The sequence below is a fragment of the Corvus cornix genome, chromosome 1 (assembly GCF_000738735.6).
Source record: "Corvus cornix cornix isolate S_Up_H32 chromosome 1, ASM73873v5, whole genome shotgun sequence".
Taxonomy (NCBI): domain Eukaryota; kingdom Metazoa; phylum Chordata; class Aves; order Passeriformes; family Corvidae; genus Corvus; species Corvus cornix.
This window is the reverse complement of record NC_046332.1, coordinates 47,021,085-47,165,263: the sequence shown is the minus strand read 5'-3', so window position 1 is coordinate 47,165,263 and position 144,179 is coordinate 47,021,085. Positions and strand designations below refer to the sequence as shown.

The following is a 144,179-nucleotide window of genomic DNA, read 5'->3' as shown; positions in this document are numbered from 1 at the left end:
GTTGTATATGTGTGTAATTTTTTGTGGCAAGAAAATAAAGTGTTTTTAAATTCTACACCCTCTCCTGTGGAAATGATTTCTTTTTCCTTCTCTTTTTCAGTACTAGTAACAAGATCACCTCATGAGCAAGAGCTGAACAAGGCAGGTCTTCTTTGCTTCAGACCTGCCACTCACACATAATTTAAGCTGCAAGTTTCCAAACCAGGAATATAAAAATGCTGTTTCCACCCACCACATCAACTTGCTGTGCAGAAAATCACATGTGAAAAATTCACTTTAGATTTAAGTAAGATCATGTTAAGTACATGGCCAACACCCAAGCTGCAAAAATAATCTGATTTTCCCTTATTCCAGGCTGCCCCAACAGAAAAAAATACCGTGAGTCTATCAGTAATCATGAGTATTGGCAGAGACAAAAGCCAAAGGTGGAGCAGAAGTGAGAAATCTCTTGCCTGTAGGCAGGGACAGGCAACATAGTGGGCAGGAGCCAAGGAAATCCCTGGTGGAGAGCTGGGAGATGTGATCCTATAGCAGAGCCAACTTGGCACTGAAAACTAATGTGCACTGAGTGAGTGCATCAGAAACAACCAGGAAAGATGGAGAAGGGCCCAGGACTGAGGATGTGCCAAGGAGTGCTTTGCAGAGTGGCACCAGTCTGGGACAAACGTGTCAGGGAGCAGAGGAATGGAGGAGGCAGAGGGCTCTGCAGCCCTGGGTGGAGGTGGCTGCAGTTGCACACCACACCAGGATATCATAAACCATTCATCACAAGGAATTCTGTGTATAGTGACCCTACAAGAATTATTATTGAGGCAGATGCTAGACCAATACTAGCAGGAGAAGCTGAGAAGTTCGTCCTCTGCAGTATTCCCTGAGAAGGTATAAATCCATAGTATATCTGAAACCACCATGACATTAAAAGGAAATGCAAATGATGTTACAAAGAAATCCCCATAAATAATCCCAAATTAGAACCTTGGTGTGAAGTTGAAGGTCAGGTGCTTCTGAGACAGGGCTGGTGGACACAGCTTAGATGACAGCCATGAGTGCTGGGGGGAGGTTGTGCTTCAGCTTGCTGCCAAATGTTTCAGGGTAGCTGCTGAGTGAACATGGTCACTGGCTACTCCCGTGACTAGTATAAATAAAGCGACCAAAAAATGATCTTTCTAGGGTCACATCTCATAACATGCCAAGAAAACCAGGTGTCATTAAAAAGACGGTACTGAAACTGCCATAATGGAAACTCCCATATTTATCAGTGATTTAAATTAGATCATCTGTGCAGGTACCTCTTGATATTTACTGTAAAGTATATTTTTTTCAGTAATGTGACAGATAAAATTGGAAAACACAGGGACTGTCAATTCACTCTGCTCCTTTTTCCCCAGCTAGGCTTTTCTGGGCTATTGCTCAACAGTGTAGTAATGAATGCAGTAAATCTGTTTAACTTGACAGGTAATGCATAAATGAAAAATGCCACCCCCTCCAAACACACACATTACAATTTTCTAAACTGTGGAATAATTTAGGTTGATGGGGCTTGTGGAGGTCCTCTGATCCATCCCTACTTAAGCACGGACTCAAATACTTCATCAGTTTTTGACTTTCCATCCTGAGAGGAGAGAGAAGTCTCTCATAACCTAAACCCTAGAGGGGTGAGGTTTAATATATGTGTCAGTCCTCAGCATTTCCGCTGCTGTCTGACTTAGGCAAAGCCAATGGTTCCTGGTGCTCAGGCATTCCTAGAAACTTTACAGGGAGGATGTTTCCTAAACTATTCAGAAAAGGGGCTGAAATTTCCCAGTGATCTTTGGTGTAGTACATGGTGAAGGATAATAAAATGGAAAATGCAAATTGATGTAGATAAGCAGAAAGTAACGCACATGGGAAAAAAGCACTTCTGTTGCAGACAGTGTGAAAAACTCTGAACTAGCTGTTCAGGAAAGGTCTTGGAGCGAGATAGATTGTGAAAATGACAGCTCAGTGCTCAGGAGAGGTCAAAAGGGAGGTTAGAAATGTAGCTGGGAAAGGCACAGCAAAGGACTTCATGCTGGCTGTCAGCACACCAGGCACGGTACAGCTCTCTTCATTTCAGAAATGAAGGGGAACTGAGAAAGAGACAAAAACAAGGGAGAAGGATGGCCAAAGGCTTCTGTGAAAAGAGAGACTGAGCAGACCAGGACTTTTCAGTCTGGAGAAGACATTTCTGAGAAAGCAGATGAGAGCCCTTCTCAAAATCATGAAATGTGTGGGAACTGACAGGAAATTATGTTCACTGCCTCACTGATACAGAAATTACAAAACACCAAGTGGCAGATTCAAAACAATGGGGAGAGGTTCCTTCATGCAATGCATGATAAGCTGTGGAGCTACTTGCTGCAGGACCCTGCAGGCAGTGAGATTCTTCACAGCTCCAAGGAAGACCAAAGCCAAAGAGACATTTTTCAAGGAGCAGTAAATGCAAAGGCATCACTCCTGGCTCAAGAAGTCAACACACGTCTGTCTTCCTGCTATCCACTTCACCACACCTGTGGTTTGGCCCGTGAATGCTACAAAATTACATGGTCATGGCACTGCCTCAGAGCTGTAGGTTCCGAAGGAGAGAAGAGGTGTCAGAGAAGATGACATGTAGGGCCCAGCATCTGGTTCCACCCTCTCAGCCCTCTGACAGATAAGCAAAGCGGCAGGCTGGCACAAAACTGGTGGGTGCAAATTAACCCATTCCAGACTTCTGAAGAAGCAGAGTGCTCAGGGAGCACCTGACACCATGATGATCTATTTTCGGTCTGAGCTAGGAGCACTCAAGCAGGATTTACTATATCCTTGAACCAGAGACTCAGCTGTCCCGGTCAAACCAGATCTGTGAAGTCACCTGGCTGAACAAAACACATGTAAAGTCAAAATTCCTTTCTGTCTAAAGATACAAGCAGTTTTCTTAAAAATGCATAATTTCATGGATCTTTCCAAGGCACAGAAGCAAAAAACAAGGCAATCTGCCCACTCTGGAGAGATTAAATTCCTTCAGGTGCAGGAGCCCCCTAACTGTCCTGCTGCCAAGGGATGTGTGACGAGGAACAGCCCCTTGCTTGCATTACAAATCCTTACTCTTTTCTGGTCTGCACTGCTGTATTTTCCACACTGCTTTCTAGATCCTTGATGCCCAAGAACACATCTGCCGGTTTTGTTACTCAAAACCAGAGCTGGGAAAAAAGCAAAAAACCCCTTTTATTGAACCACCTGCTATGGCTTTGATTGAGAAATATAACACCCCAAGGTGAGTTACTGACTCAATTGTCACCCATGAAATGTGTGCTCTTGGTGACAGACTAAAAATGCATTTGAGTATGCATAGCACAATTGCACAGTTCTCTCAACACCTGGAGCATGATTTTTTTGCGGTTCCTGCAGCTTGCCCTCCACACATGGTACAGATGCCCCCAACTTCCAGCTCCCTACAGCCTGCAGAACACCAGAAAACTCAGTCTGACACAGTTTAAATCTACATCTCTATGGTTTGGTTGTCTTAATTATGTAATGGATGGGTTTGAGAGCACTGGTGCTGTGAATATGAGGCAAACTTTTGAGGCAGCCCCCACAGTTCGTGCCATAGCTGCTGTAACACCGTGTCAATCACTCCAGCTCTGAGCACAGAAGGCTGCAGTGGCACCATTAGATTTCAAATAAAGATCATTCTTGGGGGAACTGGGTAATTTCTCCGCATGGAGCTGTCTGTTTCAGATGCCTGGAAGAGAAAATGGAGCTAAATATCATTCATTATGTTTAACTCATCTGATTTTTGAAAGAAGAAATTTGCTTTAAAATGGCTTTAAAGCTCTCCCTTCTGGAGCTCTGGGTATTTTAATTGCCTGAGGCTCGGAGAGAAGGGTGCACCATTTGCTTTCCTGCCCTCAATTTCAATTTCATTGCTAAATGGTGAAATGCAATTAAAAATTTCTGCATGTGAAGACAGTTCCATAGCTGTGAACATCCCTATGTCATACACAGGTTCAGCACAGATGAGCACAGACCATCTTGCCTCACCCAGGCAAGCTCTGTAAAAGCTGCTGAGCCAAGACAATGCCTTATCTGCAAAGGCTGGATTTCCCCCTAAGAATCTGGCTCCTGGCATAAAATTAGGTGTTCAGGATTTTTTTGAAAGGTTTGGTTTACTATAAATGCTGTATTTGTAATGACCTTCCCTGGGAATTTTGTCTGATATGAGATACATGTCTCAAATATCAGGCTGTGCAATGATTTTGCAATAATGTAATTAATTGTACCTTCCAAGGCAGGGAACCTAAGCAGCTATTAAAAACTTTAATTTATATTAAATCAGTAAAGTTAATTGCCTGTCCATAACAAATGAAAAAGAAATATATACTTTGGAAGATAGCCACAGGTCTCCAATCGATATAAATTGAATGTGCTTCTACGTATCTCAGAGTAAAATTGTGTTTCAGTACTGTATTGAGTATTCTAGGAATTCCTTGACAACATACTGCTAGGAAGTCAGGTTACTCACATATTCCTACTGAAGGCGAGGGAAGGCCAAGTTCAATGGAGTCAAAAGGGTGCACATCACCATCCCATGGCAAAGGGACTATTTAATTCTTGGGCTTACAGAAAATAATTTAATATGGAAAAATAAACATCAGATGTATCACACGATTAATTACTAAGTAAGAATTACTATTTTAATCTTTATTACCCAGCTACTTGAAGAGAAAAATACATACTGGTTTTTAATTCTCTACCATTCCTCACAGCACCGAGACTTTTTACAGGAATAAGAACAAAACCCACTCAGTTGAGTATGACCTTGAAGATCAGGCCAAATTTAAGTGTTACAAGGTAGTGAATCTCCTGCCACTTTCACTCTCACTCACAAAAAACTGTTATCTCTGATTTTAGGTGGTTGCAGAACAGCCATACTCTCAGGAAATGAACTTGCCAAAACCTTTTTTGGCTTGAGAGCATCACGAGTCTTGGCTTTTGAACAGATTTTTACTACCCCTTGGGTTTAGCTGAACTGAAAATTTTCTTAGAAAAGGAGATCATCTGAATCTCCGCAATCATGGGCTCAAGCAAAGCCAGAACATTCAGAGGGAGGCTGAACTAAGACAAGAGAGCAGAGGACTTTGATTTGGGTAAAAATGCATCTAACTCAAATATTTGTCACATTTGAGAAAAAATTCAATTGTATTATAATAAAACTTCACTATTTGGGAAGGTACACATGCTCAGGTAATACAAAATTGCATCAGAGAACTTTTGTGACAGTGGAAGAGCACACATGGAAGCCATGAGGAAGGTGACCTGAGCTTGCACCAGTGTGTTCAGTGGAACTTGGCTTCTCTATGTCACTTGGATGCTCAAGCTGTGAAAGTGTGTTTGGTGCTACTTACTAAATTCTGCCCTTAAATGAGCGCACACAAAATAGAGCAGCCAAAACCCAGGAAATATTCTGGGACTTGAAACCTGCTTTCCATCCCTGGGGAAGTGTTTTGCCTGCCCTTTGTTTCAGTGCTTCCTCTGTGGAATATAAATCTTGTTCCTTCAACCAACTAGTGAGTAAGCCCCAGATATATGCATCCCATCTAATAGGACATGGCACACCCATGCAAGCGTCCACCTCCTCTCAGGATGAAGCACTGTAAGAATTAAATCCACTGAAGATCATGCTAATATGTAATTGAGTCACGGAGATAGATGAATCACACAAGCTACATGCACAAAATAATCACTTTTCACCATGTGATTACATAAAGGGGAGCTTGGGAAGCAGAGGGAAAAAGTTATTCCTGATTCTGAGTTACATTGCACTAGTCCAGCCTATTGAAATTGCATGGGTGAAACTGGAGGGGGAAAAGATTATCCATCTGAAACCAAGTGTCTCCATTATGCAATAAACAATCTCTGATTATAGCACTGGTGTCCAAAATTAATTAGAATCCACCAAGCTAGACCATTTCAATATTTCTAATTTTATCATTCGGCAATTAATCTACTTTTGGTCACATAGTGCTTACTGTAAAAAGAAACTACTGCCTACTCTCAAGCCTTGCTAGACAGAGAAGGACCTCAAAAATAGATGAGAAAAGGTGCACTGTATATGTATTTTTCAGCAGTTGAGAACACTGCAAGGAAGAGCAGGTGTGCAGCGCAGGTAAATTTTTCCAGTCAGCTGAAATGTCTGGCTATTCATTTATAGTAATATCATTTATAATCAAAGACACTCATAATCTCAGGAAGGCTTTGCATATCATGAATAGTTACTTAGGTTCTGCACAGTGCCTATAACAGGGCTCCATTTAAGGGTTTCTGAAGAAGAAATATTATGCCAATAGAAATAATAGTAATTGTTACCAGTGGCAGAAGGAAAGGATGACTCTGGGAGATTGGATGGCAGTGAGGCAAAAATGAGTTCATCCACCACAACAGTCTCTTAGATACAAGACTGTCCCTAGAAGATTGTTTCATTGTCCCTTCAGAATAAGTGGGTATAAGTCCATTCACCTTATTTAGCACTATGGCCACTGCAGCAGCTTCTCATGAGCTTGCCAAAGATCAGTGTTGTGGCTGCTGAGTGCACAGATGGTGTCAGTACTTGACAAAGAGGGTTTTCTTATTGCCCATTCAACATCGTATGGAGAAGATGGGAAAGAAGCAGTCTAGCCAAGACTGGGCAACACTCACTCCACCCCAATTCACAACCCCAGCTCAGCCACACCTGACCCACACATCCCTGACAGACATGTGGAGCTCAGTCCCAGTACTGAGAATTGTGTACAGGAAGAAAACCTCTCAGTGACTGGCCTGTAACTGGAATTCAGGTACCGAAAGGTTTTCAGCCCACCATTGTTCAACAATAACTTCAGGGACTTGGCTCAGAGAGCTAAAGGGCAGGCTTTAAAGAACTGGTTTTCTTCATGACAGGAGCAACCCCCATAGACAGTTTTCGTGTAACCACCCTGTTTTAGAAGCTGAAAGAACTTGTCAGGATGATTTCCAAGCTGACCTACGTTCCAGAGGACCATCTTCAACCTGTTTAATTTTGGTGCATAGATGAAGCCAAAATGTCCTGCTGTATTCTCACTTCCATAGCCGTGGCCATGTAAAGGAAAAAAGCAAAGCCTCTCTTTTTCAGTTCAACCGCTCTTTTATTACAATATATTTTAAATATACCTTTGAACCAGCAGGTTTTCTAAGACTGTCACCTTTTTCTTTTTTCCTTCTGCTTTTAGGTCTCGGATTCCTTTTCTGTAGAAGCTATTATCTTTGCACTGGGAAATACAAGGGGGAATGTCTCAATGACAGCTAGATGCAGCACTAGGTGCAATGTTATATTCTGAGTAAATGATACCATTCAAAGGGCAGAGCAGAGCATGAATAGCATTGATTTCCAGAAGAGCTATTTCAGTACTTAGCAAAGTTTGATAAGACTGCTCTCCTTCACTGCCTGAGTTGTTAAGAGGCTGTGTCCCACACCAGCAGGCAGCAATATGGTCTGAGCTAAATGTAACTCATCACCTCCTGCAGGCTTGTCAGCATTAAATTGTGCCTGGGCTCACCACCCCAGCCTTGTGGAAAACTCAAGAGCATCCCACAGTACCACTGTGTGCTAAGGTAGGAGCACCCAAATTGCACTTTGCACTCTAGAAAATGTCAAAAAGCAGCTTTTTATAATCAAAGCACTCTGTGACCTACTGCAAGGGTGTCTGAAATCACCTGGCATCCAAGGATGAAGGTCTGACTGGTGGTGAGAGCCTCCAAGGGTGAAGCTATGCAGGAGGAGACCCTTTGGAGCCAGTCCAAGGCAATGGGATGCTCTTTCAAAACTTCAAGCCAGCAGCATCACTTCAGAGTACATTTTACCTAACGGGTTTCAGCTACCTCAAGACAAGGTGCACTACAACTTGAGAGTGCTGCCTTCTTTGCTTTGATCGGGGTCTGGAGAACCAGCTGAAGTGCAAAAAAAGTACATCTACAGGTTTGAATACGCAAATCCATCTCCAAGCAATAAGCTGCATTTTGCCTACCCATACTGTAATAAAACCAAAAGGTTTGCAGCCCAAATCCATAAATTTATATAACTTTCCAGAGCAAGTTATATGAGATTGAAGTAAAAAAACTTTTGCAAATTTGAAAAGAGAAAATAACCTATTGTTTGCTCAAGTCTGTTACTGCATAAGATCTATTTTCTAACAAATTTTGAAGTACCATATAATATCTTACTTTAGCTAAAATACAATGTTTTTAACCTATTTCTGGCTTTGAAAGTTTTTTGAAAATAACTTTCAGCTACTTTACAAACACAAGTATGTCAATAAGATGTTGTCTTATTAGAATGCCCTCCAACCACCTGAATAACTCAATGTTGGCAGCAGTTCAAACCACACATCTTGGCAGGGAAACAACCTGGCTATATATCCAGAGCTATCACTGAGCACACTTTCTGTGGCATGCCGACCTTGAGTACCTTGAAAGCCTATGAGTATTTTAAGGAGGTTAAAATGTTGCTGTCAGTTTGTCAATTATTTCATTTCACCAATTACCACAGCTTCAACAAATCCTTAGATGTCACAGGTCTCCTGAAGCTGCTGCCAACTTAGGAAAGGGAGAGGGATGGATCAGCAGAGCCATTGAGGGAGTGAGAGTCCCTGTGTCATCATGTGTGGAGGCTAGACACTTGTTTGCTTCACTTTTAGTCTATTTACTGAACATTGAACTGGGAATCTTGATTGCTTCTGAGGAAATAAATAGAAATTGTTGTATTTTTAAAGTTCCATATTCTTCATGCAGTGCTGTGGAAAAGTGACATTGGGGGCAGGAGCTGGGCCAACAGAGAGGATTGTGATGTGACTGATCTTTCCAAAGATAAATTGGTTGTAATATCGTATTCCTAATCCTCTTGTTGCTCCTCCAGCTCTCCTTCTTCATGGCCTGCCTTATCCACCTGCAGCCCCCTCTGTGGGAGCTATCGGGCCCTGGGCAGGTGTTTACAATCACAGCAGTTACCAAAGCAGCTCTCACATCAGGGTCCTGCCTCCCGCCATTTCCAGTCCATCACCCCTTCTTTCTTGCTCTCTCCCACTGTTCCTCTCAGCTAATTCTTGGACATGCACAGGGTCATTGCTCCAGAGCAGATCCCCCCCCTAGAGAAAACCTTTCCCTTACACATCACCCCTTCTGCTAATGTTTCACCTATATCTTTACTGTCCTGCTCATCACCCAGCACTTCCCCTTGCATCACCCCTGGTTGTTCACCTCCTCCCTGCCTCTCTGATAACTGGGCAGCCAGTGAAAGCAGAAGCAGGCCAGTAGAGTTAATGTTGTCTTGTCAAATCTCAGATCATCTACTTCCAATCCCAGCTGGTTCCTTCAAGGAGAAACAAAACAAAACAAAAAGACCCAGAACACAGAAGCATGAAAATGCCTTTGCAAAGTTTGACTGCTGATGTTTAGTTTCTTGACATGATGAATTTACCCAGAAAAGCTGTATCTCAAGCATACAGGAATCTGTTAAGAAAAAGGCACTGCAAGTAGCTGGCAGGCAGCAAGACCTTGTGTCAATGACCATTACCTTTCTCAGGTAATATCCTTGTCAAAGACAATAGGACTGCTCTGCATGCGTAGGATGCAGAAGCAGCCACTGAGCAGGCAAATTCCAACTCATTTCACCAGCCATAAACTAAATCCTGAGTCCATCAGTGCTTGTGTAGAAATGAAAGCTGTTTTATGACCAAAGCATGAAAAGAAAGCCCTGCAAATGCCCACTTCAAAGTCTAAAGCTTTCTTAGAATTCTGACACTTTCAATCCCTTTAGCTTTTTGCTATGAGTGCAGTTTTAGCAACAGCAGGAACAAGGAAATAACACCACCAAATTGGCTTAGCACCATGTGTGAATTCTTATTTACAAGCTACAGATAGCAGCATTTTTATCCCTGGCTCTGCTCTAGCTGCAGCAAGTGAGCCTGAAAGCAGCTGCACAGCACAGGGCTGACAGCGAGCAGGGCACTGCCCCAGCCCAGCCTCTGCTCCTCTCTCCTGAGGCCCCACACCACTGAGGTGATCAGGTATTGCCATGGAAGTGCCCCTGTGTCAGTGGAGGATCAGGGACTCACCATGCACTGGTATGACCTACTGCTGCCCAGGCCACTTCTCTTCTATTTCTGATTTTCTCACCTCACACAAAAAGGGCTGCTCTTATTGATGTTCCCATCGTTTTTTCTGCTCCACAGGGCAGCAAAATATTCAGTGGTGCTGGAAAGGAGGTCAGCCACTAATAAAGACTGAGCATGAGCCTGTGCCCAAGAGTCAAGGTACCCAAATAGGGAGGAGTTAGAGGTCCTGATTCCCACTCCCCAGAGCATGCTGGTGTACCAAGAACAGGGGCAGGAGCTCTGGAATCATTTTTGCCCCTGTATTACTCACATCTCCAGTGCCTCTTTATCTGTTGCATTCATACACAGCTGGTTATAAATATGGCCACAAGAAATAAAGTGGTTTGGGGCTTTTTATCTAGCTGACATTCCTCATGTTTTCCTACATTTCTTATGGGATGTGGTAGGGGAGGAGATCCCACAAAATCCATCATACTTTTTCATGGAATTTCAGCAAGATATGCAGTGAGGCAATAAGTAAGATCTCAAATCTACCTTTTGGTAATGTTTTTGCTGGATTAATTTGAAATACATTACAAGATAATGATGTCCTAATGATTTTTTTTCAGGTTATCATATAAATCACACCACTCTCTCCAGAATGATGGAGGGTCCAATTTATTATTCCCTCTTTAGTTTCTATCACTTGCTGTTGTCCCAAAACGTTTAGAGCTGTTGTAATATCCCTTCCTAGTGTACTAAAATACAATATGCCTATCGCTATTGCAAGACACCAAAGACCAGATGAAGTGATTGGGTTTTTTGTTTGAATCTAGGAAGGAGAGTTCCAGGAACATAACAATAAGTTATAAATAACATCCACTCTGGTGCACCTGACAAATGCTAGCCATAAAAAAACCAAAAGAGCTATAACATGCTCCATGTAATTTAAGATCTTTCATATAAAAGACTAAAAGCCTCAGGTATGACAGTGTGCATGCACACAAGAAAAGTCAAACAAAAAAACAAACAAAAAAAAAAAACAAACCCCACCCAAAAACCCAGAAGAAATGAAAAGCATAATTTTCCTCATGTTTCTGCAGGAACACAGAGTCTATTACATAACAGAGCTGAGATGACCCTAAAAAAGACTCTAAGCTGTAAAATGAAAAATTTATAGTGTTTGCTAGTTTGACCTGAAAATAAACTCCTTCTTGGTCTTAAACCTACTGACTGGATCCAGGGGGATGTGTCTATCTCCATTTCAGCCCTGCCACACAATAGGATTTTTTGGCATAAGTATTTTGTTCGTAATGTAAATCAGGCATGTAGTTCTATCTTACCCTAGGAAAGCTGTTCTCTATTTGTTTAAACTAAGGAAACTTGGCAGTGTGTCTAAGATGAGACTCCCAAATATGTTTCATTTTACTGTGAGAGTCCTTACTAGCATGCAGAAGTCCTAGGACTAGCCTGTTAAAATTGGTACAGCCCCTGCCCTGTCATGTGCATGTGAGACACAAGAGGCAGGTATAGCTGGGCAGAAGGATAGAGCAGAGTGGAACAAGCCAGCGCTAGGATTGTCCACGGGCCACTCTGCGTACAGCCAGCACTGATTTGTTTTAAATGTCCCCTCAGGGAAGATTTTACTGGGAAATCAGAATGCAAGCAGTGAGGGAACTTTGCCACTATTTATCTGGAGCTCCTCCACACACTTAGGGAGACATTCAGCAAGTAAACTTCCATAGGTAAGCTCACAAGTTCTCTTACACCTTCTCTTAAGACAGAGGAGAAAACGTAAAGTTATTTGCAGGAGTGATTTATCCAAGCTATCATGGATTGATTCATGGCACAAAATCAAACTCCAGTTTGGCAAGACCAAGGGGTTTTTCAGAACTGTATTTATTTCAAGAAACCTGGACGAAGTCCAAGTAGGGTTGTTTTACTAAAAGCCAGAGAGAGAAAGACCTCATCTGACCTGCAAAATCTGAATGCTGCTTGTGTACCATGAATGTTAAAACTGAAATGGCCTGTGGATGCTGTGTCAGAGAGAAATCAGTTTTCAGCCCAGAATAGCCAGTACCCATCGTGGTTGGTGCAAAGGCCTGGTTCCAGCCCTGCTTGTTGCCAAATCAGGGAAGCAGTGACACCTCTACATGTTGCATCCCAACAGACTACCCTTGTCTTTACACGTCTCATCATCCTTAGTGAATGTATTTTGAAAAGTTTGCAGCTTCATTTTGACACAAAATGAAAACAGATTTTGGAACTGCAGCATCTCTTTGTGGGATAGAGTCCTTGTTTTCCAGCCCAACTGAGCTTTAAGCTTTAGTTTTCAATGCCTAATGTGAATAATTTGAAATAGGAGCACTGAAAGGCCTGGATGCATTCTAAGCACTAGTATTACAAATTAGTAAGCATAAAACATATTTTAAACTCACTCCTGTTTCATTAATCCATATTTCGTAGTAAGTAATGTAGAAATCTTCCTACAAATTCAAAAGCAAACCACTTTCATATCTCCCTTCATCTGTTTAAATTATGCTGACTGCCATAGAAAGCATACCCTTTAGAAATAACAGATGATTAAACAGCCTTCCTCACCTCTAAATAAGCGTGGAATTTGGTGTGTTAGACATGTTATTTGCTTTGTACCTACTAGTCAAGCTCAAGTCCTGTGACTATTTATCTACCAGAGAGACTCCAGGTTTTTCTCATTTGAAATAAATGCCAGATGACAAATTGCTTTTGACTCCAGAGATTTGGAAACCGAACTGCTGCCACACATGTAAGATTTTTGCTGGGGAACCATCTGCAAGGCAAACACAAAGCTCTAACATTATTATTCCAACCCAACATGAAATACTGCAAAATACAAACTCAACCTCCAGTTTCACTCCTACTAATATGCACACAATATAAGACTCAAATAAAAATGTTCAGCTGTGAATATTTATGTCTTATTTTTAGCTCCGTTCTGTTTAGAGGCTTTGGTTGCTTCTCATCCTCCAAATAGACAACACAGAAAGACTTCTTTTTTATACCAATCACATACTAGCATCTGCAAGACAGAAGGAACACGGTACACAAAATGTCGGAAGAAGTTTGCTGGTACTTGCTTCATTTCAGTGGAATGTTAAAAAAATGGAAAAAGTTGTACTGATTGCAGGATATACTTTCAAGAACCATCAGCTTTCTGATGTGTGGTAGTCCAGCGTGCACTGTCATGTCTCCAGCCAAAATTGTAGCAAGGTGCCAAAGGGCTCCAGGAACCTCTGATGCTCCAGTTGTGGTCCTCCACCTATGGACATTGGGCAAATCATGCAGTCCCGTCTCAGGGTTTTCTCTGAAGACACAAGAAAAATCTTTCTGAACCTCCTCATTAGAAAAAAGCACTACCTGGCAAATCCAACATGCTTATGTTATTAATGGAAATTAAGGAGAAACCATGCCTCTCACTTGCCTTTCAGACACTAAAGTAAACATTCATTATTATATCTATGAGCATAACTTGGCAAACTGCATAAGCCCAGCTGGAAAAGGTACATAGTAATGAAATAAACTTGTGCAAATGTGGTCTGAGCAGTAAAAATTCATTATAAAATCAATACTTGATTGCCTTTACTAAACAATTACAGTACTGACAAAAATAATGGTTGCAACAACTCTGCAGTCACTGGTAACTATTTCTTAAGGCACCATCATAAAACACTATGTATTAAAGACATTGCAAAACAACTTTTGAAAACCTGAATGTATGCTAAAATACAGAATCTGAATACAGAGGTGAATCAAGAGAGGAAAGTCTGTGTTCTAGCAGCTGTGTTCTTTCCCTCTGATTTGGATCCAAATACTGTCCTGGAGGACACAAGTGTCAAGACGCTGCCAGTAAACTTGCATCTGATACAATTAAAGGAAGAAGTAGTGACATACACAATTTCTCGTGTGTGTCTGACCACGAATCTTGTTGACAGTGATTCACGTACACTAATTACGTTCTCAGGGAGGAGACAAAAGAACTACCCACACCCCTCCACCAGAGGCATTACATCTAAGCTTCAGCACTACCAAGCACTTCTACAAATCTTTGTGATTCTACTGGATTCATGGAATCTTTTAGAAGATTTTCCAAAGAGAAATGCAAAGCTGTCAGTGCGATCCTAGTAGGATTTTTTCCATTGCCACTTGGTTGATGTCTCCAAACTGACTCACAGCTGAAGGCACCCCATAAATCTGAGGATTTGTTTGTCCAAAGCACTGGCAAGGTCTCCATCGCTTAATGGAATTATTCAAATGGCTCACGAATTAACATCTTTTAACAATTTGAACATATTTAACCTCACATTACCCCCACTGTTTCACAGAATATTATACATATGAGGAACTACAGCACCAAGAGGCTAATGCTTAGATCCTGGAAAGAGGACACTAACAATAATTTACCATTATGTGCCATTGCAATGCCCAGCTTTCAGCATCCTTGTCCTCCTGATGGAATACGGATGGTCTGATCACTTGCATACCTCATGCTGGGGTGCACCCTAGGCAGCAGGGAACTGCACAAGGCAAGGAATAGCAACCTAGTTCAAATCCTGCCCTCCGTCTATGGCGGCAGAGAGGCATCCCCAAGCTTCCCTGAAGGTGATGATGGTTATACACTGAAGAGATACAGCAAGAGATATCATTAATAGTAAGCTGAATACATGAGTAGCCTTTCAGGGATTTGTAGAGAGCAGTGTTTTGCCAGATCCACCAACCTGGTTACAAAGCAAGGATGGTGTAGGCATGTCATCTTGTCTGTCATTTGAAGCTGGTATTGGCATATTTTAAGAGGAGAAGAGATCTTTAAGGAGTCAAAACAAGCTGTCCCTTGACCATGCAGCTAGACCCATGCCTTTGAACAAGATATTGTCCTTAAAAATTTACCTCAAGACTTGAGGTAAACATTTCAAATGGGAACACACTTTTGGGACAAAAGGAACTGTTAGATGCTCAGGTGTGCATTACCTCATCCATCACAAGTTCTGGGTGTTTCTTCCATGATTACCCCTGCAATCAGCCCAAAACTTTAATTTTGTTTTAAGGAACTATTAGGACCTGGACAAACTGTCAGGGGCATTAGAACAGCCATGCATGTACAGAGCAATGGTCCATTCAGTCCTCCGTTTTGTTCCCATTCTCTGTCTGGCCCAAACACAGGTGCCCAGGCCAAAGCATGACAACAGGGAAAGCACCCATCAGCACCTGCCCTGGTTATGCTCCTGGCCCCCCTCAGGTTGTGGCTCTGGGACCTCCCGGACCAGACAAAGCATAAACAAGCAAAGTGATAAAGATCAATATCAAGTGAGCATCCAGGACTAAAAATGCCCTTTATATTTCTCATTGTAAAGCACTACCTTCAGAAAAAGTATGTGACTTTTTTGCAACCTCTGCAAACTTTTATCATTCTTTTTTTGAATGTATAAACTGGGTGCAGCCTTTGAGTACCAACCCTACTGGTGCTAAGTACAGAGTTCAGCTCCCTTTTGACTCAGCAGTCCTTTAGCTGCGCATCTCAAGAACATTTTTTACTGTAGCACCAAACTAGAATTTAATATTCAAGTACATGCTCATTGGGATTCTTAAGCTTTTATCAGCATCACTGTTTTCCTATGTAAAGCATCTGTTTGATTACACTTAAATACAACTTTGTGTAACAAGGCCAATTTATCCAGCACTCCAGACTTCTCAGTAGATCTGCCCCCTTATGTCTACAGGTCTTTCTACAGTCTTTGTGTGAGTTGCAAGTTTTCTTCTGGCTTCAAGTTCAGTACCAAAAATATTGAATAGTGCTGGTACTTGTATGGAGCCTTGAAGACTTTCATGAGACACACTTTAATCTGGCGATGATTTCCTATGACAAGCTTCTAGACTTATGCAAATTCAAGACAATTTAAGGTGTTTTTAGGAATATTGCTCTAAAAATACATCTTATATGCTACTCATATCTTGCTTTCTATGAGCAATCCAGAGATGTGTGCTGGAGAGTCTGGCTTTAAGTATGGCTGTCACAAAACAAAAATGGACCAGGGTGTGATATGTATCAAAATAAAGCGAGCAGAAGTGTGAACAGGGTGGGAGTGAGAGCTTTTACACATGCAGTGAGTGCCAATTAACATCAGAAGTTTGTGCCAGTGTGAGGCAGGCACTCCCAGCCCTGCCACCCACCACAGGCTCTGCTCATTACAAATGTGAGCCAGAAGCAGTCAAGGCTGTGGAGACAAGAGAGTACCAGCCTGAGACTATCAGGAGTAGGATGAGAGGGCAATGAGCATGGTGGGATTGATTTGGGGTTCTGATCTGTGGACATAGGGTGAGAGAAGAGGATGGAGCTTCATATCCAAGTGTTTAAAGGATGGATGATGTGGGAAGCACTGCTTTGAGGATGTGGCACAACAGGGATGGGACCTCCAAATATTCAAAGGCAAAAGCTCTTTCTCATAAATAATTACAAATCTTTCTCCCTTCCTTGTTTTTGAATAAATATTATTCTTTTTTGCCTCCACCAATTAGCTGGATACTAATCATGTGTAGCATTTATAATCTCAGCAAAAATGAAAGCAGATTTGCTTGATGAGATGTAGCATGAAATATTGAAATCCCCCATTGCCCTGGCTTGCCAGCCAAATAAATCACAGGCCACTTCATTGAGTCCCTGTCTGAATACATAAACATGACAGGCAGCTTTGGGAACATCTAGTAAATCTCATTAAACACTTCTACTGATAGCATAATAACATGCTAAGCTTATTCTAGCTGCCACACTGCACTGAGAATCAGAGTGCCTCTCTCCTGGTTTTTGTTATGCTGAGCCTTGCTTCCATAAAAAGAAAGATACTATCATAGTTTTGTTTCATAATACTGGCTCACCCTGCAGGTCGTATATTTTCAAACCTCAGCTTTTCTCACTCTTGTTTTTGGGACACATCATTTGTTAACCTTGGACTGCTCTCCTGACAAGGTGAAAACTCATTAACCACCTCTGTATAATTTAACACACAGCTTTGTTACTATGCTGGCACCAGCCCACAGGGACCGCTGGGTTCCTGTAGCAATAGCTTGTTCTCATGGCAGGTACGTCCTCAATAGCTTTCTCTGGGACAGAAGATAATTACCTGCCCAGTAAAAGAATCACAGCACCAGAAAATCCACACAAATGCTCTATGAACTTGTATAAGGCAAGACCACCTCACCAAGGACTGTCACAGAGCAGAAAGAAAAGAACTGCTCTTGAGTTTCCCTTTTCATGTTATCTGAACAGTCCCCATGGGAACGATTCCTCTCCCTGTCTCTCCCAATAACCTGATGGTACAAGAGAGAGGCACACACAAAAACTTTAAGCTCTCATGTCAAACACTTTTCTTCCCTCAGCAGCCATTTCGGGGGCAGACAGGTTTTCAAAAGTGCTTGTTCTTAATAAAAGCCCAATTGCAATGCTGGCTATCTCTAATACTTTATATCACTGTCCCCTGTAACAGGCAAAGAAACGCTAACATTGTTGCAGGGACATCAGGGAAGTGGCAGCTGGATCCAAGTGGCAGGGAAATGTCCCCATCCTTCTGGAGCCACTTTCATCAGCACCATGGCTACATCCAGCTGATCCCTAGTTACATTTGCTTAATGTGGGCTCCTTGGGGTTGCCTTTCACCCCTCTGCCAACCTCCTAAGTGTTGTTCAAAGCCTCATGGCATGAGGGATAAAGGCTCCTTCAGTGAGGATCACTGACTCACATTCACTTTACAGGACAGGCTTTTAGGCCTGCTCATTGCTCCAGTTACTGGGTGGATCCAGCACTGGCAGGCTTCCGAAGTCACCAGAGGTCCACCAGGCTTCAAAAACTTGTGGTAGCAATATCTGACAGCAAAATCAGGACTGTATCACTTAATTTATGATAGTGTTGGAGATGGAGGGGAAGCAGCTTAGCATGGTAGGCCCTGGGTGAACGCATTAGCAAATGAAAGCCACTGGAACGCTTGTGTCAGATTTCCCCACATGGATTTACTTCTAGGCTGAGTGCTAAGCAGGATCTGTCTACTTTCCAATTTCAGTTTGAATGACGCCAAAATCTTTTGAGCACAACCCAAGGAAGTCAAAGTGGAAGATACTAATTTCACTAAAGGAAAAATAGTCTAGGAAGCTCTCTAGAGTGCAATATGGGCCCACGCACAGGGAACCCTGAGCTGTGGATTGGCGTTCATATTGCACAGGGCTTCTGGCATTTTGCAAGTCCCCCACTCTGCCACTTCCCATGTCTCAGATGCCACCTATCTACTCTGATGAAGATACAGTGACAGTCCAGGGGCAACAGCAAGAAAGCAAGAAGAGAAACAAAAACTGAGTTTAGCATTTAAAGAGCTGAATTCACCAAATTTTTCTCAACATAATTAAAATGGCATGAGACAATTTTGAATGGACCAAACTAACTTTTTCATATGGTTTACCTTACCTCTCCTTACATCCTCCTTTATCCCATTCTCATAGTTTTCCACCATGGAACAACTGAGGCTTTGCAAGTCCTTGCCATTGCACCAGAACCTTTCCTTATTTTTCTTTTGCAACTGACCACCTGTTTAAGGGCTGTCCAGATATAGGCAAGGTTTGCAACACCTTCTAGGAACCTAATTTCTCACCATGTTTGCCTGTATGTAAGGCTCAGGGTGGGAATAAATGCACAGTTCTCACCGCACCAGCTCCAAGGGCAGCACAGCATCCAGCCTGTGGTACATGCTGACAGAGAGATATGTGGTCCTGATCCAAACCTCCACAAGTTAGTGGTAAGGCTCCCACGACCTGGATGGAGCCTGGATCAGCACTCTAGTGGGACAACTACAGAGGTAATCTAAGTGGAAGACTCCAAGTAAATGATTGCCAATGAACGACACACTCATGAGCAGAAGGGAGAGATTGTGGCAGGAGGGAAAAATTTTAGCAGAAGGAGCAACCAGTCAACAGTGGTAAAGCAGAATAAACATCACTCCTACAGGATGATACATAGGTAACTTCTCATGATTTCCTCTCTCTAACCCCATCCTTGCAAATTTCTTTTATTCACACATAGTTTACATTGGCACCTATTTTACCTCCAAATAATACAGTTCAGATCCATGCAGCAAGCACATTTCATAGCATAGACAATTCAAAGAAAATACTTTCTCACTTTCTCCCAGTCCACATTTGTGCGGATCCTTTTCCCTCTTCAGGCTAACAAAAGCTCTGTAGTCTCTGTAGCCATGGCAGCAACTTTTACCACGAAAACTTATTCTTAAGGAAGTATTTAATGCTGTTCATTTGCACATAATTTAGAAGCTGCCCTTTTTCAGGAAGGTGACCAAATCTCTAGGCAGAAAATGCCAGTGAGGCCTTTTACAGCAAATCAGTGCATGGAAACTGCTGGTAGAAATACATGGAGGCAAATGCCACAGATGTATTCACCAGATCCAGCTGTTGACACTTAAAGGAGGAGGCTGGAAACCAACAGTCCAAGGAGAAGGAAAAAGAACTCCAAAGGCATCCTAGACTGGGTTGAGCCCTCTCACAAGTTACCTGCCTCCCTCCCTCACTGTGGAAGCCAAATTTTGCCTCATACAGACCTGAGTTTAGAGGAGACCTGGAAAAGGAGCTCGTGAAATGGACTGGCTGCTCACGTAACATGAGACTGAGAAGATGAAACCACTGGGATTATTTTTCCTTTTAATCATCTAGTTCTGTGGCATTGGAAATAGTTGATGTGGGCACTTGCTCCTGCAGGCAAACAGGGAAAACTCTGGAGGGCAGCAGGGTCAACCAAGCACTCAAGTTATCAGGCAGGTTTGCCATGATGGGGCAGGTCCTGTAGGTCAGGACCAGGCTCCACAGAGGCACCCAGGGTCAGAACTGCCCTGGGATGGCCAGGCAGGGCTGTGGAGAGCTGGAGACCCGCACTGCTGCTGCGTGGCCGGGGAAGGGGCTGGAATGGGGTCCTGGCCCATGGGTACAATGTGGGGAGGTCCTAGAGGAGGTCAAGCAAGGCCAACAGAGCCTGTTAGTGCCCTAAGGACCCTGGCAGTAGCTTGGCTGTAAATGTTCAAGGACTCCAGCTTTTTCAGATTTAATTAAAACTAATGGGATGAAATCATACTTATTCATAATGTCTCTTGCCCTCCTTTTCTAAAAACTTCAAAGTCTGTCACTGTAAGCAGATCCTTGAGAAGAGCTGCGAGAACGGCTTGTTATGAAGAACCCAACCTGCAGTGCTGTAGGCTACTGCAATTACCTAAATCTTTACCACTGCTGCAAATTACTCTCATTTGTCAATGTCCCCATCCTGCCCAACCCATGATATGTTGTTATCATTGCCTTTGGATTTGAATATTCCACGATGCTGCATTTGTTGCAGAAGGAATCAATTAAAAAACAAGATGAAATTTAGAGAAGACTTTTGCTTACAGATAGCCTTTGTAATACTACATTAACGCTCATCAGTCTTCACTAATTTATTCTTGCTCCCTTGTAATATGCATGCAGACACTGTGTAAACAGGAGCTCTATCAGAACAAATGATGCAGTTTCATTCCTCAAGCACGGTAGACAGATTATCACTCCATAAATTGTTCCATTTGTAAATTATCCTATAGGTTAATAGATTTTACAGCCTGAAGGGACTTCTGGCATCATCTAGCCTGTATTAACTCTTGTGTAACCACTGCATGTATTAAGTGTACAATTTTATCCAGTGACTCCTAGCAAAGAAGAAATTATTCTTCCAAACTTATTTCAGTTGGGGATCTTTGAGGGGAAAACTATGGATGAAATAATCTTTTGCCCCTAAAAATTACTTCTAAAAGGATATTTCCTCAGTATGTAAGTCACCAATAGTTAAAGGCAGATTACATTTATAGTAAATGATAGATGTTAGATGTTATCAAAGTGTTTTCAGGCTTCACTCCACAAAGGCACTTAAGAGTGAATAGCTTTAAACTCATGAATTGGCTGGTAGGTTTCTGTGGGACCACTCCTGGGCTTCCAACAGAGCCTGCATGTAAGAGCTTGCTAGAATAACTCTTGCAAAAGCTGACTGAATACATCTATAAAACAGCACCAGATGAGCTTCAGTGTGAACTGAAACTCCAGACTCTAATAGCTGCATTGCAGCAAAATGCCTTCAATGCAGGTCTGGAAACATTATGGTGTCTGTATATCACAGCCAGCTGATTTCAACTTGTCTGTGAGGGTGGTGATGTCCCATTTAAAAAAATCAACCCTAGTACATGACACTAAGGCTTGAAAATCTTGGATTTTGCTATCAGTACTCACAAAATGATGCTCATTTCTGCAGCATATGACAAGAAATAGTTGGTGTCTGTGGTACATACTGAGCAAAGACTGACTTTTAAGTGGTGACTCCTGCAGCTGTGGATGTTTGTTTAGCTGAAGCCACCTTCATTTACCTTCCTTTTGAGAAGACAGCATTGTCACAATAGCTATGTCATGCCATAAACTCAACCTCTAAACAACGTTAATTGGAATCCATGGGAAGCACCTGATACTTTCAAAAAAACACAAAACTGTGTCAAAGCACATCAAAGAAAACTAAGTTGCACAACAAGAAAAATGTCAAAGTTATATCAGTATAGACAAATAAGAAGGTGAAAGATGAAATGCAACAGACACTATTGCCAGCTTTTGGAAGTAACTGCAGAGTATCCAGGTGACTGAGAAAATTAATTGGGACGCTGAGAAAAGAACAAATTAGCTCACTAGCAAGTAAGGTTTGAGCTAAGAACCTAACTAAAAAGACTGAATAATATGGCTTCAAGGTGAAACTGTGAACTTTATAGAATCTATACAACAGTAAGCTGATTTTGGGATCTCTTCAGGTAGATCATTATCCAGTCTATATCTTAAAGAACATCCTTTATTTCCTTGATTTGTTCCACAGGTTTGTCCCCCCCCCCAATGCTAAAGATTCTTTTATCATGAGGTCCGAATCAATTAATTAAGCCTCTGAAGAGCACCAATAAGATTCTGATTAATCTTCCACTCAGAGCGCAGCCTGAAAAAAAAACTATAGTACCTTAGCAGTACTAATGACAAAGCTCCTCCAAAACCAGTAGAGCTATTTTTCTTTCCTCCTCTCCTAAGGTGGAAGTGAATGGGATACTTGTACTAAAAATTATGGAACAGACTTCTCAGTTAAGACTTGGTCAGGTAAGGTACTTCCCTAAACCTTTGTTTTTTGCGGTTGTAACTTGAAAAGTAATTAAATTCCAAACCTCTAGAAAGGTTTGTTAGTGGCTGTGAGGACAATAGAATGATACCTTCTTGTGGCATACTGAGGAGCAAAAGGAATGCCTTCACTGAGTGAAACAGCCACCTGCCACCTACACAAGCCACCTATACCCCACAAGCAGCAGCAGTGCACAGGGTGCTCCTGAAGGGCCTCTTTGGTTTAGTTATGTTTGAAGGGAATTCAATCTGTGTGCTCCAAGACCAATTTTTGCTGTGAACCAAAGCATGCTAAGGGGGCAATTGCTGCTAAAGCGCACTCCTACCTTGCACTAAAATATTACTGGCACACTGCCTGCAGGCACCAGCCTGCTCTGCTGGGTTCAGAAGCTGAGCAGCAAGTTAATGCTTCTGGCAGGACTTGAAAACAGGTTTACTAAGGCTCTTTGGGATTTCTAATGTAAGTTCAATACTCAGAGGGAAAGATCAGGCCTTCAGGTGTTTTACTATAGTGAGCTGCTGTTGCGTTCTGAGTGCCAAGGTAGTCACAGAAGACTTCAGCAACACATATGAAACTAGAAAAATAAATCAATCCCCTTCAAGTTTTGTACAGAGACTGAAAGATTCATAAACGATCTGAGGTGACATATTTCAAAAAATTAGGATGGAGACAAGAGTTTGAGATTGAAGGACAAGCACACAAAAAAATTAGGAAAACTGAGGAAACCACTGCAAGGGCTCACTTACTCACTATAAAATTCAGCAGAACTTGGAGGACTGAAATCTTTGGCTGAAGGATAGAAACACAGTGAGGACTGGAGGTGGGAAAAACCATGAGTGACCTCCTTTGAACTCTGAATCCCAAAAGAGAAATCAGCAGTACAGAACAGAAACTTCTCTAGTAACAGTAGGTCCTACAATCTTCTTGGCCCACATGTGTTTCCTGCTGTAAGTTTCTATTTTGGCACTGAAGCCTGCCAACTGCCCAAACAATTGTTTTGTGCAGGTACAATCTAGACACAAACAGGGTTATAAATGTTTTTGAGTTTTGTCATTTGGTTTCTTCTAAGAAAGATTTTCCTGGCTTTGCAGAGACTAATCCATGTCCAAACAGGTGGCACATAGAATAAGAAAGACAGAGCAAGTTACACACAAAGCAGTATCACATCAGTCCCTTTTCTCTGCCTTGTACTGTACAGTTTCCTGTACCGGGACCGATACCCCACATATGCTCCCCGTGAAGCTGGATCAGACCAGTACATTTATGCAGTGGGTTTCCAGCTGCAGTTCTCTGAGACACTGTGTTTTCAGGACATGTTTTCAGATACAAACATCACACTCCTACCACGGCTAACTTGAATGTACCTTAGCAACGTGGCCAAAAGCGAGAAGCCTCAGGCATACAGACAAGTTACCATACAGTGACAAGTCACTGTGTGTCAGCTACCCTGCAATGGCTAACTGCACTGATGCTGTTAAATGTCTGCAAGGAAAGACTGGTGGCTGTGATTTGCTTCTGCCACAGACTGTGTGCACAGTTACAGCACATCAGCTGATAGGAGGTCATTTCTTTCCCACTTCCATGCTGCCTGTGCTGCCTGTAGTATTTTGCTGGCTGATTTGACAGGCCCCGTGTAGACACACGCTGCAGATGGCTGGAAGCTTGTTTCTATAATTTCCTGCTTCGCTCCTGTTTGAAGGACAGCCTGACAGTGTGTATACACAGACGTGGGTCTGGCAGGCACTGGTTGGCAGAGGGCCCAGGGAAGCACCCATGGAGTGGGAAGAAAACATTGGCTATGATTTAGTGGTTGGGCAGGGGTAGGAAAGAAGAGGGCATAGTGAGAAAAACTATGCTTCTCAGTGGAGTGAGGACAATGAGGGTTCACAGAGGCTGGAAGGTAATAGCTGATAGTGTGATTGCAGTTCTGAGGGCATTGACTCAAAACAAAGGAAAATGCTGTCATGTCAAACAGGACCCTTGGCTCACTCCCAATAAAAGCATAAAAATATTGGGGAGCAAGAGGGAAACAAAACCTTCTTGTCCTCTTTTTGTTTTCTTCTTTGAAGGCTGGTACAGTACAATAGCAAATTTAGAAGCGCACTGAAAAGAAATTTCGGCTAAGTGCCTTCTCTGAGAACAACCTGAGAATTAACTTCAAGACTGAAGTTCAGAAATATTTTACTGCTATACCTCTTTTTACACCAAAGGCTTTCTACAACTACTCAGTGTTTCAAGTCAGCTTATTTCAAAGCTTACAGTATTACCTGGTTACAGTTCCCATCTGTACCCATGGTGCATCATCATATACATCTATTTAAAGTTTGCAATAATAAGAAAATAAATTGTTTCAGCAAGAAAATAGCTACTGCAGATATTTGCTTGCCTTGTAAAAATGATTGGGTCAAAGAACAACTCCCCCAGAGGGAAAAAAATAGAGAGATCCAAATAAAACCAGAGACATAAACAGAAACATGCATCACATTTTTATCCTGGCAACCAGCATGAGGGTTCAACAGATCTGCACCAAATGACATCCAGCTCAAGGTCCAGCACTTTGCCTTTATCATTTAGCTTTTTTGATTAAAGCTTTGGAGTTTTTTCACTGTCATATTTTAAGTGATTGGGACATGCCTTTCACAAATTAAAATGTCCATTTTTCTTAAAAATGCTGGATTTTGCTGGCTGGCAGGTAACATGTATTTCAACAGAAAAACTGGCACTGTCTTCTTACTCAAGTTGACTACATAAAAGAGCATCGATCAAACCAAGCAACGCCCCATGGGAACAATAGACAGGGAAACACACACACTCCAGAATTTGCTGGATTATTTATAAAATACGATGACTTTAAATAGGCTGTTTCTATAGCAGCTCATGGATCCTCTGTATATCTGAGATTTGTGTTATTTCCTTTTTTTTTTTTCATTTTATCTCCCGGGTTTCTTAAAATATAAGTTGGATATTTCTGCTTGTTTGCCTTCCCTCCCTAAACAACAACAAAATTTCTGGAATTGGCACTAGCACTCTGGATGCATAAAGAAGCAACTTTTCAAATTAAGCCATGCACAATTTAATTTCTCTTGGGGCCTTAATAGTCACAATATCTTTCAAACATAAGGTACAAACCTTCACTTAAAAAAAAAAAAAAGGCTTCAATTTGTATGTGTCTGCCTTATTCCCCTACTAAAGACAAGATCTCAAATTCTCAAAGCAACAAAGGTAGAGGCAGCTACTTAGTTACCTGAATTTGTTTATCATCATTGTTTACTATTTATATCCCAGTGGCATTGTATTATACACAGTGCAATATAGATGAAGACAGCCCTCTGCATCACACAGCTTACAGTCATAACTGTATCTAATAAGAAAAAGGAAGAGCAGGATGGTCTCCATCTCTCTGCCTCAGTTCATCACCTTTAAAAGAATGGTGTTTGTGCTCAGAATTCTTGGACATGTATCTACCATGGAAAAAAGTGATAGTAAAACTTTTTAGGTAGAGACTTTTAGAGACTTCAACAGAGACATAATTTCAGCACTTCTAGCTTCACTGTTGTGTGTGGAAAACACAGCATATTAGCTACAAATGTGGGATGCATGTTCCTGGGAATCCTAATGGCTGAAAGACAGAGGGAAAATAAGACAACCACAATTCATTACTAAATAAACAAAAAAGCACCTCATATTATGAAGGCAATTATCACAAACTAGATGTGCAAGTCATGGTTTCAAATATTTGAGGTTGCAGGCTTTGCCCCTGTATTCTTCACTGCTGCCTCTGAGTAGAGCAGCAGTCTCATTGACACACTTCTTTATGTTATTCTGCAATATGTCAAGACCTGCAACCTTAAAATCTGTCGGTCTGAAAGTATGAATCAGCAAAATTCTCAACTTTTTCTTCTCCTGTCAGAGAATGGCTAAACAAACTACCACTGTAATCTGAGAAAACAGGCAATAAACACTCAATGAACATGGAACTGGTTGGTTTCTGGTTTACAGGCTCTTGCATTTTGCTCCCAGCAGCAGGAGGATCAGATATGGTATAGGTAAAAAAGTTATTTGCAAAAATAATTCACAGTTCATTCATGGTGGGAATTGTTTGTTTCTTACCCCTCAGGAAGTTTCACTTGGTTGGTTAAACAAGGATGAACAATTCTTCATTTAAGGACTTGCATATAGGAAAAGGATCTTATACTTCATAAACCCCTTTTTTTCGTCACTTTCTCTTTTCCCCTTTGCTATGCAACACTGTGTCTTATGGGCTGCTATTTAGTTAAGAGAAGATAGATGTACTTTGCTCCAGAACACATCACTATGAGGAAAAGCCACATAAACACTAACTGTGCGGAAGAAAGGACTGAAAAAAAGCAACTCAGAGTCAAGCTGTGTAATGAATCGCCACAGCAGACATATATGTAATTTATTAAATATTAAAAAATACTAAAAGCTGCCAGCTGGGTCATCAAGTAACAATAAAAAACCAATAAAACAATAAAAAAACATCCAATAGGCCAACTCACCAACTCACTGAGTGAGGGCAACTTCCCATATCAGTTAAACCAGAGATTACTTTCACTGCTACCCTAATACATGCCCAAAAGCGTAATTCTCCCTCCTTCAGAACTTTCTCAGATTCTGCCTTTCATATGTGAACTGGGTCCTCCCTCATCAAGCCACTGTGGCCTTAAATGCCTCCAGACTGAGCTCTATTATGTACTGTAGCTGAGCATACCTAGTAAACAGATACATGAGCCAAACTACTGATCAGGTGTATAAAAACCTGCTGCCCTGTCATCTCCCTTCTCACACATACCACCTGTTCTCCAGCTCATCTGGTTTGGGGTGTTTTTTCTCCCATTCATCTGTTACATTTTCCACTGTCTTCACTGGTAAGCTCTGTGTTACATTGTTGTATAGCAAGTAGCACAAAATTATACCTGTCAGCACTGAGCTGTTAATCAAGTTAGCAGTAGTGGGATAATAAGAGGACCATGGCTCAGTACAATTTTCACCTGAACCAGCTGAACACATTTACCTAAAGGAAACAAAGACTGCTATTCCAGCATTTTATGTATTCAGGATTTTTATTCATGGCACAATTAACCATATCTACCATTACAGACAGTGCTGGACAGTTTTATTTGAACAGCAGTCTGTCTTTCCTGCACTGACCAGTAAAGCCCTGACCTCTTGGCAGGTAACAGCAGACAGGCTTGCTTTTGCTCTGTAGTGGCGACAGCTCCCTGCAATGCTGTAATGAGCACGCTGTGACAACCAGTAATGGCACCAGCCAGAAGGTAATCCGAAAAACACTGCAGTAATGTTGAAATGAACAAAATATTTAACTCTGCAATTTCTTTACAGAGAACCTGGCATTGAATATTCATCGGCTGCTTGCTGAAAGCAGGACCCTGCGCAGCCACACAGGGCTGGGCCGGGAAAGTGCCCACTTCGGTGTGCAAAGAATTGTGTGTAAAGACTGGAGGTTTAGGTTCCTTCTCTAGAAAGCAGAAGAGTGTCCCTTGCATGCTACACATGATGTGTGTTTGCACAGATAGGTATTAAAATATATCTGCATAAACTAATTGGGGAACCACCTGCCTTTCTCCATTTCTCCCAGTCAAGAGATGTACAGTGCATGTACATCACATAGCCAAGGTGCCAAGTAAACAAGTGGAGTATTTGTAACCCTCCCTTTTTACCTAAAAGAGCTTAAGATATACATATTTTCTTTCTTTTATACTTCCATACTACATTTGCAGGGAGGAATTTCTCCTTCACTGTGTCTGGAAATCTTTGATTTAAGGAGGAACTAACCATTTCTCTTAAATTTGACCTTAATTCTAAAGCAATCTGACTGTTTGAACAGCTGTTGAAAAAGGCTAATGAGGAAAACACAGCAGCTTTCTAGAACCTCTGTCCATCCAAGCATTTCATTCAGCATTGGCTGTTGTCACAGCCAAGTAAATCCCGATTACCTACTCCCTTACCAGCTCAAGAATGTATCCTACAAAAGATGCATAATCAGGAAAATAACCAACTGCTACATTTAATCTCTCCATCCATGCACTCTGTACATACCCATCCAAGGCGTTGAATCCCAACAACCTTAAAGTTAAAAAATACTTATTGATTTCTGGGTTTGATGTCTAAGGCAGCACTTCATCAGAGGCCTGATCAAAATAATATAAACAGTGGGAATAAAAAAAGGACCTCCAAACTCCAAGAACTGGCTGAATTCTCCCTTATAGCAAGTTTGTGATCCTTGTTTACATTTTTCATACAGAGCTACTGGCACTTTTTGAAGTTCAGTTTACATCTTGATGGCTCCAGCTGTCAGGTCAGTGCTGCAGACCAGGAGAAGCTAAGAGGGTCAGGGCCTTCTCTCAAAGTTCTGCTTGTTTCAAAAAGTCTGTAGCCAGTTATACAGAAATGCAATGCTGCCTTCGTGGAGTACTGCAGCACAGACCATTTCCTTTTAATTAGTGAGGACATATAGCCTTGTGATATTTTCTTTCTCATGTATTCCATCCCATTTGTATCAGAGATTTCCGTTACTTTTTGCATGGCTCTCACTGAAGTTCTTCAGACTTCTTTCATTCTCATTGTACAGACAGAAGAGCAGATTGCTCTGTAATAAAATGCACATGAAATAAAATGTGCTTTCCCTGAACCACACAGCCTGCTCCACGGAGAAAGAAGCTAAATGCCTCTGCATTGCCAATAGGCACCTAATACAAAAGAGAATATGCAGAAGAGAAGTAACCTGCTCTACAAACTACTGGCACAGATACAAGTATTACTCTGTGCAAGTATCCAAAATGCAACGCTAGAGTCAAATACATATCTGCCTGCAGCTTTGCCAGAGTTATAACAGCAATGCTTTTGTCTCCTCTGCTTTCTTTAATCAGTGTCACATCCATTACTGAGCTGCAGCAAAACTGACATTTCAAGAAACAATGTCCGGCTCTTGCTAATCAGAAAGAGAGCTGCAAGTCTTGCAAGGAGAGACTGGTTTTAAATCATGACTAGGGGATTCTGATATTGAAATACTGGCCTTAAATATCTGCTCCATGGGGAGTTACTGCTGCACATTAATTCTGAACTTACCAGTTGTTGAGCTGCAATAAGACCAAAAAAAAGAGCGACGAGTGACATAACGCTAAGTGACACGGCACCTGGAATGCTGCAGCAAATGCAGGAGTGCACTCACCCATGAAGCACACCACACCAATATTCACCCCCTAAACACAGCCTGTACTATCCACTTGGAGGAGGAACCAGCTTCAAACAGCCCAGCTTCACCAGAGGTCCACTCCTACATACACAGAGAGAAAGTTACATGGGTAACAGCAACAAAGCCCATCAGAGAGACTTGGGAGGTCACCATCAGATTTGCCACTTCATGCCTTATTTTCTTTCTTTGGCTATAATGACTCATACTGGGACATTTCATTGAGTCACCTTCCATGAAGCCTGTTAAAAAAAAAAAAGGTCAGATAAACTTAGGAAAGTTTTCTGAAGTGCCTCTCTCTCCAGCTTAAGACACTTTTTGATTATGCAACTTCCTATCTTTGTTGTGAGGTGACATGAGGTCATCATGATTCATTCAGGCTGTCCATGTTTCACTACATTCACTGCTGGAAATGGCACTCCAGAACACAGATTCCCTTCAAATTCCACAGTCAAAGGAAAAAATTCCACACCATATTTAGAAAGTCTCAAATCCCTCTTTGCTGTGGCCCTTCATACAGGAACTTCTCCCAGGGATGGCTGTAGGATGGATTGCTGCTTATTTTTTAAGGTGCAGTAAGACAGTTTAAGAGTCTGTCCTTTCTTTAGAAGTCTTGGTACTATACATACCATTATATTTTTGCTTCTAAGTAAGCCTGTAAAAATATGTAAAAATTCAGATTTCACACATTTTATATGCAAAATCTCTCTAATACCAAATGCTGGCAAAAATATATTTGGTAAATGCAAAAGTACAAGGAAGTCTCAACTAGATGGAGGTAGAAGCTCTCCTTTTTGCATGAGATAAATATTAATATTCATATAAGCTTCTATTATGATTCATAAATATCTCAGAATTTTTAGCATCCTCATGGCAGCTTCCTGAGGCATGGTAATGCTGCCATGTCTGCTTCAGAGAGGACAAGCTGAAACACTGAAAGACTGAGGTTCACCTCACTGAACTTTTAGTTTCTCAATCTGAATTATGAACCTGGGTTCCCTTCATCATGAAGCAAAAGAGAAGCCATCACTTTCAGAGTGACTGGTCCTTCCGAAATGAAGACACTTGAAATTACACTCAGACATTATCTAACCTTAAACTAGACACATAGAGAAACTGGAGGGCTAGAGGGTACAAGACACTAACTTTGTTCCCATGCACAGGGATTTAGTTTACAAAGAAAGTATGCAGCAAAACATGATTTTGACCTCATATTTCTCAAAACTCAAGCCCACATCTTAACAGTTGAGTAACATAAGACAGTGGGCAAGACAGTAAAATAAGCATTTGCTAAAAATATTCTTTGATGGATTTGATGCAATAAGGAAATTACAGGATTAGTTTAATCTATCAATAATTCTATTAACACAGCTAGTACAGATGCAGACCCAAGTAGCTTGTTTGAAAATGCTTGATAGGTACAATGATGTATGAAAAAATTGACATATGAGAATGGTAAATCTAGTGACACAGTTGAATACTACAAACAACTGAAAATTGCATGCAGCAAGTCATCAAACACATAGGTGGATCATGCAGTTGTTTATTCTTTTGAATCCACTAGAACAGAAAATGAAGAAGGTCAAAAACCAGCCTGGATTTCTGGATTAAACTAATCAACTAATAATGCAGATTTAAGGCACCATCTTGTTCATTTGTTGAATATAATTTTGTTTTCTTTTACTTTGTTTCTATTTACTTGAAATACTCCCCTGTCACAATTCTTTCCTGGAGCTTTGGCATGAAATGTGTCAGCTTTCAAGTAACACAAGGGCAGGAGAAATGAGCTAGCATCCAAAGAGAAAGGAGAGAATGAAGCCACAAGAGCATAGCTGAGTTTTAAATGTGCTACAGTCATCTTATAAAATTCCCATCAGTTTGGCTAGTTACACTGCAGTTTTTCCCCACTATTTCGTTTCCAGAAGAAATGAAGTGTGATACTTCAGATTGTGTTCAAAATCAACTGCTATTGCTGATTTCAGTAGAGCTGTTTGGAGTATAAAGCTAAGTGCAGACCTGTGGTCCATCTTGTACAGCTAAATGAAAACAGGTGTTTAGAACAGACAGAAAAGGCATGGCCAAACCATAGGTCTATTCAAACTAGTATTAAATGCATTCCACATTTTGGAAGCTGAGTCACAGCCAAAGTGTTTGGGGTTTTACATAGTGAGTGATTTTATTTATTTCACTTTTACAATGATTTGACAATAACCAAGGTAATCAGTTATGAATTTCAGGCAAAGTTCTGATTTCTGCTGGGCTTGATTTTGCATGCTGTGGTACAGCTGAGAAACGTATGAGGAGTATTCCTTCTTTTTCTTTACCAAACCTGGCTGGTTTTCAACATTTGTATTTACTCTGAAATCAATTCAGATTGACTCACTTCTAATGAGCCCACTCCTAAGTCTACTATTTTAAAGAGGAACCAAAATGCTTTAAAATAAATGTATTCCAAATTTTGGTTACTCTGCTAACCAGAGTTTACCTACTGCACAGGCAAGGAAATGTCAAAGCACTGAAATAAAAGACCAAAGAAGTCAGTCTGTAGAATCAGTACACAACTACACCACAGCAGCTACAGAACCAAAAAAAAAGAGCACAGCAGAGTGTTCCTATGGTTTAGATGAGTAGTTCCAGGCAGCTTGTCAATACACTGGCTGTACAATCTCTTGTGCTTTTTTTACGTGATGGAAAGGCATACATGAATTTTTAGGTCAAATAAATAATATATGTCTCATAAATAGTACAAACCAGCGGGCGTGACCTTGGAGGTTTCACTTTAGTGGACAAACATTTGTGTCTTAGAGACAAGTGTGTTTTAACCATTTGTATCAAGATGTGCTGGTTTGGGCTGGGGTAGAGTTAATTTTCTTCACAGTAGCTGGTGCGGGGCTGTGTTTTGGATCTGTGCTGGAGACAGTAACAACATGGGGATGTTTTGGTTACTGCTGAGCAGCGCTTACACAGGGTCAAGGCCTTTTCCACCTCTCACCCCACCCTGCCAGTGGTGGACTGGGGATGCACATGGAGTTGGGAGGGGACAGAGCTGGGACAGCTGACCCCAGCTGACCAAAGGGATATCCCAGACCATGTGGTGTCATACTCAGCATATAAACAAGGGGGAAAGTTGGCTGCAGGCCGCTGCTCAGGGACTGGCTGGGCACTGGTCCTTGTTTTTTATGTGCATCACTTGTCTTTCCAGGGTTTTATTCATCTCTTTTTTTCCAATAAGTTTCCAATATTAATATTATTATTTTATTTTATTTCAATTATTAAATCATTCTTATCTCAGTCCACAAGTTTTTTCATTTTCACCCTTCCAATTCTCTTCCCCACCATCCTGCTGGCAAGGGTGGGGAGTGAGGGACTAGCTGTGTGGTGCTTAGTTGCCAGCTGGGGTTAAACAACAACACAAGAGTACTGATGATTTATATAATGCTCCTTTTTTTTTTTTTCATATCCAGAAGGGAGCACTTAGCAAAGCAAAACAAAAAAAAACCAAAACAAAAAACACCCCAAACCGAAACAAAAAAAAACCCAAAACCAGAAAACAAAACAAAAACAAACAAACAAAACCCCAAAAACCAAACAAAAACAACAACAACAAAAAAAACCCCAAACAGGAAAGTAGAAGTCAAGGAAACACATTCCAGGCATAAATGAAAATATACTGGGTCAGTTACTGTTGCTAGATCTCTTTCTCTCACAAACAGGGCTCCTTCCTACTCTTGTCTAGCTATTGAGTAGTCCAGAATTTTCCTCTTTCATTCCCCACAGATCTGAATTCTGAAATAAAGACTAAAACTAAGACCATAAATTAATCATTTATAGAAGGGTACACAAAAGCATGGCAAATTAGGAGTCAAAATGCAGACAGAGAGGTGAAACCCTCCAGCAGTCTGAGACCAAGAACTGTGCATTCCAGCTTCCATTGTATATGTATTTCTTTTTTCTTTACACCATACTACACATTTTCCTATTCTTTATCAGCCACCTACTATCAGGGGTGACTATGTGCTCTTTAACTCACTGCTTTGCTTAATACTGCACTTGCTATATTGTCTTGTCTCACTTACTACACTTGTCACATTTCCAAGCACCCATTTCAAGCAGCTAATTACAGTCATATTTGGGGCACTTTCAGACCAGCATGCATCCCTCATGTTTGCCAGATGGTGGATCCAGATCTCCCTGTCTTGTGTGTACACAGCAAACAGATAAAACCACAGCCCAACTTTTTTGAAACCTGTTGTAAATCAATGTTGCATCAGTATGTCACTGAGAACTGACTTGGCCTACCTACATCAATAGAAGTTAGTTCTGCTCAGCATGTTTCATACTGAATTTCCCCAAGAGCTGCTCTGATATTAAAAGACTTCAGACAAAATATTACAAAGATTCTAATCCCCAAAAGGTGTAATCTCCTGTAATTTGCCTATCTGAATTCTAAGAGTGCTGTGACAATGAAGGGCAATAACAACTTCAAGGTTCTGCACTGGCTTCACCACTCACGATCTAACACATTTGCAGCTCAGAGTTTCACAGCTTTTGTACCCACAGCTTGTCCTGCTCAGCACACAAGGTAATAATGTAAAAACAGGCTAATCTCAAGTTGACAATGAACAGCCATAGAATTAGCCAAAAGCATCTAAGAAGAAGAAATATTTAAGCTAGAATGCTTACAGTGCATGGCTTGGAGTGTTTCTGCTACAGGAGCTTTACAGTTGCAAGGATGCAAGCACAGGTATATTTACCTTTTCCATACAATAGCCACCACACAGGAATTCAGAAACTTCTCATGTTACAGTTGGTCAGCATTGTACTCCTTCATGTTGCCACTTAGCTACCTGCTGTCCTGTTCCGTGCGCTATAAACCATCCCTGTGCCACAGGGCTTCAGGAAGAAAGATGGAAAGAAGAAATGTACCACTCACTGCACCCACAAATGAGGACAGAGTATTGTTATAGCTTCTGGCAGGCCATTTCTGCAGTAGTTATTGGCAATTTTCCTGGAAAACAATTTTCCCGGAAACAGCTGAAACCTGGAGGATTATAGCAGCCTTTGTGGCACAAAGGTTAAAAACAGACCTAAACAACACGATAAAGATACAAAAAGCAAGGCTAGATTCTTCAGTTCTGTGAAAGAGCTTGCTACACTGTTAAGCTATGAGTATGGACTAATTTTACATGAAGGCACTGGAACAGCTTTACTTTAGATTCAGAAGTGGTGCTTTCCCCAGGGAAGGCTCCCAGGAGAACCACTTCCAATGGTTTTTGTCCCACCCCCCTTTCCTCTCAACCCTGTGAAGAAGTGCTGTATTTCCACCCCTGCCAGAGAGAGAAAAACGAGAGAAAAATCATTCTACCAGGCTTGAAATCCCCAAATGCTTTTAGTGGTTGTAATTTCCCCAGTGAGCAATTTTTAGCAGAATGAGCAGATAAAATTACACTGCAAAGCATCAGACTGAAGGATAGAATCTTCATAATAATCAGGCATCATTCTTGCAACTGTTTCATCTCAGGCATTCCTTGCATATTCATCCCTCTTAAAGGCAAGGGGACAGAGGTCTCTGAATAGATGCCGTACTCAGGAGTTCCTTCTACACTTTATTGCAATAGAAATACAGCTATATTTACTGGGCCTGTATTTGCTGTTCCAGTAGGGTAAGCCAAGGCAGCCCAGTGTTCCCAGTTACATGTGTACAGCAGCTGCACGGTTGCACTGCTTACACCATCGCTGTACCAGCCCTGGGTTCTCTACCAGGACTGTGGGATCATTAAATACCAGTCAGGCACTGAACCCGAATATGTACGGGTGATGTCAGGCAGTTACAGATTTACAGACACGTAAATGAAATCATGATGAACCACCAGCTCTGCTCATCACACTTTTCCTCCTCATCCTCAATCTGTCTTTCAAGTACCATTTTTTATTCCATATGGCTGCTGTGAATAATGATGGCTCTTATAAATCTTCACAGGTTCAGATACTTAATCACACACCTCCTGCATCTCTGACCAGGGTAGCAGCCCTATAGACCTGGATTTATAAGGTCACATTTCAATTATCAGCTCTATGGTCACGTATTTTACCATTCTTGTTTCCTTTACAGTTTCTAAATGTCAGATGTATGAAGTATTTGACATTTAGGGAAATACCAGCATTATAACAAATATGACAATACACTAATTTTCAGACAATACATGTAATTTTCAATATTTAATTTCAGCCCTAGTATACATATTTTTAAGTGTCCAATTTTAAAATTTAAGTGAGAACAATTGCTAGTATAAAAAAAATTTAATTATAAGCATGATCACTGAACCAAAAATACAAGTGAGTTATAATTAGCATGCCATCATATAAATGCCATAGTAAGAACTGATACTGGTTTCAAATAATTGATTTGTGAATAGATATGCTCTCTGTGAACTTCAGAAATCTGTAACTCAAAATCATTCTCATTACAGAAACTGGTCATCTTAGATGAAAATACTTCTACAGATGAATGAGCCATGAAAATCAATCACTTTTATGGCCACAGAAAGAGGTTGTTCTGGGTCACTGTCCAGATAGTAAAATATTAGAAGCCTGTGATCCGGTTTATAATTCATGATAGGCTATAGTTAGCCCTACAGATATAAAAACCCCTTTCTTCTCCTGAAACAGATATTGCTCTAGAGACCTCTGCAGCTCATAGAGCTTAAACACCAAGTCAAATGATTTTGTTAATATATGTCTATAAATTATAAAACTTTTAAAGAAATTTTTAGTAGTACTTGTGATGGGCATCCTAAAAGAAAACAAACCTATGTCTTAAAATTTCAGTATTGTTGTATTGTCCAAAAAGTACAATAGTAACTTTATTCTATCACTATTTGTTTAACAGAAGAGTGGGAGTGATTGTAAGATGAGGCAACAGGAAACACAGGTTCTAATTGTTACCACACCTTTGCCTTTGAAACGGAATTCTGGAAGCAAACAAAAAGTTAGAAGCTCATGTGATGATGTGATGAGGAGCAGAAGGATTCTGAAGAGGCTATTTCATTAGATATCACATAAATTAATTGAAAAATATAGAAAAGGCTCAATAAATACCTCTGTTTTACAGATAATAAGAACACTTTTAGAAACGTGATACACAGCAGTAAAACCTAACAAGTATACCCAGCTACATACATGGCACAGAGCATGTGATCACATGCACAAAGATCAAACAAAACTCAGAAATCATTGAGATTACTAACATTTAGGACCGAAGTGTATCTTTGAATCAACAAGTCTGTTAGACTTCATCTACTAATCCTTACATTTGAATTAATCAGTCAACAGCTTGAACAATCATTTAAAAGGGGATAATGAGGTGGTGGCTAAGATGTTTTACAGGACACACATGCCAAGTGTCAAAGGAAGTGATCAACAGGTAGCAAAGGATGGCTCCAGAGGCTTTTACAGGTGGTGAAGACATCTCAGTACTAAATGTAATGTTTCCTGAAGGGTATTGGAAGAGAAAATGAGCCTCTCATTTCTGAAGTTTGAGACGCAAGAGTCAATGGAAGGTTGTGAAGAGAGAATTAAATCTTTCAAAGCACTGCTCTAGGTAAGTGACCTCTTCAAGCAGCATTTTGGATGGGTATCAGCTGGAGAAGGCTCCATTTGTTGAGCTTGGATAGAATCGTGCTTCAGTGATGAGGAACTGGGCAAGACCTATCACCATGCAGGCGGTCAAGAAAGGCAGTATCATAATCTAAAGGACACAGGTAGAGTCTGAATGCAAAGAGACAGGGCTGAGTTGGAAAAAATCTCTGAAAAATAAGTAGGGTGGTGACCACTGACCAAGGCAGGAAATAACTGGGAAAGTCAGGTAAAGAGGTGAGACTAGCCATGCCAGTCTAGGGAAGTTTTATAACATTACTGAATGTTCCCTTTTAATAAAGTGGGGTGGATAGCTCCTGCTCCTGTCCAGAATTCTTTCTTTCACTCATGCCTTCCCTAAGGAATACATACACACACACACATGTATTTCCTTCTTTTGAAGATGACTGGATGCAAAAAAAGCAATTTTTAACTTGTCTTTGTTGTCTTGACAGAGAACTTAAAAGCAGTTCTGCTACTACTGCTCTATAAACATGGTCATATATGGTACCCATTGTTAATATTCAAGATTTGAAAGGTCTGGGTAAGAAGTTCATAGTAACTAAAAGAATATTCCTTTCAAGTAAAAACTAACGATGGTTTCCAGCTCCCCACATTTCCACATCATTAACTACGATCATAGATAATTAAGCTTCCATCTGACCTGTCCTAAATTGCACTTGTGTTTTTACACACTTGGATTCCACAGATCTCTGGTGCTTACAAATAAGCAATTCAGAAAGGTGCTGTCTTTCAGAGTGGAATTGCAAGTTTTTTCCTTCAGTGGACTTGTTCTGGGAAAAAGAACCCTAACTTTCATTTGATTACATGGATTGAAGTGGAGCATCACTTCTATGCAGGTGATAATTCTGTGAAAGACATGTTGGACCCACAAAGAATTTCTGACATTTTCCTCTTTGACACAAAAGAGGAAGTCAAACTCTTCCATTCAGTGGATTTTGCCACCAACCAAGCTCACAGCTAAACCCCTCTCACTAAACATCCCATGTAATACAAAGCAGTCATGAGACAACAAAGCTAAGGTTTCTGCAGGAGGAATGCATGTTGCTGGACAACCCCTCCTTCCAGCCTCCTCACACAGCTAGCATTTCCCATGTCATGCACTGTGACACACCTGACTTCAGTATTTTTTTAATGACATTGAAATTAAATGACATTAAATGCTTGATAGCATATCTTTATGATGAGCTTGATAACATATCTTTAAGCATTATTACCACAATTTCCACCAAGGTGAAAGCATGAACATTTAAAGCAACATTTATATGTCTCAACAATATGGTCACCTACCCTTCAGAGAACTATCTATTACAACTGAACATGCTTTTCAGAATACTCTGAGAAATATTCCCCATGCTTTTAAGAGCCATGATGCCCATTATCTCCTTATAAAAGAAGCAGAATAATCAACATGCTTCAAATCATTTTCCACTTTGAGATACTACTTTGCTGGCCAGCAGAGCATTCAAATATAGCTGCAAGCCAGCCTTTCTACTTAAGTATAGTCAATATAGGGGTTTATAGCACAAACTTTTCCCAGGACAACATACACCTTTTAATATCTTTAATACGCTTGCCTTGTTTTCTGGTCCTTGAGAGGTGAGCAGACCACTGATGTCCTCTATGGTCTGTTGAAGAACGTCAAGTACTTTGTGGGGCCATAAAGAAGCTAAGTGCTTCTCACTCATTCACCTCATGCTTCATTCCCAATTAGTAAATGAAGACTGTAATGAAAACACTTGTTGTCGATGTAATAAAAAACTAGCCAAAAGTTGCTTATAAAAGTCAAAGCAAAGTACACTGTCTTCAGTTTCAGAATAATCCACCCATGACAAATCACCCTCCAAGAAGAAAAAGGAAGAAAAGAATGTTATTTAAAGTACCTATGAGAAGAAGTAAAAGAAAAACAGTATGTCGTCTTAAAGGGAGCAGGAAAGAGACACAGCAGCTACCAAGAAAAACATGAGATATATTTGTAGGGAAACATGCGCCCAAGACAGACAACTTTGAAGACTGTGAATACTCAGCCATTTGTCAGACACGGGCAAGGAGCCCATCAAGACAGGACAACTCCTCAGAGAAGCCCAGACTACTGAGAACGCAAGGCAAAAGGGTTTGTTTTCCAACATCTCAGCCCATCAGAGTATCATGTTCTTTCACCTGAAAAGGACAAACAGTGAGTTATAAGAAACTTCTCCTTGCTCTAATGGCCTACAAAAAGGAAAAAATGAAATTACTACTCATTTTGGGTAAGGTTTTTATTGTGGCATGTGCCTGTATAGAACTTCTTTTTGATAAGGGTGTCTTCCAAGAAAAAGTATCAAGAGGAAATTGAACCATTGCTTGCCCTGGGTGTGTTGATCCAGAGCATAATTATCTTGCTATTAAATTTTTGAGCTTAATTTTGAATCTGAACTTCTCTAACTTCATCTTCTACTACATTACACCATTTCCTGTTAAATTCAAGAGCCATTCCAAAATAGTGGTGAAAGTATGATTTAATCCATGCATTTCTTGATCTTCTTTTAGCCTAACTGAACAGAATGACTTCTATAAATCCTTCACCAGGAGAAATTTTCTCTGCTCTTCAGAATATTTTTTGTGATTCCTTCCTGCATTCTCTCTCATTTCTCAGCACTTTTGAAAACACACTGGCCCAAACTGCATAAAGCTTTCAAATATTGATCTCATCAGTTCCCTGTCCAGAAGTAATAATTCCTTCCCTGCTTCTGTTCATGATTCTCCTTTTATCACAGCAGCCCTCTGTCACAGCTCTGCACAGGGAACTTGTATGCAACCAGCTCCTTCCCGTGCACAGTCAGTGCTGTCCCATTATTGGTCCCCTATAATGCAGGTATGACTAAATCACCTTTGCTTAGAAATACAGTTATGTTTATAGCTGCATGTATTAAAAAATAAAGTGCCTGAACAAGCTGTGTGACAAAAGCCCAGCCCCCGCCCCAAATGCTTTGCTGTCTTCTTTGTTTACCATTACGTCCACCTGTCTCTATAACATGTCCATTCTTTGCCAACAGTTCTGTGGGTTATGGAATAACTGCAAGTCTGCCACAGGCTCTATTGGAAGCTAATGTTTTAAGAGGTTGTAAGAAAACAGGTATTAATCCCCTTCAAAAGTATTTTAATGAAAATTGGCACTTCTGTTATAATGGCATATGATAAGACAAGTGCCTTTCAAAAATCAGTTGCATCTGTGGAGAACATAAATATATCTTCCCATTGTAATAACGTCTGTGTGACAAGACTTATTTTCTATTAAATTGATATAAATTGGCAAGTATTCTTTTATGCTCCATTCTCTTTCTTTCCTTTGGAAATGGACAAAGACTGATTTAGAATAAACCCAAAATATTCTCTATATAACCCCTACTTTAGTTATGCTCCTAATTGTTTCCAGGTTGCCTAGCAATTCAGAAAAAATAAGTGAAGATTCCAATACTTGATTCACCAATGGGAAGGAAAAAAGGAGAAAGTTAAATTAAAAAACAAAGGTTAAATGGGCTGTGCAGTGCCCAGGGTATGCTGGTTCAAAGATTCTGAAAGATCAGTAATAACTGTGCAGTTTTGTGCATGGGAGGAATTTGGTTCATTACATGGTCTGAGTGTCTAAATGACATTCATGTAACACTGAAGATTAAATCAATGTGAAGATGAAATCTCCTGAAAGGAAATTCTAACAAAAGCCATTTCTAAAATGCACACAAGATGCTGTCATATAATTGTGGTTTTCACACTTCCTTTGTACAGCAAACCATTACTATCTGCAAGAGTTGTTACCAGAATATGAACTTCCTTAATTTGATTTAAATTACTATAAGACTACATACGGGGAAAAATAAAATCCAAAGGAAAAATTACTTCAGGTAAGGATGACTCTCACTTGATTAGGTGCTTCTTCAGGGTGGTTTTGATTATATGGATTAATGGCTAGGAGTCAAAACAAAGAGATTAAGAATAGAGAGAGGGTTCTTAGGAAGGAATACGAGAGGCATGGGACCCTGTTGGATTTCCTGGAGGGAGGCCTGCTAGATGGTAGGGACCCAGATGAAAAATATGTCAATGTGTTATTTCAGGATAATTTGTTTTTCTGTTTAAATGGGACCATTTAGTTTCTGTGATAGCTCTATAATTTACTGGCTCGTAGCTCAGGATGTATCCCAAAGCCTGATGCTCCTACTGTTCAGAACAGGAAGGCAATGGAGCAGATGATGGTTTTCATCCCTCATCTGTATGAAGAGGCTCCCCATCCATGGCACACAGGGTCTTGGAAGCAGACTTGCCCTCAGGACACGGCTGGGGCATGACCCCAGAGAGGACATTGCTGTGTATTCCAGTCGCAGAAGTGCACGTCCCTGAATTCACCCAAACCTCCTGGACACAGCAGGTTACAGACTGCCTGAAGAGTGAGAAACTTCCAGACTATGACCAAGACAAATAACAGCACTAGACTTCACAAGTATATTATTCCTCAGGATATGCCATTATTGTGCAAACTCATGTTGTGTTACCTGAGCTGGGCCAGAGTATCTTTGTACATCATCATGGCAGTCACAGCATCAGACAGAGATCCTAAGATCCTGGGTCCAAAGCCAGCACAGCCTGACCTCTGCTTCCTGTTCCAGCACTAGGCTGTTCTGTGCTTGCTTGAGGGTCAGCAAACATCTCTATCAGCAGGTTTGTGAGAAACAGAAATAAATAGCAAGGCAGTGGTACATAAGATCATTAGCTATGACCTATCACTAATTTTTGCATCTGGTAATCTTCACAATGCCTAAAAAGAGATTTTCCTCTAAATTACAAGTGTTCTGTTTCACTGGGTGAAATCCATGCCAATGCTGTTTGCACTAATGATGATAGTCCACTACCTCAGTAAAAAGTGACAAGCTGGCAATATAGGATACAAACATTAGCTTGTTTATAATGTGTTATAATTGGAATGGAAATCATTCACAAATTAACTAAGTGAATAAACACAGCTCTCCAAAGTCCTAAATTAAAATATTCAATTGAAACGCCTGTCTTCACCATTTGTGAAAAAAACGGAAAAACATTTGAAGAAAAGCTTTCGCATTTTTATTGCAACTGTTCTAAATGGAAGAGTGACAGATGATGAAACACACCAAACATATTCAGTCCAGATCACAGGAAAGTATTTGTCACACTGTCACATAAGAAATCACTGGATAAAACTGGAAGACAATGATCAGCAGCAAGGTGATATCCATTTTTAATCCTTGTTATAAAGCAGGAGGGGCACCTGAAATATGAATGAATCATCTTGAATCACCTAGCAAAGTTTCACAAGGCTTAGCACAGTGACTGAGGTTGAGCCGAATGAAGGATGGCACCATGCATGTTTGCGGCATCCATAACTCAACAAGGGAGAAGGAAATCTTCCCTCCAGATTCCAGTCATCCCGCAGGGCCTGATTTTCCAGAGGGTTTTAGCTGTATGGGTGTAAACGAGGATGAAGCATGCTTTCCCAAAATTTCCCAGGCTCCTCTACAGACCAACTCATCCCACTGTTTTGACATGCTCTGGAGGACACGCTTCTCTCCACTGACTCTACAGAGGATCTTGAGAGACTATCCTCTTTTCAAAAACCATCTGTATCTGGTGTCTAAAGATGTTTTATGTGGCTCCTCTGACCCAGTGGCCTATATCCAAGTTTAGTTCCAACTCACTCCAAGTGCCACTGGCCTGCCTGCACTACTCAATATGTAACACCTTTGTAAATTTGGCCATGTGTCCATAATGTCACCATCCAAAGACGGCGGGCATCCCCATGCCCACGCTACCCCAGCAAGCTCCCTGCACAGCCAGGAGCTACCTGCTCTAGACCTGACACTGGGCATCACTCCTTTAAATTTTTTATACTGTATTTTCATTTTCACGTGGTTGCAGACCACAGAATCACAGAATGGTTGAGGCACCAGGGTGTCTCTGGTGGGGGTCTGGTCCAGCCCCACTTCTCAAAGTAGGGTCAGTTAGAAGAGGTCATTGAGGACCTATTGGGAAAGGAGTTTGTAGCCATGTGGGGGATGGTGTCTTCCCCAAGTAACAGATGACAGGATGAGAGGACATAGTCTTAAGCTACTCCAGGAGGGGTTTAGGTTGGACATAAGGAGAAATTTCTTCACAGACGGGGTGATTATACACTGGAATGGGCTGCTCAGGGAGATGGTGGAGTCACCATCCCTCGGAGGTGTTTAAGGAAAGACTGGATGTGGCACTCAGCGTCATGGTCTAGCTGATGTGATGGTGTTCAGTCATGGGTTGGACTCAATGATTTCAGAGGTCTTTTCCAACCTAATTGATTCTGGCATTCTATGATTCTGTGATTCATTTTCATATGGTTGTAGACCACAGGATCACAGAATGTTTGAGGCCTCAGGGTGCCTCTGGTGATGATCTGGTCCAGCCCCACTTCCCAAAACATGGTCAATTAGAACAGGACCACAGAATCATAGAAGTGTAGAATGGTTGGGGATGGAAGGAACTTTAAAGACCATCTAGTTTCAAATGCCCTGCCATGGGCAGAGATGCCACCCACTAGATCAGGTCACTCAGGACCCGATTCAACCTGGCCTCAAACACTACCAGGGACGGCGATGTCATCAGCTTTTGAGTTACCTCCAGGGGCAGAGACACCACAACCTCTTTGGGCAAACCCGTGCCGCCAGCACTTGGCTACCCCCACAGTACAATTTTCATTTAAATAATTCCGGGAGGCTCTTGCTGCAAGGGAGAAGCCGGCTGGTCCCTGCAGAGCAGCGAGAGGCAGCTCTCCGGTGGCCGGCGGGATGCCCCGGCCGCAGGGCTGGGCTCGGCGGTCCCTCGGGGGCGGGGGACCGGGCCGGGGGCGTCCGCCCCCTTTTCCCCCCTCACCGCCTCCCCCGCGCGCACCTGCGCAGGCGCGCGCGCACGAGGCGCGCCCCCGCCCCCTCCCTCACACTCCCTCCCTCGCACACAGGGACACGCACACGCCCTGCGCGCGCGCGCGCGGGGGGCGCGCACCTGCGCTGCGCCTTCGGGCCCCCCCCGCCCCCCCCCGCGCCGCGCCGGCCCCGCTGGCGCCTGGAAGGGACCGCGGCGACCCCTCCGTGCCTCGTCCTCCTCCTCCTCCTTCCTTCCTCCATCCTTCCTCCGACCCGCCGGGGGACAGCCCAGGTGAACCGCCGCTGGGCGTGCGTGGGGTCGGGGTGGGGGGGTGTGTGTGTGGTGTCCGCGTCGAGTTTGTAAGTTCTCAGAGGATATCGCCCCACTCTCCCCCGAGCCCGGGCGGGGTTTCCTCACTGGGGGTCGGTGAAAGATATTCCCCTTTCCCTCCTCCTTCCTCATCCTGTCCGCTCCCTCCGTGACCAGAAATAATCCCGCGTTCGAATCGCGGCTGCAGGAGAGCGGGGTTTACGCCGCCCCGCAGCCGGCCCCCACCCCAAATTGCGGCGCTTAAAGGGAGCTTTAGCTGCTTTATGGGTTGCCTCCCGTGCCCGTGCCTCCTTCCCTGTGCAGGTTACCCTAAGGATCACTCAGCCTTCGTGCATCGGTCCCTTGGAGGATAATCTCGGGCAGTTTAAAATATCCTTCCCCATCCCCCGTTTTTGTTTTTATTTTCTATTGTCACATTTATGTAACAAGTGCCTGCCTGCACATCAGGCTGGTGTTCCTGTCTAGGGCGTTGCATGCTCCGGGGGGTGATGTATCCAGTGCTGTGGCTGAACATTAAAAATAATGTCTTTCTGTTGAAGAAGACAGGGGTTAAAATGAATGAAGATCTGAAGGTTAATTTGAGCTGGCTGCCTCAGGATCATATAGAAGCCAGCTCTACAGAGAATGCCTCAGCTGCAGGCTCCTCCCTGGTTCCTGCCGTAGACCCTAAGCCAGAGCTTTTGGTAAACCCCTGGGACATTGTCTTGTGTACTTCAGGGACCCTTATCTCCTGCGAAAATGCCGTTGTGGTTCTGATCATTTTCCATAATCCCAGTCTTCGCGCCCCCATGTTCCTCCTGATAGGCAGCCTGGCGCTGGCAGATCTCTTAGCAGGCATTGGATTGATCATCAATTTTGTTTTTGCCTACCTTCTGCAGTCAGAAGCTACGAAACTGGTTACGATTGGACTGATTGTTGCCTCTTTCTCAGCATCTGTTGGCAGCTTGCTGGCTATCACTGTTGATCGTTACCTCTCCCTGTATTATGCTCTGACTTACAATTCAGAGAGGACTGTCACTTTTACCTATGTCATGCTTATATTGCTCTGGGGAGCATCTATCTGTATTGGACTGCTGCCTGTAATGGGCTGGAACTGCCTCAGAGATGAATCCACCTGCAGTGTTATCAGACCACTCACTAAAAATAATGCAGCTGTCCTTTCGGTCTCTTTCTTGCTTATGTTTGCCCTCATGCTGCAGCTCTACATTCAGATCTGTAAAATTGTGATGCGCCATGCCCATCAGATTGCCTTGCAACACCATTTCCTGGCCACTTCCCACTATGTGACCACCCGAAAAGGAGTGTCTACTTTGGCCATTATTTTGGGGACTTTTGCTGCTTGCTGGATGCCTTTTACACTCTATTCTTTAATAGCAGATTACACCTATCCTTCTATATACACCTATGCCACCCTCCTGCCAGCTACCTACAATTCCATCATCAATCCTGTAATATATGCTTTTAGAAACCAGGAGATACAGAAAGCACTTTGGCTCGTCTGTTGTGGTTGTATTCCTTCTAACCTGTCTCAGAGGGCAAGATCACCCAGTGATGTCTGATTGGCAGCCAGGAGGACGCTCCTTAACATGTTACTTTCCAGACATTCTGTCTTTGGTTTAGATGCATTCATTAAATGGTGTGTGATGGGTTCACATAAAAACCACAGGATGGACGGACCTTTTTGTAAACAGAAAACCCCAGCGACCGAAATCAATCAAGTGGTTTAAGGAAGATTTCCAAAATCAAAATAATCAGTGTTCTTACAGACTTATGATGTTGCTCAGGGTCCTTTTTGTCATATTACCCAGACTTTGCCATGTTTGCCATGATTTTACATTAAATTTTCTAATTAAAATTAGATTGAAATAGCATACTTCTTTAAAATCATTTAGGTGATTGAGTTTAGTCATACTGCATGTTACAATCTGTTGTTAGGATATTTTTTCCTCTTTAATTTTTTTTAAAATGGAAAAAAACCAAACCAAGTCCTGTTACCCCATCTGTATATCATGAGAATACTCTTCAAAATAATGGCCAATTGTACTGATTTATATGGTATTTATTGTAATAATCTCAGTGCAACAAATTTGCTCTAAGTGAGAAAGTATTTGTGCAGCTTTTTATTTTACATCTCAGCATGAATTAGGTTGACAGTTGTTTTCAAGAGTTACCTGTTCTCTCATGTGGCTGGGTGTTAAAGCAAGAGATATGCGTTGCTTTCCTTTTCAAAAGTCAGACGTATGTTTTCACTTGCATGTTGGACATTGGAGCTATGCTGTTGATTTTAAAACTGACAGGGGTATCTTTGAAATTGATGAAATAATATGGCCTCTTTCGGCTATGCATTTGTAATAGATTGAAAACTAGGTTTCTCAGACAAGTTTATCTTTTCAGAAGAGTATAAGAAATGTTTCATAAAACAACCTACAAATTGTGTGCAGCACGTTTTTAGCACTACATGAAATGGTTCCCCTACATTTGTTATCAAGTCAAAACTATTACCATTTGTTTTCACTGTTCTCCTATGTAATTTTAAATACCAACATTTATAAATTCTCAAAGCATATCTGGTTCAGAGTTATATGCAACCAGAACTGCAAGATGAAACAGTGTTTTCTCCTTTTCTGGAAGTTTCATTCTTTGCACTGTACACACGTCAGTTCACTTAATTATAGGACTTCATTATAGTGCTGGTCTAGAAAGCAGAGCTTCCTCTCGTGAATGGTTAAATTTCAAACTGCTTCTAACCTTCCACTGAAGCCACATTAGAATGCACTAGAAATAAAGCATTGTTTTCTGATTTGAAGACTTGATTGTCAGAGAGAAAATCTTCCTGGCACTTGTCTTCGTGAAACTTACGGTGTACCCTCATGTCAGTGCATGGGAGTTTAGAGTACTGCTTCCATTAGTGTCGATGGGAGCTCAGTGTGTTCATGCCCTGGCATCAGTAGGAGGTTATACTCCCTTGAATGTCAAAGTCTGCATATTGTATTGTTGCTTCAGTACCTTCCATTAAAAAAAAAAAAATCCAAAACTCAAATGTAAAAATAGCAATATTTACAGTTCAATGAAAAAATATACCTGTGTAGTAGAGATAGTAGAGACAACTGTGCTGCTGGTCTGGATTTTTCCAAATGGAATCTGTCCTTTTCATGTGGACATCTGGATGACTGTAGCTTTTTGTGGCAAAGTTTCTGTGACGTTAAGAATCATATGCTATACACAAAGCTGAATCTCAAATGTGAGTTGTCTGTAAACAAGGCTCTGTAGAGATTTTTATGAGCAATAATTAATTTTAGTTGCAATGCTGCGTTTAAATTCCATTATTTATTTGGTTCAACCTTCATGATATTTGGTTTTTACTTGGTTATCTGATTAGTTTAATAATTGCATGGCATGACCCAGTAGAGCTGTGAATTTGAAGCTCCCCTCGCTTCCCTGTGATTTACAGATGCTCAGCAAAGTTAGACTATAACCTCTGCTCAGTGTAGGGTATTGGTGTTCTTCATCTACTTATGAATGATACTGAAACTCTAGTCATTGAATTTTGTTTCAATTTTTTGTATAAGAAATACTTCATAAATATCCATGCTACAAATGTGTGCAGTTTTGCAAGTATGCAAACTATTGGGAAATAATGGCAGTAAAAGTCATGAGATGAATAATGTAGAGAGGCTAAGTAATGTAGGATGGTACTTTTAAAAGAAAAAATAAGTTAAAGTCATGCAAACTTTGCTCCCCCTGCTTTTTCCCTTGTTTGTTCGTCTGTATCAAATTGCTAAAAGTATGATGAAGATGAGCAGCTGCAACTGTGACGAAAATTCAGTCCTGAGGGCAACTGTTGTTTTCCTTATGCAGACCTGTTCTCATCCTCTTGGATAACCTCACAGGCATTAGTGTTTTTCTCTAGGCAACACCTGTGTGGTAGGGAAGCCAGAGAAAAACAGCACAGAGGGAGATAATGTTGTCTCCTCTTCTCATGCTGTTTCACCTCGTGTCCTTGTCATCTTCCTCACTCTACAGGCTGCTCAATTCCGCAGAGGCTCTCCAGTGTGCCGGGGGAGCCGACCTCTTCCTTGTGCCAGAGCAGAGAGATTTGTAATTGGAAGCTTCTCTCCTGAGGAGCAGAGCAAGTCAAACGGAGGAAAGAAGGATTAATTATAGCAATCCCACAAAGCTAGCTCATAGGGATGTGATTTGCCCTTGTTTGAGGAGTTGTGCATGGTTACCTTCCACCACAAACAGATGAGAAACATGATTCTGCCTCCCAAGCTACTGCTGTGACCTCCAGTGAGGATTTTGCCTCTTCCAGAAATATGTTCTTAAATTGAGACTGTGCAGTATAGGCCAGAAAATCCTACTGAAAGTCAATGACATAGGTTTGCCTGCAGCTCAAAACTTTGCAGTCTGGCCAAACTTTACCATGGTCTGCAGCACTGGGATGGGTGCTACATAACACACCTCTGACTGAGCTCTGGGAAATAGGGGCAGAGCTGTGGGTACAAAGCTGCCTACCTCACTTGCACAGAAGAAGTGCTTGACAGCCAGTGACCTTTCAGACCCTGCAGAATTAAGCAACTCTCTGCTGTCCCCTCAGAATGACAGGGGAGGCCCCCGTTCTGTATGGTGAGATGCCAGATCCATCCAAGGCCCTCCTGAAACTGGCAGAAATCCAGCCAATTTGCAGTTTCTGATATTTTGTTGTCCCATCAAAGGACAACAGTGCATAAGACCAGGGGGATTAGATTCACCATTCTGTGTACAGTGAAGTCGCTTTCATATCTCCTTTGTAATGACAAAAGATTGGGGGTTTTTTAACACGTAATTTGGTTTAAAGAATAGAAGTTCGTGTTTATTTATTAACACACTTGACCCAAAGTTAATAACATGTTGTATCCTGATGGGAAAACTTTATTTAGGTATACATTTATCCTCAAAGCTTGGGAGAGGATTTTTTAAAATTGTCTTCTTTTTTTTTCTTTTTTTTTTTTTAAACTGTTTCCCCCAATAGTAGTATTTCAGCAATAAGGAGAAATATGTTTTTAGCACAAGAGCAATAAAATCCTCCATGATGTGGATACTATAAATTGCTGAATAAACTCAGAGCAATAGAGAGGAAGCAATATATATTTTAGACAAAAAAAAAGTAACTTGCATAAGAACTTTCAGTAAGCGTAAGTCTTCCTTTGTTAAGCAGATGCTATCAGACCGATGTGGGACATTATTTCTGGTTGATTTGTTTTGTAATCATTGAATTCCTGAATAGAATTACACAGCAATAACATTTTACCTTAATTCTTGGATCCTGAATTTGTGCTATTTGCTGAAAGAATTATATACTGCAGTGGGGAGTTTTATTCTTTTCATTGTTTGGCATTTAGTTGTACAGCATTCTGTGGATAAATTAATAGTGTTCAGGATTTCCAGTTGTAACTTAATCCCAGGAATACCCGAATTTGTCATGCTCATCAAGATGGCTATGATAAATGGTGCTAGCCCATTCTGAAGACAGCTTGTTTATGATACCAGTGGAGAAAACCCCTACCAATACCCAGGCTCTTTGGAAGCAAGCTGAAAGGCCTGATACTGCTGCTGTATCTTCCTGCCATGGACACTCAGCAGTTGCATCCATCCTTTAGTGTTCAGGGACCAGCCTTGAGGCATCTTGGAGTCACTAAAACTCCTCCATGGACAGCAGTGAACTTTGGCTTATACCAGGGCTCATGCTGTCCCCAAAGAGCTATTATTCTCTTGCTTCATTTTCTTAGGGATTTTTTAGCTTTTAAAAATAAAATACATGTGACTTCATTTCCCCAAGGTGATAAGCAACCTGCTGTGTGACTGGAAGCTGGGATAAAATAGCATTGCTACAAATCAAGCCCCTGAAGCATAACTACACACTCATTACTTTAAAAAAAAAGGCGGTTCTGTAACATTCAGAACAATGTTTTCAGAATGTTGACCCTGACTTTTATGAAGAGAAACTATATATTTGGTCTGGTTTTTCTATGTACAATAAATAAATAAAAATAAGAATTGGACAGAGTAGTTGCTATTTAAAAACCCACCAGCTATCCTGTAATTTTATCTGAGATACTGAACGGTTCTAGATTGGCTTAGCGGTTGTCCAGAGATGTTCAATGGAGAAAAAGTAAGATCCCTCAATCACTGCTTATAGGGAACTAAAAGGGAGTGGTATAATTTATATCTCATGAATAAGCAATAGGTCAGGAAAGATAAATTAGGCATGTGTATCTCCCTCATTTGTCAATAAAAGAATGATGGTACTCCCAATAAACTTGAAAAGTCTCCTCTCTGGAAATAGTTTTTTGGTACAAGAGGAAATTACCCCTTAAAACTGGGTGCTTCTCTCTTCTTCAGATCAAGAATGTGCAGTTCCTTTTAATGGATCAGAAATCTGGATGAACTGCACGGATATCTGCTTTCATATTAAGTGGATGAGGAAAGATAAGAGATGGAAGCCTTTATGGCAGCCAGGTTCAGTCACTCGGTGCTTGAGCTTGGCCAGGAAGGATGCTTGAATAAATGCATCCCCTTATTTTGAACTGTCCATTTGGAACCTTACCCGAGGTACACAGAGCACCTGGGAGGGCCCTGGGGCTGTGCCTGTTCTGGGGTGTGGTGCAGCAGTCCTGTGTCCTTGAGGCTGGCAGTACAGCTGCCCCTCTTGAGGGATGTTCAGAGAGCAGAGAGGAGATATGATCAGAAGTGAGGCCCACCTTCCTTGAAAATATTTTCCATATTTTATTCAGATTATTACTTTTCTTGTTAGCACAGTCTTGCATGGCTCCACTTGAAATCAGAAGAGGGTTTTTGTGGAAAAATACTGAAAATTCAAAGTGGGACCACCAGAAGATTGTTTTACAGTAAGTCATTATGTATTTCTGTTTCTTTTGGGGAGCAGCTAAGCCTGTACCTTTGTAGTAAATGTTTCTTTGAAAACAATATGCCTTTGCACTAAAAAAGTCCATGCTGCAGTTTATTCACAAAATTGTTGTGATATTGTAAGCCCCCCAAGAAGAAAGAGTTGCACATTTCACTGTTAACTTCTTACAAAAGAGAAGGGAAAAAACCAAACCTGAATGTAGGTTAGATGAAACCATATTGCAATTAATTAGTGTGTCACTGCTGTGATGCCAACTAATTCAGTGCCCCATGGAAAGGACGGGGGGAGACTTTTCCAGTGGAGATTCTTTGTAAATAGGTTGCGAGAGTAAAACTCATTTTAAAACAATGATCAGTTACAGTTGCTGTCACAAACTCCTTGAATTAGCTTTTAAAGAAATTGTCCTCACCTCCCCAAGCCTTTGTTTTGCACTTTACATATGCCAAGGCAATTTTTACACACTTGCTGACATGCCAGATGTTCAATTGGACAAGATAGTATTACATGTTTCCCCCTCCCAGGTAGGGGAAAGTGTGTTATGTCCCAGAACTGATGAACTGATTTAGTTATCTGATATCTCTAAGTAGCCCAGACCTTTCTAAAAAGCATGGAGTACTTACGGACATTCATGGCACATTTGGGGGCTTCCTTGAATTACAAGTGTGGAGTATTACTATTTTAACTGGTGGCCATAGGATTAGAGATTGGGTTATTTTTTTTTCTCCTTCACGTCCCCACCATTGCAGCCCCCGGCAGTAAGATGTCTGGTGCAGTCCTTTTTGTTTCAAGGCAGGCATTGGTTTGCAGACTCAATGATCGTAAAGGTTTTTTCCAGCCTCGTAAGTACAGTGGTGCATTCCTAGGAAAAAGCTGATATACAAAGTTTTTAATAGTTTGTTATAACCCTTTCAAATATATCAGCAGTCCTTTTTCATTGAACAACTTAAGTGAGCATTTGCCTTGTACAGGAAATATCTGATTCACCTGTGGGGAGGGAAAGCAAGTGTACTGCTACTGGTTTTTTTACGCTGGTAGTATTCTTTTTCCTCTAACCATTTGATCCCAACCATACGGTCTACCACGATGTCCACAGGCCTACTCCTGGTTTCTGTAGGAAAAAGCAAGCCAGTACTAACTGCACATGCTGAAGACTGCATCCTGCAATGATTTACCTTAGAATATGGAGGGGGCTTCCACTTTGAAGAAATAGAAGCCAGCAAAATAGAGGTTTTATTTTTTCTTTCAAGTATAAACTCATTCTTAAAAGGAAATACCTATGTCCAGGTTTAACATACTAGTTTTATTACGTGCTGAGTAGAGAAACAGTTTCTTAGAATATTTTAGTATGCCATTAACTTGATTAAGTATGATGAGCTATCACTTTTAAATAGCATAATTACATACTTAAATATTATATATATATATACACATACATAATTATTACAATTAATTAAGTTACTTTTTATATGTATGACACGCCATATATCATGCTCTATACCTTCGTTGTGGATGTGGTTAAAGTGTAACCTCTTTGCTGAGGCAGTTTCTTATGATCAAAGAAAAATATTGCCCAACTTGCATGAGTCATACAAACACTGAAAGATCCAGCAGTAATTGATATTTCAACAAACAAAGACAGGCTAGAGGTTTGGGAGGGGAAGCAAATTATCATGGCTTTAATTTGGACAAATCCCACTGCCAGCTTTGAGATTACAGGAATGTGTTCTATGACCGCAGGTGGTATAGAACTCAGGAAAGATATTTGTCACAAGCATGGGCCTACAGAGCAGTTACATCTTTATCCACACATTGTTCCCTTTTGTCTCTCACTCTTTTTCTGTCTTTCATAGGTGCTTTGGTGCATAGGTGCTATAAATGTGCCTCTGAAATAACGCTGTAAACTCTGTCTTTAACTTAAACAGTCCTTTAACAGGACTGCCCAGATCATGATTCCACACAGTCATGGGACACAGGTGGACATTTCTCACTGCCTGATGCTCACCTGGGGAATATTAGAGTTTCTAAAAAAATTTACACATTCATTTTTAAAGGGCACACAAAGTACATATATGCTTCAGGGGTTTCCTGGGAAAAAGGTCTAGGACCTCTAAGATCTAGGGCCAAGGTATAGAGCTCTAATGCACTGATTACTTATGGTCCCATAGAATTTTCCTCTTACTTCAGTGTTCACTAAGATTAAACCCATCAAAATAATCAGGAATTTGGCTTCCCCTGCTTTCAGGGAAGAGATATTTTATAGTATGCAAATGAAAGCAGCATGACCTGGCCCTTCAAAAATTGAAATACATCCAGAAAAGGACAAAAGGTTGTGTCCCCGTGGAGTGTGAGCAGTTGTGCCACATCCATAGGTTTTTGTGTTGCCACTCTTTGGTTGCCCTCTGACAGTGTAGTCCCTCAATATATGAGCAACACTCAGTCCACCTCATGGTGCCTCTGCCCCAGAGGGCTCACGAGAAAAGAGCAGAGAGGTGAGGTGTTTCTGCAGTGTTGGTCACAGGTCACAGCATGGTGGGTTTGGAAGGGAGCTCTGCTCTCAGCACAGAGCTTTCTGAAGGTGTGACAGAAAGTAGGGAGCCTTCTTCAACCACATTCCAGGCAAACTGGAGCTCTTTTCTTTTGTATCACCCTCTCAGTGTAAGCAGAGAGACTTTCCTTAGTCTAGGAGGAGGAGGGTTAAGTGGTTGCTGGGAGTTAGCACACTCCAGCACACAGCTTTTTACACGGCAGCTATCCCAGAGCCGAGCAGCTGAAGGTACAGCAATCTACTTCTGAAGTCAGGCTGGTCCCACTAGGAAGAAAATGCACTTTTCCAGAATGCAGGAGCAGTGTGTGTGATTTGTGCCAAAAGTGTGGAATGAGGATTGCAGCTGAAGCGGCAGGTAAATTGCCTGTGGTACACATACAGCAAAATAGGCAGTCTTTAGGGTTATTTGCATGTGCTCAAATACATTTTATGGTTGAAGCTGATAGCAGTCTCATATATGTATGGAAGAGGAGAAGAGTACAGACTTTCCTGTTGGGCCTCAGCCAGGGCCAACCAAAGGAAATGGGCATTCTTGGTTTTGTCATTGTTTCTAGAGAGACAAATTACACCTCTATCCATTTTGATGTCTATAGGTTTTTCCTCTTTGGGGCTAAAGTCCTCCTTTGTTTGGTCTGAGCTTTACTGTCACAGCCAAAATCTACAAAAGTTGATTGTAAATGCGTTTACAAATGGAATTTCATAGGATAAGTGCTATAAGTGTGCCTCTGAAATAACACTGTAAACTGTCTTTAGCTTCAGGCCATGAAATTTGGAATACCCTGGGCTAGTAGAACCACTTGTCATTTTCTAGACTTACTAACTAGACCCCCACATTTTTTGTTGCCAAATGCAATTAAAGATAACCTGTAGTTTATCACGTTCATCTCATGAAATCCTCAGAGGGAACTTTTCCTAGGAAACATTGTACATTTCAGGCAGACACTCGATACTACTGACTGCAGTGTAGTTCCGTGCTGAATTCTAAAAGCTTTAGCAAAAGCATCTGCATGGAGGATAGTTCTCATGCTACACGTCCCACTAGGAGCCAGGTGGATTGAAATCCTGCATGTTGTGCTTTTCATGAGAACCAATTACTGGTTTCATACATAAGGGCCTATAGTTATTTCTTATACTAATTTAGGTTTTTGGTTTGGTTTCTGTTTATTTAACTGTGGTTGAAGTTTGAACCATAGCTTGCCAGTGTATGAAGTGATTTTAAAAGGAAGTGAAACATCTTTGCCTCAGTTTCCCTTAAGCTTAAAGCTTTGAATTGCAACTACAGAGCTTCTTGTTGTAAACAAGATAGTAATTTAATGCACTTTATTTAAAAAAGGCACAAATTATTTTCTTTATAAAATGTTACAATTGCACTATGCTGTAAGAATTGGTTACTAAATATAAACTGTACAGTTTTGTAGTCAACATTGTAAGTGTTTAGTCATAAATGATTGAAACAATTACATGTTTCAGTTAAATGTTAATTTTATATGTGGTGTATGTAGCCATAAATAAATTTTCCTTTTTAAAAAAAGAATGGTTGGTTGTTTCATTTCATTGAATTCCCCATTCTGTTTCAAATAACAAAGCTATATCCTTTCTGCAAATACAAGATTTAAGTATGTTCCAGTGCAAAGAGATGACAGATGACACTGACTAAACCTGTGCAAACTTAAGGTGAACTGCTGTGGATCCCCTGCATCTACTAACACTGCAGAAGGAAATACCAGGCACTACAGACAAAAACTCTGAAAGAAGAGCTAACAGGAATTCTTGAATGTGAAAGCCAGAGTGACCTTCAAGTTAATTTATCTATACTGCACTCTCTTCTGACACACTGCCTTTTATTATCGTAGTACACACTCAGTTTTGGGGAACAAAATGCAGTATGGATTATAAGAGGTTCTACATTTCATCTTGCTAAATGGATGTAAATACTTAATATTTGAGTTAGCAGTCATTAACTGGGAGAGGTAAAAGTTGCTATGAAAGTAAGAAGCTATGTTAACCTAGATTTTTTTTTAGAAGCTTGGTCCTAATCCTTGAATTAAGTAACTGAAAAATCAGATGCACAATCACAGTTCTGTATTTCCAGTTTGACTGTTTCAGACAGGCTAAAAGAAAATGGTCGACTGTCTCATTTTCCAAATTAAATTTTTTTGTAAAATGTCTATCTTAATTTGTCTGAATGGTTTTCTTGAACACCCAGCTTATTTTCCAGGCATACAAATTGATGGAATGAGTTACATCTCTAACCGTAGGACTGGCTATCATGTACCATAGCCATTCAAGTGTGGCTTCTAAAAGAAATGGGCCAGTGACTGATATCCAGGTAAATGACTAAGAGTGAGGCTACTTCCTTTATACTATGCAGGACTGCAGTCCTGCGTGTCAGATGGATCCTGAAGGAGATCTTAGGGATGTTTACTTCTACCAGACACAGCTGTCCTCTCCACCTCTCACATCAGACAGTAGGCACCACCTGTTTTGTCTAAAGAAGAAATTGATATCATGGTGCAGGAGTAGAGACCCAGTTGGTTTCTCTGCAGTTAAACTGTAGGCAAAAGGACTGCAGCACAGTGGTGACCAGAATGTATTTGATAAATGTTTTTTGCTTACAACAAACATTAACTACAACTACACAATATAGACCCTTAGGAACTTTCAGCCATCCACTTTACTAGACTGGAAAAGAAATAAGAATTAATTGGAAAAATACCAATAGAGAGGGAGGGGAGATAAATGCTTCACCTAATGGAGAAGCCAATATTGAAATCATCTGGCCCTGGCTGTTTCGGGATCAGTTAAGGCTTGATTGATGGAGCCTAAAGTAGGACAATGAACTGAACCTGTTCTGACCATACAGTGCATGTTTAACTTGCTACTGCAGTCAGGAGGACCAGGAATGAGCCAGGAACAGCAGAGTTGGATGGTTCAAGCATCTTGACATTTCTGTGTTGGTGCCTCTTCCATATATCCCAGTGTCAGCATCAGCCTAACAGAAGGAATTACCATTAAGAGGGCAAAACGGCTGACCAAAACAATAAATAGAATAGTAAAAACCTGCCAAAACTTAATGGTAATCAGCCAGAATTGCAAAGGAGTTCCTGTTAAAATGGTGGAAATATTAATGACGTTACAGAACTGGTAGATATCCTGGCTGCATTTTAGTTTAGAGCAGGTAACATCCTGCTTACGAAGCAATCCACAGTATCAGAAGCTCAGGAAACAGTTAACTGGGAACCTTAGGCATTGGCAATGCTTAGACCAAGCAGTGAAAACTACTTTGTGCCTCCTGCCAATGGCAGAGTGCTTTATGCACTATGGTTGGATATCAGGTATGCCAGCTGAGTCTGGAGCTAAGCAGACGGTAACAGAATTGTTAATAATGGGTATGCAACAGAAAACTGATGTGGCTGATAATAAATGGTCACGGTGCTTAAAAGGATAAAAAAGTTGAAAGCTGTCCAGGAGATGAAATAATTTCCATGCTACAGTAAACAAAACAAAGGTTCTTTATATGAGGCCCACAAGTGGAAATTAAAAAGTGTAGTTTCAGTGTTCTTTAGTTCAAGGATGCTTGACTGCATCGCTCCAGGTGTGCCTGCCTGTTCTTAGGTTCATTTAAGCATCTGTAAGTCACATCAGAGATGAGCTGCTGAGTTGGACAGACTTTTGGACACAGAGCAGCATATTTTACCTTCTTACTAAATTCTTATGAGTCCTCTTAGGCATAGCAGAATGTCAGAGAGTGTCTGCTACCTCACCACTGTCCTATACCATGAATCTTTGATGTCTATGGAAAGTGTGAGGCCTGTGCAGTTAATGGAGATTTTACATTCACTGCTGAAAATGTTATAGGAGAGACCATCAATGTGGCATGTATGACAAAGACAACGCCATTTGCAGATATTATAGAAATCCTTCATTTTAAAGTTATTTTGAAATTATCTATAATCATGCACATCCAAGTATTTCATTTCTCTAATATTGCTTCTAAAATTAGCAGCTCAAATCTTTCTTTTTAGTTTTTTTCTAATCGAAATGTCATCCTCATAACAAAAGTGCTCCATGGGGTTGTTACTGCTTTTGCATTCCTCTAATGTGGATGTGAGCTGAGCAACCCCACTGCAGTACAGCACGTTACAACCAGCACTTGGGTAGTACATGCAGATCGGCTCTTACTTGAGCATATTCTGCTTGCAAATTTTATTGGGATTTTCTTTCATATCTGCCAAAGCCTTTCATCCCCGTATTTTGCACTAACTGTAAAGCTGGTGGCCTTTCAATGCAGGCATTCTTTATCTGACAGCAAAAGATATTTTAATGTAACCAGGACACTGTCTTCCCAGCAGTGGCCTAGCAGAGTTGCTTTCACCTTCATTTTTATCATGATGTATGGCATTTAAACGGTGCTTGACAGAAAGCCTATATAAACACATTTTCTAAGATACATTGAGTTTGCCATCATCATCATTTTGAGCTGTCAAGCTCAAAAACACACAGTTTCCAGAACAAGGATCAACACATTCCAAATCATTCTGCTTACAAGGGGAATACAGAGGATATGGCAAACTGAAGTGGAAAAGAGCCCTCACAACTCCCATTTCAGGCATTAGACAGGTCTAAGTGGGGCCAGAAGATTCCAGAATCTCAAACTAACTTCAGGATTTCCTTCACTCCCCTGGCTATTCCTAGTCTTTCACCTTTGCATGAGGGGGCTTGTTCTTGTTCCCCCCTTATCTCTCACATGGCATCTGTTGCTGCAGCCTCCAGCTCCCCTTCTGTTTTTTCCTCAGTGGTGCCACTGGTGACACAGTGCAAGGACGTACATGGAAATTACTGTCAACATGGCAAACCATACATCTGCAAGGACATCAGGCTGGAGAAGGAAGCACCTGCTATTTGCCAGTCTAGCCCAACAAAGAACCACTCCCTGACATCTAAGCAGATCAGATAGCCCCACTGCTTTCAGAGGGAAGCAAGGGCAAGCTGCCACTCCCCTGGCCCTGGCCTAAAGGCAGGGGACTGTTGGAGTGGAGGGGCTGGTCCCTGCACAGCCTGCAGACACTCCCTTACTCCATTACTCTGGAGGTATGGTTGAGTTCACTGCCTGGCAAGGGCTAGCATGTGTTACGCTGAGCCAGGGCCACACAGCAGCAGCTCATCTCTCCCTTGATGCTTTGGATCCTTCTGCAGCCTTGTTTCTTGCTCAAATGGGCTCCAGGATTTATTGTCAATGCTGGATTCCCAATCCCTTTACAGCTTTTTGTGGGAACTAATAGAACAGATCTGGTTTTTGTTGTTTAATTAAACAGCCTATATTAGTGTCCCTGGAGCTCTCTGTGCTGAGGTTGGTTTTGGTTTGGGCTTTTACCCTCTTCTAGGAAGATGTCACAGAAAAATGGTGTGGTTTCTTGATGTTCAGTCCATTTCATTCATCATGCTTTTTCTGGAAAGTGTTTGTTTGCCTTCCATCCAGCCACAGCTTGTGCACAGCCTTCACAAAAATACAGTCAGCCTTGCCAATAGATGTGTCTGGTGTTAGATCTGCAAACCCCCGTGTCTGCCATCACAGGGTCGTTCAGGCTGGCTCCAATTCAGCAGCTGCGTGTCAGCTGTGGAATCGCACTCAGAAGCCGCCTCTTCCCCAGGAGCAGCGGCAGGCCTGCTCGGATGGCAGCAGCAACCTGCCTTTGCTAAAATTGGATGTTTCTGCTGGCAGAAGGGGAGGCCAAGAGACTGTTCCTTGGGGTGCTGTTTGCTGCTGCTGTGGTCACCACATCCCTGGGGCCTGGGGAGAGTGAGGGACAGACAGCAACAGGCACTGGTCAGGGAGACTGATTTTCCTTCCCCTGTGATCCCAGGTTGCGAGCAGGTGTAGGAACATTTACCTGTCCAGGATATGTTTGCTGCTCAGCCATCCATGGTGCATCTTCCCTCTAAGATTCACCTGGCTATCTGGGTGTGTGGACATGCAGCAGGGCTGTGCTGTAGGAGTGTGTACGTAGCAGACCCACAGCAGCTTGTTAGCTTCCAGCTCGTATCAATTCAATGTCTTTCCATCGCATTTACCCTTAATTTGCCTTGCCAAGGAACGTTGCATTCTTCTTCAGAGATGAGATAAAGCATTCATCAGAGCTCAGTAGTTTCCCTTATTCTCTTCAGTGTTTTTCTGCTTCTGTGTGATTCTATTAGAGGCTTTTTTAATGAGCAGTCATTGATCACACACGTCTGTCTCCAGAGATCTAAACAGCAGAATTTCCATAATTTCCGCTGCTTCACAAAATGATACAGTGTTTCATTAAAGACAAGTTAAAAACAGAACAAAATGCTGCTCTGTGTCCCTTTCAATCTCCTCACCTTCAGCAGTCATTTGCAAAAAGACTGTTCCTTTTTCTTCTGCTTAGAAGTTATTTTTTACACCATTTAGATGACAGCTTAATCATATGATTAAAGGACTTCCCCAAGCACAGGTCTTCCCCTTGTGTCAAAATATCAGTGGATTCCATATTTAACATCAGTTGCAGCTGTGTTGCAGCCGTAGGTGAAGTTTCCCCTGTGAATAGCTTGCGTGATACTATATCACTGTGGAGAGTGCTTCCTGTTGGAAAGCTGTTCTGAGACAAAAGCCAGCAGGGCTCCAACCCCCATGGTGGAAATGAGCAGCAAAAATCCCAAGCAGCAGCTAAGTACCTGTAAAGATGTCAGTATATGTGGAGAGGTGGGCCCATGTATAGAATAGTTCAGACCATTTATGATAAAGTAGCAATTTTGTTTTGAAAGATACAGAAGCCTTGACAAACACATGTAAAGTGCTCCACAACAGATGGCAACGTGAGCACAAAGAGGTCATATCAAGCATGTGGCAAACACAAATATCTGCTGCTCTTCCTTCTTGCTTCCCTGAGTGTTTGCTGTGAGAATGTGGCAGATAAGACTAGTGCTCTCTGTCATTGTGCATTTGTGGGATTAATGTCTAAAACAAATTATTACAGTGAGTTTAACACTTACTTAAAAGTTCTGAACAATTTCCACTCCTGAACTAGGCTACATCACATCACATCACCTGTATTTCCCCCTGCCAATAGCTCATATCATCTGGAAGAGTGCACCACCACATTGCAGTTGTAAAATTTAACATAATATTGCCTTGTTGTCAGGCTTAGAGTGTAAAACAGGCTGGCATCAGCCTTCTGCTGCTGAAGGAGCAAATAGCAGTGTAAAAAAGAGCTGGCAATTTGAAAGGCTTCCAGTAATAGGGTAAGGGAAAGATAGGGATACTTCACAGATTCTGTGAAGCTTTGGCCACTGTGCACCACCTCCCCTTGCACACTGCAGACATGTCTCCAGTCTGAGCCAGGGAAAACACGACGGGAGAGACAGCAACTGAGAATTTCTGGGCAGTGCATCAGGTTAAAACCTATGAGGCCTAAGGTTTATTTGACCCATTAAAAGTTACTAAAAGCCTCACTTCCAAGAGGGTTTTACCAGATGCTTTTCTTTCCTGGTGAAGCTGGAGCACAAGAGGTATTTTGCAACGAGCATCCATTGGTTCAACTGCAGCAGAGGTACAATTTCCTGCAGAAAGGTCACAGGCCATTTGCAGCTTTCCGAGTCAAAAGCAATCCTTAAAACTCCATTTAAAAACCACCTGGCAGCAGTTGTCAAGCACTATAATTGCCCCTGTGCTGTAGCATCTGACTGTGAGAACCAGAACTCGAAACAAAATCCTGCCCAGGAGAGATTACGGCTTTGTTACTGATGGTAAAACCAGAGCAAATGTGTAAATGGAAGAGCAGGATGTTGCTTTTGAGTGCACAGCATCACGGCTGGGATACAGTGTTCCAGAAATAAGTGGGGTGATGAGCTGGTGCCTGTGTTATGTGAGAGCTCATCTTGTCTACAGTGAACATTGTAAAAGAATTCAGGAAGCAATGCGGAAACTTTTTGATAGCTCAGCTTTTCGTCTGGTTCACCATCAGGAGAAAGAGAGGTCTGGGTAGCTGGTGAGGTATGGAGATGGTATTTCAGATCACTGTGAGACAAAAAAAGCTTGGAAGCCAGCAGGGCAGCTGAGAGAGACTCAGCTTGGACCTGCGTGGAGGAAGGGATTTCAACCTTGATGCATGAGTTTCGATATAAAATCAAATTTAGCAGATGAAATGGCTAGATAGGAACTGTTTGGAAGCTCTGACATTTATATAAAACATACAGACATCCATCCTTTTACCTACAAAGGCTTTATAATACCTAAATTGTCATCAAGATAACAGAGGTCAGACTGCTCAACAAATTGCCATCATCTTGTGCTGCATTTGGATGTTGAGGGGTTTGTTTATTTATAAACACACACCCCTACAGGTAAGTCAGAGGTTGCACAACAGCCTGGGGAGTTTGGGGGAGTTTGGCTCATTCAGCCTGGAGAAGATCTGGCTTCACAAAGACCCAGCAAAGCTTGTGGGGGTGTTTTCAAGACAACGGATACAAGATCTTCATGGTGCATGCTGAGAGACTACAGGCCCAAGGGAAACAGTGAGGAGGAGACTGGATATAAGAAGAAACTATTTCCCCATCAGGACAGCCATGTAAGGGCACAGGTTGGCCAGAGAGGTTGTACAATCTCTCTTGGAGGTTTTCAAAACCCTGAGCAACCTGGTCTGACCCTGCTTTGAGACAGAGGTTGGACCAGAGACCTGCTGGGGTCGCTGCCAACCTGAACTATCCTGTGGTTCTCATGGAGAATGAGACACACCTTTGGGTGTCCGTACCATGATCTGGAAGGCTTAGACCTTGACAGAGCATTATCATAGAATCATAGAATATTAAGGGGTTGGAATGGACCTTAAAGATCACCAGTCTCAACGCGCCTGCCATGGGCAGGGACACCTCCCACCAGACCAGGTCACTCAAGGCCATATTCAGCCTGGCCTTGAACCCTGCCAGGGTTGGGGCATCCACAGCTTCTCTGGGCAACCTGTTCCAGTGTCTCACCACCCTCACAGTGAAAAATTTCTCCCTAATATCTAACCTAAATTTCCCTTCATTCAATTTGTACCTATTTTTCTTTGTCTTATTTTTAGTTCCTAACAAGGAGGAAGATAGAGATCAAGCCTTGGAAGACACTCCCTAGGAAATGGGGGATCCCTATCTCCTGACATGTAGATCAGCTGCTGGGATGGCTTGAGGCAAGCAGAAACTACTGGATTTAGTAGAAGAATAAATGCCTGACAAATTAAAAGAGGCTATGAAATACTGGTGGTCTGGCTTAAAGATCTAGTGGACATTTCTGGTGTTAAACAATAGGAATCCACGACCGTGCTCACAGCAGAGGTATTGACAACCTCCACAGGTTACACATTGGATCTTCCTTCTCTGCCTCTTGGTGTCTGCTGCCTTGAACAGTAATAAACAGCTTTGGTGTCTACCAAAGTGGAAGGGCAGAGAAAGAATAGGGCCCCTAGCCATTTTTTTCACTTTTTACACTATGTCCTTCAGAATTTTAAGTATTTTCCCCATTATTCATAACACTGGGTGCTCACAGAAGGTAACACACTTTAAAATTTCAAACATTATAAAAAGATCTGCCTTGGGACATGAGCATTGGAAATAAAATTAATTAAAATTACACCAAGGTCTTCATTCACCCACAGAGGGTTTATGTCAAATCAGAGGCAGAAACAGTATTTAAAAGAAAAAGTTAACACTTGTGTGTCAGTCTACTCAACAGATAAACCAGAACAGCAGAAAGATCAGAGTTACAGCACGAGGCAGCATTAGCATTTGTATTCGCAGTGGGAAAAATTTCCAGTACCATTAAAAGCATGTTCTTTGTGAAACCAAACAACTCACAGTCACTCAGCTCCAGCCCAAGTTGTAGGCAGATGTCAAGTCTGCAGGGCCATATCATCTGAAAGAGTTAAAGCAGAACCTTGTGTCTGCAGGGTACCTGGCACAACATACCCTGCTCCTCCACCTTAGAATCATAGATAACCTGTGTTTAGTACAAATAAAAAAATAGAACTATCAATCACAAATATGAATTCACCATTATTTATTTCTCTATTTGAAATAATTTGAGGGTATCAGTCTAGTTGGTGGTGACTGATCCATTTTTCCCTTGATGTTTGACTCTTTTATTCACAGACTGGAAAAGAACCAAGAGCACAAAAGTAACTTAAAGACGTCCTGTCCTCCCGAGGACTGAGGTACAAGGAAAAGCTTGCACTATTTCTGGATGGAGTGAACCCTCCAGTCGTCAGGACTACCAATGCTGAAGTCACAGGGGGGAAAATAAGGGAGGTAAAATATCCTGCCTCTGCCAGCATTACTAATCAAGTACTAATGGTTATGACATGAACATTTTCTATGGCAGCTGGTGCATTGCTAAACTAATATATATTCCTTAATACTATTTTCCATATTATTATGTCTGGCATTATCTCTAGATATAATACAATTTTGCTGCTATAACAGAATAAAATACTACACATCCACAGTTTATAGAAATTCCTCTTCCCTGCTCTGTCTTTGCAATGGACCAAACCACCTGAGTAAGTGAAGTAACAGCTCATTTGTCACTGTCCCAGCCACTTGTAAAAACCCCTTGCTAGGAATCATGTTCAAACTGCTTTTTGGCTTTTGTCCTGTTGAAAAGATTCGTTGAAAGTCTTGAACCTGCAGCAAGAACTTGTTCCTGACTTACACTGCATGCATGTTTAAGAAACCTTCACACTCAAAAATACCTGATGGAAGTCTCCATATCGGCCATCTGGACCAATTGCAATGGGCCCACCACCATCCTGCCCAGCCACAAGCTGCTCACCTGGCAGCTTCCATCTCCATCAGCCAGAGAGAAACAACCCCAGTTCATTGGCAGTTGGTCACTGGAAACCCTGAGTACTAACTCCTGAGTGGCATGGGAACCCACCCTGAAACAGAGCAGAAGGTGCCCTACAAACACTCAGCAACTCAGCCTTGGAGGGTGTGAGGCTGCCAGTGAGAGTCAGCACTTAGCCTGGGGATGAGGGAGGATGGGAGGAGGCTTGTCTTCAGGAGAATGTGCATTATAAACTGTGCCAGGTTTCACCTTAAAAGAAAAACATTATTTCCTAACTTTTCATGTAGGAGGAAAAAAAATACACCCACACAAAACAGGGTAAAAAATAATGTCCCCTCCCTGCCATTGAAACCGGGGCTCTCTGACCTGGGTTACTCTACTGGCCACCAAAGGCCACCAAACCTCTTTGTTTTGGGTAGGAGGGAAGTTCTTGGGAAGGTGTAGAAAGTGAGACATGGGGGACACGTGCTCACATCACTCCCTGAACACTTCTGGAAATGAAGGTATGTGGAGAATCCCTTCCGTGTCGAGTGTATTCCACAATGGAGACTAACAACAGAGAAAACATGAAGCTCCAGATGTACCAAAGGTAATAGTATCACACACACACATTTACACCCATCCATAAGGTAAAGCCTGTCCATCACCACTCTGTTCCCTGACAGGAGAAGGAGCAGCTGAGGAGAGTTCCTGGGGGAATCTGCTTGTCATTGGTGTTTTTCCAAGTGGGGTCTGAGCAACAAAATGAAGCAGAGCTTGCACAGCCCAGCAGAGCTGCGCACCAGCTGTGCAGGGTACCTGCCACCTACCTCTACTGCAGCACAAAATCTTGCATGAGCTAATGCATGAGCCCTGCCAAGAAGCTGATCTGAGGTGCCCAGAGCACATTCTCATTTGAAAGACAAAGAAACTGAAATAAACGAAGGAAGAAGTTTTGTCTTTATGACTACAACTCCCAGGACACCAGGGCTTTCCCTCAGCTCTATATAACCAATAAAAAGGAATTACAGAAACCACATTTCTAAAATTATCTCAGGCGCATGCATATTCCTGCAAGCATTAGGAAAAGATTAAAACCAGAGCAGCTAGTGCTGTCTCATCCAAAAGATTTGCTTACCAGTGAGAGACTGCTCGTGTAACGCTCTCTCGAGGAGAAGCCGAGCACCAGGAGCTGAAGGATCCCGAAGCTGCTGCAAGGCAGCTCTGGTGTGAGCAGCGGGGCAGAGGTGCCCTTACCAAAGCCCAGGGGGACGCGCAGGACAAGCTACAGTGCCACCTCCCTTTTTGTCCTGTTTTTTTTCCCTGCTCCATTCTGGCAGGTATCCTCTTCTCCCTTTCTACTTCCTCTCTGCCTCCTGCCAAAGTAGTTCAGGAATTAGCAGGGGATGCTCTTTGGCCTTCTTGTCATTACATTTAATTAGAAGACACCCTCATTTGCTTTGGTTTTGCTCTCCTACCTGGCAGAGTCATTTGCATATCACAGGCCATTCTTGAGTCTTGTTCTTCCTCTGCCTGAAGTGAGCAGCACAGAGGGTCACACTGAGTGGCTCAGCAGCAGCAGCTGTGGCACAGCCAGAGTCGACAGCTGAAAGAACACCTGGAAAGTCTACAGGACTGGTTAAAAATTAATGAAAAAGGAGAAATGCTGAACATGCAGTAGGCCTGGGCTGGCCAAGGTCAGTGCAGACACAGAGAGCATCACGACTAGGTGGCACTCTGAGAGCAAATCAAGCCCTAAGCACCTCTCCAACACAGAGAAGTAAGAAATTCATAGCAGTTGTACCATCTACTCCCTTAGTGTGTGCCTGGAATATCTTGAGAGCAAATACAGTTCTGGAATTCCCACTTCCTCTTCAAATGGCACCGCAGTGAGGCAGCAGTTCAGTTTCCAGGTCCCTTTGTCATCAGGCTGTGCCAGTGCTACCAAGAGCAGTAACTCATACCAGATCCATGCTGAGTCACTTTTTTGGCTTCCCTGCATAATTTGCATCAGCAGAATCGTAACAAACCATCTGCTTCCAGACACCAGATACCTTTGCAACACCATGCCCCATACCATAGGTTGGTAATACAGCAACTGTCACAGGCACCCAGATGAAGATTAATCACAAACACTTCCATAATGTATGAAATAAATCAGATCTTTCAGGAACAGTCACCTTCTCAGTGGATGCTAAGAGCTTTTTGGATCTCTGCTATAATATTACAGGTTACACTGAACCATTTCAGTTGCTCTTGACTTTGCTTTTGTCCATGCCTATCCTTAGGCCATGCTTCCATGGCTGAAACTTCCAGCCTTCAGTACTTACAAGTGACACTTGCAACTTTGGTGGGCATAAGTTTTTCTTCAGGTCCACTCTTAAACTGACCTGGAATTATTAAAAATATTGGTGGGCCAGGAAAAATATGTGTGTTGTGACATGAAATCCTAAAAGAGACTCATTGCTGAGGAGGCAATCTAGGAACAGAATGATGAAAAGAATCCTGTCTGCTCTATTTCTTGCCACCTGTTCACATGAGGCTTTTTTAGCCTGGTTCATTTAAAGAAACAGCAGTCATCTGGCAGAGCTGAAATGTGAACACAAATCAAAATGCCAGCCCTGGAATTTGTTTTGGCTAGAGATCTACAGAGATGGGAAAATATGATAATTGTACAATTCACAAACTCTAGGCATTTCAATAGAATTATCTGTAAGCCAAGCTAATTACCTTGAAAGAAATAGTTCAGAATCTGCTCTCTTTCCTAGAAAACTTCAGTATGTTTCATGAAATTTGCAGTCTCTAAAGTTTTCTTCCTTTTTTTTTTTTTTTGGTCTAAATAGGGCGCAACCAAAGAAATCAAATTGATTTCTCATGACAGCATGGGAAATAAGGAATGCATAGTAGATATAGGCTTTAAATGCTGCAGTAGACATGCAGTTTTACAGAAAAAAATTGTCTGCCTGTACATGGTTTTGCTGTACACACAAAAGCAGCTGCGTTACAGAAGATTATTAATCAAAGTGGCTCAATGCTTTAATTTCTATTCCCTGAGAAATTCTGAGAAAACCTCAGTCTAAAGAAGTCACGGTTTTGAGTAAATTACTTGGAAGTCATTATGTGTTCTCTGAAAAAAGTAATTTTTCAAGCTATTTAAACAGCCCATCCGAAAAGCCACCTATTCTCCTCCCCCTACGTCAATCCTCTTGCACCTGCTGGTTCTTCTTGCACCTTTGTAAGCACAGCAGGTTTAAGACAGACCTAACTTGGTTGTGCAAAGCTGATTAAAACCAGAGGAAAAGAGGTGATGTGAAGAACGTGAATAAAGTTAATGTTGGATTAATGGCTGTATTCATCATACAGAATGAGAGAGCATTTGGGGGAGGTGAAGGGTGTGAAAGAGAAATAGAACAACTTGGAGAAGCTACAGAGAAACAGCCAGAGAATGTCAATATTCCAGCACATCATGTTCACTGTGCTCCGCTACTGTGAATCACAGCACAAGGTTTTATGTACCAACCATGGGCATTCAGTCAATTTTAATTGTATTTCCTGTTGTGACATGCCTTTGGAAAGAGACGTTGTTCTGACTGAAATGTTTTCTTTCACTGTCACTTCTCCCATCTATTCAGAATCAAAGCAAATTGTAGAAAAATAGAGCCTTCAGAATGGCTGGAGCAGATTGTTGTATGGCTCGAGTTAGCTCAAAGGAAAGAACAAAGAAAATCAAGTGGCAGCAATGCCTTTCCAAGGCACAGCAGAGATGGATGCTGGACTGGGAATCACACCATTCCCTGTAGGAATGCAGTGGCAATGGGCTCTTTGCAGAGAAGGTTGGGTTTAATCTGGATCCACTCCCTGCTTGGTTATCAGTACAGCATTAAATTGAGTACAGTTTGGTCCATAGCAAATCTCTCTGCTCATGGGAGGGTTTTGAATCAGGAAAAAGCCAAGGCTCCTGTTCAGATAATGTGGCTGCCCACCAGCTACCCCTCAAATTCAGATTAGACTGCAGGGACCACCTTTTCCTTCTGTGTTTATACACCAGCTGCATCACAAGCTTCTGGCCATAACCTCAAACAGTAATAAAATGACAAAGCCTGCAACACATTTCTCATTCTGAAAGAACAAAAACCCCATCTGGAAACTGCAGATATATCAAGTTTATTAAGAGAGGATAAAATGATCCTTTTCATGCTATTAGTACTATTGACTTGTAATCTCTTGATGCAGTTTAGATATTATGAAGTTTCAGACTTAATATTCTACCCAGAAGATGATATAAAAGCCATTATTGATTTCCACTTCCTATAAGCAGACTTCATCTCTATGTAAATTAAAGATTGTATCATATATTTCACAATATAGATTAGTTGTCATTCAAGCCTAGATCTATTCTCATACCAACAGGCAAGTTCCAGGCAATAACACACCCGGTGAAATCCGGTTAGGCCTTTGCCCATTAACACTCACATCTACAGGCACATCATCAAACACCGTAAGGAAAATTTGGGATGTATTTCTTGTGAGAGAAGGAGTGGTGTACACAGCAGTGCCGCAAAAAGCATCACTCACCATCATTGTTCTGGGGGAATAATTACCCCCTTTCTTTTCACCTGAGGAGGACAGGGGAAGACAGCAATGTCTTCCACCTACCAGCTATTCAAATCCTTCAAATACTTGGAGAACTTCCAGAGGAGAGACAGTAGAGCAGCAGCATCAATGTGGTAAGGTCTCCCACACAGCACCCCAGCCAGCTTCTCCCCTAACACACACCTGGGGATCAGGGAGCGTGAGCACTGCCAACAGCTCTCCCTGTACCGCAGCGAGGTGTTTCCTATGTGCTCTTCCCTTAGTAACCAGGAAGCATTTGTTTTCTCCTCTTCAGAGCAATGAAGACAGCAGTGGGACCCACATCTCAATCATTTGGCAGGGGAAAGCTTAACCCTGCCATGAATGTCCTTGTCACATGCTGTGGGGAAAAAAACAAATGTTACTGTAGGCATTGGGGGCCACATCAAGTGTGGAGCATCTTGGTTTGACCCTGCTGTGAGCAGGACATTGGCCAAGAGAACTCCCGAGGCCTCCTCCTGCCTGAACTACCCTGTGATGGAAAGAGCAGAGCAAAGGCTTTCTACTAGGACTGGTTTCCACCACACAAAGCAGCACTGGAGTCTAAGAAAACAGCATTAGCTCTTGTTGCTGAATGTACTTCCCTTCCTGACTAAGGAGATGGGTCTCAAATCGCCTCCCCATCCAAACCTGTGCTGCACACAACAGAGTGTAGGAAAACTTAAGTCTGCCAAAACCCTGCTCTGACCCTCCAGTCCTTTTCTGAAAGACAGCCACAAAACTCTCACCTCCTTGAAAAACAGCCTTATCAAACCCAACAAGGCCCTCAGATTATTTCTCATTAGGCTGCTGATAGGCATTAAAAAACCTCACTGTGTGGTGAAATTCAAAGCACATCACCCAAGCAAGGCTGGAGAAGAACAGCCGAGGTTTTCTGGTTTCATATTAGGCTCAGCTCCAGCCATTGGAAGTCTGATGATGAAACTTGCTGTGCAACTAGCTTCATTCTTTAGTGATTTTTATTACCATGTTACTCAGAAGCTGAACAGCACATCCACTTCTAGTCATACATAATCTTCTCTGTAAGAGAAACTCACAAGATTTTTAACTCAAGCATTGCTTTTACAGCAACACAGTTACTAAGCTTTGATGGGCAGCATCTATAGGGCTTAAGCACACAAGTGAAGACAGCAAGCACAAAATGACACAGAGGTTCCCTCTGAACATCAGGAAATGCTCTTTCACTGTGATCCTGACTGGGCACTGGCACAGGTTACCCAGAGATGCTGTGGAGTCTCACTCCTTGGAGATACTCAAAAGCCAGCTGGACATGGTCCTGGGCAAGTAGCTTTAGGTCATCCTGCTTGCGCAGGGTGGCTGGATCAGACAACCTCCAGAGATTCCTTCTCACCTCAAGCCCCCTGTGATTCTGTGAAAGAAAAGTTTAAAACATCCAGCATTAACATCTGCTGCAATTAACATCCCTCTCCTAACTTCTTGGAGGCCTCCTCTTCATTTGTGCAAAGTCACATCACCTCACAAACAGGGCAGGCTCAGGGGACTTTTGAGGACATTTACAGGCAGGAGCTCAGCAAAGGTGCAATAAGTTCCTCAGCTGTCAGACCTTGTTACTCCAGTCCTTTTAGCTTCATGGCAGTTTTACATTTCAGAGCACTTTGTTCCAAGTTTGTCAAGGACCCTGAGACTCTGAGCCTCCAGCAGTCAGCACAGTTGCACATTGTGCCAGTTTGGACAAATTTGGAGGAAAATATCCTCTGACAGAAAGCAGGTTAGAACCACCCCTCCGCCACCAGGTTCAGGAAAAAAGAAATTTTCCTTGGAGGAAAGTGAAAGAGACAAAAAACTATTTATTTAACAAACACACAGGAAAAGGATAATAATGCTAAATAATAAAACCTCTTGCTGTGGTGAGAAACCTGGGAAGATTTCAGAGTCCTTCTGTAGGTATGGTCTCTCTCCTCCTCCTGGGAGCTGGGTCGGTGTAAAATTCTGGGGCCTTGGTGGAAAATTCTCCCGATGTGTTCTGATGTTGAAACAGTCTAGAAGAGAAGAAGGGAAAAACAGGAGTCCCAGGAAAACAAAGTTCAACTCTCCGTCTCCCTCCAGAGAAGAGGAGCCGAAAGCTGGCTGAAAAGCAAGCGGGGTGCTTCCTCTGCTCTTGCTACCACAGCAGGAGAACGCAGAGGAGTCTGTGTATCTGTGCCCTTGAACAACTGCTTTGAAAAGTTCGCTCGCTTATTTTCCTCTCCCCACTCTCGGGCTCAGTTTAAAGGCACAGAAATGCACAAAATTAATTTCTGGGCATAGAGCAGCGATAGGGGATATGCATCATAAAGTCACCCCAAGGCACACATGCACTGAGATTGTGCTGTACATCCACTTTTACCACACTACGACTCGATTACTGAGAGAGGAACATCTCTCTCTATTACTAGAACTTTTTCATCTCCTCTCTCTGTCCTCATACAGCTGAATTTTAATTAGAACAAGCTCTTATGACTGCCCCATTTGTCCACTGGAGGTCAGTCTCTTGCTACAGAAAGACTGTCCCTCTTACCTGGTGGGTCTGCAGGGGACAGAAATCTTACAGCAGTACCTCATATTCCTGTCACAGGATTTTAAGCCTTTGGGTACAAGATGAGACAGAAGCCCAGTGCAGGTCCATAATGGAAGCCTGCTCCAGGCATGTCCCTTCTCAATCAAAGTGACTCAAAGAATTGCTGGAAGCTCACATGTAGTGTTTTCCCAGCTATTGAGCAGGCTCGATCCAAAAGCTGCAAGTGCTCTCCTGCAGCTCTCCTGCCACCGCTGCAGCGTTGCAGGAACCAAGTGCCAGGCTTCTCTCTTGGGTAAAAAACCATCTCATTGAGCAGGAAGCTCATAACTGATGAATGACCATTTTGAAACATTTTCACACTTTCTGCATTACCTGGCTTTGTATTTAAATCAGATACTAAAGTGTAATTACCAGCCAATAGATTTTTACTATCTAGCTAATCCTACTTGGCTCGTGTGCCAGGATGAGCTCCAGAGAAGGCGGCTGTTTCGGCTGCTGCTCAGGCTGCGTAGGAGAGGTGCTGCACCACGCTGCTTTCAGCAACACCCGCTCATTAGCAAGGCTTCCTCAGCTACTGCCAACACTTTGCCAGACATTCAGCACAAAGATACGGGTGTTTGCCTCTCCCAGGCTGAGCAACAGATGATGTTGGAGGATGGCAAGAACAGCGACCAGGAGTGAGCGATTGTGCCAAGGAAGGGTGAACAGCCATGAGAACGGGGCTGTTTGGCTGTCGTACACAGAGCACAGGCACTGCTCACACACTGCAGTCCATACCAGTACTTTAGTGTGGATCAGAAGCGCTTTGGAAGCAAATCTGCTCACTCCATTTCTCCATGCTGTAATTCCTGTCATGGAGCAGCACATGAATTCAATTCCTGCCAGATGCAGGTAGGCACAAGACCTGCTGTCACTGCAGCTCCAGGCATTTAGTCTGCATGAAGCAGGACTGAAGCCCAGCACCTGCCTTGCCCTGGTCCACAGACAGGCTCCCTTTGAGCCCCACTTCTGAGTCACTTGGACATGATCTCACCAGCCAGCTGACATCAGGGCTGTCTAGGCTGCAGTTTCAGGCATTAAGACTGATGAGATGAGACAGTGCCCATGCTGAGGATCTCAAGACCTACAACTTTCAAGTTCTACTTTATCTTCTTTAACTTCCATGCTAAGAAATTAATGGTGCCTCCTGTATATCTTCAGTTCTGTCCTGCCAAGACCACTGATGTTCTCAGAGGGAAATTTTGTTCTTTCCATCCCACTACCTCTCCATTTCATTCCATATATGCTTCCTGAGGCAACAAATTTTTCTGCATCCTTTCTACAGCATTGATAATCCCTGTTGGCATTCAAGCACTTGAGTGAGAATAAATGGTTGCTGCCCAAACCCAGAGAGAAGCAATACCTGCAGCAGGCTGGTAATTGCAGCAATTGTGCAAAGCTCACATCTGGAAGCCTTAAAACAGAGCAGCACTTTAGAGGTGTGCTTTACCCACACATTCTTTTTATATATCCTACCACCCTGAGTATTTTATGTTTTGCTGAGCAGAACACATTACCAGTTCACTAGACTCCTTTAGCAATTCTTGTATTCATTAATTTTAAAAAAGACCTATTTACTATTTAAAATGTCAGCTTAAGTCTATTATGGTATCGAGGCCAGCAGCGCCGCCAGTGCCATTTGTACCCTCACGTCTCATCTGATCAGTGAAGGAAATAAAAGCTGAAGCAGGCAGATGGCTGAATTGAAGAGAAAGGTCATTGCATACTGCAGCTGATAAGGTGAAGAGAATAAAATAGGGAAGGTGATCTTCAGGGAAAAGGTTAAAATGTAGCCTCACCATTTGGAGGCTTCTGTATGGAGATAAAACAAAGAGAAGTATCATCAATTTCACTGAAACATTTTCTCCTATTGTTTAAAACAGAAAAAAAATCCTGACCTTTCTCTTCCTCCCCATCTCTGTCCTAAAAATCTTTATTTTCCTACCTCCCATTTAAGTGACAGAAGAAAGCCACAGATCTGTGCTGTTATTCTCCCCACATAAGTGTGGCATCCATGCTTAAATGCTTTTACTCTGCTAACACAGTAAATAAGCAGCAATGTTATAGACAACTCCCACATCTCCTATCTCAAATAATTCTAGCTGCTGGCTGGCAGCTGCCTCATCATTTGGTGTATTTTAACGAGGTTTGAAAATCCCTAAAGGATTTATTATCTCTTTCAGCAAAGTACAAAGTAAATCTATCAAGCCATATAAATAATTCACATAAATTCTAGAAACATAGCAAAGAATGTAGGACAGGAGAGGCACCACTGGAGAGGAATGGAGCATCCTTTACTTAAAAGCACATGGTAGACCTAAATTCAGTTTTCTAGGCAGACCATGTCAACTTATAGAATAAAGATGGCTCTTAAAAAAATTTAAAAAGCATGGGTTGTCATGTTAATAACTGAGGGTTTTGAACAGAGTACAGGGGAAGATCAAAAATGGGATACTGCTTTCAGGTAAACACTTGTCTGATGGCAGATGGTTGTCTGATGGTTGCATACAAGGCAGCAATCTTGCTTATCTTCCTTAAAACATTTGTGAAATGTCTCAGTGGTGCTTTGCATCACTTACGGCAAATCAGTGACTGGTACTGGGAGGAGCAGTGAGCCAGCAGGATCCCGGTATTTTAAGGTAAACTCCAAATGCCCCAAGGAACCGCAGATGTTTATAACTAATCAAGATCACATTGCAGCACAGCACTGCACACATTATACACCTTAACAGTCTCGACAGTCACATTACATATTTTGATGAACCTATACAAAAGTTCTTCACAGCAATACAAAAACTTCACCATCTGCTGTAAGAAAAACTTCTAAACCTTTGTTACAGCAAAATGTGCCATAAATACAAATCACGTAGAAATAAATTTATGGGGAAACTTCAACAGCCATCCTTGAAAATGTTACTTTGGTCGTCATTCTGAGAATATGAAACAAACAAAAATCCTTCTTCCTGAAAGACAGAAATAATGATTACAACATAACGGCAACCATAAGCAGTTCAGCCAGCTGTGTGAAGGCACCCTAAGAAGAGTTTTAGGAAGCATACCAAATTTGGAAGGAAACACAAACAGAACAGAAAAACAAACCAGTGCAGGTATAGCTGAAAACACCCCAAAATCCGATGAGAGAAAATGAATACAAACAGACCTGAAAGAGTGTCCCAAGTAAGACTAAGGTGAGGCCTCGCATGGTTGGAGTAAGCAGTGAACTCAGGAAGAGTCGCACTTCACCACTAAGCTAAGCCTATGATAAACAATCCTACTACCACCATCCTCCTCTGTGGAGAGGAAAAGCCTTCTGCCCTGAAGCAGCACCCCTTTTAACACCCACTGGTACCAGCACGGTCACAGAACAAGGATCCATTCAAGGGAAAGACTTCATGGTCAACCAACCAAACCATAGGTCCTGCTGAAACAGGGAAGGGGAATATCCTTGGCTGGTAACACGCAAACCATCTACTGAAAACCAGGGGGACGAGACTCACAAGAGGAGGAGGCAGAGGGACAGGCTGCAGGTGACAGCCCGTGCTGGGCTGTGGAGTTCAGGAAAGCAGGGGCACTGCCACCATGGCTGGTGACAGCATCCAGTTTGTGAAGGGTGACAAGCAGCGGGCATGGGCCATTCAGCAAGTAGAGAAGGTGACTGGTAAGGGACTAGAAAGTTAAACTCACTAGAGAAATCAAACATTAACAGCAGGATGACTCAGGAAACTGACTAAAAAATTCATCAGCACTGGCAGATACCAAGAGAGCACCTGATTTCCAGGAACAGAGGAAAGAGATGACTTCTGCCACCCCCTTCAGTGAGGTTTGGCAGGACTACTGTTCAGAGTTGCTACCCCAGACAGAAGGGACAGGCTGCCCAGTATTAACTGGCATTACTCGGGCAGATTCCCAGGCCTCTCTTCCCTCCTCTACCCCACACTTCACTGGCAACGAGTGACTGCTGAACGGAGCAGTTCCCATGTGGTGCGACAGCGCAGTGATTGAAATGCCCAATGACTCAGAGAGGCAACACGCTTAAGACAAGCTGCTGAGACATCTTAAAACAGTTGCCCTCAGCTCTAATCTCTAAATCAGTCTGCACATAACAAGAGAAAAGCACAGAACTCTACCCTGCTCCGGCTAATCAGATAAGTTCTCTATCTGCAGCAGTAAGAATTAATCTCCAAGAGACTACTATATTTAGCTAAGAATCTTAGGAGGAACTTCTCTTCCCATATAGCTGAAAAGCCCAGCCCAGCACAAACCTGAGAGTGCTTTTCACTTGTAGGAGTGCACATCTATGTCATCCACCGATGAGAACACGTTTCTCCAGAGAAATTTCAGAGACTTGACAGCACATAAGAAGACATGCTTTGTGTGCTAGTAGAGAAAGCAAGATACGAAATTCCTTCTGCCTCGTTTGTACCTAAAGGACTTCTTTTTCTCAGTGTTCTTGTTCTTTCTCTTCTTCTTTTTAATGAAAGCTGACGGTCAGTTGGGAACCCACAGTCCTTCTGGAGTACTCACACTTCCTTTAAAGTCCAAGGAAACTGGGAAGGGTGTTCAGTGATAAGCTCAAGTCTCTCACAACTATTCTGTGGCAGACACCAGCACCTGAGGGATTCTAGCAGGGATCATAGCATATTTTCATCGCCTGTATATCACTCTCAGTGTTTAAGTACCTGAGTGCAGATCTGCCTCAATATGCTAAAAATCCTTGGACTTTGGTGCATGTGTGCGCTTACGTGTGTATGGACTCACTCTTATCAAGAATGCTTCAGATTCAGAAGTGGAAATTCACACCCCTTCAGGGCAAGCACCTTTCCTCAAAGCAGACTACAGCAGGCTGAATTTGTTTATTTGGTTTTTCAAAAAGAAAAAATGTGTAATGTCACCTTAAAAAAAAATTCAGGCTAAAAAACCATCTCTACCTAAGCTGTTCTTTTCTTTTACTTCTTGGAACTAATACCTCAGCTCAAAATTTAATTTGTGCAACTTCAGCTTCCAGCCAAAAGATTCTAATGAAGTCTTCATTATGATGAGGTTTAACACTCAGCTCAGTTTACAGTGAGATTTTAAACATTTTTAGAAATTACTTTTTTGCTGATCCTGAGGTATGTTGTTTCAAGGGGAAGAGAATGCCTCTTCATTATTTAAACAGTGCCCAGCAGAGAGAGAACATAGCTGAAAAATAGATCAAGAACCAATTTCCCAAGGAGACATTTCCCTTCCTCCCAACTCCATCTGCACACTGCAAATGAGCTCAATTTGGAGCTTGTTCTCAACACCATGACTTCGACACATGACTACTCATAATAAAGGTGTCTTTCTTCTCCATTCATCTTGGTAAACAGAAATCTCAAATACCCAAAAATCCAGTTCAGTTTAGTTCCATGAAAATTCTTTAAAATTCAAAGGACAACCACAAAAGCTGTAGAAGCAGCATACTGAGTGACCTTCAGTCCTAACTCCAACCAAGCTCCAACAAGCAGCTATAAATGCTTTACTAAGAGAACCTTTGAACCAAAAAATGTCAAGCTTGCACGTTCAGTTTCTATGTAGAATTGATGTCTGTGCTCTAAATTACCTGAATTAAGTTCAAATCAAAAAGTGGGAAATTTGAGAGAAGTAAGAACCGAGTGCCAGAGGGACTGGAGTTTTCAGTTGAACAGAATAAAGATTAACTTATTTTCCAAGAAACAATGGCGTCTAAGATGCATAAACAAATCTGTTCAATTTACAATTAGGCTACTATATTACACAATTGGTTTATATAAGTTCTTCCCAGCAGGATGAAAAGCCTCTCCTGGCTTTAATCTGATTACAATTAAAAGATTAAATTTAAAGTACTTTTCTAGTAGGCCTACATGGGCTTGTATTTTACAGTATTGTGCTTGGTGTCACTAACCTACAAAAATGACTTCTTATTAAAAAAGTGTGCAAGAAGACTTGCTGATATAACTTGTATTTTCTGTCTTGTTCTTTCCGAAAGCAGAGCTGGCATTTAATGCATTTCACTGAAAAAAAAAAAAATCCCTAAAGCTACCTGTAGGGAAATTCGTACCTGCTTAGGCCAGCCAGGAACTTGGAGCTTGAATCAAGGCTGCAAAAGAACCAAGTATGGATGCCAGGAGGAGCAGCAGTACCTCAAGGGAATCTGGTTTTGTAGACTCCAGCCTTCCTCCCAGGAACCTCATGGTCCCTTGGGATCATAGACAGCATGTGGAAGCCTTACATTTTCATTTTTCTTATTGGTAAGTTAAGATAAAGATTACCAGCAAAATCTTACTAATCTAAGGAAAGAAACACAGGCTCAAAAGTGAGATTTTATTCATATTTGTTACTTATGCACAACCTGAAGTATGGTAAAACTGATAAAAACAGCCTAGAAGAGTGTTTACATCACTAAATTCAATTCACATTTCGTCCATAAAATACCAAAAGGAAAATGACAACATTGCAGGTTCAGAAAAACAGGTCGGCTACTAGGACTGGTTGGCTACTACACTATCTTCACTGGTCACAACTGATTGCTTTTTTAATGCTTATTATTTAAAATAAGCACATATTACAAAATTTCAGACACACCCAACTTCTGTGCTCGTAAAATATATCTTCTGTCATATCAAATTTCAGTAGATTGGAAAGGATTTTCTGCTGAGACATTTCATTTCAGCATGTATCAAAAGAACATCAGAAGTGCTCTCACCTTGTGTACCTACACAGTGATGTAACACTGAGGTCGCAGTTGCACCTTCAGCTACCTCTCAGAAGAATGATTCTGCAGGGCACTGTGCAAGCACAGCATGATGGTAAGGACAAGCCATCTCTCACACGGTGATGAAAACCACCATCAGGCTACAGCCTAACTTCTGTCCTCTATGGTGGACACACAGACCTCAGACCCCAGGACACAAAATAAAGCAGACTTCAGCTCTGCATTTTAAGGCAAAGACAAAACCAGCTCCAGCTGGGACGGAGATCAGCGAGTACCTTCAGCTGCCCCTGGTTACCAAGAGCTGTGGTTGCTCACCACTATGCAGAGATCTGTCATACTTTGTGTGATAAATTTTAACACCAGCACTGAGGCAGCACGTTACCCCTCTACCATACAGGCAGCCACCACAGATTGAAACATCATATGCAGATTAAACAGCAATGCAGTAGCCAACAGTTTGCATGCAAACATCGTGTTAGACTGTTACATTCTCAGGACTAAAACTGTTAATGGTGTAAACACAGGTTAGACAATCACCTTCCATTTCTCTTCTTATTTTACATACTTCTTTTAAGAACAGACAGGGGGCCTCACAGAACAAAGGAGCTCTACCAAATGTTAGGCCTGGAATTACACAGACTTCTGTCACAAAGATTAAAACTGTAATCTGGTAAGGAAAGAACTCTTCCCCTGCTATGAATAAAATTTAAAAGCCTCATTGGGCAAAGCAGCAGCCTGACTCTGAGTCCAGAAGAGAGGGAAAAAAAAATATTTAATACTGCACTGCTGATTTTTAAAAAAAAAAGGAAAACAGAGACAGTCAAAGCAGACTTTATGGCAGCAACTATTCCTAGGAAAGGACCAAAAAAGTGTGTGTGTATATATATGGCATAGTACCTCAACAGCCATTAAAACTGCTTTAACTGCCCATGTTTTATCCATGGGGTACTGGTAAAGAAATACATTCAAAGTAAGACTTCTGAGTAAATGTGCTACATGACTACACATGTACAAATCAACAACAAAACTTATTTACACACATTTATACCTACAGGCATAAAGACCAAGTTTAATACTTGTGAAATGTATCTGATTGCTAGATCTGGACTGTTCCAATATTTAGTCATAACAGTAGCATTTCTGCACTGCAATAGCCACAGGGTTTCAATCAGGTCTATCCTGCATGCAGTTGACCTTATCATAAGACTGAAAAGCTCTACAGGTATTTTCATTTTCAATTATAACATGGACATGCATCTGCTATCCAGCAGAGAGCCCCCCCAACACTCTTTTCAACAAGCAGCCAGCAACTTAGAGCTGGTACTGTTACAGACATACCCTGTCTGCTCACCAAATGTTCTTCTTGGATCATGTGGATTCATTTTTCAAAGTATACATTTCATCATCTGCTACATTTTTAAGATAAAAACGAAGATAGTATAAAATCAATTCTGTATGCATAAAAACTTAAGCCCAGAAGTAGTTAAAAATAGACTAAGGTGGGCATAATTAGTACCTAATAAAAAAGCTAAAAGTCACATTTATGGAACTCAACACTTCACTCAGCCATACAGTTAACTGCCCTCAAAGACTAACAACCAGACCAATTCACAAGTATCTATGTTGCTTACATGATTAAAAGAATAAGATGTAAAGTCAAAAAAATATATTTTATCCCTTCAAGAACAGGAAAGTAAAATAAAATGCTGGTTCTGTAACAGTGCAACAACTGCAGCATATTTTGCACGCAGCACAAGAGTTGCTACATTTAGTGGCACTTAAGTATTATGCAGTAAATACTGAAAGTAAGACAAGTTTCTGATCTGCATAAGCATAATCACATCATTATTACCAGAGTTGCTAAGCTACAGCATTCTGAATAATACCAATTCAATTTTAGCACTTCCCTCACTAGCCTTAATACATGTCAACGTCCTGCTTTACATCTTGCTAAGAAAGCAATCACTGAAGCCAAGTATTTAATGTAGTTGCCAGTAGGCTTGGACCACGTTCAATCTGACCAGTCGTTCTCATCAAACTCGGAGTCGTCGTCGGAATCGCTGTACTCCACAGCAATGCGCCTTGACAGGATGGTGGCCACGTCATTGCCAACGGGCTCACGCTTCGCCTCCTGCTCACGCTGCTCCTGCACCTTTTTCAGCTGGATTCCTGCAGAGACAATTACTCTCAGACAAAGCTTTTCAGGCAAGAGATTTCATATTTGACGCTGCTGGTGTTGAGTTTATTGTATTCCAACAATATACTCAGGAAGAAGAACGGGAAAAAAGAAAGCAAGCACTGAGTTAAGAGAGCCTCCCTGAGCAAGGAAGAGGGAAAGACAAAAAAGGCAGATGGGAATTACTTCTCAGAAACTGAATACTTCTGGACTTCTAAAACTGTTAACAGTATGTTGAAGCTAAATATTCAAGACTGTACAGGCCATTTTGATCTGAAGATGAAAGTTTTCAAAACTGTACTTGGAAATACCATTAGACCTACAGCTCCATATTGTAAGCCAGGTCAGGAAGAGCCATTAGTCACTGGTTGAAAAATCAGTGGGCTGAAGCCTGGTGTTGGGTAACTCAGTTCTTCTGAACAGAAGCAAAAATCCACGTGCATCTACTGGCACTTTACATAATGAACACAAGTGCTGTTTTCTTTAGATTATGTCCACACAAACCCTAGAACATGCCTGACAAAGCTGTGCATCTTTAGGCGTTAGAAAATGATCCAGAATCATGGCTGACAAATGTCAGAACAGGTGTGTGGTAGGTACCTATGGTTAGTGAAATCTGCCCAGCTGGGAAAAGAAGCCATAGACTCATTTCAGTGGAAAACACGATGCTCTCATTGAAAAAAAGGAATACCTAAAACTCAGTGTGCACTTACCCATCCTGATGGCAGCCAGAAGATCGCTCCGTGCATCGCTCATCGGTGCCTGCTTCGCCTCCGACGCCGGAGGAGCGTGCATGGGGGAGGAAGAGAGGGATGCACCTGCAGCAGGTGGGCCTGGAGGGGGAGGAGGTGGGCCGGGAGGAGGAGGAGCAGTGACAACAAGCCCACCAGAAGGAGGAGGATGAGTAGCTGCATATGTAGAGCCAGTCACCAGTCCGGAATGGGAAGGTGGCACAGGAAGCTGAAGGGGACTGACAAATGCAGTTTGTGCTGAAGGAATCATAGGGGGGGGAGGCGGAGGGGGAGGACCTGTAGGATTGTAATAATCCACCATCTGAGCAGGGAGCATCCTATATAAAACAGAACAAAAATATTTAATGCATTCAGAGTTAGGACTTACAGAATCATCGCCCCTTAAACTACACTCATCCAACCTCAGGTAAAACAAAAATCAAAGGCAATTTAAACTAGTGGCTTAAATATGCAAGTGATTATATGTGTATGAATTGTCAAATATTGGTGATACATTGAGATTTAAGACAAATGTTGAAGTTAAAGACAATATCCTTTCAGCACTCTACAAAGTGAGCTTTTTATCTTAATTCTCCTGCCTAGTTAAGTATAAAGCTGCATTTATTATTAAACTTCTACTCTGTGGGACTGTTAAGTACTAAGTCTTCAATGAAGAAGGGACTAAGAAAACTGCAGACTATGCCCTTCAGTTCCATAGAAGGCCAAGAGACAACAGAGGACACAGACATGGAGAACAATGGAAAGTATGAAAGGAAAGATTTACCCAAAGGTAAATGTATCTCATGTGCTTCTTCGGTTAAGTTTATCAGTTTAAATACCATTTAATTAAATTGATATATTTGATTGATTCTTTAAATAGGAAGCACAGGGAAGAGCTCATTTCTTTCTTAAAATGTCATCAGAAGAAATCTTAAGCAGAAAACAGATGAGAATTTGTAAGTTTTGAAGTAGGTAAAGAACTAGATACAGGAGACAGGAGTTGAACCAAGTGACTGATGACACTGAGTGACACATGCCAATGTATGACAACTGCAACACCCCGACAATGGTCACGGACCTGAGGACTAAGCACAACAATGTCTTACACACTGGAAACAACACAGAAAGGGCAGGCTGGAGCAGTCACTCCTAACTGAGTCATCTGCAGCATGATAGCCATGAATCAGGCAAATGCTATCCCAGGATGCATCAAGCAAGGATGACAAACCTTGGCCTGCATAGTATAAAACAATACAGGCAAGAATGACTACAGCTTTCCTGGGGTTACAACTTGAAAGTTTAAGCTATTTACACAAAAGGACAGACACAGACTCATTAGAAAACAGATGTTTTGTTGCTACAGGAGAACCAGTAGTCTGGAGCAAGCCTTCCTTCAGAATGCATTCAGGCAAAGTATCTACACAGGGGTTTGATAAATCTCTTATCTTGAATTAAAAAGTGGCATTCCTCCTGTGGCAGTATGGAATTTGTGTCTGAGGAGACCCCTTCCAACTCGATCACAAGCTCCTCTAAAAAGTCATTTCAGGGATGCAGGAGAGACTGCCACAATCAACAATACTCTTTCTGCACATTTCCTGAAGTTTAAAGTATTATCCAAATTATCCTGTAACTACTTTCCACTTTAAAGGAAAATTATTCCCTCTTCAATATTGTAATAGGCACCCTTAATATTTTACAACCACGCTGACTTCACCATATTCAATACACACTTGGTTATTTCTGCTTTCACTATTTCTTCACTTAAATTCAGTTCATACATAGAAATTATACCAATTTTCTTCTGTCCTCCCCAAGGATGTAACTAGTGTATTTGGGGTCTTTTTGTTTGATGCATTACACATTACAATAGTTATGAAAAATGTGCATTCCTCTGGTTTTGCCAAGAATCCACTGGAATAAATCAGGAGATTTACCCATATTCTGCTGGTACCACAGGTACTGAGCTGTGCTGGCCATCTGAAGGCTGGGGTGGAGGTGGAGGTGGTTGCTGAGGTCTGTTCAAAGTGGCGTGTCGTACAGTGGTGGAGGGTGGTCTGTATTCGTGCTCATGGCTTTGGGATGCTGCCATGTACTGGGGACCATCTCCTGCTCCATATGACGGCATTGCTATCTGCTGATGGTGGGAATGATTCGGAGTAGCAGGATAAGAATAATCTGTAACATCAGATGCATGGGACCTAAAATTAAAGTAAATTGATGCAGAAGAACAGATTATGTGAGTGTAACCGGGCATTATCTAAATAACTGACAAAAAAAGCTAAAAAGAATACAATCAGCATTATTTTCCTTGCAAGAGGACTCCCCGATTTATCAAGCACCGCTCCCTTTTAAGTCCACAGAAAGCACAAGAATTTTAGTAGCCATAAGGAAGCTTATGGTTTTTGTCAATGATTTTGACAGTCCAGTATTGGAAATTATAATACTTACCAGCCTGCCTCAAGTTAACGATGGCAGCAGAAAAAGAAAAGCAATACTACAAGCACTTGCAATTATGCAGAAGTACAAATTTCACCAATGAAGAGAAACCCAATTTCAAAAGTTAGAAAATGCTTTTTATTTTCCTTGCACAATTAATTTTGTTGGAAAGGCTTAAAGAAACTGGGAAATGTAAGTATTAGTTGAGCAGAGAGTTCATAAAGATACAAAGTCTAGGATGCTCTGTCAAATAAGCCCAAGAGAGGGAGCAAAAGTATCTTTTCATCCCATTACTGTGAAGACTTGTTTTAGTAATGAACAATGGTGCAGCCTGGCTTTTAGTGAACACAGTAAACTGATGCACTTATCTGTGAGACTGGAAGCAAGGTAAGCAACAAAAAGCCAGGGCTTTGAGTAAAACAAAATAACAAACCCTTTGGGCATTTTGTCCTCTTTCATGCTTCCTGCCTGTTCCATTTTCTTTGCGTCACTCATGAACTCAATGCCCATTTTCCTTCTCTCCCACTCTTCTTTTCTTGTTCTTACTTTTCTCACATTAATTTGCTGGTTTCTGTTTGGATTCAGCTTGTGTTTCTCTCTCTAAAGTACAATAAGTATAACAAATACATTGTAAATTGACACAGTCCAAACACTGCGATGTCAACATTTAATGCTTACGTCTTACAATTAGCAAACAGTAAGAAATACGAGCGGTTTTGTTTGGGTTTTTTGGGGTTTTTTTGTACTTTAGAAAAGCCTTCTCTTCACTATCATTCGCAGAATTAACCCTTCATGGATATGAAACAGACTTCAGGATTCAATCTCAGATATCTGATTTACTGAAATGTAAAACACCCCATAATTTATAAAATATGAAAGGCTTATATAAATACAAGGTATCTGTCATGCCACAACATCAAAATCCAACACAGAGATGCATCCTACAATTTCTGCTTGAAAAAAATCCTACAGACTGCAAATACCGCAGATATCTACAAACAGCCAAATACATGTTGACACTGCAGGGAGAAAAAAACAAAGCACTTCTACATGATAATTTAAACTCAGGAATCCTGGAAGCAAGGTGTTAAATCGGAGGAAAAAAAAAAAAAAAAGACTCAAATAGTGTGAAACAGATCTCCTGATGAAAAAATCCACACCTTTTACTCTTTTACTAGATCAACCTATGGAAAGCTTTGTCAGTCTGCAGTGCTTCATTAAGACTAATAGGAGACAAAAGGTTTGCATTAGAAACTGTCAAAAACAAACAAAGGTTTTCAGACAGGCAGGGAGTCGAATACATTATTCAACGACCAATAGCAATATCAAATACTATGTTTCAATTACAAGGTCATTACTTTTCACAAAGACCACAGTGTTACAAAGTTCTGAGTAGGTTTTTTTTAAAAGTAATCCCCACTGGACAGTGGACTAAAGCTAGCAGTCCATATTCTTGCAGTGGTAGCTACCTCCTCAACCTGGCCATTTAACAATTTAAACACTTTTTCCAGTGGACTCTATTATTTCTATCTTTATTATAATAGTTAATCACAACAGACAGAGGAAATAAAATAAGTGGGAAAATCCTCTGGAGAGACCAGCTTAGCGAAAAAACTAAGATTTCAATGCACATCAAGTAACTCCCACTGAGCTCAAAGGGAATCTCAGTCAATGAAGATGAATTCTGCTGCGTATCTCTAAGCAGAGATTTTTGTTATTTCAAGCAATAACATCTCATCTGGTTTTGTAGCTTGCTTTTTAGACTAATGTAACATCAATAGCTGAACTCTTCTCCCACTGAAGCATTCTGTTACAGGCAAAAGTATTCTCGACTGAGTAGATCACAGAAAAATATTTATTAAGCTACCAGCAGAGCACCAAACAACAAATGAGACACTAAGGAAGAGCTACTGACATTATCTAGTAGAGGATTAAATGCTTTTGTAACTACAGCTACTGAAGATCAAATAGAAAGCAAACACTTCTTCCTCTGCAGTGCATGACATTACGGTGACAAAATGCTCATGTGACGCTGAGGAAGAAAAAAATCATTACAGAATCTGTTATGTCATTTATGCTTTAAAATAATTTTGAAAAGAATGTTTTAAACATGCATTGTATGTTTTGTCTAACTATTCCCATCCTGTAGAAACACCTAATTCTACTCAGTATTGCTGAACATACAACTGTGGTATAACAAACAGCTTTGCTGTAAACAGACCTAGTATCTGGGGACAGTGATCCCTCGGAAGATGCTCCATGGTACACACTTTGAGACAACCTGTTGTCAGGTCTAAGCTCTTTGTCATATGCCATCATATTCCACTCCTGGCGTCTGTTCCTGGCTTTTCTAACCTTTTTCACCTCACGGGTGGTGCCATCTATACGCTTTTGCTCCTAATGCCAAACAAAAGAAATAAAGCATGCAAAGAGAGAGAAAAAAGGAAAGGAAAAAAGCTGGTTAAAATGCAGTTAGAGTGCATGAAAATAAGACCAGATTTATAGATGAAGCCAAGTCTTCATATAATTTCTCTGCACTGAAAATAAGAATATCTCCTTATGCTACGAACTTCATTAGCAGCAGGACTTTTGATTTGCCTTTGTTCTGTATGATACATGTGCTACTGTGATACCAATCTACTGGTTTTTGTAATACAGAAATATGACCAATTTTAAAAGCCAGAAAGTTTAACTTCTTCTGACATCATGTCTTTTATTTAGACCACCCTGAAGCACTTGTAATTTTATCTCCTGCAAATCAAACTTCTGAGAATGTTAAATAAGCTCAGGGTTATTCATTAGGGTCACAATCAAGAGGGCCTGGGGAAGTATGGAGAAGGACACACTTTCCTATTCCATAGTCTATGTGAAATTACTTTTGTTTAACTTCCTCTCCCTCCTTAAATATGATTAGCTACCGAAATTCCTCCTACTTTCTCCTCATCGTTGTTTCCCATTATCTTACATAAAAATAAATTACACTAATTCTCTCTGCAGTGAGCCAGTAATACCCAGGCCAGCAGTATATTACAGCTTGATAGGTTCATGGCAAACTTGTCTGCCTATATTTTTCAGTATAACCCCAGGCTCAACCAATGTCAGTGTTTATGTTACTTATTTATCTTTACCTCACTGATAGTAAGATCTCCTAATATCAGGTCTCAATGCTTTCACACCTCAGAAATGTTGTCCTCACCTACTTCTGACTACTCAGTATGAATATAAAACTCATACTGGTGCTTCAGCACAAAAAATGAACAAGTTTGCTCAGTTCAGACTGAGAAGGGTATTTATCTGCTACTCCTTTTCTCAGTATTCATGAGTTCATAGGGGTTTTTTTAATCAGCTCTAGAACCCACACCTTAGAATACATGTTTTTTCTATCAGTAGGTTGGCATTAGGCTTTTAGCTGCTAGAAAAATAATTTCTCATGAAAGAACTATATTGCTATTCTGAGGATGCAGTCAATGAACTGTATTGAGAGAAGAGCTCGGTCAAACCCTGGCAGGCAAGCCTTTCCCTGGAATTTAGACCTGCAAAGTAGGGGATAAGAGTTGGAAAGCTAGCTCAACAAAAAGTGCATCACAGATGAACACAGGTTTTTTACTCCAACTGTAGAACAGCGCTGAGTAAATAATTCTGAAATAATATTTGGCATTACATAACTAACAAAAACCTACCAAATGGCTTATTTGCCCCTGTTTTGGATCTCTCGCTCATTCGTGCATGTTTGCATGAGGGACCTGCTGATCCTGCTAACATTAAGAATGACAGGAAAGACTTCAACACCAAAATGTTTTGACAACTCTTGCTCATTCCTACAGTAAACAGATTTTTGGACTGATTTATGTTAAATAAAGATGATCATCTTGGTTCTTCATCAGTTCTCCCAAAATATTTTTCCTCCACAAACTTTTTAGAATCACACCCTTTTTACATTTGATAACCACTTTTTCACATCAAATTCTGCCAATATAGGATTTGGAGCAGAAAGGACACAGATTCAGTCATGCTTTATTTTAAATATATGAAGTTTTTCTAATTGCCATGATTGCATATATGCTTGTTAAAAGCTTTACATCTGTCTTTTTCAATTACTTGCTACAACTGTTTTGGGTTTTTTTAATTTGTGACTTTTATCCTGATTCATTTATTAAGATTTTGTTACTGAGTCTTGTTAGATTTGAGGAGAAAGACCAAGTAAGCCTTTTGGTTCATCAAAAACGCTTAGTTTTATCTTCTTTCAGAACAATAATTTCGTCATTTAGGGGTCACAACTACATATTTCTTGCAAGATTCTAAATAAAATAAATATCCACCTTTTGATGCCACTGAGAAGACAATCATTTTTATACAATTCCTGTACAACCACGAGTGCTTACATGACTGCTTACAGTTACTGCTTACTATTTAAAAGGTTAAAGAGATCATTGGTTTTTTATGAAAAGGTAAATACATATGGATGTATATACAACAAAAAACAAACACAAAGCTTAGCTGGTTTTAATTGGATCAGATTTCAGCTGGATAGGTTGTTCCAGACCAGCATCTGTATGCATGCTAATGAATAAATACACTGGAATCCTTTTTACTCAAGCAGTACTAAACCCTACTGGTAGTGATTTTTTGATTGAATACTGTATCGATACATCTCTAAAACATTAAATGTCTTCCAAAACAGTGGGGCAGCCCTATTAGTAGCAGCTGACAAAGCTAAATATACCTCTAAGAGTAATTTTAAATTGTTCCAGTAGCAGTTTCATGCCCTTGACAATGGTGACAGCTCTAGCTTTACTACCCAGGGCAAAGATGACAGAGTTCTAGGAGAGCTGAAGCCTTTCTAGATAACTACAGTTTGAAATATTTCTCAGGAAATTAAAGGAATATTAAGAGGAGTTACTTTTTTTAAACCAAGTGTAATAGAAGCTATGGCAGACAAGTGGGTGCTGTAGATCAAGCCAGAAAACAGGTACATCATTGAAGTTGTCAGGAAATTATTTCAGCAAACACAAAACATATTAGAGCCTTCAAATAAGGTTGAGTTAATTTTAAGTTTGGTATTTGCATCAAGAATTAGCAAATGATATTACAAGCATCTTAATAAAGAATTAAGAGCTAGTAACAGAAAGTAGCTTCAGAAAGTATTTTCAATACTTTCAAACAACTGGAAGCAAGAGGCACAAATTTATAAAATCCTATCAAAACACAAGTAATCAAGAATGATTTCTGAGATACAAGTGTTCCAAACTTTAAAATTTTTACTTGTTTAAATAGCTAATTATTCTCAGATAAAAAGCAGGAACAATAAAAAGCAAATTAGAACAACTTTCCTTTGTTACAACTGCCCCACCTACAGTCATTCAATTCAGAATACTACTGATACGTACCAAGTCAAAACTACATTGAACTCTCAGACACTGATCTACTGAAAGGAAAACAAACTGACTACACAGATTTTAAAGAATCAAAATTACAGTTTTCTTCAGAAAAAAGTTTACCTGAAGGAGCCAAATCAGAGGAAGCCAGTTAGAATTTTTCAATCAAAGTGTATACAGAAACAAAAAGCATGGTATTTGAGGCAAGAAAACTAAACTACTCACAAACCTCCTGCTGCAACAGCTTCAGCACTTAGGGCAAATTACCAAAATAATACTGGAAAACTGATTCTCTGGTGCAGGGACTCACTCAGATTTCACTGAGCACCTGAAAAATTGAGGCTAAAAACTAGCTGCATTTCATCAGCTGAGTAGGAGGGCACGTGGATGTCTAGCTTGTAATCTGCTAAACAATACACATTCATTTCACTTGCACAGTTCCTCAACATCTATCAAGTTTTGTGCTTCTGCAGAGTACAAATTGAGTAAAGAATTCTCATTTAATAGATTGAAAATTTAAGTTCAGCTACCAAATTGTTAACAAATGCTCTGGATTCTGCTATCATAAGGACAAGAACAAAAGAAAAAGGACATTTGGCTCAGCAACCTGTGGAACAAAGTGTGCCTGGGAGACATCTCACCCAAACCATCCTGCTCTCTAAGGGACCCAGATCATGAAATGCTCATTTGCAGACCATCTTCTGGAAAGCTAAAACTGAGATTTCTTCCTGTCACAAAGTGAATTGCATCCATGCAAACTCAAGTCTATGCTGCTTTCTTCTTAGGTGGACTTGGCATATATTTAATCAAATCAAATAGAACTTCAGCTAGAATTTATCAAGGGGTATTTCTGTGATGTATGGCTATAATCCTACATGATTGGCATTGAGCATATTTGCATTTGGTTTGTAGACTGTAAGAAGACAATTAAAATCTACAAAAATATACCACGTATGGAAATAAGCAGGATGTGTTGCCCTAAGATAAAGTCTAAAGGCAACTTAAATACATAGTTTTGTAGAAATCATTCTAAAGGAATAAAGAAATGTTCAAGTCATTTTATAAACTGTTATAAGAGCATCTGTATTTTTTCCTTTAAAATCAGAATGGAAAAAATGGGAAGTCAGAATGGAAAACGCTGTAATTCCAATTCCTTTCCTCTCCTATTACAATGTCTTTTTCTGGAGCACAACAAGGCCATTTTTCTGGGTACCAATAAGCAGATACTGGCAAAGGATTCAAGAAAGTATCTTGGAAGATAACTACAGTGCTCCTAAAGTTCAATTTGCTGCCTTCTTAAAATAGACAGGATAAGCTATAAAAATGGAATGCTCTGAATCTACAGCCACACAAAGAGGAACAGTCTTTCCATGCACACAAACTAAGTATGACCTGGCAATTTTTATGCCTGGACAACTGCACATAAAATTGTAATGTACAAATGTGCTATTATGTTTCTGCTTTTACCTTTTGTCTCCTCTTTTCTTTTCGCTTATCTTCAGTATCTTGTAACATTTTTTCTTTCCAAAGATCAAAAAAATAGGAAGGATCGGTATAAAACTTCAATCCGTCTTTCTTATCATCCCTGGAAAAACAGCAGAAGAAAAGCTAAAAATACATTAATTAGTATGTTTTAAATACAGAAAACTTACCTTTGATGATCATCCAAGCCTCAAGCTGATCAATAACAACCCCTACTAACTGGATGTCCATAAACAAGTACCACCACTGTTTGCAGCAGCAGAAAAAGCACATCCTTCAGTCATAAAGCCTACAAATTTACCTTCCAATTAAAAATTCTTAAAAATTAAATACACTAGAAATGCTCTGATATACCATTCTTAAAAAATACATCTATTTATTGCAGATTGAATTTTATACAGACACCTCACAACGTAGTACCTCTCAAAAGTTGAAGAACACAGTAAAACCCTGTTGTCCACAACCCTTCAGACAAATTGCATTCATTTCATGAACAACAATAATGGAATTGGGAAAAGGAAACAGAAAACACAGTCCTGCTTGCTGCTCTTCTGTTCACCAGCAAGTAACCAGGAAAAGGAAGGGTACAGATTGTATGCACACCTGTGTATATGTTGGGGACAAGAGGGAGAATAGTGAGAAGACAAAAGCAACAAATACAACTTTCTGGATAAAGACACCAAGGAAGCCAGTTTAGTGTATTAATTTTTTCACTTTTTTACATAATCAATGGCCCATGTTCTCTGATTCCTGTGCTGCCATGTACAACTTGTCTTGAAATATGATGATTTTTGTTATGTATGACTTACAATTTTAAGTGTGTCAATAGCAATTTTTGTTTCCATGAACAAGGAAGTCCTTGAAAAATCAAATCTCAGTAATCAATATAGCATTTCCCTTCTGCTATAATTCACTGCATACAATTAGGAAATAAAGGGCCAAGTACAAGAATGTAAACAATCAATATTTCCTTACCTATAAGGTGAAAGAATATTCAGAGGTGGTGGTTTGTCACTTTGATTATAAATATCAGCCACCGGGTTCGGAATGCTGTTCTTTGAAACTACCTGCTGGTCTTGAACTGTTGAGCTCTTGAATGCTTTTTTCATGTTGATGTCCTGTAAGGATACTGTTAGAAACAGAAATACATTTACCACAGGTCTGAAACAAATGGAAGTGGATAAACAACATCCATTTTTCACTAATTATTTGAAATATTTTCAGCAAGATATAGAAAGACAGGTTTTTCCTTAGTGGACAATCCTGATATTTAAGTGCAAAGGCATGTAAGAATTACCACAATAAAACAGATTTCAGTCCCACTTGGTCCAGAACCTCACTTATAATAATGGGACCATGGACTGTGTCTTGGAAGATGATGCAAGAATGCTGTCACATGCAGATGTTCAACAACTTCCCGTTTTTATGAGGTTTATCATGGAGTTCTAACAGCAGAAAGACTGGCTTCAAGACTGAAAACACAAGGTCTGGTATTCCTCTAACACAGTGTGTCTTATAATTACACATGGTATCCATACACATTTAGCCCATTCTGAGTATAATTAAATTACAGCTGCAACAACCTCCTGTGAGAGAGAATTCCACTTACTTTACTCTCTTTCAACTTCTAAGTCTTCCCATATAATTGAACACTCCTTACTTTAAAGTTTTCCTCATGTCTCTACAGAGAGAAATACTTGCACTTCTCATACACAGCCCTGGGGTAAACAATACCAGGCTTTTCATTCTTCCTTTTCAAATGAAAGATTTAAGTTAGTTTTAATTGTTCCTTTCACTTTTATCAGGACTTTCTTTCACTCTTAAGTTTTCATGAGATGCAGCAATCATTGTTAGAGAAGACCCAGGTAAAGGCCAATCACAATTTAAAAGTGGCAGTAAGCTCTTGATACCATCTTCCACTCCTAAGCACCCTGAAATACAGGTTTTAGACTGCAGTCGAACAGGATGCTGAAGTCTTCACTGGGTTGTCTACAATTACACTGACCTCTTCTGGATTTAATCCAAGTGTTTTATAGGAGTGCAAGCTGTAGGACTTGTGCAAACAAAATGCACTGGCTTAGTGTCTTTTTATTCCCACTGACACTTTATGTAATATTTCTTGCCCATTCATCTAATTTATTGAGTCTCAAGGACAAACTGTGAGAAATTTCACAAGGTAACTGAACAGTAATGGCCAAAAATGTAGTACAGTAAAGACCTGAAAAAAGAAAAAGGGATGAAATTTTGCACTGTTATCATTTGTCATGAGGGACACCAAATCCCACTCAGACTTCTCTGCCCAACTATTTTTGTTATCTGTGCTGAGGTCTTGCATCTGACTCCAAGAACTACTGAGTTTCTTCTGTAAGTTTTACAATAGCAAAAAATTAAAAATAGAATAATTCCTGTCTAGTAGTCGTTCCCCCATTCACATCATATAAAGTATCAAAACACCATTTTTGACAGTAGTTTCTATTTAAACCTGCCTGTAAGTATAAGGTTTTTCAGGCAGATTTTTTTAGATGTATGTATCTGAATTGTTTCATCCTTGTTTATAGGAAGACACTCAAAAGAGTAAAAAAAAAAAACAACCTTTTTCTGGGGATTTTTAGAGTAAGTTATTTATATGCTTTTGAAAGCTTAACCTCAATTATTTTAATGTTTTTTTCAGCTGTAGTATTATGTATATTAAATATTTTTAAATACACTGTATTAGTCATAGCTAAGAATATATGAAATCACTGATGCAATCAAATCTGAAGGGCTTTTTAAAACAATGTTGCAATTGGCATTTTGCTTAAATGCCGAAGCTATCCAGAAACGTACTATTTCTGACAGTACAATGAATTATTATAGACTTCAACTTCTACAGTGAAATAGCTAAGAAAATCTACTACTGACACTAAGGTGACAGCAGTTTGTATATACAGCTTATTAATATGAAGCATGATTAGCAATGCAAGAGTAACAACTGCTGTCAATTTAAAATAAACACTGATTAAATTCTCAGTCCATACACTAGTTTCCTCTTCCAATAGATTGCTTTTAATTATTCTCCAAACTCTGAAAACTACCTGGGTGGTACTGTATAACACTAATGAGACATTAATGAGGCACTTAAAAAAAAAAAAGACGGGGGGGAAAAAGAGGAAAAAAAAAAAAACAGTAGCAAAACCAAGATGAGAACTGCATATCACAAGCAGCATTAACTACTACTGAGTCAATATTACCCTATTGTCCTGATACAAAAAGCTTTTACATTTTAGTAAATGTCAGGAATCATCTAAACAGGAAGTATATGCAGTGGCTGGCTCAGACATGTAGCATGGAAGCCAAGATGCATGTTAACAGCTTCTAAAGCTAGACAGAGAAATGCTTTATCTACCCAAGTAAGTGCTTTCAAACAATATAATGATGTCACTTAAATCCTTTGGTTTTACTGTGTATTTATGAAGTGAATGACCAAGCGCAGAAGCAGGAAATATTTTTAAAGGAAATACAGTTTCTAGTGAGTAGAACCCCCTAAAAAATTTCACCTAGTTCATCCAAACAAAGTACCTTGTTTAGATACAGAGTATTTTAAGATCTTTGACGACCACAGAACAGATACTACTAATGTACTTTGTGACTACCCTACCCTGAAATTAACAGGGACACCCAGTGTCTCAAACCTTTTCCAATATTCTGACTTACTTCCAGTAAGGTCTATATTTATTCATTTATGATTTACTACACTCAAAACCTCAAAGTTTTCCTTGTGAAAAAGGCAGCTTAATAGCTCCATTACTACAGGGGCTTCTTGACTCAAGAATATTTTTACTTGCTCTTCTAAAGTGATTATTCCCAGCTTGCCTTACTGAGACAACAAGATGAAATATCGGCACAGGATTACTTTGAAAAGACAGAGGTTATTGTGCAATTAAATACTGTTGTCTTGTCAACATCACTTCTGGCTCAATGCTTTCATGCAATTACCTACCCTCTTCCACTGTTGAATCCAGCTGGGTGACTTTGACAGCAAGGCGATCAATTCTGTCTTGGAGGGAATTTGCTCTGATGTAGAAGCTGTTGGCCTCATTAAACAATTCACCAAATATGTCTTCAGCATGTTTGCCTGTGTAAGAAAATAGACAAGGAAATCCCTTTGCTAGTGGCTTACAAAACACAAGACAAATGGCTTCAATATCATGAAGTATAATAAAACACAGTAGCTGTAGGATTAGAACAGCGCAGTTTGTCATGCAGCAAAATTTGGGGCAACAGATTTGTACAAAAATGTCAAAATACATCATAAATTCTGCCTGATTCTTCTGGACATCCTGGTTAGTAGTCGTCTTAAAAACACAGGGAGACTTAAAAATTCTAATCCTTATGTAACTGAACTAGTGCCAACTGACAGACAACTAAGCATTAAAACCTGCCTCTGTGATGAAAAGGCCTAGAGTTACTGCAGTCCATAAAAGCTTCTGAAGTACATTTTGAAATTAAAATCTTGCAATCCATAGTAGCTAAGATTTAATTTTAAGCATAAGCACAGGCCAACATCAAAATTAAAGCAGAGTGAAACAGATCAAAATCAGGATTCTCCTGCAAGGCAGCCCACTTATCTCTACAAATGCCGAGTGCGTATGTTGCTGTCCCTGGTGTCATTTGAGAGAGGGTCAGAGGGCACTGACCACATTTACCCATGGCCACACTGGACTTAGTGCACAACCTTTTCAGCCTCCCTTTCACATGCTCTATGTTCTCAGTCACTGTGAGAGTGGACAGTCCAGTCCAGATCATCAAATCACTGAATCAATAAGGTTGAAAAAGACCTCTGAGATCACTGAGTCCAACCTATGACCAAACACCATCAGGGTCAACTAGACCATGGTATCAAGTGCCACATCCAGTCTTTCCTTAAACACCTCCAAGGGATGGTGACTCCACAATCTCCTGGGCAGCCCATTCCAATATCTAATCACACTTTCTGTGAAGAAATTCCTCCTAATGTCCAACCTAAACCTCTCCTGGAACAACTTAAGACTATGTCTCTCATCCTGTCACTTGTTCCCTGGGAGAAGAGGCCAACACCCAGCAGGCTACACCCTCCTTTCAGGCGGTTGTAGAGAGTGATAAGGTCTCCCCTGAGCCTCCTTTTCTCCAGGCTGAACACCCCCAGCTCCCTCAGCTGCTCCTCACAGACTTGTGCTCCAGACCCTTCACCTGCTTTGTTGCCCTTCTCTGAACCTGCTCCAGCACATCAATGTCCTTCCTGAATTGAGAGGTCCAGAACTGGACACAGTACTCCAAAGTGTGACCTCACCAGTGCCTAGTACAGATCTGAAGCCTCAGGCCCTTCCCTAAAAGTGCTACAGTGGACAGAAGGTGCCACATGATAAACCAAATCCCTCCTTGATGCACAGATCATTGTGCATGGCCCTTCCTTTCCCAGTCCTCCCACAGAACTAGGCATACTCATCCACAGTTTGACTCTCTTTATGCCCCAGTCCACAACTCTCCTCCACTCCAGATCACTGGTTCCAGATCCACAATTTAATACTTCGCCTGCCCCTGAACTTCCCCTACAAATTTCAGATTCCACCCAAACTCATTGCTCCCACTCACTGAACTGATGGTCCTGCCTACCCAGACACTGCTATTTCATTTAAGATGCCTCCCTCTACAATTTCTGCAGCCAAACACCTTCAAGAAATCCTTGTAAAAAGAAAAGTCCTGCCTCCTGCATTTAACCACGCTTTTTAAACAAAAAAAAATGTTAAACCCCTGCTTCTGAATTAAGTTCGTCTTGTTATGACCAGTATCAGGAAAAGAGCTGACATGGGGGGGCAAAGTAAAACTTATCTCATAGTTGGAAGAACATGGAATATGCATTAACCACCTAAATGACAATGACTTCCAAAAGAACAGTCATTATTGACATTCAAAGTAGGGTCCAACAACCAACCATAATACTTAACAAAGAAAAGTAAAAATACAATGAAAATTTCAGTTAAGATCCCATCCTTAGACAGTAATTCAATGTAAAAAAAATGGCCACCTTTAGGAAGTCAACAGGACAATCTGCCCCTTTCTTGGATCACTTACATGGGTGGGGGGGGGAGGAAACAACAACTAGACTAAAACATTTTTGGAAAACCGTTTGCGAATCACAAAAGAAGAAGTGATTGCCTTCAAATGGAGGATTTTACCAATAATAGTTTTCATTACTATGTGTAAGATCAGCCAATAACTAACCCAAAATGTTAAGATATGCCAGTGTATGCAAGCTCTGCTTCATATATATGTGGAAGGTGGGTAAGAAAGCTATGCTGTCTACCTGCTCCTAATCTCCTCCCCCAACAAAAGTCACACACAACCACAGAACAGCTGAAGTTCAAAATCATCTGGTCCAATTCCCTGCTCAAAGCACAATGAAACAAAGCAGGTTGCCAATGGACTCTGACCAGCTGGGTTTTGAACGCTTGCAAGGATGGAGGCTCCACAAGTCTTCTGGGCTACCCATGCCAGTGTTCAACCACCTTCACACTTAAAGTGTTCTCTAAGTGCTTCCCAGCAGCTAGCTGAAATTCACTTATAATCCCCACTTGATTTAGTTGCTTCAAATGAAGATGTTATTACAAGCTATGGAAAAAATAAGCTTTTCAGCTCTTCAACTAAATAAAGCAGTTATTACATTCTTCAGCCACCAGCATTCAGAGCTCAATCAATTTTAATAGATGTTAAGTTTATGTTAATATATTGAAATCAGCCTGCTGAGGGAGGACTGCCACATTCTAGGATTAAACACATCAGCCCTAGAGAAGTCAAGGAGATGGATGCTTGTCAGTTATCTTTCAGAAGGCAAAGTGGGAACATATTTCTTTAATATTTGATTTTTTTTTAAACACTTGCTAGCCTAGAACACGTGGAAGACGGATTGTCAATCTCCTGTCTGTGAAAACAGTGACATAGTAAAGCAGTATTGGACACACTGTTGTGATTAATCTGATGCAGTAAGTTTTAGAAATAAAGTAATACTTCAAGTGTTTGCTATGTTGCCATTTTTTACATTAGATTTTTAACAAAACAGAAACAAGCAGGAAAAAAAAACCTATCTGAAATTGCAAGCATATATCTTTCAATTTAAGAGCTGATTTTGGTACTCTAAGACAATAATTTTAAAACATTAGGTGTTGCCCAACATGTGGACAACCTACCCATTAATTTAAAAATCCACCAAGAAATTATGCAGTCTTTCCTTCTAAGGTTCCCTCCAACTATAGAAGACAGTGATTTCACCCACCCATTTGTAACTGGATTAACTAGAAACATTAGAATCATGCTTTCCCCCTCCTCTTTTTTTAAAGATGCAAAAGTGGTAGGCTGTTACTGACTAGGTCTTGATTCTGATCTCCTTTCTCACAATACCACTAGCAAGATACGTAATGGCAAAAAAGCAACCTTTCCAACCCAGCCTGATTCAGCAGTACTACAGAGGGTAGTGACATGGATGCACTGTGCTCAGGCCTGCATGAAAACCAGTGAAACTGAGCCAATGGCCAATCTACCCAGGAAAATACCAAAGGGCAAGTTGGTAGCTGTTCTTCTCTGCATGAAAGAGAAACTCTTCCAAGTCTCCACAGATTACACTTCCTCCACGGTACTTACAGGTACAGCCTGCAAATGCTCCCTGTCCTTCCCCTCCAGTAGATTCTCTCCTCCCAAGTGGAGGTGAATCCCCTAGACAAGATTCTGCCTTACATAAAAGTGCACAGTTTCATACAGAATGCTGCTCACTCTGCCTGTGCTCCAAGACAGCTGGCTGGAAACAAACCCAAATCTGAAAACATAATACAGAAAAAGCTCTCCTGAGAGCACATTCCCTTTGGATAGGAACTTGTTAACATCTCCTGAAAAGAACAGAGGTAAAAGCATGCCAAATATGTATGCAACAGTACAGACCTGCCAGTTTTTAAAATCCACACTGAATTCACAGTGCAACACCAAGAAAAACCCAGTGTGACTGCAAGATAGACCTGAAGTTGCTCACTCTATGCCTTAAGCTGTGGAAACACCAGCCAGCTCTGATGTTGTCAGCAGGACATACTACTTCAGCTCCAGCACAGCATTTTTCTATGATCATTTCCTTGCTCCCAGCTGGCTCAAAAGACAGGCAAAGCAAATGCTGTCTGCAGAATAAACCCTCTGCAAACATGACATTTTTCAGACTGTGGATGAGAATGGTGATACATTTCACTTGTTAAATACCATGTATTCATCTGTTAAGACTAAGGACACATCATTTATTTGCACAGATCTTTAACCTGACACTAACAACTTTAGGGGCTGTCTACAAAGACTTCAGATGACCCTAGAAATCCACTAAGGGAAAACTGCAAGATATGGATGTAAGTAGTCAGTTCCTCAGCAACAATCATAAGAGGATGTAAACAGGCAGTGTAACAGATTAGCTGCAAGACCAAATCTGGATAAATGAAAGCTGTACACATTCCTAGCAAGTCAGACAAGTAGAAAGTGTATTATCTACACTTGGACAATCATTGCACAATACCAAAATGAGGTCTTAGCATGTATCCTTTAGTGTAACTAGAACATTAGCCATTCTTCTAACTTTTCTGAAACTTAAGGATGTCACTACTGTGCAACTGCCTGAGAAAACAGTAAATGAAACTCAATACAAACACAAATTAACTCTAAATAACTTCAGACACTAAATCATCAGCTGCTGTTCAAGAAAGACCACAGGATAGCTTGGAAGCTTATCTGAAAATAGTACCTCAATGCTTAGCAACAATCAAAATTCTACAAATTTTTAGGGAAATAATGGCAAAACAGAGAAAGTCTGTTTTGAATATTATCGGAAGTCCTCAACACTCCACCTTAAAAAACCCACAATATATCGTAACTTACATATCCAAAGCAGAAATAACAGTGATCAGAAAAACAAAATGGTTTCTATTCGAGAAGATCACTAACAGATCAGGACACTTCAACCTGGAAAAATATCACCAGGAGAACAGGATAAACACTTTATAAAATCACAAATTATTATGGAAATTCACAGGATGAAAGCACCTTTCATTATTTTGTATTACACCAGAACGAGAAGGTATCAAAAGGAAGAAACAGGTCAACTTCTATTGTGGGACATTCTGCCACAGGTCACTGGCCACGAAAAAGCTGCAATCCCTATTTCAACAGATCTAAGCAACACCACAGGTGACAGTTTTACAAATGCTCATTACATAGGATGATTCAGATGGACCTCCAGCTCAGAAAAATCACTAAATCACTGACTACTGAAAAGAGGAAATGCTGTGTTTCTTGTCCTCTTTCCCTAAGCACTTTTTTCTATCATCATAAACTGAACACCAGTGGGCCCCATAGTCTGAGCTCCATACAGACTCCCAGTCTTAAACCACTTCCATTTACAAAGTGAAGCAACTGATGAAGCAGTAATTTCTTTTCTAGGACCAGCGTTATCAGCACAAACAACAGCTGCTGATTGTTAAACACTGTCTGAAAAACATCTCTTATCCCTTTCATTAAAAATATTGTTCATCTTGCAAACACTCCAGTCATGCTTCTAGAATTGCTAGTGGTGGTGTCACCTGACAGGTGTGGTGTGTAGGCTACTCTGTACAGAGCTGATGTTAGCCTGCCTCAATGGTAGCCTGCAGGCTTGTTCAGCAAATGGCATCCTTTCAATGTGCTTAATTTCATTCATATGAATTGAGCACACACATATATATAAAAGAGGAAACTTAAGAAATATTAGCACATTACGAAAAACTAAAATTTCAGTCGAATGTGTCATTTGATGCCAGGAGGCAGAAGAAGAGTTTGCTGGCTCAATCCTGTAAAACTGCAAGGCAAGAAGAACTCAAGTGCTAGTCTTGTTTCTTGCACTAATTTCTCTCACCTTAGAAGTAAGTTCTGGTTTTCTATGCTCCAGTTTTTTGGTTGGGGCTTTTTTTGGTGGTGTTTTTTGGGTTTTTTTAAATTTGTTTTTGGGATTTTTTTGCTTGTTTGGTTTTTTGCTAATTTGCTTTTTGGAGTGGGGTTTGGGGGTGGGGGGAGGGTTGGGTTGGGCTTTTTGCTTCTTGAATAAACTCCAAAATACAGAAGAGCATAAAAGCAATGAAATAGCATATTACTACAATACATAAGTGGTAATGTCCCATACCATAATTTTGCTATTTAAAACAATCCATCTTAAAGTTTTTCATCTCTTCAGTTTTTCATCATTAATCAAATACTTACAGGAAGTTACAGATACTTACTTAAGCTGCTTAGCTGGCGTATGATAGCAGCAAGGGTGCTATTTGTTACACATTCCAGTTCACTTGTAATTCCCTCTGGCAGAGCTCCTCGGCAGAGATGCCGTGGTTCAATGTTCCTTTTCACCAAAGGCATGGCTCACAGTCTGGAATTTACAAACAAATACATATGACGTTTACAAAAACGAAATTAAGAGCTCTGAATCAGTGTAGCACACATTCAGGCTTTTTTCTCCAGAAAACACTTCACCATTTTTCTTTTAAAGCCCTTGCTTCAGCCTTCCCACTGTAAGATCCTGTACAATTCCTACCGAGGCACTGGAGTTCTGCACTCATGCCAGAATATGACAAGAGCACTGCAGGACAGCAGAGAATACAGGCAATATAGGTAATATAGGTAATGTAGGCTTTTTGCCTTAGATTTGGTGTAAGATTTACTGTATGCACAGACTTGTGCTGCAGTTCCAGAATCACTGGACTTCAGTGCACATTTGCATTTATAAAAAAACTGGCAGTCCCCACAGGAGTGGCAAGAAAGGTCGCTGTCTGGAGCAAGCTGGCATCCTGCCTTGGCAACTGGCCACCAACAGACCAATCAAGGACTGCAGCCCCCTGACTACGTCAGACACCGACCTACCCCAGCTCTGACAGTTTTCAGTAAAAATGATAAATTCATCTGACACGTAAGGGCAAGTGCCTCTCAGAAACAGGCTGCATGAGGAAGAAGATGGTTTTCCACAGGTGGTGCTGTATGGCATTCTGAATGGGGTAAGGGCATGAACTGAACAGCTTCTGGGAACAGGCCAGATGCAGGAAGACATTTATCTGAGAAAACGAAGGTTGTCAGAACTGGTTTTCTGGGAAAAATGAAACAAATGAAGATGGTGCCTTGGTTCCAGCCCAGACCAAGGGGAGGGACCAAGACATTGTGTTATTTGATACCATCTCACATCATTGCCAGGGGCAGGGAAAAGGGATTCCTCTCTCATTTCCAAGAAGCAGGGCGTTCCTCTACAGTCAGGAACAACCTGGCTGTGGTCAAGGCAGGCTCTGCAGTGACCATTTTTGCACATTAATCATTCTCTCTTTTTATATTCTTTTCTTACAAATAGTGCTGCTGCTACTGTTTGTTTTCTTATCTCATTGCTGTTTCCAGTAAATTGTTCTTATCTCAAGCTGTGATCTTTGCCTTTTGTGCATCCAGTTCTCCTCTCTGGCCACCCAGGGGGTGAAGGGCAGAGGGGGAAGAGGGGGAGAAGATGATCGAGGGAGTGACAGTGTGGTTTGGAAAGTCTCGGGGGGGGGAAGAACTAAATTGCAGAGTACCATTCCTAAACCACGACAGATGGGGAAAATGGGGAAAACAAATACAAAAAGAGATCTCAAAGCATCACAAAAGGGCACAATGGCATAGAAAACACTGTCCTACAGAGAGCAGCTTTGAGAGCAAGGATGCCCATGTGAGACAGAATTCTCCCAAAAGGGAAGCAATATAAAACAAAAACATCTAAAGCAGTTTTCTTTAAAATGACATTAACACAACAGTCAACTTGATTACATTTTTAACATCAAAAATTCAATGTCCATGTACTACTCATGAATAATATGCCATGTGGCATCGAAATTTTCTGGAACATGAAGTTTCATTATTACCAAGGACATAGTTCATTTGGGAAAGACTTAGCTGAAAATTTCATTTTTACTGTACTAAAGCAATTAAAGTAGCCTTTCAATTTCTCTAATTAAAATCACATTAGTAAATTAAAAGATCTCTTTGCCTTTCAAATGTTGCACAGTCATTTTTGTAATGACTTCCTGCCCAAAGATTTAAAATATTTTATTCTCAAGAACATTTCTAAAAGCTTAACAACTTTAATGAACAAAAAGCAAATTATTTAGCTGTAAGACTATTTCATAACAGGTCAGGAAGGAACAGGCTTGTGACTTCTAAGCAGTAGTCTTGAATTATATTTTACGTCTTTCTTAATATGAGACAGTTTGAGTATGCCAAAATTTAAGGTTAGCTGAGTTTGCTAAATTTTACACAACACATCAGAGGTAACAGAGGAACGATTTTTATATTTGATAAAAAAACTTCCTGTTTTCTGTTCTATATTTTTGTATTCCTTTACAAAGAGATGCATTTCAAAATATTACTTCATATCCATTGCAAACATTTTTCTGAACTTGATCAAAAATAAATCAAAACTGGAAATTCACTGTTACTGAAAAGCAACATCTAGCACCAACACTCTGCAAACAGGCTAGTGCATTGTAGCTATGAAATAAAAGTCATTACGAGGAATTCTTTCACTGTAATTTAAATGCTACAGTGAAAATACATTTCATATAAACATAATTTGTAAGAAATAAATTAATAGAAGCATAAATTAGTGCTAAATGAAATTTTTATATGAAAAGGCCACCAGAATAAAGCCTGTTTTTCCCATGGCTTTCTGTCTAGCATTCTCAGAGCTGCCCCCCCCCCCCTTACCTTTTGCAGTTCACCCAACTTCCTCACTAGCCCACACAACACACTGGGCCCAGTGAGAAGCTAGCTGCAGACTGCCCAGCTAATTGTCTGCTACATCTTGAAACACCTACCACACTGAGTACAATCAGAATGCCTTCCACCAGGAGCTCTTAAATTTAAGTCCCTTCTCCATATAATCTTCTTTCTTGCCTGTAAAAGCTAATTTAAAGAAAACTACAACTTCAGTTCGAGCTTTTCATTTTCTTGTCACTTCCTGATGAAATGGTCCAGTGTGTTCAAGAGCTACCAGGAGAGTGACAGACCAACCCAAGAAATCCCATTTCTCTAAAGAGCAGGCTAAAGCACACACCAGGGCTGAGGGTAAGGGAAAATAAACAACCTTCATATTTGAATGCATGATTTAAATTATTATGTAGCAACCCCATTTCAGATTGAAGTTTAATTCCAAAAGGTAAACTGAACACTGATGAGTAAATATATGCAACAAATTAAGCAATGCACTACCTGCTCCTGATCAGAGGAAAAGAAAAAAAGAAATCTGAAACTGCAATAAGTTTCTTCTAATTTAAAAACTTCACCTAACTGAATTAAACACTTACAGACCTATTCAGACACTAACCCATTACTAAGGAAAAAACTTGTGTCCTTACTACTAAAGCACAACCACCTTTTTCTTCACCACACACAACTCAGATGAACGTAATATTTTTTAAGAAAATGCATGAGAAGTGAGGCTAAGTTAATTTCAAAATCTATGTAACAAGAGGTTAGGCAAGAAATCAAGACAAAATAGGCCTCTGAATTACAGGGTCTTCATGAGACACAGCCTGACCGAAGGGAGTGTGTTACCAGGAGCAGAAAACAAGAATTTGCAACGGCAATTCCACTGCCTTCCACATTCATCTTTCACCTGTTTTGAGTCGCATTTAGTCTCAGTTTCTTCCTAGACAAGATAGTCACTGTGATGTCACTATATATAGTAAACACACTGGCATTTAGAAATCATATTCAATTTTGCAATACAGAGGTTTAATAACTTCTCTTCCCTTCTGTCGTGGTTTAACCCCAGCCAACAGCCAAGCCCCACACAGTTGCTCACTCCCTACCCCACCAGCTGGATCAGTGTGAGAATCAAAAGAGTAAAAGACAGAAAACTCATGGGATGAGGTAAAGACAGTTTAATGGGGAAAGCAAAACCTGCCCACGAAAGCAAAGCACAAGAATTAATTCACTGCTTCCCACGGGCAGGCAGGTGTTCAGCCATCTCCAGAAGAGCAGGGCCCCATCACACATAACAGTGACTTGGGAAGTCAAAGAATTGCAAACATCCCCCCTTTCTTTCTCCTTCTTATCCCCACTTTATACACTGACTATGACACCAAATGGTCTGGAATGTTCACCTGGTCATTTTGGGTCACCTGTCCCAGCTGTGTCTCCTCCCAATCTCCCAAGCATCCCCAATATTCTCCTTGCCAATGCCGAAGTACAATAAGCAGAAAAGGCCATGGCTTTTTGCCATGCTAAGCAATAACATCTCTAGTTTATCAGCCCTGGGTTGAGCACAAATCCAAAACACAGCTCCCTGCTAGCCCCTGTGGAAAAAAAATAACTCTACCCCAGCCCATACCAGAACACCTTCCACCCACAAATAATTGAAAACTCTAATGCAAATAAATTATTATTTTCAAAAATTGTGTCAGTGCAGTAGATTGGTCCCAATCCTAAGTTTGTAATTTTTTTACTCATTTTACCCCAGCTAAGCACACACTGAAACCAGAGACTTACAGTTTGGATGAACAGGTTCATCACCACTGTGAGGCCATCTATGCCTGACAGCCGCCTTTAAACCATCAGCGGCATCTAGCACAAGAGATGAAGAATCTAGAAAGATGCTATATTGCACATATACAACTGGCTGAAGTGGAAATGTATGAGACATTAGTGTCAGATCAGAAAGAGGAGGCAAAAGGGGAGAGAAGAAAAACTATGAGGGTGAGATGTCGCTTAACATCTCACTAAACCCATGCGTGCCTCATTGGACATGGATCAGATGCGACATCTGGCTGGACTGAACTATGACTGAGTACAGACGGACACTGCTCTCCAAACCCTCCAGGCATCAGCAACTCGATTTCCACACGCATTCTGAAAGGACAGGACATCAAAAGCTTGAATTAGCTTAGATCAACCCATTAAAATTCAGATTTTGCATGCTTCCTCAGTATTCTCATCTCCCTTTCTCTTCTTTCTCTCTCCCCCTCCCATAACAACTTGCATAACAACTCCATAACAATTTGCCTTTTGTCTTAAAATTAGAATGCACTTATCCCAGTAGTCACTGCTGTAGAGGCAAGAGTGGTACAGAAAGACTTAATCAAAGCATTTTTGCTTTTCTTTGCATGCTTCCCCCACAGCCACAGAAGTACCACTCCAGGTCTACTCAGACCACCTTCCCCTGGACAGCAGCTGTTAAACTGCATGCAAGAAATCTGACACTGCCTTTGCAAGTCAGATTCTTAAAAAATTATGTAGAAAGCAGATGTACAGTAACAAACTTGAAAGATGACAAACACCATGTGCAATCTTTCCAAACAACAGCAGAGCACAGCTATTACAAGAGACAAGCTGGGTTTTTCAAATACTTGAGCTACTGGCAAAAACCTGAAGTACCAGCTGTCCCCCAAACCTGCCTTTTATCCTTTCACATCCCCAAAAAGGCACTGCAATTTACACGCGTGCTAAAAATATGTACCTGAATTTCATGGTTCTTTATTTTAAGTTCTTTACATATTCACTAATACCACAAAACAAATTCCAGTTCATTACACAGCCCCTCTACTTGTGAATGTTTACTTATTACATTTTCTCAAAGACACTGTACAATGCCTTTTTTTAAGCTCTTCAGAGGTTTCTTCTTACATCCTCCAGTAAAATATGACAAAGCTGAACATTTTAGCACAAAAACCAGCTTACTATGCATCAATTCTAAATTCTCCCTGAATATAGTCTATTCTTTTCAGAGAGCTTTAGAGCTTTCCATTGATAAATCTCCCAGACCGCTATAAAAAGAGAACACACCATAATTCTCCTTCTATGGAGAAGAAAAACGAGATGGACTGAATACGCAGCTTGCCATGAGTAATGTACCAGATGGGATTCCATTCAAGATTAAGCACCTAAATTTGTATGAATACATCTATATGAGCTCAGCAGAAGCCCAAAGAACAACCAAATCCCTGCATCTCCTGATAGATACAAGAATGACACGGTGAGCTCAAACACCTCATGTGTAAGCTTTGATAGGCACTCACCTGAATTTCAGTGTCTGAATCTAGAACTGCATTTCACCTCATCAAAACCAGAGAAATACTGTCAGTTTCCTCACCTCAAGGCACACAATCAAGTTACACTACGTCCTAATCACAGTCTCCATGTCTAGGGCATTTCAACATTTAAAACTTTTACAGACTGTTAAGTTTTCCCATATCTAATGTCCTAACAATCAATTCAACACACAGTTTCCATCTCTGAATGGCATCCAATTTGGTAATATTGACCATTTTCCTGTTCAAGTTCGTAATTCTAGATAGCCTGCCATCACTCACCTTCAAGATTCATGTATGTACTAAATTGGAATAGAAAGGAAAGCAGAAAGATGAAAGACCCCAAGCACCAGGTTTGGAGATGCTCTCCCATCCCCATATTTTTTTCTCCCCGTGGAAGTGCCATTGTCACAGATCTCCATGTCCTCCAAAGGATCTTCATCCTTCCCAAGACAAAAGGAAAGGGCTACATGGAGTGCAAATACTGCTATCCCTCTTATCCTAATGGAAGGAAAGGAATAAATGTGCCTTTAATGCATGCTCCTTTCTGGTTTTTCCTTATTCCAGATGACTGAGAACCTGATGTTCATGAACCTTTCCTACTTGTCATCGCTGAATGTTATTTACTACCTGATCAGTAATGACAAGTTAAAAACAAATAAACCATAACTAGCATATATCCTGGAAGCTATTGAATTCAAGATTCGTCTAACATCATTCATTTGTACTTTTAAAAGTTTTGTGGTTTTTTTTTAACTGGCTTCACTCTAACAAGAATCTGAATCCACATTTTGTATACTACAAAACAATACAGACTATTTAGTCATCAGTTATTGTTTAATAGTGCTCTCTATTACCCCAGAATTTTTTATCAAAAGGCATACAAACAAGACTAATTTTTAATAGTTTCTTCTAGCTATTCAAGTTCCATCAGGCATGCCATTCCTCTCTCAGCCACATTACTATGTAACGAGTATCAAAACAAAATATGGTTTTACTAAACCACAATCGTGCTTTAAGTACCAAGTACTTTACTTTTATTAGAGCTACCCCAATCTAAGGGATGGTGTATTTTTTAGTTAATATACCATTTTTATTATGTTTTACGTGATTTTTTAATGCAACTCTCTTCATTTTGATAGGAGTTTGCTGATGCAAGGGCAGACTTTTGATACAAATATACACAAGGTCTAATAGGATTCTATTTCCTAAGGATAACTAAAAATCAAGAACATTTCTTATCCACAACAAACATCTTTCAACAATACATGTAAAGTGAAATGCCTAGAAAATGTCCTCCTCACTACAATTTAATATATAGCCAATTCTATCACCATTGTTTGCACAGATCTTCCTCCTGATTACCAGGTCTACATGAAAGGAATGACAGTCAAGGTTGGAACAAAAGCAGGTTTTTTTCTCCTCAGTATCAGATCACCACTTCTGATCTTCCTCTCACATCATACCAATCTAAGTATTAGCAATGATGAAATGGGCACAGAAATCCCTAAAGCTATTTTGTTTCTTTAACAGAGCTCTTTAATGTCTGTTGCAATGAAATGTTCCTGAAGGTTCACCAACTCGGATGGTTGTTTTGTTTTCTTTTCTTTATTTGGCACAGTTTTTGTCTGTGCTGAGATCTTTGGGGCAGATTTTATGGTCCACTGATATTATGAAGGAAATCAAGACATTAAGCAACGAAAAGAGAAAGGACAACAGGGGAAGGGATGGTGATTAGTTTTGCTTATCTACAATCTAAAATTTTATGGATGTACACTCTCCTAGTCAACCTTCCACATCCCCAAAAAACGTGTAAGAAGCAGAACAATAGCTACCTCTGCTAACACAGTGGGCCTGACACACGGAAGTCTGCAGAACCTTTAAAAGGCGAACGCATTAATTCAGGAATTTCCACCAATTAAAAGGTTGGGAGAGAAAAAGGTAAACAGATCTTCACAGTAGTGAACACTTACAGGTACTTTAAATTTAGTTCTCAGTACTTCACATTAACTATGAATATGCACAGAAAAGATAACATTCACAAATGCAGGAAAGAAGAGGCCCTGAGGATGATCCAATCTAAAATTAAGTAGCTATTTCCTCCTTGACACTACATACTGTAATATAAAAGGCTTCAAATATTATTAACAACTATGAAGTCAGAAATTGCTGTATTTTCTCTACAGCTTCCAGGATGAGTATTCTGGGGTCTTTCCCCCTTTGTTCTACAACCCCATGTTTGCATTACCTGTCCACTGTAGCTAAAGATGATCCTTGGGCACCTGCCATTCTCTGATAGTGTCAAAGCTCTCATCAATTTCTGCTTAAAGTAAGAGTCCCTCCATGAAGAAAAGAAGACTGGGGTACCACTTCAAAGTTATTGCATTAACTTCTTCCTCCCAACAGAACTGTACCATTGCAAAGCCACAATCCCAAGAATATTTTTTCCCATTCACAATACTTTTCACCACAGTTTCTAAGGAAATAAGAAGCTTATCATCATGAAGTACATACAGACAGATTATGATGAAGTTTCATCTCCTGCTCCAAAATAAGGGATCACATACATGTCACCCAATTAAATGGCTTCATCATTGTTCAAGGAAGAAATAAAGGTATTTCACACTCTGCTAATGAAGCCACTTAACTGAAGGTTAACACCAATTTATCTCTATTTAGTATGCAACTTTTCTCGCCCAACTGCAATATACGTATGGAATATAGAATGTATTTCCTGTATTAAATTCTCACTGTTCAAATTAATGGACTTTGCCGTTTATACTCACAGCATTTTTTCCACTGCCCAGCATGCAAAAATCTTTGCCAGCAAATTACACTGGATTTTTTTACTCCTGTCACTTAAATATTTATACTTTTTAAACATGCCTTATCATTTTCATGAAAATACAGGAAAAGCATATACACAGAATATTTTTCACGTTGAAGTACATTTTTTTTAAACACAAATATTTACTTAATTCCATCACCTCATTTCTTCACAGAATAAGTTTTTCCCAGAACATCTATGCATATCCCTCAACTAGTTTTACCCTCACTTATTTTTCTCATGCTTATCTTTACTCTGAAAACAGATGAAAGCTGAGATCTTGGGTTGTGTCACTTTCTTCTGATTACCTTCTCCCTTAGAACAGCTTACGGCACTACAGTAGTAGTTTCAGACTTTAAGCATCTCCTTTTCAAATAGCCTTCCTGAATCTGTTTCAGATTTCCATACCTTAAAATTCTCTCAGTTGAAAGAAACACAAAACAATGTAACAAATACGCTGCGGTACCACTGAACCTGTGTGTTAAGCTTAGAAATACAATTTCTTCTTCACTGACACATTCTAGTCTTCCTTGACACACAATGTTACTCAGCTATCTATTCAGAAACAGATTTGCTTACCTGAAATCTAACAGAAGTTCACAGAGTGCACAATACAATAGCTTGCTGTACTGAATCCAATCACTCTGCCAGTATCAGATCCACCCACCCTTTTCTACTCATTCTGTATCAGAATACAGATGATCCAGGGCACCTTCACACATGACTAGAGTCTCTTGCTTCTAGACCACAAGCTGTCCTTTCTCTAACCAAAATTTTGTTCATTAAGCCAAAACACTAATTACACTTTCTCTCAAAAGATGCAAGGCTAAAGGGTACTAAAGGAACCCAACTGAGTAAACTGAAAGACATCAACACACGGTATACCTGTTGCTGTAAAAAAGAAAAATTCAGGGTAAAAAAATAAAGTTCATGAAGAGCATGAACTGAAAAACCCTGGAAAACATGTACAGAAGTTTTTTCACAAATAAGTAAATTTTAATCTGTTTTAACAGAATGCTATTACCTGACACAGTGCTTAATGGTAAAAGGTGGCTAGTCACATCAATACAGCTGAATGGGGAAAAAGTTGGTTTCTGCCTGTATGGGTCTAAGTCCAGACTGACTACCATTAAATTTATTAATTGTTCTATATAAATCACATTTTCTCTTCTGCCTTCTTTCCATAGCCATGTGAATGATCTTAGCACACAGGGGATCATGAGACCTCACATTGTTTCTTTCCGCTGAACAAACAGCGACCAGTTTAAAGTATCAACAAAAGATGCCGACACGTTAATCTTGTTCTTAGCGTGATGGCTGCTCATCCTGCTCACAGTCCCTTCCAGATGGCTCGGTGTGAAAGGGATGGTGGGATGGGGAACAAGGAATATTCCATGCTGTTCTGAACATCTGTTCCACTGCATTCATACATTTCAAAAAAACAATAAAAACCTTACTGCCACTATCAATTTTACTATGTCAACCTAATACTGCTACACTAACACCAAATACAGTGTAAATGTTATGCATGCACATGAGGAAGGAAAAAATGTCTTTTCAAATCATGTAAGAGCCCCTTGTTTCATTTTTGCTATCTTAAGAACGGACTTGTTTCAATCACAAAGTACTTATGCTGCACTGAAAACACGGTTTTCTTCCGTATGACCTTTCTGTATTATACCCCCAGAATTTATTATCGTCCCTTCTGCTGTTCAAGCAAACAGAATTGAACTGAGTCACCATTTATTTCCCTTTGGTTTTATTACTTGTCTTTACTGCAATGGTGCACACTATGCATTTGCTGGAGCTTGTTTAAATTTTATTTGTCCAGTTTGGCACAGCATCTAAAAAACATTTTGCTTGTGCATATAAAGAAATAGCGGTAGCCTTTTGTTTTTTAAGCGGAGTTGAAAGAAACGAAAATATAAATACCTTACTACAGTATACTGTCTACCTCTCAAGAGACATTTACCTTTTAAAAATAACACTTCTTTCTTGAAAAGAAGCACCCAGCCAGAACTAGGAGAAACTCAGAACAGAGTTAAGAAAGAGGAGGAAACAATGCTTTGTCCTACAGCACAGGAAAGAAGACTTAGATTGATCATCCCCCCCTTTTGTATCATCTTGACATGTGCGAGCCATACGGCTGCTGAATTATTCAGCTCTTTGTACTTGGAATACCCAATGATCACATGTATGAAAATTTAGAAGTACTGAAACGCTGACTGGAAAAGCAGCAGATTGTAAAACCTAATTTTGTTTTGACTTTTAGTACCCTAAATGGTAACATTCAGTGAGAAGTATAAACCGGATGAAGTCAAAAGGAACAAAATCACAAAGCAGCGGAGAGCTAGTCATAACACCAAGCTAATTAGGTCAGGAACAGCCCTCCACCAGCGGGTCAAAATGTTTCCAGATGTCATCGGGAAACAGGCTTGGATCTTAATCAGATGTGAGCAGAGTTTGTTATGCAGACAGAGCCACACAGTTCCCACTTTCCACAGCAAAACTCAGCAGCCCAGACAGTTGAGAAAACGTCTATCAGCCACTATCTCAAAATCCAGAAGTATTCCCATGAACTGGTGAAGATGAATTAAGCCTTAAAAGAAAATCATGGTTCAAGTAACTTGCTGTGTACTGCAACACTAGTGATTCCCACCTGTTTAGTACCTGCTAATTCTTCTAGCAGAGTAATACCATAAAGCAACAAATAATAATAATAATAAAAAAATTAAATGTGACAAAACCAAGAGAACTGCTATTTATTTAACACTGGTACTTCATTAACAATTAATCATACCCACCTGAAGGAAATTCCTTTGTTCACTACCCACCTACTCCAGCATCTTTTTGGACTGCAGTCCAAAAAGCATCATTACAAACAAACTCCTTCTTCATCTATCTGACAATTAAAATAATAAGACAAAGAGTGGCTTTTCATGTTCCAATTTACGATAAACCACTAAAAAACTATTTTAAGTATGATTCTTTCAATAGTCTCTTGAATGATGGCAATAAACACCTTGCAGTGCTTACTTTAAGCCTGTTTTGGTTATCTGATGCACGTTCTTTCAAGAGTTTAACGTTACAGACAGTCACATTTTATCCACACTACAGAAAAGGAAAAATTCTGTGACAAGAATCATTATCATGTAATTTCTTTACACTACTTCAGACAATTTGGTGCTGGAACAACTCATAATAGAATATTGAAAATCTGCAACTATAAACAAGCCTTTTCTTAGTGTTCTAGACAACAATAATGTATAAATAACGCCTGCAGACCATTTGAAGTACGTTTGTCCCAGCCTTCCTCCTTCACAAACAGCAAGGGTTATCAGAAGCAAATGCCTTGATTATATAAAGAAAACCTAAGCTGCAGGTAGGCTTGCTGACTTACATTGATCCCATTTAACAGAGCCTTACTGGATTTAAAGTGCTCAAAATAACTGTCTGGGTCACAGTCCATGTGATAAAGGCCACCTGGTGAGGCCTCAGGAGCCCTCCTGCAGGGACAACTTGCCATTCAGATCCTCCAATGACCTCAAGCTAAACCAGAAGCAAATTCAGTAATTTGTTTCTCAGAACTCCAATTAACCTTAAATTGGAAGGGAAAGTAAAAAAGGGATCAAGCATTCCATTTTATATCAAATAATAGCCATTTTATGGCAATACACAGTGCTCCCCATTTCCCATATCTAATATTCACCATGAAAAATCTTTTAAAACAGGACTTTTCAGAAAAAAAACCCAACTGTTCTTAAACTCTCTTATCCCCAGCAGTTGATCTAAAATGTCACATGGAAGTGTTACATTTTCACATAATTCAGTTAATCCAAATTTTAAAATGTCACAGGGAAGTGTCAAGATTTCTTACAGTTCTTTTCCATACAAGAAATCCTCTGGATATCATTTATGCATATACACACAAATACAGTTCATTCATGTGTACATTCATGCTCTATATATACACGTAATTCATACACATTTATTATTCATATGACACACAGAGATGATGGAAAAGACCAATGATGTAGGTCAAACAGCAAAAGAAAAAGCACTTAAGATTAATGTTGAATTGTCATGATACATTCTCCACCTCTATTCCTAACAAACCTGCCCCACTCCCAGTTCTCACCAGGCAGGAGACACTTTACCACTGGGAAACAACTGCAATGATGCTTTTTCAGGCTACCACACTATGCATCACAATACTTAAAACACCTTGCAGTCAAAGCAACTTTGATAACCATCTGAACAGCCAGACAACAGCAGCAGAAATTTCCTGGTATGTGTCAGGAAACACATGGACAGCCCATGAAGATTTTAATTATTACAAAATAAAGCAACATCCCTGGAGTTCCTCAAGGTGAAGCTTTACACCCACACCACAAATCTTCCTGATTTTGACACTCCTACCAACACTTGACTTTCCCTATGTATCAGAAACCTGGAAAAGGCAACTAGTCTATGTGGGGGAAAAACAGATTTATTTTGGGTGCTTTCATGGAAAAAGTGAACTAAATATTTTGTGTCTGGATCCAACAGCTGACTCTAAGTGAATTGACAAAAATTCCCAACTATTTTTATCCTAAGCCAAGTGTGCCATCTGTTCCCATGAAGTCCATCTTCTGGTAGCTACCGTACTACAGCATTATCCCAAAGTGCCATGTGATCAAGGACTAGTGCATATATCAAGAAAGACACTATGAGTGACACAAAGCAACACTCAAAGACAGTCATAACAATTAAAAAAACCCAAAGAAAAACAACACAAAAAAACCAACCCACCACCCAAAAATAAAATCACCACAAAGCGCAAGCAGCCTTATCAAGGCCCCCTGCTAATACAGCTTTTTGTGTAGTGGTTATTTCACTCTGGTGCCTAAGGAAGGCTGAGCTCTGGTCAGAGACTTTCCCAGGGTGGAGATGCATTTCATGTCTTTCCTACACGTTATCTGCCTGTGCACAGTAACCTGAGCACTAAGGATGCCATTTCCCTCTTCTAGGTAATCTTCCTCACTGTTTTTCCACACAGTCAACATCTTCAAGTTAATCACAGAAGCCGTTCCTGTTTAACGCATGAGAAATACGCAATGTGTAATTTTTCAGTTCATAAAATGAAATAGTAATAGTTACAGATGGCACAGCAGAACATCCAGTTATCAGAAGTATAGGAGCTCCCCGCACTCCAACAACTGAATCACAAGCAAGTAACATAGGGTCCAGCAGAAATCAAGATGGATCATACTTCTTTTCCTGCCCTTATCAATACTGAACACATTTTTTCAAAACTAACCTACATGGGCAGATATCCATTTGTTCCTCTCACCAGAAACAGAATACTAAGAGAAATGAAACTGCAGTAAGAAACATAAATCTAAACATACTTGATATATTTGTTACTGATATGTGAGGCACACTAAGATCGTAAGCAGCTACATCTCCCCAGATAAAAAACACTACCTTCTCTCTTGGTGTTTCTGGCTCTTTTGTGACAGATCCTCTCTCTAGCTAGGATCACAAATTCAGATGTCAAGGTTCTGCCCACCATTACCTTCTTAGTAATTCAACATATGATGCTGGCCTCAGATTTTTCTTTTTGCTGCTGTTTTGAGCTTATACTAGCATTCTGGGTAGGGGTTTTGTGGGTTTTTTTAATTGGAGGGGTTTTTTTGGGGGGGGGGGTGTTAAAGCTAAAGTCAGTGTCAGGCAGTACTACAAGTAACATGCTTTGATACAGTAACATTGGCGTACAAAACCTCATTTTCAGCATTGAAGAGATTTCCTCGTTACACATACAGTAACTCCCATTGTGAGACAAATAAGCTACTATAAAACCATAGTGAGTCTCAGACAGAATTCAGCAGTTGCTCTTCTGTAAAAATCCCCTTTCAACACTTGAAGGCTGGAAAGAAAGTTGTGTTCCATGAAATCTGGCATTGTATCAACACATCTCCATGGAGCTGGCAGGATAGAAGTGCTCCAGAAACCAGCTTCAAGGAAAAAAAGGCGTTCTTACCACATACAAATAATCGCTAAAAAGAGGCTTAAGCAACTTTTTCTCCTAGCTAAAAATCATTGAATCACAGCTAAGATTACTGGGGATGCAGAGGCTATCAGTGATAACACTAAATGTTTTTAATCTGCTTTATTCCTGTATTTCAAATCAGTGCATTAAAATACCCCTTGTGGAACCTTTTGTCTTTTTTCAAGACATATATGTCTTAGCTTTTTTAAGGGTCTATGAAATTTCAGAACCTAACAATGAGTATTTGAAAGCATCACACTGATTTACACCTATGTCTGTAATTCTCCTCTTTTAGTCAATGTCAAGTGTGGGTGAATGTTAAGTGTGAGCTGGGATGAAAATAGTCTTACATAGTATAATAAAAGCACAAACCATCAAAATACATCAACTCCATAATAAAGAATAGCATGATCCATCAGGTTTTTCACCTGTGAGCCTCTGGGGATATTCAAAGACTTCAGAGACTGCATTAGCAAGCTGTGTGGTACAATAGGAGCATAAGCACCTTCAGAGCAGAATAGCTGCTGGTGATGATCCTGAGTCTATTTCCATACACTTTTTTTGGTAGGGAAACAGGAACATTTGTTCCACATTAGTGCTCTCAGTCTACGGCCTGTTAGATGCTGACACCATCACATCTGCTCCTACAGACAACCTTTTGGTTTTAGACTCGTGAAAGAGTTCATATACTTCACATCTGGGGTATTTGCATCATAAATATAATCCTGGATCCAAACTAAACCTGCAGCATAATACATCCTACAATGTTGTTTCAGCATGCTTTGATTTGCTATATAAAGGCTGAAAAAGAGCAGTTTTATTTTGTTTTAATTTTGTCAGGACAAGACGGCAGAAGAGAGGCAAATACAGGTTAAAAAGAAAAAAAAAATCATCTTAATGCTGAAAATATGTGACAGTATTTTTTAATTATGCTTTCCTCCAATACTTACAGACGAAGGCTCCTTAGAAAAGGAGGGAATAAAAAAAACTATGTACAGGAGTCAGAGCTTCCTTGATCCTCTCACTCCCTATAATGCACTCAGCCACCCAATCCTTGGGGAAGGACCTCATCTTCCTTACTAACTGGCAGTCAAACACACAGCAAAATCCTGGCAATACAGCCAACTAAAACCACTGAAAGAGGAACAGACTGCCTAAACCTAGCAAGGCTGTAACTGCCAAGGAGCATCACAAAGCCTGTTACAGTAAGGTTACCAAACACCTGCATTCCTACAATATCTGTACACCCTGACATTAAATTTACTCTCCAAATGTGAGAAAGGCAAGAAGCAGCACCTCAGTTATACCACTGAGAAGCAAAAAGCCACTTGTGTGCTGGTCACCATCATCAAGGCCTGTAGAAAAATCAGAAATTGGACCTAGATCACATCAGTACGTAGCAACAAATGTTTCAACCACAAAAATGAGTTATGTTTCCTTCTCAGAAGCAAAACCCAGTCATTGCCTTAAGATCTGCTCCACTTAAGGTTGTGCTTTTTAAAGACAGCTGTAAGCCAACCACTCCTTGTTTTAATTAGATGGATTCTTTCTCCTATTCCTGTTTCAACATTTGTGCTATTATAGCTGCTGCTCCTGGCTGAGCTGCTTCTCATGCTGGAATCAGATTGGAAGTCAGCAAAAATCTAATCCAGGGGAAAGAAGTCAAAGCAGTTTACGGCATTACTACCCCTGTATCTGAGAGCATGGAAGTGATAGTGAGAGCATTCAATCTGCTTCAGGACAAAAGAAAAAATACCCAACAAACAAAGCAATTCAAGCCAAACTCCCATTTCATACCCAGTTACAGTGTTCAGTTGTGTAGGTGAACAGCAAGCTAAGCACAAGTGACGAGGTAACAAGACCTGAAAGACCAGCAACTGCTTCCTCCAAGAAATGGCACCAACATTGTAATATTAAAAGAATTTTAGTCGAGTCATAGAATACGCTGAGTTGGAAGGGACCCATGAGGATAGTCCAGTCCAGCTCCTGACCATACAGGGCAACCCAAAAGTTAATCCGGGTACTTGAGAATGTTGCCCAAATGCTTCTTGAACTCTGACAGGTTTGGGGTCATGACCACTTCCCTGCGGAGCCTGCTCCTGTGCTTGACCACCACTCTCAGTGAACAACTTCTCCCTAACATCCAATCTAAACTTCCCTGATGCAGCTTTACGTCATTCCCTTGTGTCTTGTCACTGGACACCTGGACACAGGCTGGAGCAGCATCTCCCTTTCCACCCGCCTCACATGGAATTTGTAGACAGCAATAAGGTACCCTCTTCCCCAAGCTTACACACAGTGTCTTCAGATGCTCCTCATAAGTCATTCTCTCTAGTCCCAGTCCATCTTATTGGTAGGAACAGAAATCAATGACAATAAAGAGCTCAGAGCTCTTGCAATTTTCAGCCACTTTCTGCTGCTATATTTCCCAAAATCATGTAGGCATCCCAGCAAACTCTGAGTAGGTCAACAAAGACTTTACTGAACAGAAGAAAACAGACATCCCATGTGTGCATTACAAATTCTGCTTATCTTTTTAGCCACATAAGTAGTTTATGTCTGTATCCCTTCCATCTCTTTCTGAAAACCATGCTTTTAGTGAATGCTAACCTGGTATACATCGATTTCTGTGGTTTGTTTACAAAAAGAAACAAGCAGCATATACTCATAAATATTTAAGACCAAATTTCCTTTCAAAGAATGAAATATTAAATATGTACTTTTTGTAGTAAGTATACAGTACTCTGAAACAGGAGCATGGATAGCAGCTCAAGACAAAAATTGGTATCGTATCCTCTTCTCAGGAACAAGAAGTCACTTATCTGATGAAAGGTACCATCACATCTCAAGAAAAGTAGCTGCCCTTAGCTCCTGGTAAATTGTGAAGGTCCCTTTTTTCTTTTCCAAGAGACTAAGATAGAATCAAGGATAAACCATTAAAAAAAATTAAGGAACCATTCTCTCTATGTTTCGATCTAAAATCCAAATTTAATCCAAATTGATCTTGTAATTCATAGAGAACAGAACATTTCTTTACCTGTTTACCATTAATCACCAGCCATAAAATGTATACAAGTAGATTGCATGTTGAACTGATCACATTCATATTTCCCAACTGCATCTATCAGCATTCAGCCAAACACCTGACACCACTCAGTTTTATACTGGTGAGAAGATGCCCTGCCCACATTTTAGAGCCACAGTCCAACCTTCTCCTCCTTTATAGCAGCCCTACTGACAGTGCTTTATCTCCTCCTTCACTACCATTGCTTCGTGCATACTCTCCACTCCAGTTGCCAACACAGCAACCAAGACTTGTGTCCTTCACATGCCCTACAGCTGCTTTCCTCTACTAACTTGGTCTCTGCTCTCCACACCTCACTTCTGCAATGTCACATCTCACTATTACTTTGGAAGCTGGCAGCTGGTCCAACAAGAGCTGAGGCATTGGTAACTAAGAGAGATATAAACTAATCCTTCCGACTACGCTTTCACCCCTGCAGTTTTACAATCCAGTGTCTGCCAACAAGCCCTATTTGGTACAAAACATTTCTCTTTTTTTATTATTAAAACTGTTTACTATTCAGAGACAGATTTTAAAGACTGTTTCTCTCAGAAGAAAGAGTCCTGTAACTAAAAGAATGCTGACAGGCTACACCAGACAGCTATCTGCAAAGACCCAGTGCTCTATTTTTTAAGTATAAGGATCCATTAATGCCTATTTTAAATTGTTTTAATGCATAGCTTAGGCTACTTTGTAGCTGCAACCAGATAATTTAAGGGCAGTCTGTTTTATCTTGAAGGCTCTTCTCAGCAGTGCCAAGCAATGGGACAAGAGGCAATGGGCAGAAACCGATGCACAGGAAGTTCCAGCTGAATATGAGGAAGAACTTCTTCACTGTGCAGTGACCACGCACTGGAACAGACTGCCCAGAGAGGTTGTGGAGTCTCCCCCACTGGAGACATTCAAGCACTATCTACACACAATCCTGTGCCATGTGCTCCAGGATGGCCCTGCTTGAGCAGGGAGGTTGGACCAGATGCCCCTCTGTGGTCCTTTCCAACCTTATCCGTTCTGTGAAATACACACACTGCACATAAAAAATGAGGAAGCTTTAAAAGTTAATGTTTTATTTACAAGCAAAAGTATAAGACCACAATGAGTCTTGATGAAGCAGATTTTAATTTTATTCCTGAATTTAAAAAAGAAAGGGCAGCCATCTAGATCCTGATGATCACTGCAGTCTCTCGTAAACTTAAAGAAAGCAGCTTCAAATCAATTAGGGCACCTATTCCTCAAGAAAGAAAACCCCAGCTGATTATTTCCCCCCCTCCAGTTCCACAAGGGTTAGTACTGAACTTTGCCATGAGTTTGCTTCAAAACATTTTGCATACTGGACCAAAACACTTTCAGTATTACCTATCATTAACTTGCTTTGAACAAAAAGACTTCTAGATGTCCATTCTTAACACTGGTAAGTAGATTTTGGACCTAAAACATGTAGAAGTGAAAATGGGGCGGGCAGGGGGGGGACCAGAGTTAAATCCTGGAATGTTAATGTTCAGGATGCTTTTGTTTTTCTTTAAAACATACAACAGAAATGAAGAAAGATGCAGAATTCTGAAGTGAACCTAATCTAAGCTTGCCTCCCTCACAGCAGTGCTGCTGCTGTTACACCAGTGATAAAATCTTCTCCTGTGAAATACAATTATTAGTTTAAAACCCATTGAGCTGATGAGATCCCACAATCCAAGAGGAATAGATTTCTTAACTACAGCTGTGGCCAGCTGGCTGCTAAACAGAAAAGGGACTGCCACTGCCATCTCTGTGATGGGGCTCCAGTGGGCAATGCTATGGTTGTTGGCATTCCTCCTGAGGTTGAGAATCACATCAAACCAAGCAAAACCTGTTGTGACTGGAGACCAGGTTTTTTATGGACTGACAGGGTAACTGTAGGCACAAACACATTGACTCCAACTCTCAAAGACTGTAATTTAAAGTTATCTGTGATTAGATGGATCTTCCATACACCCCACCAAATTATGTAACAAACCTATCAATACTTACATTGCTCTTAACTACACTTTAAAATAATCAATGTAATCTACATAGACTACAAGCACATATGGAAAAAAAAATCAAGCCATTAGAGACTAATCTACACACAGTTCAAAAAGTAATTTAACTACATCAGTTAAATTTAGAAACTGATTTATTTAATCACTGCACAGACAACCAAGATTTAAACCTCATCTTCAAGCAGAGCCCTGTGCACTAGCTGCATAATTCAGAGGGAAGTTATTATGATGCCAATCACAGAAGAGTTCAGAGAAGAGGCCAATGACTGCATTTATTTGCAGAAATGAAAATTTCCCAGTCTCAGACAGTGATAACAAAGAATATATCTATATGTGATGAACATGCTAAGGCTCTCACAGTGCAGACACCAGTTTTAATACACAAAGAGAAGAAATTTGTTTACATCAAACCCATTTTGCCAGGCTGCAATTGAATTCAACACCATGCAGTCAAGTCCAAATGTAGATAAGTGCATACTGAAGAGTTTAACCCCAGACAGGCAAGAGTTAAGCCCAAATAGTCAGCCTCTCCTGACATCAAAAACAGACAGAAAACAAGAAAAGCTCCTAGAAAATGCATGTACCTCAAGATTGAAATTTGTGATCACTTCTCTATCCTGTTTTAAGTTAGTCTCTCCCAAAACCAGTTCCACCTCATTTTGGCTTTACTGTTTGAAATGCAAGAATTCTGTAATACTTTTGCCTTTCTCATAGGTCTTTTTCCATCCCCAGGAGACCACTGGGAAAACATTTGTCTTACTACTCCCCCCATCCACTGCTATGCAATTAGTGATCTGCAGCTTCTGGCTGGTCAAGTAGTCCAAAAACCTTCCACCATTCTCCAGAGACTATTTCTCTTCTGCCCAACCTACTTTTCATATTCACTCTGCCACATTCTTAGAGTCTTCCTTCCTTCAGGGAACTATTCTTAATGGTTTATTTTAAATCAAAAATTTAAGTTACTAAATAAATCTATAATTTAGCAGCCATGAAGATTAAAGGATACAGGTCACACAACTGAAGAGCCAGATAGCACAGGCAAAAGTCTTAGCATATAGATTTGATTTAACCCTGACTAAAAGTATCCAAGTTGCTTTCCCAGTAAAAGTATTTCCAAAGACTGCAAGAGTATTCACAGCACACAGCAATCACAAACACACTTTTAACACCTTTTTTCAAAATGTGTAACTGAATATGCAATATTTTATCTGAAAAACTAAGTGTAGAGGTGTATTTCTTAGAACTGCTTGTATGTGATGACAAAAGAATTCTTCTGGTAGTCTACTGAACTGACAGCTGGGGCTAGTAAGCATCAGAGGCTGTTTTCAAGCCCTGAATCTGGTATTTAATTCCCCACTACATGCTAACTTTCTATGGAAGACACTTTTGTACTGTAGTGTTGTAGGTTTATAACAGAAGTTCAGGAAAGCTAGTGCATGCTACTCACACAGGATGGTATTCTAAGCAATCAGCAACGTTTACAAACATTTAATGTAGTATTTTTATCAACCTGACAACTTTTGGGGGCATTTGTATTAGCAAAACACAGTAGGAAATCCAGAGAAGCAAGACAAGGCACAACTATAATCCAAGTGACAAACTGAGTGACTTAATTTCAAATGCCTCACTACAAATGCAGAACAGGTGAATTAAGCTGTTTAAATTTTTTATTATGACTTTTAAGTGAAATTCTTTGAATAGAAATCTTAAAAGAAAATATATTACATTTCTATAGAAATCAACCATTATTTTAAGTACAAGTTTCTCATTTTATTGATCAGGTAGTTTCCAAATTGTATGTTCAGTTAGAACGTTTGTGATACATGAATGATCAATGTTCAACCAAAAATTAGAACTTGTTTACTAGAATTAGATTGTTGGGGTTTTCCTTTAATTTAAAGGCTGATTATTTTCAAGTATGTTCAGCACTGTCTTTATACACTCTTCAGTTACATTTAACTCCAGACTAGTTAAACACTAAACACTTTAATTAAACTCTACATGAAAGTTTGGCTTAAACTGCACAAAGAAACAAAATATTTGATAAAACTACACTGAGAACAAACAGCAAATATCTCAAAATAACTTTTAAAGTTTTATGAATAAATATAACCTAGGTAAAATATTCCAAACCCAAGGTTCTTATTCTTAGTTACTAATTACTACTATAATTAGTAATAACTAATTCCTATAGCTTCTCACAAATAAAAGCAATGATGATTCCATGCATCATGAAATGCAACTCAAATATAACAGGGCTGTAACATTCACTGCTTCATTAAATAATAAGCAATATGCTAAACTACTAATCTAGTAGTGAAGCATATTTTCAATCTTGGATATGCCCATTTGGTTTACCCTTGGGGTTTTTTTGCAGACTACTTACATTCCCTGACACAGTTCCTCCACTTTTGACGTCTAGAGCAAGAGATCTTTTTTCCAAACGATTTCAGTACATAACTATCAGGTTACCTTTCCATTTAATGGGTAATGCAAGAAGGGTAAAGGGGGAAAGAGTGGGTTTTCTTTCACCCTTCTCCTTCAAAGGCTGTTGCCATATCTGTCCCATTCCTCTGTGCTCCATATTTCCTCCTGATTCCTTCACTCCTCAAAATGGTTTTCTATTTGACATTGTGAATGCACACATTTTCCAGAATAATTCTTTCTCCTAACTTAAAGTGCAATCTTTTTCAGAACATGTATGCTGATAAGCATCTTGAGTATCATCAAGTATATACTCAGAACTCAAAATTGAAATAAGCATAAGCAAATTTCAGCTGAGGAGAAAAGTGTGGCAAAGGATCATAGCCAGGGTTATAGACAGAGTCAGCTCTAGGACACAGGAGAACAGTACCCTTAACAACAGTCTCCTGAAGCACTGCTGCATACTTTACTGGTTTTCAGAGACCTTGAAGCAAGGCTGGCAGTGATTTCTGCCAAAGGCAGCACTGTGGTGTGCAATACAGGAAGAAAACAGTCTCACCTGCAAGTACCTAATACTACTTTTAACCTCACCCTCTCAGAAGGAAGAACAACAAATCTGCTTTTCAGCTTCTTCCCCTGCTCAAAAGCTTTCTCTTTCCCACTGCAGAAGCCAACAAGCTGCAGCTCCCTGGAAATATACATATACACACACTTATCACTTTTACTTATTGAAACAAAATTGTCTGCACTTTGGCAGTAGACCTTCATTAGCACCCCCCCCCCAGGTGTGTCCCACGGGGAAGTGCTACTCTTCCAGCAACACAACAGTCCTCATCTAAAAGGCCCCTGGTGCTGAGTGTGGCAGCTGAGAGAGATTGGGGGCAGTGGAATATTTCCCCACACAGCTAGTTTAATATCAATAAATATAAATCTTTTATTATCCGTTGCACTTTGAGGCAAACGAACATTCAACCTCAGCAGATTTAGTTTAAATCTCTTAGACAATACATGAACAAAGTACAGATTATACAGGGTAAAAGTAATTAACAGATGCAAATTTATAAATCCAATATCTCATGAACAACCACGAATAAAGTAAATTTATTTTGGTTTTCTACACAATAAGATTAGTATTTAAATGCTACCAGTCTCCTGGGTTAGCAGTGCTTTTGACATTTGTTTCAGGGCCTAATACAGCACACCATAAACCTCCTTCACAAGGCTAACTTATAACCTTCTGGACAAGTTTCCAAAATTCATCACTGGTCTTCAGTTCAAGGGACTTATCACAGTCTTCAAAGCTATTTGTAGTAGATTCACACAAATGCAAAGTAAGTGACAAGGAATGTTCCAGAAGAGCTCTCCTGAACAACCTACCATTTACAAAGGAGTACAGAATATCCGTACGGTTTACACGATTCAGGAGACAGCTGCTCTCCAACTTCCCAGCACACTCAGGTGGCTTTTTCTGCAAACAAAGACAAATTTAGCTTAGTCTTTCAGTAACAGAATAATTAACATTATGCATTAAAAATAGGTTTTGGTTCAGTGATCAGCTGGGAAAAAAAACTTAGTAAAATATACATGAGTAGAATGCAGGCAGTTGTAATTGTTTTGTGCTAAATATTTCATGTTACAACTTAATCTTTTTCAAGGTAACAAAATAGCTTATGTTATTTTATAATCAATTTTTAAATAGAAATATCTGCAGAGAAAGTAACACTTACCCACTTTAAAACTGTGAGGATGGAAAAATCATATAATGGCCTACTATAAAACACAATAAAACAGCAGGTTTAAGTCCCTCTGAGATTCTTCACAGCAAATTAAATATTACTAAACACAAACCCACAAAAACAGACTCAAAAAAAGAGAATCTCTTGCAAAAATTAAGTATTGAGATGTTTCCATGAAAATATTACAGTTCCTAGCATCAAGAGAACATTCTGACTTTTAGATTAACATTTAGTCATAACCTTAATTTATAAAAATTTAGTGTTTTTGCAGTTAAGATATAAATGTCCTTTCTGCAAGAACTGTATAAAAATGATCTCTAAAATAGATCACTTGCTTATAGGAGGTTAATACTACTACCAGATTTTTAAAGGGTGCTATTATGCATTGTTTTGCCTAAAAATTTTAGGCTATTAAAATTTCCAAGAGGAAAAAAAACTTCTTGATCTTAAGGACACAATTATAAACCAGGATTTATAAGAAAGACAAAGCATCTAGAAGAGCAAGACACTGTTAAAGTCACCATATGATTTCTCAAAGGCAAGACAGCAGTATCCTGCTTGCTCACTAACACCCCCTGCCTTGCTCACTTTCCTTCATCCTCCCTCAGAATATTAGAACTTTAATGTGCCCAAACCTGGATTCCAGTAAGCACTGGTGCAGTAACTACCTATTCCAAATAAAATATTGCCCTCTAGTTAACTTGCTAGCAAAATCTACCAGTTTGCCAAGGTCTTGGTACTCACTTAAGTGTTTATGCGCTTAGAGAAAAAACTGTTTTGAAGAGACATTACAAAGGCTCACATACATATCACTAATTCATGTTCTCATTTCCAGGATAGGTGTACTACACGGGGGAAGTCCCTTCCAAACACAGCTTCACAATCCCAACTAAATTATGTCAGACAGGATCCTATTAGCTTGAGTTAACATAAGATGGACATGGACCTGCTGAAGAGATTCCAGGAGGGCCCCAATGATTATCAGAGGGGCTAGAGCACCTTGTCCTATGAAAACAGGAGCCTGGAGAAGACTCCAGGGAGACCTTACAGCAACTTCCAGAACCAAGAGGAGACCACCAAGAGAGGTGGAGATGGATTTTTTACAAGGCCATGTAATGAAAAGACAAGGGCAACTGGCTTTAAACTGAAAGAGGGTAAGTTTAGGTTATATATTGGAAAGAAATTCTTCACTGTGAGAGTGGTGAGACACTGGAACAGGTTGCCCAGAGAAGTTCTGGAAGTCTTCGAGGCCAGGTTGGATGGGGCTTTGAGCAGCCTGGTCTAGTGGAAGGTGTTCTGCCCATGGCAATGGCATTGGAACTAGATGTTCTTCAAGATTCCTTCCAAGCCAGGCTATTCTGTGATTCTGCAAGTGACTTCAACCAGCAGTGAATTAAGTATGCTTGTGGTTCAGAAAACAGTAAATCTGCTTTAGAGCAAATAGCACTACATTAAAAACACTACAGAAACGACACCATAGAGCACTTGTAGTACAAGGTGACTGGAACTTCATCTAGATCTTAAACTCTCTAGTACTATCAGGGTGGTTGAGAATGTATTGACACATTACATTATCCTCAGCAGCAAAGGCACCTTATGAAGTTCTCAGTTCCCCACGTTAGCTACACATTTTTGTCCGCACACTTTACCACTTCCATCATTTACATCTACACATTGTCTGTAGCATTGCACTACATAAACAGGATCCTTGAATCCATCCTGTGATGAAAGAACTCCTCACTCACATCAACGATATATGACCTATACAGGGATGGAAAGAAAACTGAGAATTACCACACAGTGAGGACAATTCTCAGCTTTCACAGTGAAATCAAAACAAATCAACTTGACATATATTTCAGTATAAATCAAGATGTAGTCAATGTCAAGCAGTTTTAGATCTCTTTTCTGTAATCAGATTTTTTTTTTTTTAAGTAGAACATTGAAAAAGACCCAGGATAAGCCAGAGAAAAAAGTGCTGGACTCTCTGTGTTCCACATTTAAGATACACAGCTATAATGAAAACACATCACAAGATACAGAAAGGAAAATATATTTTGGCACACCACTAACAGTCCAGCAAAACCTATCTACTGCCACAACTGTGAAAACCGACACGTTCCCTTTTGAATGGATTCTTTCCTTCTTTCCCATTAAATCCCCAAGATGGGGGGGAAAAAAACCCCACAACAAAAGCCATTATAAAAGGATAAAAGATTCTTACTCATTATCAAGTACATCACCAACTCCTCTGCCAAGTGCCCCATTTGACGCATTCACTGACTAAGTTACAGAAAGTACTAAACAGTTTCAACAGGATAAGAATTTAGACATGCAGAATGTATAACAATGACTTCTGGCAAGAAATTTATATCCAACTCAATCTTGTTTAAAATCAATGTTTTAAAGCTTTCTAAACAGAACTCCTAGAAAAGAGGGTATTGTAGGCAAGCAATTTGAAGAACAAGCTATATGGCACACAGAGGATTACTTCAGAAATCCACATGAAAACAACCATAAAGGATTTAATGCAAGACATAACTTTTACACAGATTGAGGATTAAAAGTATCCAAATGGCAGGTCATCATGAAAATGGTGAAAAAAGGATTTTTTTTTTTTAAGTCTGCTTTCTAGGGTGGGGGGAGGGTTTTTAAAACATGCTTTCATATATAGAGGTCCAAAACTTACCACTATAGTTTGAATTCAAATAACTGCTTTACCAATGGATACACACAAAAAAGGAAGTGGTTTAAAACCTCAATACTGGTTTGCCTTGTTAAATTCATGCATGTATTCAATCTTAAAAGCATGAAACTCAATCTTGGAAGCTAGTGTAACTCTGCAACACACATTTGGAAAATCCAGACAGATTCTGAAATCTTCAAAGAGTAGAACCACACATGAATTAGTAATTAGGTCCCCCTCGATCTTAAGCAGTTCTACAGGGGGATGGGGGCTTTTCTGTAAAAGAGCCATACAATCAATTTCTTAAAACTAAGGGGCCTCTCAGTAGCACATCCTAAGGAGCTTTCATGAGGTTGATCGAGACAACTCAAAAGTTTCTTATCTTTAAACTAGACTTGTTCCATATCCCAGTCTTAAATTTGGGCACAGAACAGGAGCAGCATAAAGACACAGCAGTTCATGTTTTCCAGGTGGTCTTTAATTAAAGATTCTCTTGCTGTTGTCTAGCTCTGAGTCTCCACGGCATCCAGAAATGCAGAATTAGTTGGGATAAACACTGTACTTGGAGTGCAGAGAGCAATCTGCCCTTTGACAAGTCCTCAAGGGACAATTTCCCACTCTGCATGTCCTTGAGAACCACTCTGACAGCCAGACTTAGTCACAACACCCAGTGTGTCCTTTGCCACAAATTCCTTCCAAGGAACGAACAAGTTCAAGCTCTTGAAGTTTTTCTTCAGAGCATAGGCAGATAAATTAAAAATACCGAACCTGTGTGGAGTACCTGGTGTCTCTTTTATTCCTTCTCACTCACTGGATTATGGTACAAATATTCACTACTTGACTGAGTATAGCAGTCCTTCAGTACTGGACAGAGGAAACCCATCTAAACAGGAGGCTTGCAAAATCCTAAACATCCTGTGGAATTTAACTGAGGTTAAACACTTGATCATCAGAGATTTTGCAATCTACAAAAGCCAGCCCATCGAGCCTATGGGCCAGCCAGTAACAGCAGTGATTTGTCAGACATTCTGCGCTGGTAAGAAGCACGACCATCCCTACATCTATCACCTGTTTGGTGTCTCAACAAGAAGAGGCTTGCCCAGGACTACACTCTCTTCTTAACAGTCAGCACTGACTCTAGTGCAAATGAAGCCAAACAAAGATTATACAACAAATTACTAGTACCAACCACAAGAGACAGGAAGTAGCTCTCTGATCCAAAAAGAAAGGGTTCCTCCACCACCAGGAAAGAAAAAAGGCCAATACCTCTGAGAAGGAACAGATTTCAGATGGGATATCAATATCAAAATGTTTTCAAACACTTGAAAAGGTTTGCTGGCAGCATTCACCATCCCTAAATCCTAATATCACAGTACAAGTCTTCTGTACTATCAGCCTGCTCCTTCTCCCAATACAGCCCTGCACTCCTCTCCAGAAGTACAGCGTACACATCTTTACAGAATAGCAGAGAGCTCCCTCCTAGCTCCACTCCCAGCCTGTAGAGATGTCTCCCTAATGCTTCACGAAAGGAATGCTGATGGCTTTACTCAAGTGCATCCCCACTCTCACACAACACTAAAAATGAGTCATCCTCAGCAGACAGCATCTCTAACTTCAGTTGTTACCTGCCCAGCATTACATAGCACAGTTTTTCAATTACTAATATTTAAGAAAATGTTTATTAAAATTAAAAGGTCCCTTAAAATCTACTTTCTGGACCATTCAGCCTCACTTCTTGTTGTTAGGAGACACTGCTAAAAAGCATGAACATCTAGACAGATGCTTTGTGTAAGTACTCCAGACAGAAAACCTGTGGGTTCATTAAGGGCATTAGTCCAAGGCTAGGTGATGGGACTTTCAAGTTATATGCTTAATTAAAATACCTAAATTTGGTGACAAAATCAATACAAAAATATTGTCAGATAATTAACAGCCAACATTCAAAGCAAATACCAGATTTCACGTTGTGCTGGACAAAACTTAAGATAATTCTTTACTCACACTTCTCCAGAAATAGCAGAGGGCCATGCAGTTTGTACCCTACAGTTTCGTAACGTTAGAGAGAAGTGGCAGAGGAAGGGAGGAGTGAATCAGCACAGGCCACAGAGCCCCACTGAAAAGCATTAGCCAAAAATACCATATATACACACACACATAAACCACTAAAATGAGACAGCTCAAGATTGATAAATGAAATCTAGTAGGCTCCAGAACGTCCAGAAAAAAAGGGAAATTAAACAGAACTGATGTGATTTTTAAAAAGGGGAAAAAATACCACATCTATAAAGAAGTGCAACAGGGAAGGAAGCAGCACCAAGGTCCTACTAAACAACTCAGCACTGCTGGAGCTGACAGCCAACTTCAATTCCGTGGAATCAGAATTATGCAGATGGTCACAGCCTGGATCAAGCAAGCAGCTGCTCTCTCTAGCACACCCCATTCAGGGCCAAGACATATTTTTACATCTGGATCTAGCTGAAAGCAACCACTCACATCACTCCATGGCTAATTCCCCTATAGCTTGGTGGTGAAAGAGAAATGAAAAAACATAAGAGCACTCATTTAATGTTTGGAGAATAGAAGGCACCTCCTTCACCCTAGCAGACAGAAAGGTACTTTGTGGTATAGAGCTGGGTACATAGAAAAAAATTCACCTTCCCTGTTATTATAACCTCCTAAGAGGCCACATCCTTTGTTAAAAAACCACAACTGAGATATGAAGCTTGCTTCCATTGGGAACTGCTTTATCATCCCTTAAATGGCTTTTTAAAGTACATAAACAGCAAGAGGTCTAAAAAAAAAAAACAAAACATTGGACTTGTGGGAGATGATTAACTGCTAGGGGTGAATTAAAAACAGTGGTATAGAGTGCTTTTTTCATAGAATTACAGAATGGCTTAGGTTGGAAGTGATTTTAATGACCATTTTGTTCCAAGCCCCTTGCCATGGGCAGAGACACCTTCCACTAGACCAGGTTGCTCAGAGCCTCATCCAACCTGGCCTTGAACACTTCCAGGGATGGGGAATCCACAATACCACTGTTCCAGTGGCTCAACACCCTCTGAGTAAAGAATTCCTTCGTATCTACCCTCTTCCAGTATAAAGCCATTACCTCTTGTCCTGACACAAAAAGCATTCTCTTCCCAGGCTGAACAGCCCCAGCTCTCTGAGCCTTCCTTTACAGATGTGCTACAGCCCTCTGATTATTTGCATGGCCTTCCTCTGGACTTGCTCCAACATCTCATCCTTCTTAGCCTGGGAGCCTCAGAGCTGGATAAAGCATTGCAGGTGGAATCTCACAAGAACAAAGCAGAAGCAAATAATCACCTCCCTCAACCTGCTGAAAAGGTTGCCTCAGTCATAATACTGATAGATATACATAATACTGATAGACCTGGGGCTGCCCGGTCCCCTGAGTTGGAAGGCCGTGAGTCTGGGAACAGCGACTTTCCATTTGTGGACACTGAAATTTTAAGGGATCAGCTGCATCAGCTGATTAGTCACAATTCCATGGGGCATGATGGGATTCATCCCAGAGTTCTGAAGGAGTCATTAGCCAAAAATACCATATATACACACACACAAACCACTAAAATGAGACACTTTCATGAGACAGGGGTGCTTCAGCAGCACCCCTGTCCATCATCTACCAAAAGTTTTTGGAGTCAAGAGGTCCCTGCTGATCAGGAGCTAGTTTTATTCTAATTTACAAGAAGGGTATGAAGAAAGATCCAGAAAACTACAGACCTGTTCATGTAGCCTCAGTTCTTGGAAAAATTATGGAGGAAATGATTATACCAGGTAATACTGAAATGCATTTAAAGAATAATGCAATTAACAGGCACAGTCAATATGGGTTCACAAAAGGAAAGTCCTAACAAATACACTAATTTGGTAACTTTTTCTGATAAGGTCACATCTAGTGGATGAAGGGAAGGCAGCAGATGCAGTTTTTCTGGATTTTTAGGAAGGCTTTTAATACTGTCTCTCACAGCATCCTTCTGGACAAGTTGTCCAGCTGTAGGATGAGCGGGTTCATGGTATGCTGGCTGAAGGGCAGAGCTCAAAGGGCTGTAGTGAACGGGGCTACACCCAGCTGGTGACCAGTCCCCACTGGTGCTCCTCAGGGATCAGTTCTAGGGCCAGTCCTGTTCCTGTACTTACCAATGATCTGGATGCAGGAGTTCAGTGCACCATTACTGCGGTTGCTGGTGATACCAAACTGGGAGGGGCTTTTGGCTTTCTTGAGGGATGGGGGGCTTTGCAGAGGGATCTACATGGGTTGGAACATTGGGCTATGATTTATAGCATGACATTTAACAAGTCCAAATGCCGGATTTTGCACCCAGGACGAAGTAATGCCAGGCACAAGTATAAACTGGGAGAGGAGTGGCTGGAGAGCAGCCCTGCAGAGAGGGGTCTGGGGTTCACAGTATGCAGCAGCTCAGTCTGGGTCAGCAGTGAGCCCTGGAAGGCAGGAGGGCAAACCCCATCCCAGGGTGCATCAAACAGCATCACCAGCTGGGCAAAAAGGGGGATTGTCCTGCTGCATTCAGTGTTGGTGTGGCCTTACCGCAAGGATTGTCTGCTGTTCTGGGCTGCACAATTTAGGAAGGTTGTGAAGGTGCTTGAATGTGTCCAGAGGGGCTCAACAAAGTTGGAAAAGGGGCTGGGAGGAAAAGTCCTGTGATGAGTGGCTGAGGACATGGGGTTTGTCTAGTTTGGAGAAACAGAAGCTGAGCCATGACCTTATTGCTCTCCACAGCTTCCCAAGGAAGGGATATGGAGAGGGAGGTACTGAACTCTTCTCCCTGGGACCCAGTGACAGGATATGTGGGAATGGTTGAAAGCTGCACCAGGGGAGGTTCAGGCTAGACAGTAGGAAGTATTTCGTTACAAAAGGGAGGGGTCACACACTCAAACAGGCTTCCTAGAGAGGTGGTTGATGCCTCAACCCTTGACAGTGTTTAAGAGACATTTGAACCATGTCCCTAACAACATGCTTTAGCTTTTGGTCAGCCCTGAAGCAGTCAGACAGTTGGACTGGATGATGGCTCTAGGTCCCTTCCAAGTGAAATATTCTATTCTCATAAACAGCTCTCTCATATGCACATACTTAGGTATGCATGTAGCTAATACTGTAGTTTAGTTCTCACTATTTATAAAGCCTTGTGTATCTACAGACACAGATCTCTCTCTATACATAAAACTAGTATGTTTTATCACTAGGACACGGATTTGAAGATATTTGTGAAAAGTGTGGGGTTTTCCCCCAGCTTTAAAGTCTCAAAAAGCATATAAATTGTTTTCAAACAGACATAGGTATAACAGAGATTTAATTATTAAAGAGCCACCATTTATAAAATTAAAACTCAATGGAATTAAAGAGTCACTCCTTACAGCTCACCTATGGGGTTCAATAAAGGACATAAATAAAGAAACAAGGAGGGTGAGAAGGGAGGGAGAAAAATGAAAGCATTTTAACAGGTGAAACTTATGTGTTGAATTACTCCATTCTACACCCCAGCTGGAAAGCAGTTCTTGAAAGAGACTGGAACACTCTACATGGTTCAGGTCTATCCCAATTGCTCTACGGTTTTTTTTCCCTCCCTCCTCCTGTTTTTAAAGGGCCAGATACAACAGGCAGTTTTGTTTGTTTCTTTTGGGTCTTCTTTGTTATTAACATTTTTATTTATAAGCCAGTTATACTAAAACAGTTTTTGCATGGATCTGTGCCCTCAAATCTTACTCAATGTAGAGGAGCTTAGCACTTTAGGAAGATCAAACAAATCACCAGAAATCCCAAAGTATGTGAAATAAAGTCCACTTTTTCTTTTGAAAAGAAGGCTGAAGTGGCTTAAAACCATCATGCCTGCTGTTAGCATGAGATTTTTATGGTTTTAATTAAGACCTGTTTTCATAAAAGGGAATTTTAAAATACTTTTTTAATATGGGTAATGAAAAGTATCAACTTCATTATCTTAATCACATAACCCATCCAGGTCATCTACTGCCTTACCATCAGATTCAACGCCACACAGACACTAACTAAAGAGATTAGTTTTACCTGTTCCCACTACATATTCCCATTCAATAAATTCAGTAAATCCTGTCCTTCACATTACTTCACTGTGACATTCACAGCCATGTTTAGTATTTTCTACTGGGGGGAGGAAGAAGAGGCAGTCAACTGCCACAAATGCAGCACCTTACAAAGTAATTTCCATTAAGAGATTTAGAAACAATAATAAAGATACGATGCGACCACAAAGAAAACCTAAATTACTTAATACATACATACAATATATACATCTTAGATTTCTCCATAATAATGTGATTGCAGGTAAATTATCCTATTCTGGATTGGTTTCTTGTCTGCATCCCTTCCTCAGTCTTCCAATAACCAGAAAATACCCATTTCAATTTTGCCTTCCTCTGTTGAACATTTTGAAAACTATAAACAATTTAGATTTCCAATAATTAAATACAAATTTACATCATGTCAGATACAAAATATCTTGACTTTTGGGGGAAAAAAAACCAAACCGACATTTAATGTGGCAACTGGTTGCTGAAAGACATGGGCTGCCAATAAACATGCAAGGATTTTTTTTTTTTTCATTTGAAGAGCAGCTGTTCTGTTTAACCCTATGTAAGCAGGAGTGGAGGCACAGGATGTATCACAGGAAAGAAGGTATGCCGTGTCCCAGGGCAATGCCATGCCTGCCCAGGCAGCAGCTGACAGCTCTAGAGCAGTGTGTAGCTTACATTTGGAAATGGAAACAAGCAGCTATTTTGGTTATTACTGACCACTTCGCTCTGGGGTGGGAAGAGAGAAGAGTCAGCCGGAAACCTGGCACAGCTTCAAATCCACCTCTTCCCACCTCCGCCTACAAAATAGCAGAAACCACACAATGCTTTGAAGAGTAACAACTCCACTTCGCAGAGGGCAAGGCCAGAGCTGCACAGCTGTGACACATGGCTTCCTCTTCCCCTCTTCATTTAACAGCTGCCTGGTGCTGGCAAAAGAGCAGTAGAGGAATAAAATACAACCAAACAAGGAGGCTCAATCAAAACTACAGATATCCAGTGCATGAAGCTTTTGTTCAAAGAGCACCAGCACATGCACTGCAGATGGGTGGAAGGTTGCAACTAAAGCCACACCAGATCAAGAATGTGATGCCTTTACTCTTCTACCACACCTGACCTCAGTTTGAAATGCTTATGTAGGTCTTCAGACGTGAGCTCTGTGACTAGTAAGTGCTAAGGTGGTGTAAGCACCACATCATCTGAGCTGACCATTCATGTTATTACAGGTTATGAACCCCCTGGCAAATTCTGCATCAAGCACAGTGAACTGAAACAGCTCATCCAAGAAGGCATGGAACCTTGTCTGTTTGGAGGTTTTTGTTGATGTTTGGGGTTCGTTGTTTTTTTCAAAGCCTCCTTTATGAAGTACCACTTAAAACTATCATCTGACCCCAAATAATATAGTTTTTCTTTCTGCATTGCAGAAATACAGTTTTTCATCTGCAGTGCAGATGCATACTGGCTTTGTTATTTTTGAAAATCTTGTTGCAGATTACCATGGAAATCATACTTTTTTTTTTAAGAGGTGAGTGCCCCCAACACTTTCAAGATCCTACGTTTTCACAACTACCTCATTTTCAAGTATAACAACAGTATAGAGATATTTCGCCCTTGAGAAAGGCATTTATTTAGGAGTGGCCTATTACTGAGTTAACATGTAAGTAAGCCCATTCTGCAACAAAACTACTACTTATGGGCCAGCGGTTCCATAGGTCATGTTCTCTTATATCCAGAATCACCAAAAGTTGTTTCAAGCCTACAGGAAAACATACTGCTTAAGCTTCCCACTTGGGCCAAGCTTGTTCTTCTTTTAACACCTAATAAGAATCTAATTTAGAGCAGCAAGTCCTGTATGCTTTCAACAAGAAAAGAGGATGAACGCTTCATTAAACACCTGCAGAAATGAGCAAAAAAGTATGGAAGGCATATTTTAGAGAACACTAAATACTAATATAATGCAAATTAACTAATCCACAATGGAATTCAATTATTTCTACAGTCTTATCTTCCTACAGTTACATTTATTTTAGTTTTTTGTTCGAAGTGGATTTAGAAGTCTCAAAAATACACTTCTGACAAAAGAACACTTGTCCTCCAAGCTTTGTATTTCAGACAAGCTTTTGTTTGCGGGTTTCCTCCATATTTTAGCTCTAAAATATCAGGCTGAACATCTTAAGAGAATATAAGAACTCTCAGTAACCCTCAATTAAATTCACTTGTTTTATTCCTCTAGATTCAACACCCATACTTCCCACCCTCACAGTTCAATCTCCCTGATGTTTCCCACCCAGTGCTAAAGCACGTCATTTTTCTCCTTTCTTAGCCTATCCCTGTAACTGAATGAGCCTGACAAACTTCTTTTGAGTAACCCGGACTGCTCTATGCTGTGTTTATTGTTCTGTGATGAGGCATGAAGAAAGTTATCTTTGACCAACAAATCAAAGCTGTTCACTATTTAGACTGTCATCTCTTAGGTTCACAAAACCTAAAAAACTAATTCAGTGTATTTTTCTAATGCTTCATATTCAAAACCATTAACAGCCATAATTCCACCAAGATGAGTAACAGTGGGGATACTCAAACTATAGATTTAGAGTCACAGATCGTACAGCTAACATCACCATTACCAAAAAGTATAAAACGAAGCTGCATTTATTTATACCTGAACCTCAACATTTAAGTTTGCTTTAAAAAACTTGATTATTACAAGCTGCCTACATGCTTCTCTAACTTCCTCAGCTAACTTGGCTGAGAAAAACACTTGCCAAGCTTGGATTTGCATTTAGCAGCTTGGGGCTAACTGTGCTTGTTGTTTCAACCTTGACAACCAACTGCATGGACACACTATTATACTTAAGCTTCCAGAAGCATTTAACATTTGATTCTGCTGAAAACACAGCTCTACTATATGTTTTGAAAATAAAATCACTTTTTCCTCTTTTAGAGATCCATGATGATGCCAAACATATGCTTGTTTTCTAAACAACAACTGTTTAAAAGAAAGAAAACTCTTTCTGATGTTCCTGCCAAAAAAAACATTCTGTGGCTTAAAGAAATTTGATAGTAAGCAGTTCACTCAGCTAAGGGAAGAAGGATTTACATTTGGCAAGGATTTACACTTCGTGTCTTGCATTTACTTCCCTCCATTTTAAATTTTTTCAGGGATGCATGTGGCACTGGGAAGAGCTTTTGTTGTGGTTTGTGTTTTTTACATCTTCAAGTATTTCACTCTCTAAAAATAAGGCATCTGTGGACTTTACTAGAAATGACACAAAGCAGAAGTTCACCATAATGTTTTCCTTTTTTACCAGGAATACTAGGATACAGAAGAGAGTTTCAAAGGGAAGTAAAAGACTTCAGAAAAAATGCATCAGCGAGAGTTTGCAGCAAGAGGAAGTGGAACAGAAAATGCAAATGAGGAAGTGGCACACAAAACATTAACAGCTTCATTTTAAAGCATGGAACAGGGAGAGAAGGCAATGGATTTGAGGTTTCAGCAGCTGTTGTCACAGGCAGCAGTAATACTACATACCCAATAAAGGTGGTTATTTCACTGCTGCCTCAATAGCTTTAGATTGAGAGACAAAATGGCTAATAGAAGCATGCAAGTTGGATTACATACTACGTAAGACTTATTTCTGTACACTTCAGAAAGCCACAATTTTAAGATGAGGGTTCAATCTGCTACAATATTTGAGTCTGTCCTTCATTAGTAACTCACAGAAATAGTAACTGTACCAATTTACCAAGTAATGTAAAATATTTAGTCCATTTCAAGCAGCTAAGACAACAGAAATTCTGAAGTTTTCCCCAGCTGTGGAGTATTACCTGCCTCTCCCCAGTTTTTGCAAATAAGAGTTCTAAATCTCACTGAATAGAAACTAGCCATCACCCTCCAAACTAGAGAAATTACTGAAGCCTGCTAAACTTGCTCCAGCATCAAGCAAACTAGTCAGACAATGCTTCAGCCAGCTGAGTGACCAAGCATAACAGCAAGCTGCAGATCCATGCAAGCTTCAAGGCCCTCAGAATTGTTGGTACAGCAACCAGAACAACATTTTGCAAAGCACACATCTTCCCCAGTAAGCTAGAAACTAGTCTAGAAAAAAAGAACAGAATCCCAAAGATGTCACAGTGGTAGTTCAGATGCAGCTATTTCAGGATAAGAAAAATCCTTAAGGTTAAAAACTTAACCACTTATTAGTCTGCCAACATGGAAGCTTCTCGTGTCATTACCAGTGCAAATCCAGTACAGAAATTCAGCCACTAGACACGAAGGTCTGTCTTTCCAGCATTAATAGCTTGAGCTATAACTAGGTATAGCTCCTAATGTTCACTTCGTGCTTGTGTGGAGCTATCCGCTCTGAATCAAAGGATACCTGAAATTTCAGGATAGTCTACAAGGGCATGAGCAGCACTTGATGACAGAGGGAAATGTTACAACAGCAACATTTCACGCAAGGGCTGAAAGATGATACCTTGGTGCATTCTCAGACATTCCTCTGGAAGGCATTTGTAGCTCCTCGTTTCAACATTCAGGTATATCACACTTACCATGCCCAAGCTTTGCAACTCTTCACTTGCTATAACCATACAGTGATTGCTACAGTGAAGATGTACAAGACCTGTAGGATTTGAAGGGAAAGCTTCAACAGAAGCAAGCTGGCCGAGCAGGAGGAGACAGGATCTCCTCCATCTAGGGGAAAAAAAAGAAAGTCACTAAAATGCTAGTTCCTGGTTCCTTCTGCCAAAAGAAGGGTGGATAGAAAGCACATGACTTGCACATCTGCTTGTCTAGAAATGCAAATACCCTTCTCCTACTAGTCAGTTAAATAACCTGAAACTGTGACCAAACCACTTGTATAACTGTACCAGGACATCCTCTTTAAACATGACTTAAGATTTAATTGCAGGCCCACTCCAGCTTGAGTTGGCAGGCAGAGGTGAGAATAAATGTCAATATTCCACGTGTAAAAAACATTGATACAAGAATGCCTTCAAATCCGGCATGAAATAAAAGGCTTCATTTGAAGTGATGTATTCTTGTCCACGTTTATAGCTGTTTAAGCATTCAAAGCAGCAGCCAAGCTTTAAAAAGAAAAACTACTTTCCCTGGAAATAACTCTGCAGTACACCTGTACTGATATAAGTTCCAGAGAATTTCAACATTCTATAGAAAACTCATCAGCAAGATTTAACTGCCGCAGAAAAATGAACTAAAAAGCCACATTGCCACTAAAGCCCCCGCCTTCTAATTCACAAGTTCAAACTTCATTTATTCATTCACATGTAATGAGGCAGAAGAACTTCTCAAAGAAGTGTTTCCAAAGGCTGTTTGAAGTTTCAAAATAAAACAAGCTTTGCAGGCCTCGTCTTCTAGCACATTAGTCCCCACAGCTGCCTGTTGCTCTGTTAGGACAAAGCCAAGTCCATAGCAGATGAAAGGTTTTCCTCAGCATCACTTGATACTGACCTTTTCAACTACGGGATTTCAAAACAAACATCAAGAAATCAATTCCAACATTCACTGGATACTATTAACATGTTTTGATGTATTATGCATCACCCATTACATACACAAGCTGTAAAAGTGGTTTGCCATTGTGAATATGCCCAAGAAACCTGGGATCAGCTGAAGTACTGAATAACACTCAATTTTTCTGCTTCTAGAACATATACTTGAAAATATAAAAGAGTAAATCAGTTCAAGCATTCAAGTGGCACAAGTATAATGAATATTCAAACCCAAAATATTTATTAAATCTGGCATACTATGCTTTACACTCAATAGAAACACACGCTGTCCCAATCACTGAATTTGGCTACCAAATCTCTGTTAGAATAAAGAGATCTTATTTGTTAGTAACAGATAGGAAGGGGCACCAAGAATCTTGAAGGAGTAACTAAAATTCTGCTGAATTGAGAAGTCCACAAAAAAAAAAAATCATCCCCATACATTCTGGGTCATTTCTAGACCCAGAAAACACCATCAGTTCAATGGCAGAATATTTCAGTATGTGAAAGGAAAAACTAATTCACAATGTGTTGAAATTCCAGACACCTATAAATCCTTAATACAAATAAAAACTACCAAATCCAACAAATATTTACCGTTCTTAGAAGCCTTCAAAATAATTCTCCAGCTACTTCACCTGCCAAAAACAAAGAAACCAAAGATAAGCTTCAAGTTTGCAGCTAAATCAGCACAAAGGGTGCCATTTTGATCTCCAGCTGTCTGTACAAACAAACTTCTTAATTTCTTCCCAAATGTTTCGGTTTCTCTTGTGACAGAACAAATTACATCTGAGTAGCTAAAAATATTTCAATTATTTGAATTTTCAAAAGAGGGTTGAAAAACAACCGTGCTTTACCAGTTAAGAAAACAACCCAATGCAACATTTCAACAGCTTTTACCAAAGGTTAGCTTGGATCTAAGCAATAGTTTAATGTGAAGGAAAACATTTGGTTAAAATTGAACAAATAAATCTGGTGTAACTTGAGGTTATTTTCATTACTATCTCTAATGGGAGACTAAGTCCTCAGGAGAGAATATAAGTTCTATGGCAGTTCTGCTACTGAGCTAAGGCTCGAGGTGCCTCAATTTAATTCTCAGTCGAGACACTAATTTTTCTTAGATTACAGGTATTCTGTATGCAAGTCTTCCATATGGAGAGGTTAATAGCCACCCTCTACCTCCACCTTTTAAGAGAAGAAGCAGTGGCAGCCTGCAACTCATCATACTCCTTGTACAGGGAAGCTTCTGCAGGCAAAGTAGTTATATCCTACACTGGAAGACATTTGTAATCTGATCCTATCAGTGGTTTCCATATATGAATGCCATTAAGATTAGAGAACTAAGAAATTAGCCTGACAAAATCAATTGCTCCCCATCAGTACTGTATACGACTGTATTTCTGCTATTGAGATACAAAACTTAGTATCATAAGCCACTGGACATGCACAACCTGGTCAGTAATTTATACCCGTAGTGCAATTCAAGTGATTCACTGCCTGTAGCTCAGGAACCTATGCAAGCAAAAATAAAATAAAAACAAGTCAAAAGTAATGACCACGATTTGTCCAAAAATTTTAACTGGAGCCACACGTGAACCAGGAAGTAATAACACATCACATTTGAATTGATAAGTCCAAGAAGAGTTGTATTATACAACCTGTATCAGATTCAAGTGCAGTTACAAGACAACATTAAGTACAAATCACCTAAAGACAAGCCTGCAAGAGCAGACTGAAACTAACTGCAACGACATATTTTGCTCCTTCCTCACAGAAAGCAGTCAAGAGAACTCTGGAAGACAGTGCTCTGGGACTGCTCAAAACAAGTACACAAAGATGTGACTGTCCATGCAGGAAGTTTAATCCCAAAAGGAAGACTTGCAAAGGCATGAAAGCTAATTCACTGTCCAGGTGACACTGATACAGTGACTGAAACACTCAGCTACCATCAGCTCTTCTGGAATTCTTCACCAAAGTATCTGCTCTGATTTGGTTAGGTTTTCAGTAACCCTGTCCTCATCACTGTGTAAGACACTTCAAAATACTCTATCATCTGTCAGATGATGGCTTTTCTTTCTCTTTCCTCCATACAGAAATACTGCCCACAGACTGTGTTATTCTTGTTTCAGAAAAATAAATGGCATATACCTTCTCACTAAAGAATAAAGTAAATAAACCTGAGCTAAAGCAGGCACACCAAAGAGTGGCTGATGTGCAAGGAGTTTATATTGCTACTCCTAAAATCATAATCCCTTGAGGCATGTTTTACAGAAAAGGCATATACTGAGAAACAAAACAGGTTTATACTGCTATTAACTATGAAATGTCACACGTGTTATACCATATAAATCAAACATGCAGTGGTGATAACTTATTCCTGCTATGAAAATACCTTTTTAAAGCACCAGCAATGCTATTTCTGACATGTAAAATAATTTTTAATATTTCCATGGGCAAATGGAAAGATTAACAAAGACTATTCAATTTCTGTAACTATTGAGTATAATCAAGACTATTGTTTCAGTATCTGCTTAAAAAAAATGTTTTCTGTTTTCTCCTTATTTGAGGAAAATAGCCATGGAAAATGAGAAGAGGACTGGCTCAATTATACATTATTTCACATACAACAAAACCTCTGTGTTCACTGCCTAATAACTCCATTCATACTGCCGCTAGCTATATAAACACAAAACTAATCTTCCAGCAAGGGACAGAAGAAGTTTGCTTTGCACAACTCATCCCCAGAATTTGGCTGGAAACAAATCAAGTTTCCACATCATTTAAGGGAAACATAGTATGGTCCTGGTCTCAAATGAATAGCTGCAGATAAAACATCCTAATTCTTACTAAGAATGACTTGGGGCCTGTGGGCAGATAACTGTCCTTCCATCTTAGCATATTTTCTTCTGATGAGAACTTAAAGGCAAGAAGCTGTAGCATAACAACTAACAAAGCTCAGTTCCATGGCTCAAACACAAGGCTTAATCCTGAATCCTTGAAGTTTGCAAGCACCGTAACCCGTAACTTTAACAGCTTTCCAGCCTGAGCACTACTCTAGCATGATTATTGCATATTGTGTCAGCCCCCATATATTAGAGGCCACATAACTTAGCATCTGAACTACAGATCACAGTAGTGTGGCACAGCATACTGAAGGATAACAACTGCAGCCTTATTCCATTACTTCATTCCTCTCAAGTTCACTCACTATTAGTTTATGGAAAATACTGTGTCAGCCAAAGTCAAAACAACAGTCTGTCTCCTCTAAATGTAACATTTTTTGATTCCCGATGTAAAGTTTTAAAAAGAAGGCCAGTCTTGCATGATAGGCAAGACAAAACAACCTCCTCATCCCCAGATGTAAAGTTTCTTGAAGTTCCTGGCTGCTTTCATAATTTGCCCCCATTTTTTTCTAATAGGAATACTGTCCTCTCATTCCCTGTAGTTTACAAAAGGGGCACAAAGAACTACACACACTAAACCATTTGTCTTTTGAAGCATTTTCTATCAAGGAATCTCACAACTGTATCCAATAACCCATCACTCAAGTACTGGCCCCTCTTCAGAGATTACTGCTCAACCTAAAACTATCAGCCCTTCTCCTGTTATCTGCAGCGATTACAGAACTGTATCAGAAAGAAGGAGAATAAACAAAGCATTTCTTAACTGCTTTTAGGTCAGTGTTAGACATTCAGCAGCTGAGATACATCCCTGTCTTCCCACGCCTGCACTCACTCAGACTCCCAGCTTCTTCGCAGCGACACATTTACTCAAGAACCAAGTAAAAAAATAAAATTAACCCACAAAAAAACCCAAAAGACAAAAAACGTGGTGGGGCGGGGAAGGGTTTAAAAGTTCCCGAGCTGTCAAGGACTCCCAGCGCCCTTCAAAGCCAAAGACGATTATTTCTAAGTACTTGAAGAGCGCTGGACATGAGAAAGCCTTGCCGGTGCCACGCCGCGGGGGCCGCTCTCGGGGGGCGAACACGAGCGGGGAACGAGCCCGGGCGGGCGGCTCCCGGGAATGGGCGCCGTGTTCCCGCTGCCGGACGGAGCGCTCCGGGGCCGTGGGAAACACGGGGAACAGTTCGGGGGCCTGTCCCCGACCCCGCGCACGGAGGGCTCCGGAGCCTCCCCCGAGAGCGGCGGGGGGAAGGGGAACGCGCCCCGCGGCTCCGGGGACCGGCGAGAGGCCGAGGCCAGCGGGAGGACTCGGAACAAAGCTGAGGCGAGAGGGCCCGAGGACGGGCAGCTCAGCCCGGGCCAGCGGAGCACAGCCAGCAGCTCCGGAGCGACCCACCGGCGCCCCCGCCGCGACCGGGAGGAGAAAGGGGGCTCCCGCAGGGCAGCGCCGGGATTATCCCCACGGGCTGAAGACCGCTAAAAAGCGTCTGCTCCCCCTCCGCGCTCCTCCCAGGCGGGAAAGAACCTCCTGAGCGCAGCCGCCCACCCTCCTGCCCTCCCTGCACGGCGGCTGTGGGGGGCTGGAGTGGAGCCCCGCACCCACCTGGCACCGCGTTCCGTCCCATCCCGCTCCAGCCGCCGCCGCCGTTCCACCGCTCCAGCCACCGCCGCCTTCGCGGGCTAAGCCGCGGCCGACCCCGCCCCCTGAGCCGCCGGCCCCGCCCCTTACCGCCCTTTTGGCCCGCGCGCGGGGGGCGGGGCGGCGCCCGCCAATGGGGAGCAGCGCCCCGCGGCGCCGAGCGCCGATCGGCGTGGGGAGCGGCCAATGAGGGCTCCGGGGGGCGGGGCGAGCTGTCAATCAGCGGCCGTACCTGGGGCTTGCGAGCGGTCGGGCGCGGGCATGGCAGTTCCCTCCCTCCCTCCATCCCTCCATCCCTCCATCCCTCCATCCCT

General features: G+C 40.7%; 2 protein-coding genes across 7 annotated transcripts; one reads left to right on the top strand and one right to left on the bottom strand.

Annotated features, from left to right (window-relative positions):
- The first annotated feature begins 44,304 nt into the window (after positions 1–44,304).
- GPR12 (G protein-coupled receptor 12) lies at positions 44,305–64,423 on the top strand. Of its 3 annotated transcripts, XR_005603675.1 has the most exons (3): positions 44,305–44,422; positions 62,994–63,243; positions 64,057–64,423. XR_005603675.1 is itself a non-coding variant. In XM_039565614.1 (2 exons), the coding sequence occupies exon 2, from the start codon at positions 45,016–45,018 to the stop codon at positions 46,018–46,020; it is 1,005 nt and encodes a 334-aa protein (XP_039421548.1). In that variant the 5' UTR covers positions 44,305–44,422; positions 45,004–45,015; the 3' UTR covers positions 46,021–55,447. The 3 variants fall into 3 exon arrangements, 2 of the variants coding, with proteins under 2 accessions (XP_039421548.1, XP_039421558.1); XM_039565614.1 differs by lacking the exons at positions 62,994–63,243; positions 64,057–64,423 and adding an exon at positions 45,004–55,447; XM_039565624.1 differs by lacking the exons at positions 62,994–63,243; positions 64,057–64,423 and adding an exon at positions 45,001–55,447.
- Positions 64,424–78,228: 13,805 nt separating this feature from the next.
- Positions 78,229–143,917, bottom strand: WASF3 (WASP family member 3). 4 transcript variants are annotated; one of them, XM_039565592.1, is made up of 12 exons: positions 143,830–143,915; positions 139,921–139,961; positions 124,675–124,765; positions 123,889–123,985; positions 101,123–101,265; positions 94,813–94,947; positions 91,809–91,962; positions 90,819–90,936; positions 86,198–86,373; positions 83,475–83,738; positions 81,523–81,878; positions 78,229–80,802 (listed from the first exon to the last, which is right to left on the bottom strand). In XM_039565592.1, exons 5-12 carry the CDS (start codon positions 101,253–101,255, stop codon positions 80,645–80,647), a joined length of 1,494 nt encoding a protein of 497 aa, XP_039421526.1. In that variant the 5' UTR covers positions 101,256–101,265; positions 123,889–123,985; positions 124,675–124,765; positions 139,921–139,961; positions 143,830–143,915; the 3' UTR covers positions 78,229–80,644. The 4 variants fall into 4 exon arrangements, with proteins under 4 accessions (XP_039421526.1, XP_039421535.1, XP_039421513.1 ...); XM_039565601.1 differs by lacking the exons at positions 86,198–86,373; positions 123,889–123,985 and adding an exon at positions 84,410–84,576 and having other exon boundaries at positions 143,830–143,916; XM_039565579.1 differs by lacking the exon at positions 123,889–123,985.
- Positions 143,918–144,179: the final 262 nt, after the last annotated feature.

Bases quoted from the DNA above. Each gene is read 5' to 3' on its own strand.
- GPR12 (XM_039565614.1), top strand. From the start codon at position 45,016: ATGAATGAAGATCTGAAGGTTAATTTGAGCTGGCTGCCTCAGGATCAT.
- WASF3 (XM_039565585.1), bottom strand. From the start codon at position 101,255: ATGCCTTTGGTGAAAAGGAACATTGAACCACGGCATCTCTGCCGAGGA. The intron at 94,948-101,122 runs GTAAGTATCTGT...TTTCTTACACAG, and splicing joins ACGCCAGCTAAGCAGCTTAA to GCAAACATGCTGAAGACATA. The intron at 83,739-86,197 runs GTCTGTTTACAG...CTTTAATTTTAG, and splicing joins TCACTGTCCCCAGATACTAG to GTCCCATGCATCTGATGTTA.